The sequence below is a fragment of the Parambassis ranga genome, chromosome 2 (genome assembly GCF_900634625.1).
Source record: "Parambassis ranga chromosome 2, fParRan2.1, whole genome shotgun sequence".
In the NCBI taxonomy this organism is placed as follows: Eukaryota; Metazoa; Chordata; class Actinopteri; family Ambassidae; genus Parambassis; species Parambassis ranga.
This window is the reverse complement of record NC_041023.1, coordinates 35,955,241-36,077,136: the sequence shown is the minus strand read 5'-3', so window position 1 is coordinate 36,077,136 and position 121,896 is coordinate 35,955,241. Positions and strand designations below refer to the sequence as shown.

The 121,896-nt window shown below is 44.3% G+C and overlaps 5 protein-coding genes and 1 long non-coding RNA gene across 9 annotated transcripts in view; 2 read left to right on the top strand and 4 right to left on the bottom strand.

Moving 5' to 3' along the window:
• Nucleotides 1-1,319: 1,319 nt before the first annotated feature.
• On the bottom strand, nt 1,320-34,255 carry LOC114429364 (cyclic nucleotide-gated channel cone photoreceptor subunit alpha-like). Its single transcript, XM_028398241.1, has 8 exons — nt 34,183-34,255; nt 34,009-34,065; nt 33,666-33,743; nt 33,480-33,536; nt 3,169-3,291; nt 2,990-3,091; nt 2,792-2,898; nt 1,320-2,716 (listed from the first exon to the last, which is right to left on the bottom strand). Exons 2-8 carry the CDS (start codon nt 34,062-34,064, stop codon nt 1,359-1,361), a joined length of 1,881 nt encoding a protein of 626 aa, XP_028254042.1. The 5' UTR covers nt 34,065; nt 34,183-34,255; the 3' UTR covers nt 1,320-1,358.
• A 4,838-nt stretch (nt 34,256-39,093) lies between these two features.
• On the bottom strand, nt 39,094-42,210 carry LOC114431753 (tubulin alpha chain-like). Its single transcript, XM_028399366.1, has 4 exons — nt 42,053-42,210; nt 40,546-40,768; nt 40,312-40,460; nt 39,094-40,184 (listed from the first exon to the last, which is right to left on the bottom strand). Exons 1-4 carry the CDS (start codon nt 42,053-42,055, stop codon nt 39,210-39,212), a joined length of 1,350 nt encoding a protein of 449 aa, XP_028255167.1. The 5' UTR covers nt 42,056-42,210; the 3' UTR covers nt 39,094-39,209.
• A 9,069-nt stretch (nt 42,211-51,279) lies between these two features.
• LOC114426431 (nuclear receptor subfamily 4 group A member 2-like) lies at nt 51,280-55,866 on the bottom strand. The gene is made up of 7 exons (XM_028393830.1): nt 55,701-55,866; nt 54,777-55,614; nt 54,328-54,457; nt 53,361-53,533; nt 53,093-53,292; nt 52,837-53,015; nt 51,280-51,769 (listed from the first exon to the last, which is right to left on the bottom strand). Exons 2-7 carry the CDS (start codon nt 55,605-55,607, stop codon nt 51,507-51,509), a joined length of 1,776 nt encoding a protein of 591 aa, XP_028249631.1. The 5' UTR covers nt 55,608-55,614; nt 55,701-55,866; the 3' UTR covers nt 51,280-51,506.
• Nucleotides 55,867-57,005: 1,139 nt separating this feature from the next.
• On the top strand, nt 57,006-85,618 carry gpd2 (glycerol-3-phosphate dehydrogenase 2 (mitochondrial)). Of its 2 annotated transcripts, XM_028424174.1 has the most exons (18): nt 57,006-57,122; nt 59,011-59,126; nt 69,353-69,361; nt 70,151-70,322; nt 70,399-70,523; nt 70,593-70,690; nt 70,775-70,938; nt 73,618-73,782; nt 73,858-74,002; nt 74,272-74,465; nt 74,568-74,702; nt 74,799-74,974; nt 75,502-75,633; nt 75,712-75,870; nt 76,095-76,207; nt 76,293-76,371; nt 76,444-76,542; nt 83,511-85,618. In XM_028424174.1, the coding sequence occupies exons 2-18, from the start codon at nt 59,016-59,018 to the stop codon at nt 83,634-83,636; spliced, it is 2,202 nt and encodes a 733-aa protein (XP_028279975.1). In that variant the 5' UTR covers nt 57,006-57,122; nt 59,011-59,015; the 3' UTR covers nt 83,637-85,618. The 2 variants fall into 2 exon arrangements, with proteins under 2 accessions (XP_028279975.1, XP_028279982.1); XM_028424181.1 differs by lacking the exon at nt 69,353-69,361.
• On the top strand, nt 59,135-65,588 carry LOC114447757 (uncharacterized). Of its 3 annotated transcripts, none has more exons than XR_003671861.1 (4): nt 59,135-62,332; nt 62,427-62,980; nt 63,075-63,208; nt 63,424-65,588. It is a non-coding gene; the product is annotated as an uncharacterized LOC114447757 (long non-coding RNA). The 3 variants fall into 3 exon arrangements; XR_003671862.1 differs by having other exon boundaries at nt 59,135-62,768; nt 62,864-62,980; XR_003671860.1 differs by having other exon boundaries at nt 59,135-62,980.
• Nucleotides 85,619-108,576: 22,958 nt separating the features above from the next.
• The window catches only part of LOC114444628 (fibronectin type III domain-containing protein 5-like), a 16,808-nt gene continuing 3,488 nt past the window's right edge, over nt 108,577-121,896 (bottom strand). Inside the window, exons 2-7 of the mRNA XM_028419360.1 lie at nt 118,645-118,760; nt 113,441-113,542; nt 111,118-111,220; nt 110,946-111,035; nt 110,696-110,874; nt 108,577-108,838 (exon numbers count right to left, since the gene is read on the bottom strand). Coding sequence (XP_028275161.1) covers nt 108,797-108,838; nt 110,696-110,874; nt 110,946-111,035; nt 111,118-111,220; nt 113,441-113,542; nt 118,645-118,760 — 632 coding nt within the window. The 3' untranslated portion in view covers nt 108,577-108,796. The remainder of the gene's footprint in view (nt 108,839-110,695; nt 110,875-110,945; nt 111,036-111,117; nt 111,221-113,440; nt 113,543-118,644; nt 118,761-121,896) is intronic.

Sequence of the window (121,896 nt, the reverse complement as noted above, 5' to 3'; positions counted from 1 at the left end):
CCCCTCCTCCAATTCCCCCCTGAGCCACCATTTTCTCTCCTCATGGATTTTTTTTTTTTTTTTTTAAACGACACACTTGTCGGGAGAGTCTGAGGATTTTTGGCTGCAAAGGGTTAAGTATTCATTTCCCCCCCCCCCCCCCCACTCTGTCTGACATGTTTGCCTGTACCTCGGGTTTGATGCTGCTCAGCCGGATCCTCTCTCGGGGGGCCACCGTCGACGCCGAAGGGTTAACCTTATCTTGGAAAAGGGAAATCGGTTTTCATCAATTTGGTGATGCAACAGTTAAAAAATATTCTACATGATGAAAGGCTTAAAGTATTCAGTGTTGTGAAAACATGCTAAATAAAGATGACTGCTTTTTTTCCAACTTGTATGTTTGTTTTGATTCCACAGGTCATGACGTGACAGTGTCATCCTCATGGTGGCGCCAGAGATCCAAGCAACTGCTGTTCTGCAACAGTTGCTTGAAAAATCAGCATTAAAAACAAAGAACCAGGAAGACATGATTGACACACTTTTCACAAAATTCAACAAGTTTTTGGCTGATCTGAATCTGGAATATATATACTTCTCCAAATAAACAAAAATAAATCAATTTAAAAATGTGCCTAAAATAAACTGTACACGCTAATAAGATTCTGTTAAAAAACAAAAAATTCTGCAATTTATAAATAATAAATAAATAATAAAATAAAATATGGTTCACTATCATGTGACCTGCAGGTCATGTGACAGAAATTCAACACGTTTTTGGCTGATCTGCTTTTTTTCTAGTGATAATATATATTTATATTTATATAATCGAAACAAAAAATAGTTTAAAAATGTGACAAAAATAAACTATACACGCTAATAAGTATCTGTAAAAAAACAAAAAATTCTGAATTTTACAATACAACTAAGTAAATATGATTCACTATCATGTGACCTGCAGGTCATGTGACAAAAATTCAACAAATTATAGGCTGATCTGCATAAAAAGATAGTTTACAAATGTGTGTAAAATAAGCCGTACATGCTAATAAAATTGTGTAAAAAAAAATTTTTTAAAGTTTTTCATAATAAAATAAAATATGATTCACTATCATGTGACTATCATGTGACACGTCAAATAAAGATGGATTGGATTGGATTGGACCTGCAGGTCATGTGACAAAAAAATTAGCAAATCAGAAAAAAAATAAAATAAACTTGCACATACTGGTTCCAGTTCACCGTTTATTCACATATTTTTTTAAATACATAAAATAAATTCAATTTTTTAAAATAATTTATGTCTTTATAACTTAGCAACGTAGCAACAATTTATTGACCCCTGCTTTTGAAAGCTACAAAAACCAGCTAAAGGGACAGTCTCAGTCGCAGACCCCTCTAAGGCTCTGGACCTCATTCGCCATGTTCGTGAGCCGCTGCTTGATTTTCCTCTGAGACGACTCGTACTGACTGGTCAGCTTTCGGAATTTGCTCGCCATGACCTCGTAGCTGCCCTCTATGGCGTTGACCTTGTCCTCCAGGTCTTTGGCGTCCACCGCTTTGACCAGAGACTCGTCGATGAGGTTGTCCTTCATGAGGATGGACCGGCCCTTCTCCTCCAGTGCGTACTTGGCGTCCGGATACTCTATGAGTGCCTCCATCAGGTCGTCTTTGGACAAGGCGAAGAGATCGGAGTAGCCCACACTCCGGATATTGGCTGTCCTCCGATTACCCGCCTTGCTCCCCTTGATCCCGAGTATGCTGATTTCGCCAAAGTACGCCCCGTCGCTAAGGACCACAAACTGCGTGACCCCGTCGTCGGCAACCACGGCCAGCTTCCCTTCTTTGATGATGTACATCTCCCGCCCGATGTCCCCCTTTTTACAGATGTAGTCGCCGGGACTGAAGACTTGCGGCTGGAGCTTGAGGACCAGCTCAACGAGCAAACCCGCCTCGCAGTCCTGAAAGATTCGCACTTTCCTCAAGGTCTCGAGGTGCACGTTGATGGCGATCTCGGCCTTCAGCTTGTCCGGCAGGTTCTTGAGCACCTGCTTCTCGTCGCAGGTTTTCTCCTCCGTCCACAGGTAGTCGAACCACTTCACCACCCTCGCCTCCAGCTCTTTGCTGACCTTCCGGAAATGCATGTACTGCTTGATGGAGTCGATCTTGGCCTGGAACTCCACGCGAGCCGCACCCATGTTGGAGATCATGGCGCCGACGTTACCTACGATTGTGGCGAAGATCAAGACGCCGGTGAGGAAGTCAACCACCACGAAGAAGTACTCGATGTCTCGGACTGGGGGTGGAGTCTCTCCGATGGTGGTCAAGGTAAGAGTGGACCAGTAGAAGCAGTAGATGTACTGTCGCGCCAGACGGGAGTACAGGGGATTGGTTATGTCTGGGTACACCCAGGTGTCCGAACCGAATCCCAGCACCTTGGAGATGGCAAAGTAGAGGCAACCGTTCCAGTGGATGATGATGATGATGTAAAGCACAAGGTTAGCAATTCGGAAGATGTTCGGGAAGTTGGTTCGCGTCTCCGTTCGGTCGAAGAACTCGAACAGTCGACCCAATCTGAAGAGACGGTTGAACCTCCACTCCGGATTGTTGATCCCGATTTTCAGAAAGACGATGTCGGTGGGAAGTATCGATATGACATCTAATCTGAACTGCAGCGTCTTCGTGTACTTCTCTTTCAGGACTTTGGCATCCCTTACAAGCAGCCCCTGCTCCAGAAAACCTGTAACAAACACACGATTACAGATTATTAGGACTTTCCTCTAATGTTAAGGGGGTTTAAACCAACATCACTGACCTGTCCTGGCTCTTACAAAGGTATCTACGTAGTACAGGAAATCCGAAACGTAGTCCAACACCATCCACAACGTGATGTTTGCAGACTGCAGTTCGTTAAAACATGCCCTGCAAGGGTGGGGGGGAAGCAAAGACACATAACGCACTAGCTATGAAACGATCAATTCAGCGAGATTGGAAATGCAGAACCAACACGGACCTGGCCACCAGCAAAATCAGGTTGTAGAACACCGGGATAGATATCGTGCATAGCCAGTAGTAGTACATATCCGTGGCAGGGTCCATGATCCACACCTCCTTACTAAGAGAGGATATTAGCAACAATTAGCATGTCAAACTGCCCCTCTCAGGCATGACATTAGGAAGGGTAGCGCTTACGGTGGTTCTTTTTTGTCGTCTTTCTTGTCATCCTTCTTGTTGTCCTTCTTGTCATCCTTTTTATCGTCCTTCTTGTCGTCCTTCTTTTCGTCTTTCTTGTCATCCTTTTTGTCATCCTTTTTTCTGCAATTATGACATATAAACATCGCCACTATAAACAATATGACGTCAATGTACAGTTGACCTTTGACCTTTCAGACCATCAATACAGAGTGCTAGATAAGTTTTAAAAAAAAACTTAGCAATTAGCATGTTAGCACTTCATGTTCTTGTCTCCTATATAAATTGTCCATCGGTTAAGGCTACTATTGGTCATTGAATTTTTTTATTGTATTTATTGGCTAAAAAACTGGCTAAGCTAACCTCGCTTAATGTTATTACTCGCAAAATTCTGTGCGAGTAGCGTAACTACAATGTAGGAAAATAGTAAGCTAGCTCATTTTGCGCTACTAGCTAATGTGACATTTAGCGCGCTAGATGTATGCATACACATTTTGATTCGTGATAATAACTGGCCGACATAAGCCAGACTATTTTTTGGTTAGCAAATCAAGCTTGTTTTAGGAAGCTAATTTTAACTTAATGTGCAGTAGCTGTTTCTGTACAGTTGACCTTTGACCCTTTCAGACCATCAATACAGTAAGCTGTATACTTTTTTTTTTAAAACGTAGCAATTAGCATGTTAGTATGTTAGCACTCCATGTTTTGCCTCCTATAGCCTATAAATTGTTTTTTGGTCCAGCCGCTGGCTAAGCTAACCTTGCTTAGCCAAATTCTATGCGAGTAGATATGCTAGCTTGTCGCATAACTTCACCATACAAAAAATATAGGCGAATAGTTAGCTAGCTCATTTTGCGCCACTAGGTAACGCGACTTTAGCATGGTAACTGTACGCACACACATTTTGATTCACGATAATGAATGGTCGATGTAAGCCGGACTAGTTTTTTGATTGCAAAACAAGTTAGTTTTAAGAAGCTAATTTTAGCGTAATGTGCAGGAGCTGTTTCTCTCCAACAGATGGCGCTGCAATGAGGAGAGCATATGCTCTAAATGTTTTTCTGACAATGAAAACAAGTGTTGAGCACTTGCTATTCTGGGCTAGCTAGCATAGCTGACAATGATGAGTTATAAGTTTTAATTAAAGCTGCAAGCAGCATTGCGGGCCCTCGCGCACCTTGCGATCCGCGGGGTCATCGCAGTCTTCTCTCCTATGCTCTCGTCTCCTATACTCTCCTGTGCTATGCTCTCCTCCTCTCATTTCCACAGATATACAACAAACACATGTTTACAACCAAACTTTCCTGCTACCAGTAGGTGGTGCTATGACCGTATCATCCTATTAGCATATATATCTGTTTAGACTCGGCTCCATGGCAGTACTGTAAGATTTTGTCCACATTGCATAAAGTATATGGGTAGTACTGCATAAAACACAGCGAGTTCCTTTGTAATGGCGAATGGTCAACTTTGAGGCCACTCCCCCACCACACGGTAATACTTTTGAAAGAGTTTTGGAATGCGTCTATTCCCTATGGTGTCCTGAGTGGACACAGTGAATTTCAGCTCAATTGCATGAAGTATGCGAGGCATGAAAAGTTTTATAGCAGGGTCAGAAAACGGTAAAACTTACAAAAATGGTGGACTTCCTGTTGGGTTTGGAGGGGGGGTCCAAGAGACTTTTTTGTGCGTCTTGGGGTGATACACATGTGTGCTAATTCTCATGATCCTGTGTCAAACTGGCCAGCGGAGCTACGCATTAGGCCAATAAATACAGTGAGTTCCTTTGTAATGGCGAATGGTCAACTTTGAGGCCACGCCCCCGCCACACCGTCAGACTTTTGTAAGAGTTTTGGAATGCGTCTATTCCCTATGGTGTCCTGAGTGGACACAGTGAGTTTTAGCTCATTTGGATGAAGTATGCGAGGCGTGAAAAGTTTTGTAGGAGGGTCACAAATCGCCAAAAATTAACAGAAATTTCAAAATTGCGGACTTCCTGTTGGGTTTGGAGGGGGGGTCCAAGAGACTTTTTTGTGCATCTTGGGGTGATACACATGTGTGCCAATTTTCATGACCCTACTCAAAACAGGCCAGGGGGGCAGGCAGAAAAACCTATGAAAACACAACATTTTGTGTAGCCAGTAGGTGGCGCTCTGTCAAAGCCTCAATATTGTTGTATAGATGTGTTTAGGGTCAGACTCTGATCATACATGTGACATTTCGTACAGATCGGACAGAAAACGAAGAAGTTATAGAGACTTTCTGTGTCCTCAGAAATGGTCAAACTTTGAGGCCACGCCCCGGCCACACCGTCAGACTTTTGTAAGAGTTTTGGAATGCGTCTATCCCTATGGTGTCCTGAGTGGACACGGCGAATTTCAGCTCAATCCGTTGAAGTATGCGAGGCGTGAAAAGTTTGGCAGCAGGGTCACACATCGCCAAAAATGGCCACAAACCTTCAAATGGCGGACTTCCTGTTGGGTTTGGAGGGGGGGTCCAAGAGACTTTTTTGTGCGTCTTGAGGTGATACATATGTGTGCCAATTTTCATAATCCTGTGTCAAACCGGCCAGAGGGGCTACGCGTTGGGGGCGCTATAGAGCCATTTTTATATGTGCATTTCAAAAGTCAGCAAATTTCAAAATTTTTCGGGCGAATGAATTTTTCTACCAAGTTTGGTGAGTTTTTGGGCATGTTAAGGCCTCCAAAAATGCGATCTCGGAGGGGGAAAAAAAAAAAAAAAAAAAAAAATTAAAGCTGCAAGCAGCATTGCGGGCCCTCGCGCACCTTGCGATCCGCGGGGTCATCGCAGTCTTCTCTCCTATGCTCTTGTCTCCTATACTCTCCTGTCCTATGCTCTCCTCTTATTTCCACAGAGATACAACGAACACATGTTTACAACCAAACTTTCCTGCTACCAGTAGGTGGCGCTATGACCGTATCATCCTATTAGCATGTATGTCTGATCAGACTCGGGTCCATAGCAGTACTGTAAGATTTTGTCCACATTGCATAAAGTATATGGGTAGTACTGCATAAAACACAGCGAGTTCCTTTGTAATGGCGAACGGTCAACTTTGAGGCCACTCCCCTGCCACACGGTAATACTTTTGAAAGAGTTTTGGAATGCATCTATTCCCTATGGTGTCCTGAGTAGACACAGTGAATTTCAGCTCAATTGCATGAAGTATGTGAGGCGTGAAAAGTTTTGAAGCAGGGTCAAAAATAGGCAAACAATTGCCACAAAAGTCAAAATGGCGGACTTCCTGTTGGGTTTGGAGGCGGGGTCCAAGAGACTTTTTTGTGCGTCTTGGGGTGATACACATGTGTGCTAATTTTCATGAACCTGTGTCAAACTGGCCAGCGGGGCTACACATTAGGGCAAAAAATACAGGGAGTTCCTTTGTAATGGCGAATGGTCAACTTTGAGGCCACGCCCCCACCACACCGTAAGACCTTTGTAAGAGTTTTGGAATGCGTCTGTTCCCTGTGCGGTCCTGAGTGGACACAGTGAATTTCAGCTCAATTGCATGAAGTATGTGAGGCGTGAAAAGTTTTGAAGCAGGGTCACAAGTAGGCAAAAAATGGCCACAAAAGTCAAAATGGTGGACTTCCTGTTGGGTTTGGAGGGGGGGTCCAAGAGACTTTTTTGTGCGTCTTGGGGTGATACACATGTGTGCTAATTCTCATGATCCTGTGTCAAACTGGCCAGCGGGGCTACGCATTAGGGCAATAAATACAGTGAGTTCCTTTGTAATGGCGAATGGTCAACTTTGAGGCCACGCCCCCGCCACACCGTCAGACTTTTGTAAGAGTTTTGGAATGCGTCTATTCCCTATGGTGTCCTGAGTGGACACAGTGAGTTTTAGCTCATTTGGATGAAGTATGCGAGGCGTGAAAAGTTTTGTAGGAGGGTCACAAATCGCCAAAAATTAACAGAAATTTCAAAATTGCGGACTTCCTGTTGGGTTTGGAGGGGGGGTCCAAGAGACTTTTTTGTGCATCTTGGGGTGATACACATGTGTACCAATTTTCATGACCCTACTCAAAACAGGCCAGGGGGGCAGGCAGAAAAACCTATGAAAACACAACATTTTGTGTAGCCAGTAGGTGGCGCTCTGTCAAAGCCTCAATATTGTTGTATAGATGTGTTTAGGGTCAGACTCTGATCATACATGTGACATTTCGTACAGATCGGACAGAAAACGAAGAAGTTATAGAGACTTTCTGTGTCCTCAGAAATGGTCAAACTTTGAGGCCACGCCCCGGCCACACCGTCAGACTTTTGTAAGAGTTTTGGAATGCGTCTATTCCCTATGGTGTCCTGAGTGGACACGGCGAATTTCAGCTCAATCCGTTGAAGTATGCGAGGCGTGAAAAGTTTGGCAGCAGGGTCACACATCGCCAAAAATGGCCACAAACCTTCAAATGGCGGACTTCCTGTTGGGTTTGGAGGGGGGGTCCAAGAGACTTTTTTGTGCGTCTTGAGGTGATACATATGTGTGCCAATTTTCATAATCCTGTGTCAAACCGGCCAGAGGGGCTACGCGTTGGGGGCGCTATAGAGCCATTTTTATATGTGCATTTCAAAAGTCAGCAAATTTCAAAATTTTTCGGGCGAATGAATTTTTCTACCAAGTTTGGTGAGTTTTTGGGCATGTTAAGGCCTCCAAAAATGCGATCTCGGAGGGGGAAAAAAAAAAAAAAAAAAAAAAAAAAAAAAAAATTAAAGCTGCAAGCAGCATTGCGGGCCCTCGCGCACCTTGCGATCCGTGGGGTCATCGCAGTCTTCTCTCCTATGCTCGCGTCTCCTATACTCTCCTGTGCTATGCTCTCCTCCTCTCATTTCCACAGATATACAACAAACACATGTTTACAACCAAACTTTCCTGCTACCAGTAGGTGGCGCTATGACCGTATCATCCTATTAGCATATATATCTGTTAGACTCGGCTCCATGGCAGTACTGTAAGATTTTGTCCACATTGCATAAAGTATATGGGTAGTACTGCATAAAACACAGCGAGTTCCTTTGTAATGGCGAATGGTCAACTTTGAGGCCACTCCCCCGCCACACGGTAATACTTTTGAAAGAGTTTTGGAATGCGTCTATTCCCTATGGTGTCCTGAGTGGACACAGTGAATTTCAGCTCAATTGCATGAAGTATGTGAGGCGTGAAAAGTTTTGAAGCAGGGTCACAAATAGGCAAAAAATGGCCACAAAAGTCAAAATGGTGGACTTCCTGTTGGGTTTGGAGGGGGGGTCCAAGAGACTTTTTTGTGCGTCTTGGGGTGATACACATGTGTGCTAATTCTCATGATCCTGTGTCAAACTGGCCAGCGGGGCTACGCATTAGGGCAATAAATACAGTGAGTTCCTTTGTAATGGCGAATGGTCAACTTTGAGGCCACGCCCCCGCCACACCGTCAGACTTTTGTAAGAGTTTTTGAATGCGTCTATTCCCTATGGTGTCCTGAGTGGACACAGTGAGTTTTAGCTCATTTGGAGGAAGTATGCGAGGCGTGAAAAGTTTTGTAGGAGGGTCACAAATCGCCAAAAATTAACAGAAATTTCAAAATTGCGGACTTCCTGTTGGGTTTGGAGGGGGGGTCCAAGAGACTTTTTTGTGCATCTTGGGGTGATACACATGTGTACCAATTTTCATGACCCTACTCAAAACAGGCCAGGGGGGCAGGCAGAAAAACCTATGAAAACACAACATTTTGTGTAGCCAGTAGGTGGCGCTCTGTCAAAGCCTCAATATTGTTGTATAGATGTGTTTAGGGTCAGACTCTGATCATACATGTGACATTTCGTACAGATCGGACAGAAAACGAAGAAGTTATAGAGACTTTCTGTGTCCTCAGAAATGGTCAAACTTTGAGGCCACGCCCCGGCCACACCGTAAGACTTTTGTAAGAGTTTTGGAATGCGTCTATTCCCTATGGTGTCCTGAGTGGACACGGCGAATTTCAGCTCAATCCGTTGAAGTATGCGAGGCGTGAAAAGTTTGGCAGCAGGGTCACACATCGCCAAAAATGGCCACAAACCTTCAAATGGCGGACTTCCTGTTGGGTTTGGAGGGGGGGTCCAAGAGACTTTTTTGTGCGTCTTGAGGTGATACATATGTGTGCCAATTTTCATAATCCTGTGTCAAACCGGCCAGAGGGGCTACGCGTTGGGGGCGCTATAGAGCCATTTTTATATGTGCATTTCAAAAGTCAGCAAATTTCAAAATTTTTCGGGCGAATGAATTTTTCTACCAAGTTTGGTGAGTTTTTGGGCATGTTAAGGCCTCCAAAAATGCGATCTCGGAGGGGGAAAAAAAAAAAAAAAAAAAAAAAAAAAAAAAAAAAAAAAAAATAATAATCCTAAGGGTTTCAATAGGGCTCTTGCACCATTCGGTGCTCGGGCCCTAAAAATAATAATCCTAAGGGTTTCAATAGGGCTCTTGCACAATTCGGTGCTCGGGCCCTAATAATTAAAGCTGCAAGCAGCATTGCGGGCCCTCGCGCACCTTGCGATCCGCGGGGCTATCGCTGTCTTCTCTCCTATGCTCTTGTCTCCTATACTCTCCTGTGCTATGCCCTCCTCTCCTCTCATTTGCAGAGATGTACAACAAACACATGTTTACAACCACACTTTCCTGCTACCAGTAGGTGGCGCTATGACCGTATCATCCTATTAGCATATATATGTGTTCAGACTCGGGTCCATGGCAGTACTGTAAGATTTTGGCCACATTGCATGAAGTATATGGGTAGTGCTGCATAAAACACAGCGAGTTCCTTTGTAATGGCGAACGGTCAACTTTGAGGCCACTCCCCCGCCACACGGTAATACTTTTGAAAGAGTTTTGGAATGCGTCTATTCCCTATGGTGTCCTGAGTGGACACAGTGAATTTCAGCTCAATTGCATGAAGTTTGTGATGCGTGAAAAGTTTTGAAGCAGGGTCACAAATAGGCAAAAAATGGCCACAAAAGTCAAAATGGCGGACTTCCTGTTGGGTTTGGAGGGGGGGTCCAAGAGACTTTTTTGTGCGTCTTGGGGTGATACACATGTGTGCCAATTTTCATGATCCTGTGTCAAACTGGCCAGCGGGGCTACGCGTTAGGGCAATAAATACAGGGAGTTCATTTGTAATGGCGAATGGTCAACTTTGAGGCCACACCCCCACCACACCGTAATACTTTTGTAAGAGTTTTGGAATGCGTCTATTCTGTATCGTGTCCTGAGTGGACACAGTGATTTTCAGCTTGATTGGATGAAGTATGCGAGGCGTGAAAAGTTTTGTAGCAGGGTCACAAATCGCCACAAATTAACAGACATTTCAAAATGGCGGACTTCCTGTTGGGTTTGGAGGGGGGGTCCAAGAGACTTTTTTGTGCGTCTTGGGGTGATACACATGTGTGCCAATTTTCGTGACCCTACTCAAAACAGGCCACAGGGGGCAGGCAGAAAAACCTATGAAAACACAACATTTTGTGTAGCCAGTAGGTGGCGCTCTGTCAAAGCCTCAATATTGTTGTATAGATGTGTTTAGGGTCAGACTCTGATCATACATGTGACATTTCGTACAGATCGGACAGAAAACGAAGAAGTTATAGAGACTTTCTGTGTCCTCAGAAATGGTCAAACTTTGAGGCCACGCCCCGGCCACACCGTCAGACTTTTGTAAGAGTTTTGGAATGCGTCTATTCCCTATGGTGTCCTGAGTGGACACGGCGAATTTCAGCTCAATCCGATGAAGTATGCGAGGCGTGAAAAGTTTGGCAGCAGGGTCACACATCGCCAAAAATGGCCACAAACCTTCAAATGGCGGACTTCCTGTTGGGTTTGGAGGGGGGGTCCAAGAGACTTTTTTGTGCGTCTTGAGGTGATACATATGTGTGCCAATTTTCATAATCCTGTGTCAAACCTTGCCAGAGGGGCTACGCGTTGGGGGCGCTATAGAGTCCATTTTCCTATGTGCGTTTCAAACGTCAGCAAATTTCAAAAATTTTTCGGGCGAATGAATTTTTCTACCAAGTTTGGTGAGTTTTTGGGCATGTTAAGGCCTCCAAAAATGCGATCTCGAGGGGGGGGGAAAGAAAAAAAAAAAAAAAAAAAAAAAATAATAATCCTAAGGGTTTCAATAGGGCTCTTGCACCATTCGGTGCTCGGGCCCTAATAATAATCCTAAGGGTTTCAATAGGGCTCTTGCACCATTCGGTGCTCGGGCCCTAATTAAAGCTGCAAGCAGCATTGCGGGCCCTCGCGCACCTTGCGATCCGCGGGTCATCGCAGTCTTCTCTCCTATGCTCTCGTCTCCTATACTCTCCTGTCCTATGCTCTCCTCCTCTCATTTCCACAGATATACAACAAACACATGTTTACAACCAAACTTTCCTGCTACCAGTAGGTGGCGCTATGACCGTATCATCCTATTAGCATATATATCTGTTCAGACTCGGGTCCATAGCAGTACTGTAAGATTTTGTCCACATTGCATAAAGTATATGGGTAGTACTGCATAAAACACAGCGAGTTCCTTTGTAATGGCGAATGGTCAACTTTGAGGCCACTCCCCGCCACACGGTAATACTTTTGAAAGAGTTTTGGAATGCGTCTATTCCCTATGGTGTCCTGAGTGGACACAGTGAATTTCAGCTCAATTGCATGAAGTATGTGAGGCGTGAAAAGTTTTGAAGCAGGGTCACAAATAGGCAAAAAATGGCCACAAAAGTCAAAATGGCGGACTTCCTGTTGGGTTTGGAGGGGGGTCCAAGAGACTTTTTTGTGCGTCTTGGGGTGATACACATGTGTGCCAATTTTCATGATCCTGTGTCAAACTGGCCAGCGGGGCTACGCGTTAGGGCAACAAATACAGGGAGTTCCTTTGTAATGGCGAATGGTCAACTTTGAGGCCACGCCCCCACCACACCGTAAGACTTTTGTAAGAGTTTTGGAATGCGTCTATTCCTATGGTGTCCTGAGTGGACACAGTGATTTTCAGCTTGATTGGATGAAGTATGCGAGGCAGTGAAAAGTTTTGTAGCAGGGTCACAAATCGCCAAAAATTAACAGAAATTTCAAAATTGCGGACTTCCTGTTGGGTTTGGAGGGGGGGTCCAAGAGACTTTTTTGTGCATCTTGGGGTGATACACATGTGTACCAATTTTCATGACCCTACTCAAAACAGGCCAGGGGGGCAGGCAGAAAAACCTATGAAAACACAACATTTTGTGTAGCCAGTAGGTGGCGCTCTGTCAAAGCCTCAATATTGTTGTATAGATGTGTTTAGGGTCAGACTCTGATCATACATGTGACATTTCGTACAGATCGGACAGAAAACGAAGAAGTTATAGAGACTTTCTGTGTCCTCAGAAATGGTCAAACTTTGAGGCCACGCCCCGGCCACACCGTCAGACTTTTGTAAGAGTTTTGGAATGCGTCTATTCCCTATGGTGTCCTGAGTGGACACGGCGAATTTCAGCTCAATCCGTTGAAGTATGCGAGGCGTGAAAAGTTTGGCAGCAGGGTCACACATCGCCAAAAATGGCCACAAACCTTCAAATGGCGGACTTCCTGTTGGGTTTGGAGGGGGGGTCCAAGAGACTTTTTTGTGCGTCTTGAGGTGATACATATGTGTGCCAATTTTCATAATCCTGTGTCAAACCGGCCAGAGGGGCTACGCGTTGGGGGCGCTATAGAGCCATTTTTATATGTGCATTTCAAAAGTCAGCAAATTTCAAAATTTTTCGGGCGAATGAATTTTTCTACCAAGTTTGGTGAGTTTTTGGGCATGTTAAGGCCTCCAAAAATGCGATCTCGGAGGGGGAAAAAAAAAAAAAAAAAAAAAAAAAAAAAAAATTAAAGCTGCAAGCAGCATTGCGGGCCCTCGCGCACCTTGCGATCCGTGGGGTCATCGCAGTCTTCTCTCCTATGCTCTCGTCTCCTATACTCTCCTGTGCTATGCTCTCCTCCTCTCATTTCCACAGATATACAACAAACACATGTTTACAACCAAACTTTCCTGCTACCAGTAGGTGGCGCTATGACCGTATCATCCTATTAGCATATATATCTGCTTAGACTCGGCTCCATGGCAGTACTGTAAGATTTTGTCCACATTGCATAAAGTATATGGGTAGTACTGCATAAAACACAGCGAGTTCCTTTGTAATGGCGAATGGTCAACTTTGAGGCCACTCCCCCGCCACATGGTAATACTTTTGAAAGAGTTTTGGAATGCGTCTATTCCCTATGGTGTCCTGAGTGGACACAGTGAATTTCAGCTCAATTGCATGAAGTATGTGAGGCGTGAAAAGTTTTGAAGCAGGGTCACAAATAGGCAAAAAATGGCCACAAAAGTCAAAATGGTGGACTTCCTGTTGGGTTTGGAGGGGGGGTCCAAGAGACTTTTTTGTGCGTCTTGGGGTGATACACATGTGTGCTAATTCTCATGATCCTGTGTCAAACTGGCCAGCGGGGCTACGCATTAGGGCAATAAATACAGTGAGTTCATTTGTAATGGCGAATGGTCAACTTTGAGGCCACGCCCCCGCCACACCGTCAGACTTTTGTAAGAGTTTTTGAATGCGTCTATTCCCTATGGTGTCCTGAGTGGACACAGTGAGTTTTAGCTCATTTGGATGAAGTATGCGAGGCGTGAAAAGTTTTGTAGGAGGGTCACAAATCGCCAAAAATTAACAGAAATTTCAAAATTGCGGACTTCCTGTTGGGTTTGGAGGGGGGGTCCAAGAGACTTTTTTGTGCATCTTGGGGTGATACACATGTGTACCAATTTTCATGACCCTACTCAAAACAGGCCAGGGGGGCAGGCAGAAAAACCTATGAAAACACAACATTTTGTGTAGCCAGTAGGTGGCGCTCTGTCAAAGCCTCAATATTGTTGTATAGATGTGTTTAGGGTCAGACTCTGATCATACATGTGACATTTCGTACAGATCGGACAGAAAACGAAGAAGTTATAGAGACTTTCTGTGTCCTCAGAAATGGTCAAACTTTGAGGCCACGCCCCGGCCACACCGTCAGACTTTTGTAAGAGTTTTGGAATGCGTCTATTCCCTATGGTGTCCTGAGTGGACACGGCGAATTTCAGCTCAATCCGTTGAAGTATGCGAGGCGTGAAAAGTTTGGCAGCAGGGTCACACATCGCCAAAAATGGCCACAAACCTTCAAATGGCGGACTTCCTGTTGGGTTTGGAGGGGGGGTCCAAGAGACTTTTTTGTGCGTCTTGAGGTGATACATATGTGTGCCAATTTTCATAATCCTGTGTCAAACCGGCCAGAGGGGCTACGCGTTGGGGGCGCTATAGAGCCATTTTTATATGTGCATTTCAAAAGTCAGCAAATTTCAAAATTTTTCGGGCGAATGAATTTTTCTACCAAGTTTGGTGAGTTTTTGGGCATGTTAAGGCCTCCAAAAATGCGATCTCGGAGGGGGAAAAAAAAAAAAAAAAAAAAAAAAAAAAAAAAAAAAATAATAATCCTAAGGGTTTCAATAGGGCTCTTGCACCATTCGGTGCTCGGGCCCTAAAAATAATAATCCTAAGGGTTTCAATAGGTCTCTTGCACAATTCGGTGCTCGGGCCCTAATAATTAAAGCTGCAAGCAGCATTGCGGGCCCTCGCGCACCTTGCGATCCGCGGGGCTATCGCTGTCTTCTCTCCTATGCTCTTGTCTCCTATACTCTCCTGTGCTATGCCCTCCTCTCCTCTCATTTGCAGAGATGTACAACAAACACATGTTTACAACCACACTTTCCTGCTACCAGTAGGTGGCGCTATGACCGTATCATCCTATTAGCATATATATGTGTTCAGACTCGGGTCCATGGCAGTACTGTAAGATTTTGTCCACATTGCATGAAGTATATGGGTAGTACTGCATAAAACACAGCGAGTTCCTTTGTAATGGCGAACGGTCAACTTTGAGGCCACTCCCCCGCCACACGGTAATACTTTTGAAAGAGTTTTGGAATGCGTCTATTCCCTATGGTGTCCTGAGTGGACACAGTGAATTTCAGCTCAATTGCATGAAGTATGTGAGGCGTGAAAAGTTTTGAAGCAGGGTCACAAATAGGCAAAAAATGGCCACAAAAGTCAAAATGGCGGACTTCCTGTTGGGTTTGGAGGGGGGGTCCAAGAGACTTTTTTGTGCGTCTTGGGGTGATACACATGTGTGCCAATTTTCATGATCCTGTGTCAAACTGGCCAGCGGGGCTACGCGTTAGGGCAATAAATACAGGGAGTTCCTTTGTAATGGCGAATGGTCAACTTTGAGGCCACGCCCCCACCACACCGTAATACTTTTGTAAGAGTTTTGGAATGCGTCTATTCCTGTATCGGTGTCCTGAGTGGACACAGTGATTTTCAGCTTGATTGGATGAAGTATGCGAGGCGTGAAAAGTTTTGTAGCAGGGTCACAAATCGCCAAAAATTAACAGAAATTTCAAAATGGCGGACTTCCTGTTGGGTTTGGAGGGGGGGTCCAAGAGACTTTTTTGTGCATCTTGGGGTGATACACATGTGTGCCAATTTTCGTGACCCTACTCAAAACAGGCCACAGGGGGCAGGCAGAAAAACCTATGAAAACACAACATTTTGTGTAGCCAGTAGGTGGCGCTCTGTCAAAGCCTCAATATTGTTGTATAGATGTGTTTAGGGTCAGACTCTGATCATACATGTGACATTTCGTACAGATCGGACAGAAAACGAAGAAGTTATAGAGACTTTCTGTGTCCTCAGAAATGGTCAAACTTTGAGGCCACGCCCCGGCCACACCGTCAGACTTTTGTAAGAGTTTTGGAATGCGTCTATTCCCTATGGTGTCCTGAGTGGACACGGCGAATTTCAGCTCAATCCGATGAAGTATGCGAGGCGTGAAAAATTTGGCAGCAGGGTCACACATCGCCAAAAATGGCCACAAACCTTCAAATGGCGGACTTCCTGTTGAGTTTGGAGGGGGGGTCCAAGAGACTTTTTTGTGCGTCTTGAGGTGATACATATGTGTGCCAATTTTCATAATCCTGTGTCAAACTGGCCAGAGGGGCTACGCGTTGGGGGCGCTATAGAGTCATTTTCCTATGTGCGTTTCAAACGTCAGCAAATTTCAAAATTTTTAGGGCGAATGAATTTTTCTACCAAGTTTGGTGAGTTTTTGGGCATGTTAAGGCCTCCAAAAATGCGATCTAAGGGGGGGAAAGAAAAAAAAAAAAAAAAAATAATAATCCTAAGGGTTTCAATAGGGCTCTTGCACCATTCGGTGCTCGGGCCCTAAATAATAATCCTAAGGGTTTCAATAGGGCTCTTGCACCATTCGGTGCTCGGGCCCTAAAAATAATAATCCTAAGGGTTTCAATAGGGCTCTTGCACCATTCGGTGCTCGGGCCCTAATTAAAGCTGCAAGCAGCATTGCGGGCCCTCGCGCACCTTGCGATCCGCGGGGTCATCGCAGTCTTCTCTCCTATGCTCTCGTCTCCTATGCTCTCCTGTCCTATGCTCTCCTCCTCTCATTTCCACAGATATACAACAAACACATGTTTACAACCAAACTTTCCTGCTACCAGTAGGTGGCGCTATGACCGAATCATCCTATTAGCATATATATCTGTTCAGACCCGGGTCCATAGCAGTACTGTAAGATTTTGTCCACATTGCATAAAGTATATGGGTAGTACTGCATAAAACACAGCGAGTTCCTTTGTAATGGCGAATGGTCAACTTTGAGGCCACTCCCCTGCCACACGGTAATACTTTTGAAAGAGTTTTGGAATGCGTCTATTCCCTATGGTGGCCTGAGTGGACACAGTGAATTTCAGCTCAATTGCGAGAAGTATGTGAGGCGTGAAAAGTTTTGTAGCAGGGTCACAAATAGGCAAAAATGGCCACAAAAGTCAAAATGGCGGACTTCCTGTTGGGTTTGGAGGGGGGGTCCAAGAGACTTTTTTGTGCGTCTTGGGGTGATACACATGTGTGCTAATTTTCATGATCCTGTGTCAAACTGGCCAGCGGGGCTACGCGTTAGGGCAAGAAATACAGGGAGTTCCTTTGTAATGGCGAATGGTCAACTTTGAGGCCACGCCCCCACCACACCGTAAGACTTTTGTAAGAGTTTTGGAATGCGTCTATTCTCTATGGTGTCCTGAGTGGACACAGTGATTTTCAGCTTGATTGGATGAAGTATGCGAGGCATGAAAAGTTTTGCAGCAGGGTCACAAATCGCCAAAAATTAACAGAAATTTCAAAATGGCGGACTTCCTGTTGGGTTTGGAGGGGGGGTCCAAGAGACTTTTTTGTGCATCTTGGGGTGATAAACATGTGTGCCAATTTTCGTGACCCTACTCAAAACAGGCCACAGGGGCAGGCAGAAAAACCTATGAAAACACAACATTTTGTGTAGCCAGTAGGTGGCGCTCTGTCAAAGCCTCAATATTGTTGTATAGATGTGTTTAGGGTCAGACTCTGATCATACATGTGACATTTCGTACAGATCGGACAGAAAACGAAGAAGTTATAGAGACTTTCTGTGTCCTCAGAAATGGTCAAACTTTGAGGCCACGCCCCGGCCACACCGTCAGACTTTTGTAAGAGTTTTGGAATGCGTCTATTCCCTATGGTGTCCTGAGTGGACACGGCGAATTTCAGCTCAATCCGATGAAGTATGCGAGGCGTGAAAAGTTTGGCAGCAGGGTCACACATCGCCAAAAATGGCCACAAACCTTCAAATGGCGGACTTCCTGTTGGGTTTGGAGGGGGGGTCCAAGAGACTTTTTTGTGCGTCTTGAGGTGATACATATGTGTGCCAATTTTCATAATCCTGTGTCAAACCGGCCAGAGGGGCTACGCGTTGGGGGCGCTATAGAGCCATTTTATATGTGCATTTCAAAAGTCAGCAAATTTCAAAATTTTTCGGGCGAATGAATTTTTCTACCAAGTTTGGTGAGTTTTTGGGCATGTTAAGGCCTCCAAAAATGCGATCTCGGAGGGGAAAAAAAAAAAAAAAAATTAAAGCTGCAAGCAGCATTGCGGGCCCTCGCGCACCTTGCGATCCGCGGGGTCATCGCAGTCTTCTCTCCTATGCTCTTGTCTCCTATACTCTCCTGTCCTATGCTCTCCTCTTATTTCCACAGAGATACAACGAACACATGTTTACAACCAAACTTTCCTGCTACCAGTAGGTGGCGCTATGACCGTATCATCCTATTAGCATATATATCTGTTCAGACTCAGGGTCCATAGCAGTACTGTAAGATTTTGTCCACATTGCATAAAGTATATGGGTAGTACTGCATAAAACACAGCGAGTTCCTTTGTAATGGCGAACGGTCAACTTTGAGGCCACTCCCCCGCCACACGGTAATACTTTTGAAAGAGTTTTGGAATGCATCTATTCCCTATGGTGTCCTGAGTAGACACAGTGAATTTCAGCTCAATTGCATGAAGTATGTGAGGCGTGAAAAGTTTTGAAGCAGGGTCAAAAATAGGCAAAAAATTGCCACAAAAGTCAAAATGGCGGACTTCCTGTTGGGTTTGGAGGCGGGGTCCAAGAGACTTTTTTGTGCGTCTTGGGGTGATACACATGTGTGCTAATTTTCATGAACCTGTGTCAAACTGGCCAGCGGGGCTACACATTAGGGCAAAAAATACAGGGAGTTCCTTTGTAATGGCGAATGGTCAACTTTGAGGCCACGCCCCCACCACACCGTAAGACTTTTGTAAGAGTTTTGGAATGCGTCTATTCCCTGTGGTGTCCTGAGTGGACACAGTGAATTTCAGCTCAATTGCATGAAGTATGTGAGGCGTGAAAAGTTTTGAAGCAGGGTCAAAAATAGGCAAAAAATGGCCACAAAAGTCAAAATGGCGGACTTCCTGTTGGGTTTGGAGGGGGGGTCCAAGAGACTTTTTTGTGCGTCTTGGGGTGATACACATGTGTGCCAATTCTCATGATCCTGTGTCAAACTGGCCAGCGGGGCTACGCATTAGGGCAATAAATACAGTGAGTTCCTTTGTAATGGCGAATGGTCAACTTTGAGGCCACGCCCCCGCCACACCGTCAGACTTTTGTAAGAGTTTTTGAATGCGTCTATTCCCTATGGTGTCCTGAGTGGACACAGTGATTTTCAGCTCATTTGGATGAAGTATGCGAGGCGTGAAAAGTTTTGTAGGAGGGTCACAAATCGCCAAAAATTAACGAAGAAGTTATAACGACTTCCTGTTTCCTCTGAAATGGTCAAACTTTGAGGCCACGCCCCGGCCACACAGTCAGACTTTTGTAAGAGTTTTGGAATGCGTCTATTCCCTATGGTGTCCTGAGTGGACACGGTGACTTTCAGCTCAATCCGTTGAAGTATGCGAGGCGTGAAAAGTTTGGCAGCAGGGTCACACATCGCCAAAAATGGCCACAAACCTTCAAATGGCGGACTTCCTGTTGGGTTTGGAGGGGGGGGTCCAAGAGACTTTTTTGTGCGTCTTGAGGTGATACATATGTGTGCCAATTTTCATAATCCTGTGTCAAACCGGCCAGAGGGGCTACGCGTTGGGGGCGCTATAGAGCCATTTTTATATGTGCATTTCAAAAGTCAGCAAATTTCAAAATTTTTCGGGCGAATGAATTTTTCTACCAAGTTTGGTGAGTTTTTGGGCATGTTAAGGCCTCCAAAATGCGATCTACGGAGGGGGAAAAAAAAAAAAAAAAAAAAAAAAAAAAAAAAAAAAAAAAAAAATAATAATCCTAAGGGTTTCAATAGGCTCTTGCACCATTCGGTGCTCGGGCCCTAATAATCCTAAGGGTTTCAATAGGGCTCTTGCACCATTCGGTGCTCGGGCCCTAATAATAATCCTAAGGGTTTCAATAGGGCTCTTGCACCATTCGGTGCTCGGGCCCTAATTAAAGCTGCAAGCAGCATTGCGGGCCCTCGCGCACCTTGCGATCCGCAGGGTCATCGCAGTCTTCTCTCCTATGCTCTCGTCTCCTATACTGTCCTGTGCTATGCTGTCCTCCTCCTCTCATTTCCACAGATATACAACAAACACATGTTTACAACCAAACTTTCCTGCTACCAGTAGGTGGCGCTATGACCGTATCATCCTATTAGCATATATATCTGTTCAGACTCGGGTCCATAGCAGTACTGTAAGATTTTGTCCACATTGCATAAAGTATATGGGTAGTACTGCATAAAACACAGCGAGTTCCTTTGTAATGGCGAACGGTCAACTTTGAGGCCATGCCCCCACCACACCGTAAGACTTTTGTAAGAGTTTTGGAATGCTTCTATTCCCTGTGGTGTCCTGAGTGGACACAGTGAATTTCAGCTCAATTGCATGAAGTATGTGAGGCGTGAAAAGTTTTGAAGCAGGGTCAAAAATAGGCAAAAAATGGCCACAAAAGTCAAAATGGCGGACTTCCTGTTGGGTTTGGAGGGGGGGTCCAAGAGACTTTTTTGTGCGTCTTGGGGTGATACACATGTGTGCTAATTTTCATGATCCTGTGTCAAACTGGCCAGCGGGGCTACGCGTTAGGGCAAAAAATACAGGGAGTTCCTTTGTAATGGCGAATGGTCAACTTTGAGGCCACGCCCCCACCACACCGTAATACTTTTGTAAGAGTTTTGAATGCGTCTATTCCCTATGGTGTCCTGAGTGGACACAGTGAGTTTTAGCTCATTTGGATGAAGTATGCGAGGCGTGAAAAGTTTTGCAGCAGGGTCACAAATCGCCAAAAATTAACAGAAATTTCAAAATGGCGGACTTCCTGTTGGGTTTGGAGGGGGGGTCCAAGAGACTTTTTTGTGCATCTTGGGGTGATAAACATGTGTGCCAATTTTCGTGACCCTACTCAAAACAGGCCACAGGGGGCAGGCAGAAAAACCTATGAAAACACAACATTTTGTGTAGCCAGTAGGTGGCGCTCTGTCAAAGCCTCAATATTGTTGTATAGATGTGTTTAGGGTCAGACTCTGATCATACATGTGACATTTCGTACAGATCGGACAGAAAACGAAGAAGTTATAGAGACTTTCTGTGTCCTCAGAAATGGTCAAACTTTGAGGCCACGCCCCGGCCACACCGTCAGACTTTTGTAAGAGTTTTGGAATGCGTCTATTCCCTATGGTGTCCTGAGTGGACACGGCGAATTTCAGCTCAATCCGATGAAGTATGCGAGGCGTGAAAAGTTTGGCAGCAGGGTCACACATCGCCAAAAATGGCCACAAACCTTCAAATGGCGGACTTCCTGTTGGGTTTGGAGGGGGGGTCCAAGAGACTTTTTTGTGCGTCTTGAGGTGATACATATGTGTGCCAATTTTCATAATCCTGTGTCAAACCGGCCAGAGGGGCTACGCGTTGGGGGCGCTATAGAGCCATTTTTATATGTGCATTTCAAAAGTCAGCAAATTTCAAAATTTTTCGGGCGAATGAATTTTTCTACCAAGTTTGGTGAGTTTTTGGGCATGTTAAGGCCTCCAAAAATGCGATCTCGGAGGGGGAAAAAAAAAAAAAAAAAAAAAAAAATTAAAGCTGCAAGCAGCATTGCGGGCCCTCGCGCACCTTGCGATCCGCGGGGTCATCGCAGTCTTCTCTCCTATGCTCTCGTCTCCTATACTCTCCTGTGCTATGCTCTCCTCCTCTCATTTCCACAGATATACAACAAACACATGTTTACAACCAAACTTTCCTGCTACCAGTAGGTGGCGCTATGACCGTATCATCCTATTAGCATATATATCTGTTCAGACTCGGGGCTATAGCAGTACTGTAAGATTTTGTCCACATTGCATAAAGTATATGGGTAGTACTGCATAAAACACAGCGAGTTCCTTTGTAATGGCGAATGGTCAACTTTGAGGTCGCTCCCCCGCCACACGGTAATACTTTTGAAAGAGTTTTGGAATGCGTCTATTCCCTATGGTGTCCTGAGTGGACACAGTGAATTTCAGCTCAATTGCAAGAAGTATGTGAGCCGTGAAAAGTTTTGAAGCAGGGTCACAAATAGGCAAAAAATGGCCACAAAAGTCAAAATGGCGGACTTCCTGTTGGGTTTGGAGGCGGGGTCCAAGAGACTTTTTTGTGCGTCTTGGGGTGATACACATGTGTGCTAATTTTCATGAACCTGTGTCAAACTGGCCAGCGGGGCTACACATTAGGGCAAAAAATACAGGGAGTTCCTTTGTAATGGCGAATGGTCAACTTTGAGGCCACGCCCCCACCACACCGTAAGACTTTTGTAAGAGTTTTGGAATGCGTCTATTCCCTGTGGTGTCCTGAGTGGACACAGTGAATTTCAGCTCAATTGCATGAAGTATGTGAGGCGTGAAAAGTTTTGAAGCAGGGTCAAAAATAGGCAAGAAATGGCCACAAAAGTCAAAATGGCGGACTTCCTGTTGGGTTTGGAGGGGGGGTCCAAGAGACTTTTTTGTGCGTCTTGGGGTGATACACATGTGTGCCAATTTTCATGATCCTGTGTCAAACTGGCCAGAGGGGCTACGTGTTAGGGCAAAAAATACAGGGAGTTCTTTTGTAATGGCGAATGGTCAACTTTGAGGCCACGCCCCCACCACACCGTAAGACTTTTGTAAGAGTTTTGGAATGCGTCTATTCCCTATGGTGTCCTGAGTGGACACAGTGATTTTCAGCTTGATTGGATGAAGTATGCGAGGCGTGAAAAGTTTTGTAGCAGGGTCACAAATCGCCAAAAATTAACAGAAATTTCAAAATCGCGGACTTCCTGTTGGGTTTGGAGGGGGGGTCCAAGAGACTTTTTTGTGCATCTTGGGGTGATACACATGTGTGCCAATTTTCATGACCCTACTCAAAACAGGCCAGGGGGGCAGGCAGAAAAACCTATGAAAACACAACATTTTGTGTAGCCAGTAGGTGGCGCTCTGTCAAAGCCTCAATATTGTTGTATAGATGTGTTTAGGGTCAGACTCTGATCATACATGTGACATTTCGTACAGATCGGACAGAAAACGAAGAAGTTATAGAGACTTTCTGTGTCCTCAGAAATGGTCAAACTTTGAGGCCACGCCCCGGCCACACCGTCAGACTTTTGTAAGAGTTTTGGAATGCGTCTATTCCCTATGGTGTCCTGAGTGGACACGGCGAATTTCAGCTCAATCCGTTGAAGTATGCGAGGCGTGAAAAGTTTGGCAGCAGGGTCACACATCGCCAAAAATGGCCACAAACCTTCAAATGGCGGACTTCCTGTTGGGTTTGGAGGGGGGGTCCAAGAGACTTTTTTGTGCGTCTTGAGGTGATACATATGTGTGCCAATTTTCATAATCCTGTGTCAAACCGGCCAGAGGGGCTACGCGTTGGGGGCGCTATAGAGCCATTTTTATATGTGCATTTCAAAAGTCAGCAAATTTCAAAATTTTTCGGGCGAATGAATTTTTCTACCAAGTTTGGTGAGTTTTTGGGCATGTTAAGGCCTCCAAAAATGCGATCTCGGAGGGGGAAAAAAAAAAAAAAATTAAAGCTGCAAGCAGCATTGTGGGCCCTCGCGCACCTTGCTATCCGCAGGGTCATCGCAGTCTTCTCTCCTATGCTCTCGTCTCCTATACTCTCCTGTCCTATGCTCTCCTCCTCTCATTTCCACAGATAAACAACGAACACATGTTTACAACCAAACTTTCCTGTTAGCAGTAGATGGCGCTATGACCGTATCATCCTATTAGCATATATATCTGTTCAGACTCGGGTCCATAGCAGTACTGTAAGATTTTGTCCACATTGCATAAAGTATATGATTAGTACTGCATAAAACACAGCGAGTTCCTTTGTAATGGCGAACGGTCAACTTTGAGGCCACTCCCCCGCCACACGGTAATACTTTTGAAAGAGTTTTGTAATGCGTCTATTCCCTATGGTGTCCTGAGTGGACACAGTGAATTTCAGCTCAATTGCATGAAGTATGCGAGGCGTGAAAAGTTTAGAAGCAGGGTCACAAATAGTCAAAAAATGGCCACAAGAGTCAAAATGGCGGACTTCCTGTTGGGTTTGGAGGGGGGGTCCAAGAGACTTTTTTGTGCGTCTTGGGGTGATACACATGTGTGCAAATTTTCATGATCCTGTGTCAAACTGGCCAGCGGGGCTACGCGTTAGGGCAAAAAATACAGGGAGTTCCTTTGTAATGGCGAATGGTCAACTTTGAGTCCACGCCCCCACCACACCGTAATACTTTTGTAAGAGTTTTGGAATGCGTCTATTCTGTATCGTGTCCTGAGTGGACACAGTGATTTTCAGCTTGATTGGATGAAGTATGCGAGGCGTGAAAAGTTTTGTAGCAGGGTCACAAATCGCCAAAAATTAACAGAAATTTCAAAATGGCGGACTTCCTGTTGGGTTTGGAGGGGGGGTCCAAGAGACTTTTTTGTGCGTCTTGGGGTGATACACATGTGTGCTAATTCTCATGATCCTGTGTCAAACTGGCCAGCGGGGCTACGCATTAGGGCAATAAATACAGTGAGTTCCTTTGTAATGGCGAATGGTCAACTTTGAGGCCACGCCCCCGCCACACCGTCAGACTTTTGTAAGAGTTTTTGAATGCGTCTATTCCCTATGGTGTCCTGAGTGGACACAGTGAGTTTTAGCTCATTTGGATGAAGTATGCGAGGCATGAAAAGTTTTGTAGGAGGGTCACAAATCGCCAAAAATTAACAGAAATTTCAAAATTGCGGACTTCCTGTTGGGTTTGGAGGGGGGGGTCCAAGAGACTTTTTTGTGCATCTTGGGGTGATACACATGTGTACCAATTTTCATGCCCCTACTCAAAACAGGCCAGGGGGGCAGGCAGAAAAACCTATGAAAACACAACATTTTGTGTAGCCAGTAGGTGGCGCTCTGTCAAAGCCTCAATATTGTTGTATAGATGTGTTTAGGGTCAGACTCTGATCATACATGTGACATTTCGTACAGATCGGACAGAAAACGAAGAAGTTATAGAGACTTTCTGTGTCCTCAGAAATGGTCAAACTTTGAGGCCACGCCCCGGCCACACCGTCAGACTTTTGTAAGAGTTTTGGAATGCGTCTATTCCCTATGGTGTCCTGAGTGGACACGGCGAATTTCAGCTCAATCCGTTGAAGTATGCGAGGCGTGAAAAGTTTGGCAGCAGGGTCACACATCGCCAAAAATGGCCACAAACCTTCAAATGGCGGACTTCCTGTTGGGTTTGGAGGGGGGGTCCAAGAGACTTTTTTGTGCGTCTTGAGGTGATACATATGTGTGCCAATTTTCATAATCCTGTGTCAAACCGGCCAGAGGGGCTACGCGTTGGGGGCGCTATAGAGCCATTTTTATATGTGCATTTCAAAAGTCAGCAAATTTCAAAATTTTTCGGGCGAATGAATTTTTCTACCAAGTTTGGTGAGTTTTTGGGCATGTTAAGGGCTCCAAAAATGCGATCTCGGAGGGGGAAAAAAAAAAATAATTAAAGCTGCAAGCAGCATTGCGGGCCCTCGCGCACCTTGCGATCCGCGGGGTCATCGCAGTCTTCTCTCTTATGCTCTTGTCTCCTATACTCTCCTGTGCTATGCTCTCCTCCTCTCATTTCCACAGATATACAACAAACACATGTTTACAACCAAACTTTCCTGCTACCAGTAGGTGGCGCTATGACCGTATCATCCTATTAGCATATATATCTGTTTAGACTCGGCTCCATGGCAGTACTGTAAGATTTTGTCCACGTTGCATAAAGTATATGGGTAGTACTGCATAAAACACAGCGAGTTCCTTTGTAATGGCGAACGGTCAACTTTGAGGCCACTCCCCCACCACACGGTAATACTTTTGAAAGAGTTTTGGAATGCGTCTATTCCCTATGGTGTCCCGAGTGGACACAGTGAATTTCAGCTCAATTGCATGAAGTATGCGAGGCATGAAAAGTTTTATAGCAGGGTCAGAAAACGGTAAAAATTACAAAAAAAAATCAAAATGGTGGACTTCCTGTTGGGTTTGGAGGGGGGGTCCAAGAGACTTTTTTGTGCGTCTTGGGGTGATACACATGTGTGCTAATTCTCATGATCCTGTGTCAAACTGGCCAGCGGGGCTACGCGTTAGGGCAATAAATACAGTGAGTTCCTTTGTAATGGCGAATGGTCAACTTTGAGGCCACGCCCCCGCCACACCGTCAGACTTTTGTAAGAGTTTTGGAATGCGTCTATTCCCTATGGTGTCCTGAGTGGACACAGTGAGTTTTAGGTCATTTGGATGAAGTATGCGAGGCGTGAAAAGTTTTGTAGGAGGGTCACAAATCGCCAAAAATTAACAGAAATTTCAAAATTGCGGACTTCCTGTTGGATTTGGAGGGGGGGTCCAAGAGACTTTTTTGTGCATCTTGGGGTGATACACATGTGTACCAATTTTCATGACCCTACTCATAACAGGCCAGGGGGGCAGGCAGAAAAACCTATGAAAACACAACATTTTGTGTAGCCAGTAGGTGGCGCTCTGTCAAAGCCTCAATATTGTTGTATAGATGTGTTTAGGGTGAGACTCTGATCATACATGTGACATTTCGTACAGATCGGACAGAAAACAAAGAAGTTATAGAGACTTTCTGTGTCCTCAGAAATGGTCAAACTTTGAGGCCACGCCCCGGCCACACCGTCAGACTTTTGTAAGAGTTTTGGAATGCGTCTATTCCCTATGGTGTCCTGAGTGGACACGGCGAATTTCAGCTCAATCTGTTGAAGTATGCGAGGCGTGAAAAGTTTGGCAGCAGGGTCACACATCGCCAAAAATGGCCACAAACCTTCAAATGGCGGACTTCCTGTTGGGTTTGGAGGGGGGGTCCAAGAGACTTTTTTGTGCGTCTTGAGGTGATACATATGTGTGCCAATTTTCATAATCCTGTGTCAAACCGGCCAGAGGGGCTACGCGTTGGGGGCGCTATAGAGCCATTTTTATATGTGCATTTCAAAAGTCAGCAAATTTCAACATTTTTCGGGCGAATGAATTTTTCTACCAAGTTTGGTGAGTTTTTGGGCATGTTAAGGCCTCCAAAAATGCGATCTCGGAGGGGGAAAAAAAAAAAAAAAAAAAAAAAAAAAAAAAAAAATAATAATCCTAAGGGTTTCAATAGGGCTCTTGCACCATTCGGTGCTCGGGCCCTAATTAAAGCTGCAAGCAGCATTGCGGGCCCTCGCGCACCTTGCGATCCGCGGGGTCATCGCAGGCTTCTGTCCTATGCTCTCGTCTCCTATACTCTCCTGTCCTATGCTCTCCTCCTCTCATTTCCACAGATGTACAATAAACACATGTTTACAACCAAACTTTCCTGCTACCAGTAGGTGGCGCTATGACCGTATCATCCTATTAGCATATATATCTGTTCAGACTCGGGTCCATAGCAGTACTGTAAGATTTTGTCCACATTGCATAAAGTATGTGGGTAGTACTGCATAAAACACAGCGAGTTCCTTTGTAATGGCGAATGGTCAACTTTGAGGCCACTCCCCCGCCACATGGTAATACTTTTGAAAGAGTTTTGGAATGCGTCTATTCCCTATGGTGTCCAAAGTTGACACAGTGAGTTTTAGCTCAATTGGATGAAGTATGTGAGGCATGAAAAGTTTTGTAGCAGGGTCACAAATCGCCAAAAATTAACAGAAATTTCAAAATCGTGAACTTCCTGTTGGGTTTGGAGGGGGGGGTCCAAGAGACTTTTTTGTGCGTCTTGGGGTGATACACATGTGTGCTAATTTTCATGAACCTGTGTCAAACTGGCCAGCGGGGCTACACATTAGGGCAAAAAATACAGGGAGTTCCTTTGTAATGGCGAATGGTCAACTTTGAGGCCACGCCCCCACCACACCGTAAGACTTTTGTAAGAGTTTTGGAATGCGTCTATTCCCTGTGGTGTCCTGAGTGGACACAGTGAATTTCAGCTCAATTGCATGAAGTATGTGAGGCGTGAAAAGTTTTGAAGCAGGGTCAAAAATAGGCAAAAAATGGCCACAAAAGTCAAAATGGCGGACTTCCTGTTGGGTTTGGAGGGGGGGTCCAAGAGACTTTTTTGTGCGTCTTGGGGTGATACACATGTGTGCTAATTTTCATGACCCTACTCAAAACAGGCCAGGGGGGCAGGCAGAAAAACCTATGAAAACACAACATTTTGTGTAGCCAGTAGGTGGCGCTCTGTCAAAGCCTCAATATTGTTGTATAGATGTGTTTAGGGTCAGACTCTGATCATACATGTGACATTTCGTACAGATCGGAGAGAAAACGAAGAAGTTATAGAGACTTTCTGTGTCCTCAGAAATGGTCAAACTTTGAGGCCACGCCCCGGCCACACCGTCAGACTTTTGTAAGAGTTTTGGAATGCGTCTATTCCCTATGGTGTCCTGAGTGGACACGGCGAATTTCAGCTCAATCCGTTGAAGTATGCGAGGCGTGAAAAGTTTGGCAGCAGGGTCCCACATCGCCAAAAATGGCCACAAACCTTCAAATGGCGGACTTCCTGTTGGGTTTGGAGGGGGGGTCCAAGAGACTTTTTTGTGCGTCTTGAGGTGATACATATGTGTGCCAATTTTCATAATCCTGTGTCAAACCGGCCAGAGGGGCTACACGTTGGGGGCGCTATAGAGTCATTTTTATATGTGCATTTCAAAAGTCAGCAAATTTCAAAATTTTTCGGGCGAATGAATTTTTCTACCAAGTTTGGTGAGTTTTTGGGCATGTTAAGGCCCCCAAAAATGCGATCTCGGAGGGGGAAAAAAAAAAAAAAAAAATAATTAAAGCTGCAAGCAGCATTGCGGGCCCTCGCGCACCTTGCGATCCGCGGGGGTCATCGCAGTCTTCTCTCCTATGCTCTCGTCTCCTATACTCTCCTGTGCTATGCTCTCCTCCTCTCATTTCCACAGATATACAACAAACACATGTTTACAACCAAACTTTCCTGCTACCAGTAGGTGGCGCTATGACCGTATCATCCTATTAGCATATATATCTGTTCAGACTCGGGTCCATAGCAGTAGTGTAAGATTTTGTCCACATTGCATAAAGTATATGGGTAGTACTGCATAAAACACAGCGAGTTCCTTTATAATGGGGAATGGTCAACTTTGAGGCCACTCCCCCGCCACACGGTAATACTTTTGAAAGAGTTTTGGAATGCGTCTATTCCCTATGGTGTCCTGAGTGGACACAGTGAATTTCAGCTCAATTGCATGAAGTATGTGAGGCGTGAAAAGTTTTGAAGCAGGGTCACAAATAGGCACAAAATGGCCACAAAAGACAAAATGGCGGACTTCCTGTTGGGTTTGGAGGGGGGGTCCAAGAGACTTTTTTGTGCGTCTTGGGGTGATACACGTGTGCTAATTTTCATGAACCTGTGTCAAACTGGCCAGCGGGGCTACACATTAGGGCAAAAAATACAGGGAGTTCCTTTGTAATGGCGAATGGTCAACTTTGAGGCCACGCCCCCACCACACCGTAAGACTTTTGTAAGAGTTTTGGAATGCGTCTATTCCCTGTGGTGTCCCGAGTGGACACAGTGAATTTCAGCTCAATTGCATGAAGTATGTGAGGCGTGAAAAGTTTTGAAGCAGGGTCACAAATAGGCAAAAAATGGCCACAAAAGTCAAAATGGTGGACTTCCTGTTGGGTTTGGAGGGGGGGTCCAAGAGACTTTTTTGTGCGTCTTGGGGTGATACACATGTGTGCTAATTCACATGATCCTGTGTCAAACTGGCCAGCGGGGCTACGCGTTAGGGCAATAAATACAGTGAGTTCCTTTGTAATGGCGAATGGTCAACTTTGAGGCCACGCCCCCGCCACACCGTCAGACTTTTGTAAGAGTTTTGGAATGCGTCTATTCCCTATGGTGTCCTGAGTGGACACAGTGAGTTTTAGGTCATTTGGATGAAGTATGCGAGGCGTGAAAAGTTTTGTAGGAGGGTCACAAATCGCCAAAAATTAACAGAAATTTCAAAATTGCGGACTTCCTGTTGGGTTTGGAGGGGGGGTCCAAGAGACTTTTTTGTGCATCTTGGGGTGATACACATGTGTGCCAATTTTCATGACCCTACTCAAAACAGGCCAGGGGGGCAGGCAGAAAAACCTATGAAAACACAACATTTTGTGTAGCCAGTAGGTGGCGCTCTATCAAAGCCTCAATATTGTTGTATAGATGTGTTTAGGGTCAGACTCTGATCATACATGTGACATTTCGTACAGATCGGACAGAAAACGAAGAAGTTATAGAGACTTTCTGTGTCCTCAGAAATGGTCAAACTTTGAGGCCACGCCCCGGCCACACCGTCAGACTTTTGTAAGAGTTTTGGAATGCGTCTATTCCCTATGGTGTCCTGAGTGGACACGGCGAATTTCAGCTCAATCCGTTGAAGTATGCGAGGCGTGAAAAGTTGGCAGCAGGGTCACACATCGCCAAAAATGGCCACAAACCTTCAAATGGCGGACTTCCTGTTGGGTTTGGAGGGGGGGTCCAAGAGACTTTTTTGTGCGTCTTGAGGTGATACATATGTGTGCCAATTTTCATAATCCTGTGTCAAACCGGCCAGAGGGGCTACGCGTTGGGGGCGCTATAGAGCCATTTTTATATGTGCATTTCAAAAGTCAGCAAATTTCAAAATTTTTCGGACGAATGAATTTTTCTACCAAGTTTGGTGAGTTTTTGGGCATGTTAAGGCCTCCAAAAATGCGATCTCGGAGGGGGAAAAAAAAAAAAAAAAAAAAAAAAAAAAAAAAAAAAAAAAAAAAAAAAAATAATAATCCTAAGGGTTTCAATAGGGCTCTTGCACCATTCGGTGCTCGGGCCCTAATAATCCTAAGGGTTTCAATAGGGCTCTTGCACCATTCGGTGCTCGGGCCCTAATAATCCTAAGGGTTTCAATAGGGCTCTTGCACCATTCGGTGCTCGGGCCCTAATAATAATCCTAAGGGTTTCAATAGGGCTCTTGCACCATTCGGTGCTCGGGCCCTAATAATAATCCTAAGGGTTTCAATAGGGCTCTTGCACCATTCGGTGCTCGGGCCCTAATTAAAGCTGCAAGCAGCATTGCGGGCCCTCGCGCACCTTGCGATCCGCGGGGTCATCACAGTCTTCTCTCCTATGCTCTCGTCTCCTATACTCTCCTGTCCTATGCTCTCCTCCTCTCATTTCCACAAATATACAACAAACACATGTTTACAACCAAACTTTCCTGCTACCAGTAGGTGGCGCTATGACCGTATCATCCTATTAGCATATATATCTGTTCAGACTCGGGTCCATAGCAGTACAGTAAGATTTTGTCCACATTGCATAAAGTATATGGGTAGTACAATATATATATATATGGGTAGCATAAAACACAGCGAGTTCCTTTGTAATGGCGAATGGTCAACTTTGAGGCCACTCCCCCGCCACACGGTAATACTTTTGAAAGAGTTTTGGAATGCGTCTATTCCCTATGGTGTCCTGAGTGGATACAGTGAATTTCAGCTCAATTGCATGAAGTATGTGAGGCGTGAAAAGTTTTGAAGCAGGGTCACAAATAGGCAAAAAATGGCCACAAAAGTGAAAATGGTGGACTTCCTGTTGGGTTTGGAGGGGGGGTCCAAGAGACTTTTTTGTGCGTCTTGGGGTGATACACATGTGTGCTAATTCTCATGATCCTGTGTCAAACTGGCCAGCGGGGCTACGCATTAGGGCAATAAATACAGTGAGTTCCTTTGTAATGGCGAATGGTCAAGTTTGAGGCCACGCCCCGGCCACACCGTCAGACTTTTGTAAGAGTTTTTGAATGCGTCTATTCCCTATGGTGTCCTGAGTGGACACAGTGAGTTTTAGCTCATTTGGAGGAAGTATGCGAGGCGTGAAAAGTTTTGTAGGAGGGTCACAAATCGCCAAAAATTAACAGAAATTTCAAAATTGCGGACTTCCTGTTGGGTTTGGAGGGGGGGTCCAAGAGACTTTTTTGTGCATCTTGGGGTGATACACATGTGTACCAATTTTCATGACCCTACTCAAAACAGGCCAGGGGGGCAGGCAGAAAAACCTATGAAAACACAACATTTTGTGTAGCCAGTAGGTGGCGCTCTGTCAAAGCCTCAATATTGTTGTATAGATGTGTTTAGGGTCAGACTCTGATCATACATGTGACATTTCGTACAGATCGGACAGAAAACGAAGAAGTTATAGAGACTTTCTGTGTCCTCAGAAATGGTCAAACTTTGAGGCCACGCCCCGGCCACACCGTCAGACTTTTGTAAGAGTTTTGGAATGCGTCTATTCCCTATGGTGTCCTGAGTGGACACGGCGAATTTCAGCTCAATCCGATGAAGTATGCGAGGCGTGAAAAGTTTGGCAGCAGGGTCACACATCGCCAAAAATGGCCACAAACCTTCAAATGGCGGACTTCCTGTTGGGTTTGGAGGGGGGGTCCAAGAGACTTTTTTGTGCGTCTTGAGGTGATACATATGTGTGCCAATTTTCATAATCCTGTGTCAAACCGGCCAGAGGGGCTACGCGTTGGGGGCGCTATAGAGCCATTTTTATATGTGCATTTCAAAAGTCAGCAAATTTCAAAATTTTTCGGGCGAATGAATTTTTCTACCAAGTTTGGTGAGTTTTTGGGCATGTTAAGGCCTCCAAAAATGCGATCTCGGAGGGGGAAAAAAAAAAAAAAAAAAAATAATAATCCTAAGGGTTTCAATAGGGCTCTTGCACCATTCGGTGCTCGGGCCCTAATAATAATCCTAAGGGTTTCAATAGGGCTCTTGCACCATTCGGTGCTCGGGCCCTAATAATCCTAAGGGTTTCAATAGGGCTCTTGCACCATTCGGTGCTCGGGCCCTAAATAATAATCCTAAGGGTTTCAATAGGGCTCTTGCACCATTCGGTGCTCGGGCCCTAATAATAATCCTAAGGGTTTCAATAGGGCTCTTGCACCATTCGGTGCTCGGGCCCTAAATAATAATCCTAAGGGTTTCAATAGGGCTCTTGCACCATTCGGTGCTCGGGCCCTAAAAATAATAATCCTAAGGGTTTCAATAGGGCTCTTGCACCATTCGGTGCTCGGGCCCTAATAATAATCCTAAGGGTTTCAATAGGGCTCTTGCACCATTCGGTGCTCGGGCCCTAATAATCCTAAGGGTTTCAATAGGGCTCTTGCACCATTCGGTGCTCGGGCCCTAATAATAATCCTAAGGGTTTCAATAGGGCTCTTGCACCATTCGGTGCTCGGGCCCTAATAATAATCCTAAGGGTTTCAATAGGGCTCTTGCACCATTCGGTGCTCTGGCCCTAATTATGCAGTGCACAATGAATGTACATTTTTTATAGTGTAGCATCTTACCCATCATTGTTGTTGCTGTTGTTCATGTTGTGGGCAGCTAGAGGCCACCTCACATCACTGCAATAAAAGCAGGAAAAAAACTTCAACTGTATTTGATGTTAAAGCCATTTAACTGTATGGTTACCATGGTAACCATGTTTTTTTTAAATAATATTTAAATGTATAGTGATTGTAGGTATAGCTCACTTGCTCCTGGTCTGGTTGCTAAGGTTGGACTCTGTTGGAGCAACGCTGCTTCTCCCAAAGTGCACCATGTGGGACAGCCTTAAACAAGACATCAAAATGACATGAATCACACTCACTTTTTGATATGACAACATTTAAATTAAATAAAAATGTAAAATAAGATAAAAATAGAAAAAGTAACAAACAAGCTGGAATTAAAATAGAATATAACATAAAATAAAATAAAAATAGAAAAAATAAGTAACAAGCTAGAATTAAATATACAGATAAGAATATTATACTTCTCACCACATTATAGACTTTATTCCTATAAGGCCTGTCTGTTAAATGTCATCTCACTCACCTGGACTGCACTCCTGTCCCCACTGGAGGTATGTGATCCTTGCCTCTGTCCATCATCCTGGAGGGACACATCATAACTACAATATAAAAATAACTTCAAAAATGTGGTTTATTAGCTTAGCAATGTTAGCTCAAATCCTATACTCACATATTTACACATGCTAAAATTAGTTACCTGAATGTAAGAGAGCAGCTCAGGACAAGCTTGGAGTCGATCCTATGTCGGGGGGTCCTCCTCCTTCACTTCACTTCACTTCAAAACACCAGACAAGGGCCTGCTTTTCACATATAAAAAGCCTTCTAACACTCACTTGAGATAACCACACTCGTGCTTTAACTGTGGGTGGTAGCCTCCCTGCTGTGGAGGAGCTCCTTCTCTTCATCCACCCACCACCACCACCACCCTGCAGAGGGAGGGAGGGAGAGAGGCAGAGAGGGAGGGAGGGGTCATTTTCACATTGAGATTCAGCCAAAAATAAGAAATAATATTATTATTCTTCAGGATCAAACTTTAAACGTTGTTTTGTTGTTATGTATTAGCGCATCATGTTTCTGTGCATCTATTTTCAAGCATCCTTTGTGCTGATCGGCGTCCTCTTTATTTATATCCCTTCCACTCTGAGTAAATCCTCTTAGTGTGTGAGGAAAGCTAAAGTAAAACATCAGAACTGCACCTGCAGCTCAGAGAGGAGCTCGACAATCCTTCTGCAGCCTCGGCTAATCCCAGCTGTAAGTCAGTGTGGCAGCCGGGAACCCTCGCTGCTGTGACAGTGATAACAGAGCAACACAGATTATTTTATATTACAACAGCTAGCTTTAGATAAAACATAAATGTGACTAATGTTTCTGGAGGGACCCCAAAAAGTGATGGACACGTGATACGCCAGCGACTTCCTCATCAATTTGACAACAGCTAGCTTTAGGTTCAGATAAAACACAAGCGCATAACTAATGTTTCTATAGGGACCCAAAAAAGTGACGGACAAATGCTTCAGATAAAACACAAGCAAGTGGCTAATGTTTCAGAGGGACCCCATAAAGTGAGGGACACGTGATACACCAGCAACATCCTTATCAATTTGACAACAGCTAGCTTTAGCTTCAGATAAAACATACATGTGGCTAATGTTTCAACATCCCCTCAACAACCCCACTCGTGCTCCCCCTTTTTGTCCATATTTGGAGTTTTGGCGGACGTGACGCTGCCAACATGGTGGCGGTCATCACGTCCCGGAACCTCCCACCGAGCCTCATAATGGCTCTTCAGAAACAAACGGGTGACGTCACGGAAGCTCTGTCCATAGTTTTTACTGTCAATGGATAAAACACAAGCACATGGCTAATGTTTCTAGAGGTGTGTGTGTGTTCGGCCGCACATCAGAGTCAGATTATCTTCTGTAAATGAGATTACTGTTAATCTGTTGACGCCTCCTGAGGAAAAAACAGGGAAGAGGTAGAGAAGGATCAGTGCTCACCTCCGAGCATAGAGTGCGTATGCAATATATAAGAATATGTATGTAATTTAAATAAAGATCTAATTTGTTAGATCGTGTGAAACAAAGCGATCAAAATCTTTCAAGTGCCACAGCAGTTGATAACTGCTGCCATGTTTACATGTCTCCTCCAGGGATGGATGTGTTGGTTCCTGTCTCCAGGCAGCAGCGCGTCAACGGTTAATGACACAGGCCCTGTGTGGATTGATAATTGCAGAGTCTCCCGGGTTGTGTTCTAAGAAGCTGCTGACTCACCAATTGCTGGAGGTCATGTTGCAGGGCTCTGGCAGTGGTCCTCCTGCTCGTCCTTTGCACAAAGAATAGATAGAATAGAATAGAATAGAATATACTTTATTAATCCCTTTGGGAAGGTCCCTCGGGGAAATTTGGGTACCAGCAGCACTACAACCCCAACAGTCAGAGCAAGAATTAAATAGAATAAAATAAAATAGAATGAAATAGAATATAGTGCAGTAAAAAAAAAATAAAAGATAAGAGGAATTATTTACAAACATTGCACACCAGCATAGATGGTCATGTGATATAGTGCAGTAAGGTAAAGGAATTATGTACAAAATTTGCACAGCAGCATAAATGGTACAGGATTATTGCACATATAAATTATTGCATGTATGTTGTATCAGGCGGGCTGTGCTCCTCCCTTCCTTCTCCCCCTCCTGCCAAAAGCAAAGTTGTAGAGTTTGATGGATCGGGGGACAAAGGAGTCTCTGAGTCTGTTGGTCCTGCTCTTGGGGAGGAGCAGCATGTGACTGTTCTGGCTCCTCTGAGCGCTGATGACAGTGTGCAGAGGATGACTGGCATCGTCCACAATAGCCAGGAGTTTTCTTAGTGTTCTCCTCTCTGCCACTGTCATCAGGGAGTCCAGCTTCATGCCAACCACAGAGCCAGCCCGCCTGATAAGTCTGTCCAGCCTGTTAGCACACCTTTTGTTTATGTTACCCCCCCCCCAACAGACAACAGCATAAAAAAGTGTACTGGCCACCACAGACTGGTAGAACATCCACAGGAGTTTCCTGCAGATGTTGAAGGCTCCCAGTCTTCGCAGGAAGTACAGACGGCTCTGGCCCTTCTTGTACAGGTGATCTGTACAGCATGTCCAGTCCAGCTTGTTGTCCAGCCACAACCCGAGGTACTTGTAGTTGCCTACAATCTCCACCTCGTCGTCCCTGACGGTCACTGGACGTGGCTGTGGGCTGGACTTCCTGAAGTCGATGACAAGCTCCTTAGTCTTTGAGGTGTTAAGCTGGAGATGGTTCACCTGACTCCAGGTGACAAAGTCGCTGACTACACTTCTGTACTCATCCTCTCCATCATCCCTGATACACCCCACGATAGCTGTGTCATCTGCAAACTTCTGGATGTGACACAGTTCTGAGTTGTAGCAGAAGTCTGAGGTGTAAAAGGTGAAGAGGAGGGGGGCCAGCACCGTCCCCTGGGGAGCTCCAGTGCTGCTGATGACAGTGTCTGATGTGGTGTCCTTTAGTCTGACATACTGCGGTCTCTCCGTGAGGTACTCAGCAATACAGGACACCAAGTAGTGGTCCACTGACATCTCCCTCAGTTTGTCCAGTAGCAGCAGGGGCTGGATGGTGTTGAAGGCACTTGAGAAGTCCAAGAAAAGAATCCTCACTGTGCCCCTCCCTTTGTCCAGATGTGCTTGAACATGGTGTAGGCAGTAGAGAATAGCGTCCTCCACACCCACACCTGCCCGGTAGGCAAACTGTAGGGGGTCCTGAGCCTGATGCACTTGGGGCTTGAGGAGGTCGAGGATGAGCCGCTCCATTGTCTTCATCAGCTGTGATGTGAGTGCCACCAGTCTGTAGTCGTTCAGCTCCTGAGGGCAGATTCTCTTTGGAACTGGAACAACACAGGATGTTTTCCACAGGGTAGGCACTCTCCCCAGACTGAGACTGAGGTTGAAGACATGCTGGAGTGGTTCCCCCAGTTCAGCAGCGCAGGTCCTTAGCAGACGAGAAGGCACCCTGTCGGGGCCCGCCGCTTTCCTTGGGTGGAGCCTCCTCAGTTCTCTCCTTACCTGGTCTGCTGTGATGGATGGATGTTGAGATGGGGGGGGGATGAAGGGTGTTGAGATGGGGGGAGGGGTGATAGGTGGGGAGAGGGCTGCACAGGGGGTGGAGTCAGGGGGGTCATACACTGCAGTGAGGAGGGGGGGGCAGTGGGTTGGTCAAAGCGGTTGAAGAAGTAGTTCAGCCTGTTTGCTTCCTCCACTGTTCCCCCTGCTGTTTTGGCCTTTGATCTGTAGCCTGTGATGGTGTTGACACCATCCCAGACCTCCTTCATCTGTCTCTCACTCAGTTTCTTCTCCACCTTCCTCCTGTAGCTGTCGTTTGCCTTTTTCAGGCATTGTTTCACCTCCCGCTGTGCTGATTGAATAGCCTCTCTGTCTCTGTTCATGAAGGCCACCTTCTTCCTGTTGAGGGCAGCTTTAACATCTTGTGTTACCCAAGGTTTGTTATTTGGGTAACAGCGGACAGACTTGTTTGGGGAGACTACGTCCAGGCAGAAGTTGAGGTAGTCTGTCAGACAGTGAGTCTGCTCCTCTATGTCCTCGCCATGTGTTTTCAGCAGTACATCCCAGTCAGTGGTGTCAAAGCAGTCCCTCAGAGCATCCTCTGCTTCAGGTGACCAAAGGAGGAGGTAGCAATCATGCTGCTGGGTTGTTGCCCTCCTATGGCCCCCTCCATGGCTTCTGGTGTACTGGCCTGTCTCCTGGTATCTCCTCCATGAAGAACCTCTCCTTTATAAGGGGTGTCTTGATAGTTGCCTCTCATTTCCACCTGTTGTCTGTTCCAATTGCACAACAACAGCTGAAATTGATTCACAATCAGTGTTGCTTCCTAACACACACACACGCACACACACGCATCACCAACAATAGTCTGTGGTGCAGTCCTGCTGCTTCAGGTATGATGATGAAGTCACTCACAGTAACACAACACTGCCATCTTGTGCCATATAATAATCAGATTGTTGCTTCTTTTACGGTTTGGTTTGACTTTTGGACAGTTTTAATTTAATTTACATTTTTTTATTAACTAGGTTTAACATTTGAACAGTTTTTATTTAATTTTATTTTTGTTATTTTTTTATTTACTTTTTAATAGAATTTTTTATTCACTACGTTAGACATTTTTAATTTAATTTAAGTTTTTAATTTATTTTATTATTTATTATTGACTAGGTTTGACATTTGGACAGTTTTTATTTTAATTTATTTTTTATTGTATTTTTTACTTATTTTTATTTTTGACTTCTGTAGACTGTATATATATATATATATATATATATATATATATATATATATATATATACTGCCATCTTGTGGTAAGCGAAAGTCATTCCTATTTGCATGTATTGTATAATAACATCAGATTGTTGCTCTTTTACTTAATGTTAGCACTTTGAACTGTGTATTTTGGTAGAAACCTTCATTTTTATAAAATAAGTCTATCAACAACAACAAAAAACAGAACATTATGAGTTTAACCGAAGTGATTTACATCCTGGACTATTCGTAGACGTTCAGTGATGTTTGGATGCAGAGACGTGCGGCTGGTGTAAACAGTTTTATTCTAAAAGAAGACATTCTCTCTCATTCGAGAGTCTTTTAATAAAACTAAACACCACGGACATAAGCTCAACCCGCTTTCATATACATCGTACATGCTTAATACTCTTCTCCCTCTTCGTCTTCTTCATACGAGTCCACGCCGACCTCTTCGTAATCCTTCTCCAGGGCGGCCATGTCCTCTCTGGCCTCTGAGAACTCTCCCTCCTCCATCCCCTCCCCGACGTACCAGTGGACGAAGGCCCGCTTGGCATACATCAGGTCAAACTTGTGGTCAAGTCTGGCCCAGGCCTCTGCGATGGCGGTGGTGTTGCTCAGCATGCAGACGGCCCTCTGCACCTTGGCCAGGTCTCCGCCTGGAACCACGGTGGGAGGCTGGTAGTTGATGCCCACCTTGAATCCTGTCGGACACCAGTCTACGAACTGGATGGTGCGCTTGGTTTTGATGTTGCTGATGGCGACGTTGACGTCTTTGGGCACCACGTCGCCGCGGTACAGCAGGCAGCAGGCCATGTACTTGCCGTGACGGGGGTCACATTTGACCATCTGGTTGGCCGGCTCGAAGCAGGAGTTGGTGATTTCGGCGACGGTAAGCTGCTCGTGATAGGCCTTCTCCGACGAGATGACCGGGGCGTAGGTGGCCAGGGGGAAGTGGATACGGGGGTAAGGCACTAGGTTGGTCTGGAACTCCGTCAAGTCCACATTCAGGGCTCCGTCGAAACGCAGTGAGGCAGTGATGGAGGAGACGATCTGGCTGATGAGGCGATTGAGATTGGTGTAAGACGGACGTTCGATGTCCAGGTTCCTGCGGCAGATATCGTAGATGGCCTCGTTGTCCACCATAAAGGCGCAGTCGGAGTGCTCCAGCGTGGTGTGGGTGGTTAGGATGGAGTTGTAGGGCTCCACCACGGCCGTGGACACCTGAGGAGCCGGGTAGATGGCGAACTCCAGCTTGGACTTCTTACCAAAGTCTACCGAAAGCCTCTCCATGAGAAGAGAGGTGAATCCGGAACCAGTTCCTCCACCGAAGGAATGGAAGACCAGGAAACCTTGGAGTCCTGTGCACTGGTCAGACTGAACACGGAAGGCGATAGGTTAATAGGGGTTCTACACTGAACCCGACACACAACCCCCCACCCCCCCCGAAAAGACTTTAGATCCTTGAGTTCAGCTCGTGAAAGCCAGGAGGTCTTATACGTACCAGCTTCCGGATCCTGTCAAGAACGGCATCGATGTGCTCCTTTCCGACGGTGTAGTGACCACGGGCGTAGTTGTTGGCTGCGTCCTCCTTCCCCGAGATCAGCTGCTCGGGATGGAACAGCTGCCGGTAGGTTCCCGTTCGGACCTCATCTTGAAGAAAGGATTGAGAAGAGAAGCATAAATTTTGGTAAGGGGGTCTTGGGCTTAGGGTTAGGGGGTCTATAGCGGTCCTTACCGATTACAGTGGGCTCCAGGTCAACAAAGATGGCTCTGGGGACGTACTTCCCCGTGCCGGTCTCGCTGAAGAAGGTGGTGAAGGAGTCGTCGTAGCCTCCGGAGGGTTTGGCGCTGGGCATGTGGCCGTCGGGCTGGATGTGGTGCTCAAGGCAGTACAGCTCCCAGCAGGTGTTCCCCATCTGGACACCGGCCTGGCCGACGTGGATGGAGATGCATTCGCGCTACAGAGGGGGGGAGGGAGGGACACACACACACACAAAGATATTTTATTATAAACCGGCAGCGATTAGATTAGCACGGTCTTTTCAGTGTGTCTCCGCAGAGGCCAAAGTGCCGCCGCCACTGACACACCCTACTCAAGTACTTCTAGATCCTTGTAAAAGATGTGGGTGAGAGAGGGAGGAAGGGTTGCCTGTGTTGTGCATGTAAGCAAAAGACAGGAACAAGTTTGGTCTCATCATTTGGGCCCTGAGGGAGTCGAACATGGTCCGTCCTGTTTGGCCTTTTTTCGAGCAAAGACAGCAATGCAAACGTATGAAAAGAATGGTTGACTGTTGAACAGTTTTTATTTTATTTTATTTTAATTAATTTTTTATTTTATGATTTTAATTACTAGGTTTAACATTTGAACATTTTTTATTTAATTTTATTTTAATTAATTTTTTGTTTTTTTAATTTACTAGGTTTTATTTTTGGACGGTTTATATTTTATTTTAAATATTTTTTTATTTTTACTAGGTTTAACCTTTAGGCAGTTATTATTTTAATTTAATTATTGTTTCATTTTATTTATTTTTAACCAGGATTAACTTATGAACAGTTTTTTTTTTATTCTAATAAATGTTTTATTTTATTTTATTATTTAGGCTTGTTTTGAATTGTGGGGCGGCAGGACAGCTATTTCTGAGTAAAGTGTCTTTCACTCGACCCCCCCCCCCCCCCCAACCTGTTTAGACTGCTCCTAAAAATAAAAAAAAACTCTCAGCGTGCACATGCAAAAACAAAGCTCCTCCAATCAGATAGCTGCTTAGTTGGCTGGATGTGAGGGATGTGAGGAATGCACAGGGTGGGTGGGCGGGAGACAGGCCTGTTCGGTTTAGCTGCTTGTGTTGCAACAACACACACTCTGACACAGAGGACGCTTGTGTGTGTGTGTGTGTGTGTGTAAAATCACAACTTGATGACGATCATCTGCTTCCTGTATCTCTCTCTCTCTCTCTCTCTCTCTTCCTGACCGCCTAAAAAGACTTCTGGGTAAAGTCTGAAAGTCTGAAAAAAAATTAGGACACACGTTTGCACACAGGGAGTCTAAGAAGGGGGGGAAAGGTCAACGCCCTGAACTCCAAAAAAAAGGCTTACACAAGTTGTTGGAGGCCACATCAGCACACGACACACACACACACTAAACCCTCCATATGGAAAGGGTTAAGTGACACACAAAAGCTACACAACTTTCTTTGTATGTTTTGTGTGATTAATATTAAAAAAGTAACAATAATACTCACCATTGTTGTGTTTTGATTGTCCTTCCTGAAGTAGAATAAGAAGAAGAGGAAGTAGTAGAAGAAGAAGAAGTTGGGTGTGTGTCTGCGTGTAGATTCTCACAGTGCACCTATAATGAGAGCTCTGTGAGGGAAGCCTCATGAATGTGCGACACAAACACTTTTATAGGGGGAGGGGGGGGGTGGAGGAAGAGGAGGGGCCACCCACAGCTGTGGTTTACTGTCTTTTTTTATGAGCACTTCCTGTTTTGGCCTCATCGAAATAAAAGCACAGGATGAACAGAAACAATAAGAAAAATCATAATATTATTTTGATATATTGTATTTATAGATCCGCGCAACACAAAATATGTAGTTTATGTTTTTGTTATGCAAATCATAATTCATAGTCATAGTTTTAGCATTACAAAAAAATACAAAATATAAATGTGCCAGAAAATGAGATGGACAGTGAGAATAAAAAAGGCTACACACATAGACACACACACACATATACACTCAACAAAAATATAAACGCAACACTTTTGTTTTTGCTCCCATGTTTCATGAGATGGACTTGAAGATCTAAACTTCATTCCAGATACACAATATTACCATTCCTCTCAAACATTGTTCACAAATCTGTCTAAATGTGTGATAGTGAGCACTTCTGCTTTGCTGAGATAATCCATCCCACCTCACAGGTGTGCCACATCAAGATGCTGATCTGACATCATGATTAGTGCACAGGTGTACCTTAAACTGCTCACAATAAAAGGCCACCCTGAAATGTGCATTTTGTTTCTGCTTTATTGGCGGTCTGGGGACTCAGAACCAGTCAGTATCTGGTGTGACCACCATTTGCCTCATGCAGTGCAACACATCTTCTTCGCATAGAGTTTATCAGATTGTCTATTGTGGCCTGTGGAATGTTGGTCCACTCCTCTTCAATGGCTGTGCGAAGTTGCTGGATATTAGTGGGAACTGGTGCACGCTGTCGTATACGCCGGTCAAGCACATCCCAAACATGTTCAATGGGTGACATGTCCAGTGAGTATGCTGGCCATGCAAGAACTGGGACATTTTCAGCTTCCAAGAATTGTGTACAGATCCTTGCAACATGGGGCCGTGCATTATCTTGCTGAAACATGAGGTGATGTTCATGGATGTATGGCACAACAATGGGCCTCAGGATCTCATCACGGTATCTCTGTGCATTCAAAATGCCATCAATAAAATGCACCTGTGTTCTTCGTCCATAACAGATGCCTGCCCATACCATGACCCCACCACCACCATGGGCCACTCGATCCACAACATTGACATCAGCAAAGCGCTCACCCACACGACGCCACACACGCTGTCTGCCATCTGCCCTGAACAATGTAAACCGAGATTCATCCGTGAAGAGAACACCTCTCCAACATGCTAGACGCCATCGAATGTGAGCATTTGCCCACTCAAGTCTGTTACGGCGACGATCTGGAGTCAGGTTAAGACCCCGATGAGGACGACGAGCATGCAGTTGAGCTTCCCTGAGACGGTTTCTGACAGTTTGTGCAGAAATTGTTTGGTTATGCAAACCAATTGTTTCAGCAGCTGTCCGAGTGGCTGGTCTCAGACGATCTCGGAGGTGAACCTGCTGGATGTGGAGGTCCTGGGCTGGTGTGGTTACTCGTGGTCTGCGGTTGTGAGGCCGGTTGGATGTACTGCCATATTCTCTGAAACGCCTTTGGAGACGGCTTATGGTGGAGAAATGAACATTCAATGCACGAGCAACAGATCTGGTTGACATTCCTGCTGTCAGCATGCCAATTGCACGCTCCCTCAATGCTTGTGGCATCTGTGGCATTTTGCTGTGAGACAAAACTGCACATTTCAGGGTGGCCTTTTATTGTGGGCAGTTTGAGGTACACCTGTGCACTAATCATGATGTCAGATCAGCATCTTGATGTGGCACACCTGTGAGGTGGGATGGATTATCTCAGCAAAGCAGAAGTGCTCACTATCACACATTTAGACAGATTTGTGAACAATGTTTAAGAGGAATGGTAATATTGTGTATCTGGAATGAAGTTTAGATCTTCAAGTCCATCTCATGAAACATGGGAGCAAAAACAAAAGTGTTGCGTTTATATTTTTGTTGAGTGTATATATATATATATATATATATATATATATATATATATATATATATATATATATGTATATATATATATATGTATATATATATGTATATATATATATATGTATATATATATGTATATATATATATATGTATATATATACACACTAGCTCCGTGGTAGAACTCAAATATCCGATCACTGAAACAGATTACACGAAGGATGGAGAGGATGTGGCAGTCCTCTAAATCAGATGACTCCCAGAGGGCCTGGAGAGACAGCCTGCTGACGTATAAGAAGGCCCTTCGCAAAGCCAGGACAGCCTACTATTCATCACTAATAGAAGAAAACAAGACCAACCCGCGCTTTCTCTTTAACGCTGTAGACAGGCTGACAAAGAGCCACAGCTCTGTGGAGCCTCGCATTCCTGCAGCTCTTAGTAGTGAAGACTTCATGAGCTTCTTCACCGATAAAATCACCACTATTAGAGGACAAATCAACCACAATCTCTCTGTGACCGCTGAGGATACACCGCCGCTTCTGGAAACGGATCCTGATCTAACTCTGGACTGCTTCATGCCCATCGGCCTCCCTGAGCTGACCACCAGCATCTGCAAGTCTAAACCTACTACCTGTCTTCTGGATCCGATCCCTTCACGGCTCCTCAAGGATGCTATTCCTCTGATCGGAGAGTCTATATTAGGACAGATCAACTTGTCTCTGGAAACAGGATATGTACCGCAGGCTTTTAAAACTGCTGTGACCTTCACTGGACCCGGACGTCTTAGGAAACTACAGACCGATCTCCAACCTCACCTTTATCTCCAAAATACTCGAAAGAGCTGTTGTAAGTCAGCTAAATGACCACCTGCATAGGAACAGTCTGCTCGATGCTTTCCAGTCTGGATTCAGAGCCCATCACAGCACAGAAACAGCACTGCTTAAAGTCACCAATGACCTCCTCATGGCATCGGACCGGGGACTCGTCTCTATACTCGTTCTACTGGATCTCAGTGCTGCCTTCGACACCGTAGATCATCGCATCCTGCTACACAGATTAAAACACGAGATCAGGATTACATGAACAGCACTGCGCTGGTTTAAATCCTATTTATCTGACAGATTTCACTTTGTTCATGCTAACGATGTTTCTTCCACAGGTACAAGGGTTAACCACGGTGTTCCGCAGGGTTCTGTGCTCGGACCGATCCTGCTCCCTCTAGGAAACATCATCCAGAAGCACGGCATAAACTTTCATTGTTATGCTGATGATACCCAGCTGTATTTATCAATGAAGCCTGAAGAAACGGAGCCGCTAGTCAGACTACAGGCGTGTCTAAAGGACATAAAGGACTGGATGTCCTCCAACTTTTTACTATTAAACTCGGACAAGACTGAGGTCATTGTTTTTGGACCTAAACATCTCAGAACTAGTTTATCAGATAATACTTTGTCTCTGGATGGAATTACTCTGGCCTCCACTACGACTGTGAGGAACCTTGGAGTCATCTTTGATCAAGACATGTCGTTTGTCTCTCATATTAAGCAGGTCTCCAAGACCGCTTTCTTTCACCTGCGTAATATTACTAAGATCAGGAGCATCCTCTCTCAGAGTGATGCTGAAAAGCTCATCCATGCTTTTGTCACTTCAAGACTGGACTACTGCAACTCTTTATTGTCTGGATGTTCACATTACTCCATCAACAGTCTGCAGCTGATCCAGAACGCAGCAGCTAGAGTTCTGACAGGAAGCAGCCAAAGGGATCATATCTCTCCTGTCCTAGCGTCTCTTCACTGGCTCCCAGTGGACTCAAGAATACACTTCAAGATCCTTCTTCTAACCTACAAGGCTCTTCATGGACTTGCTCCATTGTATCTGCAGGACCTGATTGTACCATATGTTCCTAATAGGACACTCAGATCTCTGAGTGCAGGTTTACTTGTAGTTCCTAGGATTCATAAAAGTAGAATGGGAGGACGAGCTTTCAGCTATCAGGCACCGCTATTATGGAACCAGTTACCAATCTGGGTCCGAGAGGCAGACACTGCCTCCACCTTTAAGACTAGACTTAAAACTTTTCTGTTTAGTAAGGCTTACAGTTAGCCTTAGACCTAGTTGTAGCACAGCTATGCTGCTCTAGGCCTACGTTGTCGGGGGGCACAAACATGATCCACTGAGCAGTTTCCCTCTCACCCTCTGACCTCTCCTTTTGTCTCCTTAGTCTGGCTCACACTGGTCTTAAGACCTGCATGCTGACCTGCAGTCCGGCCCATGAAGTCTCTCTTGCCCTACGTTGTCGGGGGGCACAAACACGATCCTCTGAGCAGTTTCCCCCTCACCCTCTGACCTCTCCTCTACTCTCCTTAGTCTGGCTCATACTGGTAATATCGTCTCATAATCTGTGTTCACTGTCTTCCTTGTAGTTCTGTGCCTCGCTCTCGCTCTCTGTCTTTGCAGGTCGCAAGACCTGCATACTGACCTGGAGTCTGGCCCCTGATCTCTCCTGTGCTCATCGACTTCACTAGCCCTTGCTGCTCATCTTTGCTACCATATTACTATTCCTACTTATGGACTAACGATATATATAGATATCTATTACAATATAATCACTGTTTCATCTTGCTGTCATGTTTGCTCTGTACTGTATCATGTTTGTATCATGTTTGCTCCTCTCTTTCTCTCTCTCCTTCATCCTCTCTCTCCTCTCTCTCTCTCTCCTTCATCCTCTCTCTCTCTCTCTTTCCTCTCTCTCTCTCTCTCTCTCTCTCTCCTTCATCCTCTTTGACTAGCAGCAGGACTGGTTCCCCCTTAAGCTGACGGGTCCTGCTCAAGGTTTCTTCCACTTAAAGGGAGTTTTTCCTTGCCACAGTGCTCTTAGGGGGGTTCCTGTGAAGCGCTTTGAGACAATGTCTGATTGTAATATGCGCTATATAAATAAAACTGAATTGAATTGAATATACACACAGACACACACACATATATATATACACACACAGACACACATACACACACACAAATATATACATATACACACACTGACACAGACACACACACACACACACACACACACACACACACATATATATATATATACACATACACAAACATGTATATAACAACTACTAATAAATACTTGTGTACTTTTTGTTTCTTTTTGTTTCTTTTTTTGGGAGGGGGTTATCACTTGATTTACACAACATGCCAACAACTTTGAAGAAAATGTATTTATTTTTTTTATTTTGAAGTCAGACCTTATTTAGTAGGCATCATAGCACTGGGCGTGAGATGCACACACTGCTCTCTTATGTATTTAATTATTTATTTAGTTTATGACACATCATACAAATAAAAATAATTGTAATCCCAGGTTGTTTAATCTCAGCCCCTGTTTTTTGTTGAACTGAATTTTCCCGTCACGACCACTAGATGGGGTCCTTGACATTTCAATGTGGGTGTACGGCACCTCACACCACCACACAGACACACACGCACACAACTCTTCACACCTGTCCATCACTCTCTCTCTACAGGAATGCTGATCCTTCAGAGGGAGCTGAACCTATCCCCCCACCGGGCCATCAGACCTGAATGTAAAAACCCCCTCATAATCCTCAAACAAACACCCCCCCCAATTCTTCCTGAACCCACTCATTCCTCTTCAAACACTCAGAGATAGTTTTGTGGCTAGACAGATGGAGGAGATCTTTTTCATGTGCTGTGTTTTGTTCTCTTCTCCTCAGAGCTGCACAAATTACTAAAATAAAAAGTTTCTCCAGTTTTAGCTGGTCATTATTTTTAAAATATTGTCTGTACAAAAACAAAGGATGACTGAATTAATTAGTTGTTCAAAATTATTTCAGACATTAGTGTGTATTACTGATTGTGTGTCTGACTGTAGCAAAACCTTTTATTTTATTTTTAGATGTTATTTTTTTTATTTACTCGGGTAGACGTTTTGAACAGATTTTATTTTATTTTGTTTAATTTTTTATTTACTAGGTTTGACTTTTGGACATTTTTATTTTATTTTATTTTATTTTATTTTTATTTACTAGGTTTAACTTTTGGACAGTTTTTATTTTATTTTTATTTACTAGGTTTGACTTTTGGACATTATATAAATGTATTTGTATTTATTTATTTTATACACCTGCCAGCCTGATGGTACTCACATGAAACAGACAGACGAACACCAGCTTATTTCTTATTGGCTGAAGTCGATGTAGACTGTGAAGTGGAATAACTTGTCTGCTCGCTGCATCACGCGGGACATTCAGGTGTGCGTCTCTGTGAAATAATCCGATCCACCGATTCAAGTGTTCAGACCACCGTTAGCCCTCCGTTAGCACGGGAACACCTCCCTGAAGGATTTGACTTAATACTCTAATCCCTTTCCAATTACTGCTTGTGATTACAGTGACAGGAAGAGTTGCTAAGTGGACTCTTCACCCCCCCCCCCTGCATTTAATAGTTAAATCCACTGATTGCTTTCCTAAACAAAGAGTCGCACATAAAAACAGGGCCTCTTTTTATAGCTTCAATTTTCGGTGCTGTCACGTGATAAGCTAAAAATCATAATTTTATCTTATCATTTTATTTACTAGGATGTAAATGCATGAAGGTACATATCACTTATTGTAGTGACCATCGGATGGATGCTACTTTTCAAGATGCATTGTGGGATACATTGAGGGCCCTATATGGGGTCTATAATTTCTCACTAAGACTAGGACAGCACTACAAAAATGGCGGATGATCTATATAGGGCCATATATTGGCGTTTTGGAGGACGCAACCTCCAAAAACCCCTCACGAAAGGTGACAAAAATCTAATTATCAAATTATTTGGGGAATATTTTTAGAGATTAATCACCGCCAATCTTCAAACTAGTGAATGTCCCGACAAATTCAATTCAAGATGTCCCCGGTTGGACTCTGGTAGGTGGGTAGGGGGCCCGGGGGATTGGGTCAAATGTGACTTGTTGCTCTATGTTTACCACCTTTTTAGGTGCATAAAACAATGATTACAACTTATGTCACTCTCTGTTATTAACCTCAAACAAGCTATTATAAACAAGTATTGATTTCTGGATTATCCATCATAGTCGTGTTTAAAAGGAGATGAGTATCAACTATTGGAAATACTTGAAATAATGACGTGTGTGAGGATAAAGATTGAAATTCAACTCATAGAGACCGGGCGACAATGTAAAAAATAATGTGTTTAAAAATGATTATATCATCAGTAATAATCTGCAATGGATTACATGTTGAAAGTATCTCCCCCCGCTAAATAAATCTGCCCCCACAAGTGGTCGTGATGCTGGTCGGTCTCTGGGCTGCTGGCGATAAGAGGGTATTGAAGCTGTATTGAAGCTGGATGGATGCAGAGATCAAAGAGCGTCAGAAAAAAACACCTCCATAACTCCATAAATTGAGCTCTACAGATAAAAATACCTGATGCAAGCCAGCCCGAGGGCCTCAGAACCCCCCCACACACACACACTCCCACCAAAAAAAATATAATAATAATAATATATTATCACGATATAATGAGATAATATCACAATATAATGAGATAATATGATGTAGCGAGATAATATCACGATATAATGAGATATCATGATATAATGATATAATATCACGATGTAACGAGATAATATCTTGATATGACAAGATAATATCTTGATGTGACAAGATAATATGATGTGACGAGATAATATCTCGATGTGACTAAATAATATCTCGATGTGACGAGATAATATCACAATGTAATGAGATAATATCTTGATATGACGAGATAATATCACGATGTGATGAGACAATATCTCAATGTGATGAGATAATATCACAATGTGATATATATATAATGAGATAATATCACGTTATAATGAGATAATATCACGTTATAAAGAGATAATATCATGATATAACAAGATAATATAACGGTGTAATGAGATAACATCACGATATAACCAGATAATATCACGTTATATTGTGATAGTGATTAAAAAAATTCTACTGTGGCAGTTCAGCGCTTCCTGGCGAGAACAGACTGATCCATGATGTCCACATACCTTTGGCTGTCATATGACTAAGCTATGATTCTACACGTATCCACACTGTATGTGCAGTGCCGCCGTGGGTCAATGGCATTCCTTATAGAATAACACGTCACACTGACTACACCTATTCATAAAAGCGCCTATAGAAACCAGCAGTGTCGTGGCTGTGAAATATCTGATATTGTATTACACTCTCTTTGCACCTGTCAGTCAACCATCTTCATCTGAATGAATTGGACATTTCTCAGATACCGTTATTGATCGGTTTCTATCTCAGAGCGCCAAACAGCCTCCGATATTGATCGGCAAAGGCCTATTAAAACCTCCTTGGGAGCATCATCCTATTTTCTTATAGAAGACCTTTATTGAATCGATGTTTGTGTCCAATAAAAAAAAAAGAGCAAACATGTCGCATAGCCGCAGAGTACAAGTCATCCAGGATGATTTCTAATTGTTTAATCATGTATTATTTATTATTATTTTGTGTTCGGCCACATCAGTGTGTTCATCTTTTATCTTTACTAACAGCAGACGATTACTTCTTTAATGTCATGTCTGACCAAAGGGGGGCTGCAGGAAATGTCTGACAGCCGACGGCAGTAACACACACCTTCTACCTTCATGCCTTTTATTTTAAAAATATTGCACATCACCGTGACCTATGACCTTTACGTACACATTAATGCGCAGATACAAATTGCAGAGGTATATATTTTTTGTCCCTATGCTTTTATTTTGAAGCTAATTTCAATGTTATTCTGAATCTTTGCTTACCACATAAAGGTAGCAACCTGTAATTTATAATATTAATAATAATAATTATTATTATAATAATAATATGTATGAATAATAATAAATAGTATTCATTTGTTTTATATATATATACATAAAAATTATAATTGAATTTCTTACCAATAATCGAACCAATTTATTTAATTTTTTTTTATTTAAAAATAAAATTGCAAAAAATCTATTATATGAAAAAAAATATATAAAAAGTCCAGCAGCCATGAGCAGCAACTTTATTTAAATAAACATTTATTAAATAAATTGTGGACAATGACAGCTTGTAGAACACGACTAATATTAATATTCACTTTTTTGTAAAGACTAATAAAGGACAAATTTGTATCAAAATGCCTCTGTAAGTGTAAAATAAAGCGTAAGTAATAATGATTCCTTCTCTGATCCATCAGCATGCTTCACTTTCTTTATATTTAGCGGCAAATAGTTGGTCCTCCGTACCTCTGAGCGTCCAAAAAGTAACCCAGATGAGAGAAAGTGTCTCTTAAAACGGCAGCGTGTCAAGGAATAACTTATCTATTATCGCCGGCGGCGCCACCAGATCCTCCAGCTTCAAATAGAAAATCCTCTGCAGGCCTTGGATGCACAGAGTGCGCAGCTCGGGCAGCTTCTCCAGCAGCCTGGACAGGTGGTCGGACCAGTGGCTGGAGCCTCCGTCCGGGCTCCTCCCGTCGCCGTCCTTCATGCACCTGACCACCGCGTTCTGCAGCTCCTCCACTTTGTGCGGGTCCTTCAGCCCGTGACGCTCTGTGGGGGTCCGCGGTAATGTTATCAATCAATAATAATCAATAAAATAATTAGCTAATAGTTAAAACAGCTAAAATAGCACATTGAAAGGATTTTATTTTGAAACATCAGTTGTAGCTAATTACTTTATGCTAACTGTGTACCCTATTAACCCCTTTAGCTACACATTTCATTTAACTAATTGTTTCAGCATTACATTCAAACTATTAGCCTAGCCTTAGCTAACTAGTTCAACCATGTTAACTCCTTTTTGCTAATTTAGGCTACTTTTAGCTAATAGCCAGCTGGCTACTTTTGAGCCACTGTTGGGCTAGTGGCTAGTTAGCTCTTAATGATAAGCTAATCACTTTTTTCGACTAAGGCTTTTATTTTTAAATATCAGTTGTAGCTAATTACTTTATTTTAACTACGTATCCCATTAACCCCTTTAGTCACCTTTAGCTACACATTACATTTAGCTTATTGTTTCAACTATTACATTCAAACTATTAGCCTAGCCTTAGCTAACTAGTGCAACCATTTCAACTGCTTTTTGCTAATTTACTTTTAGCTAATAGCCAGCCACTGTTAGGCTAACTGTTAGCCTTAACAATAACAATAATCACTTTTTTCGACTTGACTCGTAATTACGTTAAAAAGGCAAAAAAGCATAAATATAACAGCACAGCTGTTAAAATTAGTAGCTAATTACTCTATTCTAACTATGTATCCCATAAATCCCAATAATATTTATTTAAGTTACATTTATCCATTTTAGCTAAGCATTTTGCTAATTGTTTCAATTGTTGTTACATTCAAACTATTAGCCTAGCCTTAGCTAACTAGTTCAACCATATTGACTCCCTTTTTGCTAATTTACTTTTAGCTAATAGCCAGCTGGCTACTTTTGAGCCACTGTTAGGCTGTTAGCCTTAACAATTTGACTTAGCTCGTAAATTGATTAAATGCGATCGTCTTGGCTAATTAGCTTAGCATAACTGTTCAACTAATTTTTTTTAGCTAGTTTCCATCACATCACATTGCTTGTTGTTTAATACTTTAACCGTAACTTATTCTTATCGTCTCACTGGTGATCAGAGCGAGGGTGCAGATGCAGGAGAAGGTGGAGACGTCCAAGTTCATCCTCTGCAGATTAGCGGAGAACTCCACAATGCTGTCGATCCACTCCCCGAAGCCCCGCAGGCACTGGAGGCGGTGCCACACCAAGCCGTCGCAGAAGATCAGCTTCCCTTCCTCTGGGTTAGATCTGAAAAATGGTGACAGCTCTGAAGTCTTTTACGCCTGTGTTTCTATGGCAACACGCAGTGTCAAGTGCTTCTTTACCTGTACGACAACCTTAAAACGAAGAGCTCCAAGAAAGCGGAGTAGAAGAGGAGGTCTTGGTCATGCTTAGGAAGGGAGGTGAAGCCAGGGATCTTCTGAGACCAGCCCCGAATAACCTCCATCGATCGGGTCAGGAGGTCATAAAACTGCCGGATGTGCTGGGCGTCGTCTCCCAGCGGACTTCCCGGATTCTCCTTGAACTATCCAGAGAGGCAGGAACCTGTTAACCCCTTGCTAATTATGTGTCATGTCGTGTTGTCCTACTTACTTTCGAGTAGTCCAGACGAGAAGGCGGAGGATTCGACTCCACATGAGCCCTGACGAGGGCGCTGAGGAGCGCAGCGCCAGCGGGTCTGGAAGATGAAGACACCACATCCGGAGGACCTCTGGGCTTGGACGGCAGACGACCCCTGCGACCTTTCAGGCCGTCGGTCCTCACCACTGTGGAGCACGAATTGAAGATCTTTTTTAACTCTTTAAAAGCAACAACCGCCCCTGTATATATATATATATATATATATATATATATATATATATATATATATATATACAAAAATGATCCACTGAGCAGTTTCCCTCTCACCCTCTGACCTCTCCTCTACTCTCCTTAGTCTGGCTCACACTGGGTAATATTGTCTCATAATCCGTGTTTACTGTCTTTCTCGTGGTTTTTTGCCTCGCTCTCGCTCTCTCTCTCTCTCTCTTTGCAGGTCTCAAGACCTGCATGCTGACCTGCAGTCCGGCCCCTGAACTCTCCTGTGCTCATTGACTTCACTAGCCCCTGCTGCTCATCTTTGCTTTGATTACTGTCAAATTACTACTACTACTTATGGACTGATGATATATATAGATATCCATTATAATATAATCACTGTTTCATCTTGCTTGTCATGTTTGCTCTGTACTGTATCATGTTTGCTGCATGTTTGCTCCTCTCTCTCTCTCTCTCTCTCTCTCTCTCCTTCATCCTCTCTGTCCTGTCTCTCTCTTCTTCTCCTCCTCTACCCGGCCGACTAGCAGCAGGACTGGTTCCCCCTTAAGTAGACGGGTCCTGCTCAAGGTTTCTTCCTCTTAAAGGGAGTTTTTCCTTGCCACAGTGCTCTTAGGGGGGTTCAGATTCTGGGTCTCATGCTCTGAGTTTCTGTGAAGCGCTTTGAGACAATTTCTGATTGTAAAATGCGCTATATAAATAAAACTGAATTGAAAACTGAATTGAATATAGTTAATAACCGTACCTTCTTTGACCATCCCTACCGCCAGGCACTTCTGGAAGCGACAATATTGGCACCGGTTCCTCCTCCGTTTGTCCACAGGACAGCTTTTGGCTGCCAGACATACGTATTTGGCATTTTTTTGCACCGTACGCTGCATGGAGAGAAGGTTTTTGCACAATTTTTAGCAAATTTAACCCTTTAAACTCACATTAGCATCCCTTCATTAAAATTGCAGCGGCCCTCTCTATCTCTTGCTCCTTTGGGCCATTTTTCAGGCATTCAATGAGACGGACAGGGGGGGGGGTGGAGGCAGCAAGTCTGGGTAAATACAGGGTCGTGGTCATTCATAATTTGGAGAGTCGCCATGGGGATGAAGGTGGAGGTTGTTAATTTATGGCACAGTTTGGTTGCCATACACAGGACATTTACCATTAAAGCCCCGTGTGTGTGTGTGTGTGTGTCAAACAAACCTTGAAAAATCCTTTGCAGCCCTCGCAGGTGCGCACGCCGTAGTGCTGGCACGCCGCGTTATCCCCACACACCGCACACAGTCCCTCCGAGCTCAGCTGCTGCCCACCCCCCCGGCCGAGGACCAAGGAACTCTGATAGTCCACGCCGCACAAGCGATGGCCGTGGGCGAGCTGAATTGGGTGAGGAAATCCCACGGCCGCCTGTTTTCCTAATAAAGCGCGGGTACCCAAAACCGCGGGGCTGTCCAACAACGCCTGGTGGTGGTGGTGGTGGTGCGCTCTTCCCGCGTCCGGGTTCATGGACACGTGGAGAGATCCGGTGGACACGCTCTGAGTAGAGTGTTGCGCGTGTTTTAGAGTAGAGAAGAGTGAAAATCTGGAGAGCGCGTTTTTCCTGTGCGCTGCCGCCAAATAGTCTTGTCGAAAAGTGTAGAGAGAACCGGAGTCCTCCCCCCATATGTGTCCAGGAGGAGTCTGGAAGTTCGGTGCCGGGGATGGAGACCGGTAATAATAAACAGAGCCCGGGGATGAGAACAGCTCCTCCGGCTGGTAGCGCGGACATCCGTGCGCATCCTCCACTTTGACGCACGGCAACTCGCCTTGGAAGAGACACGGCGGCTTCGTGTCGTACCCGGAGCCGTAAGAGTCCGGCGACAAGGGGCCAAAACTCGAACCCGAAGTCCCGCTTGAGATCTCGCTGTTAGTAAGATCCATGCTGAACTTGACAAACTCTGGAGTGAGGAAGTCGCAGCCGCGCTCTGCTCCGCAGCTCTGAGACGCAGGGCTTGCGCCTTGCGGATAGGAGCCGCACTGGGTTTGGACGCACGGCATGATCCAACTGCGGGAAAATAAAAATACATTTTACAATTACGCACCAGTTTTGCGCACTTTTCTGATAGAAGGATGCACATAAGACGCCGTTACCTTGATTGTGTTCACTGAATTATACCTTTAGACGTCAATCCAGATCAGGAGGACGGTGATAAGGAACCCCATTTCTGAAGAAAGAGAGAGAGAGAGGGGGAGAGAAGGGAGGAAGTGACTGCTCACTTCACCCACCTCTTGGCTTTGCGGACTGGCTGCCAGTGACACCGACAATGTGCTTTTGTTTACGCGCAGGGTGCGCTTGCTCTTTTGTGGCAACCCCCCCATTACGCACAAGGCGCAGAGGGTGGTGCTGTCAAATTTAGTTTATATTTCCTTCTGCCATTTACATGCCATTTTTATTTTTTTAATTATTATTATTAATTATTATCGAAATTATTAAAATGTATATGGAATAAAATTTTTAAAATATAATAAAATTATTATAAACACAATAAAAAATTAGTATGTTAAATTATATTATATTTTCTTCTGGCATTTATATAAATTTTTTATGTTATTATTTTATTTTTAGTAATTTTTTATTTTATTTTTATAATATTACGCGCAGTTTCAAAAAAAATCTACATATATTACTTTGAAAAAAAATGTGATTATAAATTTACTTGGACATTTTTTTATTTCTCATATTATACTATATTTCCTTTTGTCATCATACATTATTTCTTAAATATTTTTTATTTTGTTATTTTATTTTTATTTATTTATTTATTTTTTCATAAATTATTATATTGTATATTATATTATATCCATTATTTCTTAAATATTGTTTGTATTTTATTTTTTATATTACGCACAGTTTTTTTAAAACACGTTATTAAAATTTATTTGGTAAAACATTCTACACAAAAAATTATAATAAGCACAATAAAAAGATTATATTATATTACATCCATTATGTCTTAAATATTTTTTAATTTTTAATTTTATATAATTTGTAATAACATTACGAAAACAAAACACGTGATTAAAATTTATTTGGAAAAAAAATCTATTTTTTATATTTTACTTTTATATTTCCTTCTGTCATTTACATCTATTATTTTTTAAATATTTTTTCTTTTTTTATATATATATATATATATATATATATATATATATATATATTACGCGCAGTTTCCAAACAACACGTGATTAAAATTTGTTTGGAAAAAAAAATTCTACACAATAAAATTGTGATAAACACAATAAAATCTTTTTTTAAAAAATGACAGCTGGTTGCAATTATTGCTATTTTATAAAACAAAGGAGAGACTGGAGTTGCGCAATCCTGCCCTCGTCTTACGTCACTAGCTGTTTGCTGCTCTCTCATTGGCTGACAGTGACGTCGCTCTACGTCGCCGTGCTTCCTGGTTGTAGTTGTTAAACACAGGTTTTTTTTTTTTGAAGGGGGGAGATAGCAACCCGATGTCCTAAGACACCGCCCTGCATTGCCAAGAGCGACACAAATCAAGGAAGCCCGTAAGTGGGAACGTCTCTTGTGTCGCTTTGTGTTTTTTGAACATTTTAATATCGCTCTAATGTTACGTTAATGGCGGGTGTTTTCCGGTAGAAACCCAGAACGGGAAGCTAAATGCAACATCTGCTATATTTACCGTTTTGCTAGTAACACTGACTTTCTGTTGTTGTTACGGATATATAAATGAACATTATATATTCATTTAATCTTATAACACCATATAAGGCGTTTTAACAACATTTAAATAGCTTATTCGTGACCGTAAACGCGAGGCTTGTTGTTTTTCCCTCAAACGCCGCACTTAGCTAACATTTTTAATCCATTAGCAAGATGGTGCTATGTAAAAAAGACGTCAAGTAATAGTCTTTTAAAAACGCCATGTGGTGCTGTGTGGTGTAAAGTGTCCAGGAAGCTGACTCATGATGAGTGTATGGGGCTGGTGTAGAGAAAAAAAAGGTGGGGGTAAGGGGTGAGGAGAGAGGAGAGGAGGGGTGATGAGAGGTTAGTATATTACTTTATAAGTTCATTCTTGCTATGGAAAAATGTGACCATGTTGTTCCAGAGCGTTACCGTGGCAACAGTGACTTTTGTGACTTATATATGTATGTACACTCAACAAAAATATAAACGCAACACTTTTGTTTTTGCTCCCATGTTTCATGAGATGGACTTGAAGATCTAAACTTCATTCCAGATACACAATATTACCATTCCTCTCAAACATTGTTCACAAATCTGTCTAAATGTGTGATAGTGAGCACTTCTGCTTTGCTGAGATAATCCATCCCACCTCACAGGTGTGCCACATCAAGATGCTGATCTGACATCATGATTAGTGCACAGGTGTACCTTAAACTGCCCACAATAAAGTGAAAGTGACCAGAGATCCCTAGAAGAGGTGTTCCCACTGGGGGCATGTCCCAGTGGGAGGACACCTCAGGGGGGAAACCCAGGATTGGGTGCGCTGGCCTGGGAACGCCTCAGGATCCCCCCCCCCCCCCCGTGGGGGGCGTCCTTGGGGGCGTCCTTGCTTGGGGGTCCTTGGGGGCATCCTTGCTTAGAAGACTGCTGTCCCCCAAAGTCCCCTCCCTTCCCGGAAAAGCAGTTGAAGATGGATGAATGGATGGATAGAATAGGAGGCCGCAGAGGGGAAGGGGGGTAGGAGCTCACGGTCGCTGCTCGTTGAGTACAGCAACTGCAGAACCATATGTGCTTTCACGTCAGTCTCTGGAAGTTAGCTAGGTGCTTTTGACAAACAAACAAACAAACAAATAAATAAATAAATACATTTGGAAAGTCGCCAGATATAGCGAGAGAGCGTCGACAAATGTCCCGAACTGAACAAAACGCGCGCCCCGAACCCAGAAGACATGTACCGAACGGTTGGATTTATATAAATACACAAGCAAACAAATTATATTTATTATTACATTACATAAATAATGCTTGCAATTTATTTAATTTTATAAAATGTGTAAAAATAATTATATTTGAGACGGTAATGTAATAGGTCATTAGTTAAACCGAACTGGTTAGTGACATTTGAGCCATCTGTAGGGGCGTTTTTATTAAAATGCATTAGAATCTGCTTGGGCTCCCTGGAAACCTTTATTCAAACAAGTATTACAGTAGGAATGCTAATACTCCCCCCCTCCCAAGGGTACTGGAGGCCATGCGCCCTGCCTGCCAGGCAACATTGGTGTCACATTACGCTCATTATGTTTAGACATGGGGGTCATTAGAGTGATAAAATTGGACGTCACATTGGTAGATTCTACTTGTGTTTACTTCCTGTCAGGCTTGCATGCCTCCTTCACATGACCACCTGTCGTGTTGGGGAGTTTTTATAACTGCAGGGTGTCTCTGCTCTGTCTTGACATTACTCCACAGGACTCATGGCGTTAAGGAAGGCTCTGAAACGGACGGCAATCATAGGCGGTGTGGCCGTCGGGGCTGTCGCCGCGGCTTTCGGCTTCTCGCAGCTGATCGAGTACAGGAAGAAGCAGGTACAGTATGTTTGTAAAAGTGTCGGCTTCTAAAGATCCAGTTCTTAAGTGTGCTTTTGCAGGAGAGAAATACTAGATACTAGTAAATACTACTAAATACTATACTTGTCTAGATTTTGGAATGTACTTGTTCCCAAGCTGTAAAAAAATTGCATAAGATTTTTTTTTTTTTTTAAACCCTATGCGCTCAGTCTCTGTGGAGGTGTGGCTGTTTTTTTGTAACTTTTTTTATTTTTGGCCTTTCAAAATAAAGGTCAGGTGTTTGTTTTATTTTTGGCCTTTCAAAATAAAGGTCACATGGTTTTTTGTCTATAAAGGTCAAGTGCTTTTTATTTGTATTTTTTGGCCTTTCAAAATAAAGGTCAAGGGTTTTTTTATTTTTATTTTTTGGCCTTTCAAATAAAGGTCAAGTATTTTTTTTTATTATTATTTTTGGCCTTCAAAATAAAGGTCAAGTACCTGTGTATTTTCAGGTGCTATGCTAATACATGGATTTTTACAATAAAACTGCTTGTTAGCTTAGCATATACCGTATTTTCCGGACTGTATGTCACACCAGCCAAAAAAAGGGACACAAGCTCCTCCCGAAAGCCTACTTTGAGACCTTTAGGGTGTCAGTTTTTGGGGTCACAGGTTACAGATTTTGGATTTCCTGTACTTCAGGTTCCTGAAATAAATATAGTGAAAAAATTGATTAGCTTCACCACACAGAAATTCCTCTAAACTATCCTATAAACGAGTCAAAGGCTGACTACTGTGCACTCGTATAAGCTGTCTGGATATTAGCGACCTATCGGCCAGTCAGAAAATAGAATTCCTTGTTGCCTGTGTAACTCCTTCAACCCTAAAAGAAGAGAGAGGGTTGAGGATCCAATGTCTAGGACACTCTGGATCTGTTACAGGCTTCTAAAATTTACTAGGTCTTTGAGGAGATTGGTGGTAGCAGATTCTCTGAGAACGATAAGACCTCCAGCCCACATACACAGACGTACAACACTGTAGTTATGAAATGGATAAAAATTATTATTGAAGATACATATATTTAAAACACAATAAATAATAATAAAGAATCAAGAAACAATAAATTGAATTGATTTAAAAGTACAATGTAACAATGTAAGTAAAATAACAAGAATAAAAAAAAAGATGTCAGATGTCTGGCCTTTCCGTCTGTCCTGCTTCTTCTTGCTCTTAAAAAAAACTGTCCTTGACGGTTAAGTTAAATCACTGAGATCTCAGGAGGAAAAAAAAAGTAAAAAAAAAAATAAAAAAATAAAAAAATATATCCAGTTGTCTGTCCTACCGCCCTCCTGGAAAGCACCTTGCTCCTCCACCAGCATCCAGACGAAATAGCACCGGACACAGGGGATCCAACTCAGAATCCCAGCAGAATCGATGCCAAAAAAAAAAAACCAGTCTGCACACAAGTGTGCAGACAATTAGCATACCGTTAAAAACATTTTCTATACACTGTATCTCAACAACGAAATATGTAAGCCAACTGCCAACTTCCCATGCAAAAAAATATCAACGTATCCAGAACAGCTAGCTTCCGTTCGAAAACCGTTGGTTACCTACTATTACATCACTGCCAATTCCTAGTAGGCTAGCAAACAAATCATACAGTAACAACATAAACACATTTCAAACAAAACCCATTTGCCACAGACAATATCCCGACTGGTTTTTTTTTATATATATATATACATCTATATGTATAAACTCATGAAACAAACTTGCGTCATGTAATCGCTAACAGAACAGCTGACTCACCAGGATATCCAAGGTAACAAGGTCCCTCAGCCGTTCCACACACAGCAAACTGGCGTGCTCCCCACAAACTCACTGACACAAAGGCCACAACTATCTCTCTCACTGTAGTGTTCATGGAATACCTACTCCAGCAGCGTATCACTTGTTACTGTTAAAACTTTCTGAGGATAGTTTTTTTTCTCGAGCTGCACATCCACTGTTCAGCCACCTCTCCGGGAGCTCGCCCGTGCTGTGTTCAAGCGACGCTCGGAATCCTGTGTATGCAGCAACGCCGAGCCACCGGTCAGGAAGCTCGCCAGTGCTGCGTTCATGGCACACTCGAACAAATGTATATAGGCCAATGTAACAAATAAATAAATAAATAAATAAATCTGTAAATAGTACAAACAACCTGGGTTACAATCTCCCCCTCTAGACTGCATGTGTCTCTGCATGCATATCAGACTCAACAGATACAGGAATTAGTGAAATCGTAACTCTTAAGGTTTGTAAGAATGATTTGATAGCTCAATCAATAAAGGGCTCTCCTAACTTATTATAAGCTAGCTTGCAAGGTTGGCGTCTCTCCCTGATAGAGCGCCTTACGCCCATAGGTTCGACCTCTGATCTTTCACTAGCAGTATTTTCCACTACAGACTCTTTCTTGGCATCACTCATGTTGTCTCTACTGTGTGTTTGTGTCATGTCAGGCTCTGGAATTTCAATAATAACATAATCTGGGGGACTACAGTGGGAACTGGAGTTTGTGACTGCACAGCTATTCTCCGGGACACTAGGAAATTCTGAATTGGATGTGTGACTTGGGTCCTTGGGGTCTGATGTCTGTGATGGTGGTTGAATGTTTTGCATTGAAGGTCTTCTAGTGATGATTTCAGGCACATGACTGACTGGATACAGTTCATCCTCTTCAGCGTAAGAATCCTCCTCCAAGCCATCATCATCTTCTTTCATTCTGTCATTCTTTAGTCTCCTCCTAACTTGCCCATCAGGGATAGAACTACACTCATTGCACTTTTCAACAGGTAGGAATCCGCATGGCAAAAGGAGATCTCTGTGCAATGTGCGCTGCGGTCCCTCCTCGGATTCAGGTTTGACCACATAAACGGGGCCGTCTCCTATACGCCTGACAACAGTGTGGACTCTCTGCTCCCATCTGTCAGCTAATTTGTGCTTCCCTCTGATGTTTACATTCCTCACCAAAACTCTGTCTCCCTCGATGAGCTCTGCTGCCCTCACACCTTTGTCAAATCTGGCTTTGTTTTTCGCTCCCATTTTGTGGGAATGCTTGGCAGCTAGTGAGTAGCTCTCTTGTAAGCGCTGGCGTAGGCCTTTGACATACTCTGAGTGGGTGTGGTGGTCCTCTTTGCCAGGGTGAATTCCTAGAACCAGATCAATTGGCAGTCTAGGCTGTCTCCCAAACATCAGCTCATAAGGTGAGTAGCCCGTGGTGTCATTCTTAGTACAATTATATGCATGGACCAGGGGTTTGACAAAATCACGCCAGTGGTATTTGTCTTTCTCTTCCAGAGTTCCAAGCATATCCAGAATTGTTCGATTGAACCGTTCCACTGGATTTCCACGGGGATGGTAGGGTGTGGTACGGATCTTATCAGCTCCAATCAGTGTGCAGAGTTCTTTAATTGTCTTGGATTCAAAATCTCTGCCCTGATCACTGAGCAGACGACTGGGGAACCCATAATGGACAATGAAGTTCTCCCACAAGGCTTTGGCAACTGTTCTAGCTTTCTGGTCTTTTGTCGGGACTGCCACTGCAAATTTTGTGAAGTGGTCAGTAATAACCAGTACATTTCTGGTGTCCCGATTGTCTGGTTCAAGGGACAGATAATCCATACAGAGAAGCTCAAGAGGGTAAGTAGCAGAAATGTTTTCTAAAGGTGCAGCCCTCTGAGGCATGGCCTTTCTCCTGAAGCAACGCTCACATTTTTTACACTTTTCTTCAATAGATTTAGCCATTCGTGGCCAATAGAAGCGGGCACGGGCAAGACAGAGTGCACGCTCAATTCCAAGGTGACCAACGTCATCATGCACACCCTGAAGTGCTCTCTCTCTGAAGTCTTTAGGTAGTATCAATTGATAGACCAGTTTTCCACGGTCCATCCACCTTCTGTGCAGCACACCATCTTTCAGCTCAAGCTTTTTCCATTCCCTCATCAGAGATGTAACATCAGGATGCTCAAGACTTGTCTCTCTGAAGCTGGGCTTGTGAGCTTTCTCTAAACATCTGATGACATATGCGATAGACGGATCGCCTCGTTGAGCTCTAGACCAGTCGGTGGTGGTCATTGACGGTAAGATATCTTCACCAAATATATCTTCCACTACAGCAGGACTGATGGCAAGGGATTCAGCAATAAGAGTTGGCTCTGAACTTGTGTCGAAGTCACTCTTAAATGTCTCAAGGTGATGGTGACACAAGGCTGAGAAAACTTCACCATTGACTTCATCTCCTGTATCTAACAGCCTCCTTTTCATGTCATCAATTCTCTCCTTCTCCTTTATAAAGGCATCATCCTCATAAGGAGGGGCTTGAGGTCGCCGAGACAACCCATCTGCATCACGATTGGCTTGCCCTGCCCTATACTTGATGGTGAACTGGTAAGTAGAAAGGGCAGACAACCAGCGGTGCCCAGCTGTGTCTAGTTTGGCAGATGTTAGTACATATGTTAGGGGATTGTTGTCGGTCAGAACAGTAAAGCTAGTGCCATAGAGGTAGTCTTTAAATTTCTCACAAACAGCCCATTTCAGTGCTAAAAACTCAAGCTTGTGAGTAGGATAGTTCTTTTCACTTTGGGAAAGACCTCGGCTGGCATAAGCAATGACCCTGAGCTTCCCCTCCTGCTCTTGGTAAAGAGCAGCTCCCAAGCCTTCATGACAAGCATCAGTATGCAGGATGTATGGTTTCTGGGGATCTGCGAAGGCAAGGATGGGCGCAGATGTTAGTTTCTGAATAATGGTTTTGAACGCATCCTCGCACTCTTGCGTCCACTCTTCAGCAAATGGTTTGTCATAATTTAGAGGACGTTTCGACTGGTCTCTTTTATAAGGTTTCCCCCGCTTCCTCGGTGGGTAGTAACCTGCTGTGAGGCTGTTCAGTGGTCTGGCTATCTTTGAATACCCCTCAACAAAGCGTCGATAATACCCAGCAAATCCAAGAAAACGTTTCAACTCCTTCCTGTTAGATGGTCGTGGCCAGTCTCTTAAAGCAGATACTTTTTCAGGATCAGTATGGACTCCATGAGCATCGACAATATGTCCAAGGTACTTAACTGAAGCTTTAAAGAAATGACATTTATCTGGTGATAGCTTTAAACCATAGTCTCTTAGGCGGTTAAGCACTTTCATGAGGCGAACTTCATGTTCTTCCAGCGTGTCCGAAAACACAATCAAGTCATCCAAAAACACAAGTACTTCATTCAGGTGAAGGTCACCGATACACTTCTCCATCAACCGCTGAAAAGTGCTAGGGGCATTTGTGACACCTTGTGGCATGCGATTGAACTCAAAAAAACCTAGTGGGCACACAAAAGCAGTTTTTGGCTTGTCTTCTTCTGCCATCTCAACCTGGTAGTAACCAGATTTGAGATCCATGACTGAGAACCATTTGGCACCATTAAGGGCTGTAAACGTCTCTTCAATGTTGGGAAGAGCATATGCATCTCTGATGGTCCTTGCATTTAATTTCCTGTAGTCAATACACAGTCGAATTGAGCCATCTTTTTTCCGCACTAAGACTATAGGTGAAGCAAAAGGACTCTCTGATTCTTGAATAATGCCTGCATCGAGCAGTTCTTTTAGATGTTGTCTGACTGCCTCTCTGTCGTGTGGGTGAATTGGCCTCGGCCTCTCTTTGAAAGGAGTCTCATCCTGTAGCCGGATGCGGTGTTTGACAGCTGTAGTGTGGCCATATGACAAGTCATTGATTGCAAACACTTCAGGTATGGACCTGAGGTTGGTGAGAACACGCTCTTTCCACTGTTCTGAGATGGGTGAATCAGTGAGGTTGAAATCAAGATTACCACCGTCAAGCATGTCCTTACAAGATTCACGATGATCAAGGGGGCTTATGTGCTGAGCGGCGCAGACTTGAGCAATAATGCTTCTAGGCCGCAGAACGACACTTTGTTCACTCAGGTTACGCAGGACAACAGGAACCTTGTTTCTAGCATTAAAAGGGATGTTTATCACAGCAGCTTCAAGGAACACACCTCCAGGTAGTCGCTGGTTTTCATATGGCTCAAGAACAAATGTGTCATTCTGGTTATTCTTTCTCAGCTTCACATCCCCCATGATGCAGACCCTTTGATTGGCAGGCAAACTGATGGCACCTCTGCCATGTAACCTGACAGGACATGCACAGTTGCGATTGGCACGTGCCCGGGCAATATGCTGGAAGACCATTACAAGTTCCTTGGAGTTGAGGTTGTGAATAAACTCTGGTCCTCCTTGCTCAAGTGCTTGTTCATAAAGCCTGAATAGTACATTAGTCCCAATCAGCAGGGGAATTTTGCTGTTGAAGTGACACTCTGGGACGACTAGCGCTAACACAGCTAGCTCCTCCTCCTTCCCAGTTATTGGTTGAGGGAAAGTGATAAGAGTTTGTATGTAGCCAAGATAAGGAACATGCTGTCCCCCAGCTCCCTCGATTTCAAGGAGGGCATGAATGGGTTGGATGGGAAGGTGGGACAAGTAGTTCTTATGGAAAGATTCTGACACAGTAGTAACCTGTGAACCAGTGTCCAAAATGGATTCACATGTTACATCCTCCAAGGACACTGAAACTGCACAGCGGGGGCCTACAAGCCCTTTTGGTATGAGGTGCCCTGTGTCATAGTCAGTCTTCATTTCATTTATCATCGGTTTCCTTTGTGCTGCAGCTCCCTGTGGATTGGGACTCTGGCTTCCAATGTGTTCAGCTCCTGATTGTCCCGTAGCAGGAGCTGTTACAAGTTTAAAGTAGAGGGTGAAGCAGCCTGACAAGCTTTAAACTTCTCTTGCTTTTCTTTGAGCTGCGCATTTTTTTGTCTAACTAATGCTGGATTTGGTTCGTTTTGGCAATGGACAGCAATGTGGTTGTCTTCACCACACTTGAAGCAGAACCACGCTCTTGGCATTCTTGGAACCATGGGGAACCTTTTAGTGTTGGTGTTATTGATAGCAAGGCAACCTGTCATCCTGGTATCATCATGGTCTCCTGGAAAATGCTGGTTCTGTGCTAGCTTCTCCATTTGTTTCATCAGCTCAGTTATTTTACTTTCAAGTTTGGAAGATTCATCTTGTCTGGATGTTGGGATTGCATCATTAACATAAATGGTGTTCCCTTGCTTGTGGCTCAACTTCTCAACTTGTTTCGTCAGTTCATCTACCTTTTTTGTGAGCTTGGACACATCATTCTGCTCCATTTTGGGTGATGGAGTGAACTCATAATCATATGAAGCTACATCAAAGACAGAATGTGCATATGCAGCGGCTTTTGTAGTCCCTAAGTATTTTTTCATTCTGTCCAGTTTTGCTGAACGGCGATCCTCCTCAGTTCTTAGCAGTAGGAGGAGTTCAGGAAATGTTGGTGGATTATTCTTCCTGTATTCTAGCTGTAGTCCTATAATGAGATTCTGGTCCCAGCAGCCCCTACAGAACTGTCTGAGTAGCTGGTCATTGAAGGTTCCAGCAGGGGCTCCCCCTCTAGAAATTACTCTAGTGAGAAGAGTGTGAAGTTTGGTCAGGTACACTGAGGGTTTCTCTCCATTGTTCTGATTGGAACTTAAAAATGCAGCAAACAGCTCCTCTCCATCCTCAACAACTCCAAATGCAGCATCCATTTGGGTAACATAGGAACTTGGTGGGGAGGAAATCCCAAGGGGTCTGACAACATCAGCAGCAGGGCTCAACAAGCTTTCAAGGATTCTTCTCACCTTTTGGGCGTCATTTAGGGAAGGATCACTGACAAGGAGATCAACTTGCGTGCGCCAAGTGTCATAGTCAACTTCACCATTTGGCTTTGGCACTCGACCGGAGAAGGTGCGTATTCTTGTTTGAGTAGATGGTGAAACGGTTGAGTCACGTATCACATGCTCCACAATCATTCTCTGAATCTGAGGGGGGTTGAAGATACTTTCATTCGTGTGGTCAGTTTCCCCTAAGGTCACAGCAGGAGCACTTGTGGAGTCTATGTGACTGCTCTCTTGTGTGTGTGTCTGTGTGCCATTAATCTGCAAGGGGCTGGTATTATCTTGGCTATTTTGTAACTCATTCTGGAGTATGTCTAAGAAGCCTGCTTTGCCACTACTTCCAACAGCTCTAAGTTCATCCAGATACCTATGAGCTAATTCCTTGCCAATCTCTTCTTGACAGACATCCCTAATGGTTCTTGCTTGCCATACTACTGTAGGATCTTTAGGACTTGGCACAGTACCTAAGGTAAGTGGGTCAATCCTAGAGATGGACTTGTCAGATGTATATTCTATTAGTACTCTGCCTGTTGGCTTTCCTGACTGATCAGGCATCCTAGCTAACTTAGAAATGTTTCCATTTACTCTAAAAACATCAATTATTTCTTCGTCTGTGTATGTGCCTTCAACACCAGTCACATATAAAGAACACTGACCATCAATGTTAAACTGATTGCAAAAATCCATGTCTGCTTCAATGTCTAGTGAATGGATTACTTGGAAAAAAACTTGTGATGTGGGATGGAAGATCAAATAGCTACTAATAACCAATCTCCTGGCTGGCTCGCCACTTATGTAACTCCTTCAACCCTAAAAGAAGAGAGAGGGTTGAGGATCCAATGTCTAGGACACTCTGGATCTGTTACAGGCTTCTAAAATTTACTAGGTCTTTGAGGAGATTGGTGGTAGCAGATTCTCTGAGAACGATAAGACCTCCAGCCCACATACACAGACGTACAACACTGTAGTTATGAAATGGATAAAAATTATTATTGAAGATACATATATTTAAAACACAATAAATAATAATAAAGAATCAAGAAACAATAAATTGAATTGATTTAAAAGTACAATGTAACAATGTAAGTAAAATAACAAGAATAAAAAAAAAGATGTCAGATGTCTGGCCTTTCCGTCTGTCCTGCTTCTTCTTGCTCTTAAAAAAACTGTCCTTGACGGTTAAGTTAAATCACTGAGATCTCAGGAGGAAAAAAAAAGTAAAAAAAAAAATAAAAAAATAAAAAAATATATCCAGTTGTCTGTCCTACCGCCCTCCTGGAAAGCACCTTGCTCCTCCACCAGCATCCAGACGAAATAGCACCGGACACAGGGGATCCAACTCAGAATCCCAGCAGAATCGATGCCAAAAAAAAAAACCAGTCTGCACACAAGTGTGCAGACAATTAGCATACCGTTAAAAACATTTTCTATACACTGTATCTCAACAACGAAATATGTAAGCCAACTGCCAACTTCCCATGCAAAAAATATCAACGTATCCAGAACAGCTAGCTTCCGTTCGAAAACCGTTGGTTACCTACTATTACATCACTGCCAATTCCTAGTAGGCTAGCAAACAAATCATACAGTAACAACATAAACACATTTCAAACAAAACCCATTTGCCACAGACAATATCCCGACTGGTTTTTTTTTTATATATATATATACATCTATATGTATAAACTCATGAAACAAACTTGCGTCATGTAATCGCTAACAGAACAGCTGACTCACCAGGATATCCAAGGTAACAAGGTCCCTCAGCCGTTCCACACACAGCAAACTGGCGTGCTCCCCACAAACTCACTGACACAAAGGCCACAACTATCTCTCTCACTGTAGTGTTCATGGAATACCTACTCCAGCAGCGTATCACTTGTTACTGTTAAAACTTTCTGAGGATAGTTTTTTTTCTCGAGCTGCACATCCACTGTTCAGCCACCTCTCCGGGAGCTCGCCCGTGCTGTGTTCAAGCGACGCTCGGAATCCTGTGTATGCAGCAACGCCGAGCCACCGGTCAGGAAGCTCGCCAGTGCTGCGTTCATGGCACACTCGAACAAATGTATATAGGCCAATGTAACAAATAAATAAATAAATAAATAAATCTGTAGAGGTCGGGAGAGGGACAGAACAGGCTACATCGCACCTGAGTATAAGTAAGTCGCATACCCAGCCAAAAGATGAAAAAAAGTGCACCTTATAGTCTGGAAATTACGGCGGACTGCTGCGTTTTATCATCCTGATTGGTCAGTATTTTTTAAAATTTGAGAGATCTTGTGAGGATTGGCTGAGGATTTGAGTCGTCCAAGCAGCTGCTGTGTGTCCCCTAACTTATTTTAGGCACAACTAACTAACAACATACATACAGACATAGCAGACATTACTTGCCTGCCCCGACCTAATGTGACCTTTTGTTTTTGTGTCCCGATTATGCGATATAACATCATCTCTCACCCACAACCGTCATCCCTTTTTCGAAACAAGCCTGGATTGGTAAGCAAGAAGTCGACACCTGATGAAATATAATAATTATTTTGTAACAATAGTTTGTAATCACGCATGCTACTAATCCCCAGTAAATTGCAAAGCAAGGCTGAAGACACCAAATGACCAATGAGACTCTTCTTCCCCTTTTTCCCAAGACAGCGTCCGATTGGCTATTAGCGCGGGCCCTGTGCTTTCTGACTTAACTTGATTACAGTGGGGGGTGCATGGGGGGGCACCCTTAATTCTGTGGCGCTGTCATCATCATGAAAAATAGACAATGATTATATCATCACAGACAGAAATTTACACAAACGGCGTGCCGACATTTGCAAGTCAAATGACAGCGGGCGGCTTACAAAAGCGGCTTGATGCAATCATTTAGCGTAAAAAAAACAAAACTGAATGAATGTCATTAGAAGACAAAACCTCACATCAGAGTGGGAGCTCTGTGTCTTGTGCCTTGTTTTTTATTGTAATCTGGATGATTTCCTTTAAATTAATGATGTCGCTAATCAAACTAGCGGAATGTGATCATAGGCCGCACACTTCCTGCTTTGCTACTCACACCAAGCATTAGCAACACTTCTACAGGTAAAGTGAGACATTATAAGCACTCTGATTCATAACAAGTCATGTTTTATGCAACTTTTATACTTGTATACTGTTATATTTTTATATTTAATGTATAAAAATGATGCTTATAATGTGTCGCCTCCGAGAAAAGTGTTGCTACTCTCCATTTTAACATACCGATGTGTGTTGAACCTGATTTGTGCGTTGTTCCCAAACATCCAGGCTCGGTTAGCCCACGTCGCAGCGGAGGTGGAGCTGAAGGTCCCCTTCGTAGATGAGCTCCCGTCCCGCCAGGCCCAGCTCTTGGCGCTTCAAACCACGGAGGAGTTTGATGTGCTGGTCGTCGGAGGAGGAGCCACGGGGGCGGGATGTGCCTTAGACGCTGTCACACGCAGTAAGAGTGCAGTTTTGTGAATTATAAAAATAATAATGTTTATTATTATTAAACTTTTATGACACTTTATTCTCAGACCTCAAGACTGCTCTGGTGGAGAGAAACGACTTCTCTTCAGGCACCAGCAGCAGAAGCACAAAGCTCATCCACGGCGGGGTCCGCTACCTCCAAAAGGCTATCATGCAGTTAGACTACGAACAGGTTTCACTCTGTCCTCTTTTCTTGCTCTCTGTGTTGTCTTCATCTCATTCATTCTGTTTTTTTTAACAGTACATGATGGTGAAAGAAGCCCTGCACGAGCGAGCCAACCTCTTGGATGTGGCTCCACACCTGGCTGCGCCTTTACCCATCATGCTTCCCGTTTATACGTAAGTGATCGTTCAAGAGGGGGTGGAGGAGCAGCTGCGTCGGCTTCTCAATGTTCACCGATCGATTTATGTGTTATTTCCAAGATGGTGGCAGTTGCCTTACTACTGGGCGGGGATCAAGATGTACGACTTAGTGGCTGGGATCCAGTGCCTGAAGAGCAGCTACGTCCTGAGCAAATCCAAGGCCTTGGAGCTCTTCCCCATGCTGAAGAAGGACAAACTGGTCGGAGCCATTGTCTACTATGATGGTGAGGCCTTTAAACTACTGTCTGTATGATTCTGTGGAAACAGAAAATAAAATAAAATAAAACAGGAAGCACAACCAAAACAGGGCAAAAGAAAGCTAAACCCAGTAAAATACAAATACGGCAAAATAATTACCATATTACCCAGAAAAGTCGCACCAGCCAAAAAACAAAAAACCCATATACTTTTTCAAGTGCCCTCTAGCGGCTGTCAGTGGGAAAATAACAAACATGATATTATATATTTTGATATAAGTCGCACCTGAGTACAAGGATACAAAGGATGAAAATAAAAGTGCGACTTTAGTCTGGACAATACGGTTAAAATACAAGCGAAAACCAAAGATTTGAATAGAAACAAACCCAAGTAAACAATGGATCATGGCATTTATAAGATTCTAATTCCTCTAATCCTCATTAATATTTTTGTCAAATTAAGAGTCTTTTTGCGTTGGGTATACCAAACCAAAAAAAGGAATTAAATCACAAACACGAGAAAGAGGAGTAAGTTAAACCTGTTACGGAAAGCGAAGTAACTCCGAGCGTGTAGCTCAGTGTAACAGTATCGGGGCTCCATAGATGATGACGTTTTTAATCGTCGTCATGCACACATGCTTAAATGAGTCGTTTTGAAGCCCAAAGTTGGAGGTTCCAAAAAAGTGCAGTTCCACTAATGACCACTTGTGGCTGACTGGCTGAAAAATGCAGTTTCCGTTTTCCGTCCAACAAGCAACTTTTCTGAAACTCACTCCGACAACAACAACAACCTGCTGAACTTGTTATTGCTTTTACAGCATTTCGGCATGTTTCTGTCGTAGTGGTACAGCTCCACTCACAGGCCTGGCATATGTACTACAGTGTTTTGAGCAGGTAGCAATGAGCATCCCTGTCTGGGGAAATGTGCCTGGGCAGCAAGGAGCAATGAGCGTCCTTTTCCATGCCCATCTCTCTCTCTAGGGTAAAAAGTAGAGCCATTAGAGGAGCTAAAGCGACACGATGGAAAGGGAGAGGGACGCTCATTGCTCCCTGCTGCCCAGAGAGGGTGCGTCCTGGCTGGGGCAGCCCCGCTCCCCCTGCGCTCTTGGAGCTCAGTGCTCTATCAAGTAAATGTTAAAGGGTAAAGAGGCTTGAAAGAGATCCCGCTGAGTTGCAACATTATCCTTCACAACAATGTGGCCACCCTAAAATTAGTCCATAATTAGTACCCTAAATATACACCGCCCCCCGCCCTGTCCATCCATCCATCCATCCATCCATCTATAAACATGCAAAAATAGTACTATATAGTATAATAAATAGTGTTGAATAAATGGCATGTAGACACAGTTCAGTCTTCCTCTGATGCCATCTTGCCCCGGAGAGGGGGGGGGGGAATCCACGTCTCCACTGGTGCCGAATGAAAACGTGTTGACAGGCTGGTGGTGGTAGGATCGCCCTCTCATCCCCCGTGGTGGGGGAAAAAAGGTTGGTACGATGGGTGAAAGAGACATACAGCGAGGGTCAAAGGGTTAGGCTTTTCCCCGAGGGGGTGGGGGGGTGGTTTTAATTATTTTATATATATGTATATATATATGAATATATATATCTATATATATATATATATATATATATATATATATATATATATATATATATATGTATGTATATATATATGTGTATATATATGTATATATATATATATATATATATATATATATATATATATATATATATATATATATATATATATATGTGTATATATATATATATATATACATATATATATATACATATATATATATATATATATATATATATATATATATATAAATGAATCTGGATGTTTAGAAAAATGTTAAGACCGGACCACAGGATAAGGGAAATGGGACGAGCATTTTCTCGGTGCAAAAGCACCATATGTTTCACTTCCCCCTCCTCCCCTCACATCTCACTGCACTGAGGGTGGGTGGGTGAGGGGGGCTGGAGGGGGTGAGGGAGGGGGGCGTCATTTCTCCAATTATGCCGTCTGGAACAATCACGCCTGTGACATTTCGAAATCTGACCTTCTCTCCCGGTGGTGTGTAAAGCGCTGGAGAAGCGCCGCAGCCGCAGCCTGGCTGAGCAACCGCTATTCCTGCCGCCGTCTTGCTGCCACCAACAACAGCTCCTTCACTCGCACACATACACACACATATATAGGGCTAATCCTCTTATATTGAATTGGCTGTGCTGGTGTTATTATACGTACATATACCATAGGAAAATGCTACTATTAGCCACTGAAACCCATGTTTACATTCAAATAGTGGGCAGCAGTGGCTCAGTAGTATAGCAGGGTTTTCCAATAACCGGAAGGTTGGTGGTCCTTGGGCAAGGTACTTTACCCGCATAGCCTCCAGTGTACTCCTCCAGTGTACTCCAGTGTATGGCGCTCTTTGCTGGGCTGCCTTAAGGAATTTCCCCATTGTGGGACTAATAAAGGTTTCTTAATTTAATTTAATTTCTTAATACATTAAGAATCACAAGACTAGCTAAAACGCATTAAAAATATATAGAATTATATAGAATGTTTAAATCCAATATGTGAACTGAAGGACCAAAAATGTGCAAACTGAAGCAGATTTAGGGGCAAAAATTATTAAATTATTATAAAATTAAAAAAACAAATCATAGATATTTTGATTTTTTCTTCTCCTCTTACAGGGCAGCACAACGATGCCCGTATGAACCTGGCCATCACCATCTCCGCAGCCCGCTACGGCACCGCCGTCGCAAATTACACCGAGGTGGTCGAACTGCTGAAGACGAGAGACCCACAAACGGGCAAAGAGAAGGTGCGCGGCGCCCGCTGCAGGGACGTCATCACAGGTAAAAAACAAAAGGCCACCTCCACATTCTGCCGTTTATTTGAATCTTTCTAATTTTCCTCCTCACCGTTCGCAGGACATGAATTTGACGTGAAGGCAAAGTGCGTGATCAACGCCACCGGACCCTTCACGGACACGCTGAGGGAGATGGACAACCAGGAAACGGTGAAAATCTGCCAGCCCAGTGCCGGTGTTCACATCGTCATCCCTGGTTACTACAGGTAGCTTGCACATATTTATTCTCATTCCTGTGTTTAAATGCTAAGCTAGCCAAACTATTACCTGAACTGCGCTTACACAATCTACTCTGGTTCAGACACAGCAGAGGAAGCTGCAAGTCGGGAAGGTTTTAAAGTTCAGCTAAGCTTATTGAGTGAAACCCGAGGGAGCGCGAGCCCTTTGAACAGAAATGCCAGCCACCTGATTTTCCTCCTCTTACTCTCATCTTCCTCCTGCTGCTATCTACCCCCTTCCTCGTCTTGTCTCATAGCCCTGACAATATGGGTCTCCTGGATCCGGCCACAAGCGACGGTCGCGTCATCTTCTTCCTCCCCTGGGAGAAGATGACCATCGCCGGAACCACCGACAGCCCCACCGACGTGACGGCCCACCCAATCCCGGGCGAGGACGACATCAACTTCATCCTGAGGGAGGTCCGCAACTATCTCAGTCCTGACGTAGAAGGTACGCAAGGATCATCCGCACACAGACACACACACACACACACACACACACACACACACACATACAGACACACCCCTAACACCTGTGTTATGTCACCTACAGTGCGCAGAGGAGACGTGTTGGCAGCGTGGAGTGGAATCCGCCCCCTGGTGACAGATCCCAACTCCAAAGACACCCAGTCCATCTGCAGGAACCACATCGTCAACGTTAGCGACAGCGGGCTGATCACCATCGCCGGTCAGACGTCCACTTCTTATACTGCCGGTGTGTGTGTGTGTGTGTGTTAACCACAGCTGTCTGTGTGTGTATATATATATATATATATATATATAGGTGGGAAGTGGACAACCTACAGGTCCATGGCTGAGGAGACTCTGGACGCTGCCATCAAAGCTCACAGCCTCTCATCGGAATCCTGCAAGACCGTAGGTCTGCTCCTGGAGGGGGCCAAGGCCTGGACACCTACCCTTTACATCCGACTGGTGCAGGACTACGGCCTGGAGAAAGAGGTCAAACTTCCTGTTTGGTCTTTTAATGTGAACATTTTAAAGTGGACCTGCCAATGCTGTGATGCTCACACACACACACAGCAGCTGAAATTAAAGTTGCTGCTGTAACAAAGCTGACATTTCTCCTACACAAAAGACCGGGCAGACACACACACATTCCAACGCAACGTCCCAATTTATGGCGCATTGACTTACATCAGCTGCAAGCCTGACACTCTGATAATTAGCCCGTTGGTTTTCATTAAACACAGCTGAACATAGTTTCCTGCTCGGAGTGCCTACAGTAAACTTACTCCTCATTAGAGGCAGCAGCTCCGGTGTTCCCTCAAATATTCCTGGAAGGTCACTGTTGATATTTGGACAGCGTTTTGCCCTTTCATGCAATCGGCTAAGTCAACAATCTGAATAGCAAATAACCTCTCGCATTCTGTAATAGATGTGACACCTCATCGACAAAGCAATCATTTAACGACAAAGAGGGGTGGCTGATCTCGTTTGTGTGTCTTCTTTTACTCTGGAATCTGCAGGTCGCTCAACACTTAGCTTCTACGTATGGCGGAAAGGCGTTCGACGTCGCCAAGATGGCTCAGGTCACGGGGCAAAGGTGGCCGATCGTTGGAAAGCGACTTGTATCCGAATTCCCTTACATCGAAGCCGAGGTAAAGCCCACGTGTGTGTGAGGGGGGTGCATCTCAGAGTGGATTCATGTGTGTTTGTGTTGTCCCGCCCCCCACCAGGTGTTGTATGCGATCAAGGAGTATGCCTGCACGGCCATAGACGTCATCGCACGGCGGACGCGCCTGGGCTTCCTGAATGTGCAGGCGGCCGACGAGGCCCTCCCGCGCATCGTTCAGATCATGGGCAAGGAGCTGGACTGGAGTCAGGAGAGGAGGACGGTGCGGCTTGGCTTAATTACAGAATGCTTTTTAACCCCTTTGTGGCCAGACAATGGAAAGGCCACACCCTTTGTCCTTTCAGAGAGGGAGTTGTGTGCAGGACTGATCCCAGCCCTATTGTTAACCTGTTAACCTGTTGGGTCATCAGAGCTTTTAGGCAAATTTGAAGGTAAATTACCCTGAGGACTGTCGTTAAGGTTTATTTTTGTATTTCTGAATTCCAGGCAGAGCTGGAAGCAGCCAAGAAGTTTTTGTACCAAGAGATGGGCTACAGGTCTCGCTCTGAGCAGCTCACCAGGACAACCGAGAACAACCTGGACTACCACGAAGTCGTCAGGTAACTGTTAAACTCCCTAAGTAATCATGGTCCTGTTTGTTGACGCATGTAAAGAGTTAATAAAGACTCGTGTGTCCTGACAAAGGTACAAGAAGCGCTTCCATAAGTTTGACAAAGAGAGCAAAGGCTTCATCACCACTGTGGACGTCCAGCGGGTTTTAGAAGTGAGTTCCTCCTCTTCCTCACTTGTCTTCATTACTTCTTATTGATTCGACACTACTCGTGTGTCTTTGCAGAGCATCAGTGTCCACATTGACGAAAACGCACTCCATGAAATCCTTAACGAGGTGGACCTGAACAAGAACGGACAAGTCGAGATCGATGAATTCCTGCAGGTACGTATGTAGCATGACATTAGTAAGCGTTAATGAGCAGCGCGGTAACATGGAGTCTTTGAAAGGGATGTGTGGAAAGAGTTACGGTATAAAGTGCACCGTATGGCTACTCAAAGCACTTGAAAAGGGTTAAGCGTCCTGCCCGGGGCAGGGACACGCCAGCATCAAAGTTAATTAGTATAGTAATAGTTATTAAAATATAAATAAAATATTAAAGCTGCAAGCAGCGATGATCGGGCCCTCGAACTCTGCGCGACCGCCCCCTCCTCGTCACGCCGTCCCTACGAGCTGCGGCGATTTTGCCAGCGGTGGGAAAAAGCCGGCAGACAGAAGCAGAGATCTCTCAATATATGTAAAAATTGTTAGTGTGCAGTAACCTTCTCTTTACAGTAGGTGGCGCTGTCCACAGATGTCCACACGTGGTCGGGGTCGGGTCTGTATTACATGTTAAAAATTTGAGGATTTTAGGAGCATCCGTGGTTGAGTTATATCAGCTGCAGTACCGTATGTGTCCACTGGGTGGAGCCAAACACCATGACAATAGCGGAGACCTGTCTGTGCATCAAACCTCAAAAAACATTTGCTTTATACGTGAAAATTGTCCAGAAGCAGTTACTTTCGGTTTCCTGTAGGTGGCGCTGTGCAGGTGACTCATGAGCATGCAGAGGTGTTGGGGGATGGACCGTTATGACATGAAAAAAATTGGAGGACGTTAGGACGATGCACGGCGAAGTTATAAGCAGTTGATGTTTCATGGCGAAGGTTCAACAGTTGCCACCGCCACAGGCAGCCTGATACAGGAAACCAAACAGGTGTCTTTGTAGGACTTCAAATCTGTGATCCTCATTTGGCTGTGTAATGACAGGGAAGGATTAAACAGTGAGAGATAAGTGCATGTCAGTGAAGAACATGGCACTTCCTGTCTCCACCACAAGGGACCGCTATAGATCATGATGACATAGAGACGTTCAGGGAGGGGCTCTGACCACGTGCAGAAAGTTTGAAGCCGTTTGGAGCAAGTATGTAGGAGAGAGAGCTGTTTGTTTGTCTTCCTACTCCAAAAAAACCCCTATGGAGAGGGGTGTTTAAAAAATTCAAAGGGGCGCCATTGAGCCAATTTGCCCCACCCACTTACGCAACCCCCATCAGTTGCTAGGACACGCCCCCGTGAACGTGTGTATGAATTTTCATGATCATAGAAGGTCGTTAAGGTCATTAAAAACTCAAACATAATCTCACGGCGAAGGATCGACAGTCGCCGCGCTGCCACACAGACACCATTGCACGCAGCTTCACGGCCTTCATAGTGTAGCGTCACCAACTAGTTGGGAAGGTTCTAGAGGTGAAATGAAGTTGATGCTGTCAACTATGTAGGAGCAGTACATGTCGGAGTAAAAAGAGGTCATTTCCTGTTACCAGCAGGGGGCGCCACGAGTAAGTCAGGGTTTCAACATATGGAGGCGTTCAGGGCGGAGCCCTCATCATGCTCATAAAGTTTAAAGACGTTTGGATAAAGTATGCAGGCGTGAGAGCCGTTCAAAGTTACATGGCGAAATCATGAATTGTCGCCAGACTTTGGCGAGCCACAGAGGCCACGCCCTGTAAGTTAGAGAAAAGCTTTTGATAACTTTTGATCAGCAGGTCCTTTAGGTGATCTCCAGCAAATTTCAGATCAATCGGGCGACAGCTCTAGGAGTTCGCTCACATACCAATGGTGTAAATCGCCAAAATCGCCATTTTCCATCCAAGATGGCGGACTTCCTGTTGGGTTAAGGTTATGGTGTCAGGAGACTTTTTGGTGCGTCTGAGTATGATAAACATAAGTACCAATTTTCGTGCAGCTATGTGAAACTATGCCAAAGTGCAGGAGTTTTGAAAATTTCAAGGGGGCGCTGTAGAGCCATTTTGCCCCACCCATTTGCAGCAACCACAAAATATCGCCACCCCTCTAGGAGGAGTTCGCTCACATACCAATGGTGTAAATCGCCAAAATCGCCATTTTCCATCCAAGATGGCGGACTTCCTGTTGGGTTAAGGTCATGGTGTCAAGAGACTTTTTGGTGCGTCTTGGTATGATAAACATGTGTACCGATTTTCGTGCACCTACTCCAAACTAAGCCAAATGCGAGGGGTGTTTTGAAAATTTCAAGGGGGCGCTGTAGAGCCATTTTGCCCCGCCCCTTTGCAGCGACCACAAAATATCAAATTTTTCGCCACCCCTGATGAGTGTGCAAAGTTTCGTGAGTTTTCGTGCATGGCAAAGGGGTGAAAAATGCAGTTAAACAGGCAGGCAAATAATAAGAATAATAATTAAAGCTGCAAGCAGCGATGATTGGGCCCTCGCACTCCGCGCGACCGCCCCCTCCCCGTCACACCGTCCCTTCCCACCCCCGCTCCCCCCACGAGCTGCGCCGATTTTGCCAGCGGTGGGAAGAAGCAGAGATGTGTCAGTGCAACAAATCTCTCAATATATGTAAAAATTGTTAGTGTGCAGTAACCTCCTCTTTACAGTAGGTGGCGCTGTCCACAGATGTCCACACGTGGTCGGGGTCGGGTCTGTATCACATGCAAAAAATTTGAGGATTTTAGGAGCATCCGTGGTGGAGTTATATCAGTTGCAGTACCGTATGTGTCCACTGGGTGGAGCCAGACACCATGAGAATAGTGGAGACCCGTCTGTGCATCAAACCTCAAAAAACATTTGATTCATACATGAAAAATGTCCAGAAGCAGTTACTTCCGGTTTCCTGTAGGTGGCGCTGTGCAGGTGACTCATGAGCATGCAGACGTGTCGGGGGACGGACCGTTAGGACATGAAAAAAATTTGAGGACGCTAGGACGATGCACGGCGAAGTTATAAGCAGTTGATGTTTCATGGCGAATGTTCAACAGTCGCCACCGCCACGGGTAGCATGATACAGGAATCCACACAGGTGTCTCTGTGGGACTTCAAATCTGTGATCCTCATTTGGCTGTGTAATGACAGGGAAGGATTAAACAGAGTGCATGTCAGTGAAGAACATGGCACTTCCTGTCTCCACCACAAGGGAGCGCCATAGATCATGATGACATAGAGACGTTCAGGGAGGGGCTCTGACCACGTGTAGAAAGTTTGAAGCCGTTTGGAGCAAGTATGTAGGAGAGAGAGCTATTCGTGTGTGAATGGCGAAGTGACGCCACAGCGGCCACGCCCTTTAACTTAGAGAAAAGCTTTTGATAACTTTTGATCAGCATGGTCTCTAGGTGACAGCGACCGAATATGAAGTCAATCGGTCGAAATCCCTAGGAGGAGTTCGTCCGCATACCAAAGGTGGAAATCATCATTCGGTCATTAAATACTCAAACGTAATCTCACGGCGAAGGATCGACAGTTGGTGCCCCGCCACACGGATACCATTGCACGCAACTTCACGGCCTTCATAGTGTAGCTTCACCAACTAGTTGGGAAGGTTCTAGAGGTGAAATGAAGTTGATGCTGTCAACTATGTAGGAGCAGTACACGTCAGAGTAAAAAGACTTTACATTAGGCTCTGCCCTAGTGCATTGGCCCACTAATAAACAGCAATTACAATAGGGCCTTCGCACCACTCGGTGCTCGGGCCCTAATAATAAACACAGCAATTACAATAGGGCCTTCGCACCACTCGGTGCTCGGGCCCTAATAATACCAGCAATTACAATAGGGCCTTCGCACCACTCGGTGCTCGGGCCCTAATAATACCAGCAATTACAATTGGGCCTTCGCACCACTCGGTGCTCAGGCCCTAATAAACACAGCAATTACAATAGGGCCTTCGCACCACTCGGTGCTCGGGCCCTAATAATAATAACACTTACAATTACAATAGGGCCTTCGCACCACTCGGTGCTCGGGCCCTAATAACACTTACAATTACAATAGGGCCTTCGCACCACTCGGTGCTCGGGCCCTAATAATAATAAACACAGCAATTACAATTGGGCCTTTGCACCACTCGGTGCTCGGGCCCTAATAAACACAGCAATTACAATAGGGCCTTCGCACCACTCGGTGCTCAGGCCCTAAAAATAAAAAAAATGTGGATTGTACCAAGAATCAGTAGATTTTTACTTTTATTAATTTTAAATAAAAACAATTACTAAAAAAAAATAATAATAAAAATGATAATTAAAATTTTTTTTAATACAAAATAATTGCACTGTGGGAAATCGATCCGGCTAGATCAGGATTCTGTAATGAATGTAATAGGGATGGAAAGAGCCATTTCTCAGCTTTCAGAATCTGTTGAGATTTTTTCAATAGTGCGAACATAACCAGAACTACTGTAGTTTTAAACAGCGCATGTCTGTCAATTTCTGTAGAAAGAAAACAGCTACAGCGACATTAATTCACATCGAGGTGTCTGATGAGAGGGGCCATTAATTGCTAACACCTCTGTCAGTCAGCAGAGCAAACAGGACCACAGACACACAAAAAGCCCTTTGGAATATTTTTTTTCCTTTTTCTAGGTGGCCATTTTTATTGTTAATTCATGAACATCCCCCCCTTAAAACACAAGGTGTGAAATCTAAGGCAGAAGGTTTAAAGAGGATGAAGCTAATTAGGAGAGGAGCATCCGGCTACTGCTAAATTACTTTCTTGCAAGTCCAGAAATGAGTTGTTATGGGATTACACTGCTTGTTTGTGTGCGAAGGAAACAATGCGATGACCATAAAAGTAGGTGGAGCATCTTCCTGCACGGGCTAATTAGCACGGCTACTACTGCAAGATATGGCAAAGTCCTAGCATTTTCCTCTGTCAATCCTGCGTCAACATCAATCACCATTGAGAATCACAAGTAGCCCAGCTCTCCTCCAAGACAAGCTGTCCCTGCTGCATGTTCCAGACTCCATCTGCCGGTGGATCACTGACTTCCTGACAGACAGGAGACAGCATGTGAGGCTGGGGACGAATGTCTCGGAAACAAGGACCATCAGCACCGGTACCCCCCAAGGCTGTGTACTTTCCCCTCTGCTCTTCTCCCTGTACACCAACTGCTGCACCTCCAGCCACCAGACTGTCAAGCTGATTAAGTTTGCTGACGACACCACCCTCATTGGACTCATCTCAGATGGGGATGAGTCTGCCTACAGGATGGAGGTGGACCGTCTGGTGTCCTGGTGTGCTGACAACAACCTGGAGCTGAATGCCCAGAAGACAGTGGAGATGACAGTAGACTTTCGGAAAGTGCCAGCTCCATCACCCCCCCTCACCCTGACAGACACCTCCATCTCCACAGTGGACTCTTTCCGCTTCCTGGGTACCACCATCACCCAGGACCTCAAGTGGGAGCTCACCATCAGCTCCCTCATCAAAAAGGCCCAGCAGAGGATGTACTTCCTGCGGCAGCTGAGGAAACTCAAGGTGCCAGCCAGGATGATGGTTCAGTTCTACACGGCCATCATTGAGTCCATCCTCACCTCCTCCATCACAGTGTGGTACGCTGGGGCCACTGCCAGGGACAGGCACAGACTGCAGCGTGTTGTGCGCTCTGCTGAGAAGGTGATCGGCTGCAGCCTGCCATCTATCGAGGACCTGTACGTCTCCAGGACTCTGAGGCGTGCAGGTCGGATCACAGCTGACCCTTCTCACCCTGGACACGGACTCTTTGAGCCACTCCCCTCAGGGAGGAGGTTACGGTCCATTCGGACCAGAACCTCACGCCACAAGAACAGCTTCTTCCCCTCTGCTGTTGGACTGTTAAACTGTAATTAATGCACTGCTCTGCACTGTCTTCAGAAGGTCACTTTAGTATAGTCACTGCACAATGACGACTATTTGCACTGTTTACTCCATCTTGCACTACTTGCACACGAGTACCACCTCACCAACCCATGTGGTACCTGTTACATTATTACATTATTACACTGTTCCATTCGATCATATAAGGGTCTATGTTTACCATTTCATCTGCACAGTATTTTATGTTCTGTTCATTGTATGTCTGTTACGCCATGTCTGTCATGTAAATTTAGCCTTACTTTAGTTTATTAACTTAATTTTATCTTACTTTTTATCTTATTGCATGTTAATTGTTATATGTTCTTTGTATGCACCAATCACTAAGGCAAATTCCTAGTAATGTGAACCCCCTTCACTTACATGGCAATAAACATGATTCTGATTCTGATCTGATTCTGATTCTTAGCGTCTTTGACAACAACAAAAATATGGTTAGCATGTTACAAACATCAGGAGATCTGCAACAGACATCAACGTTGATTGATGGACGACCTTTAATTTTTTACAGGAATTAAATTCTTACAGCTGGTGGGGGGGGGGGGGGGGGGGGGGGGGTGAATTAGGCACAAACGAAAGACTCAAGACCCTGTGCACTGTGGGAAATTGATCCGGCTAGATCAGGATTCGGGCCGTATCTGGATCATTTGTTTCTGAGTGTGAAAAACGTGAATCCAGATATATCCGGATTGATCGGAGGTGGATCTAGCCGGATTGGCTTCAAACCGGCTGAGGTCTGAACGCAAATGCGGCTAACCAGAATCCCAGCTAGCGGCGTTGTACTTCCTGGTTCACAGCGACATTATCCGGGTCGCATGCAAAAGCCGTCTGTAAACAACCATCGAACTACGACAGCTTTGTCCCGAGTTTGAGGTGTCCTACCATGAGGTGCCACCTAGCGATTTGGAGGACAACAAACAAGCCGGGTTAAGCCGGATTGAGTTTAAAAGTTATCCGGATCCAATCCCACTCTATCTGGATTGACTTTCTTCCAGTGTGAACGGGGCCTAACTGTTGGTAGAAGCCTGTAGCGAACAAAACGGCATCATCGGCGTACAGGTAGTGTGAAAGAACGTTACTGTTAGCGCAATTAGCATCCCGATTTCCCAAACTACGGGGCAGGTCGAGGGTCATAATTAAGAGTGTGCTCACTCGGTGTGTGTGTGTGTTTGTACCGACTCTCTCTCTCTCTTGTCTGCTCTCTATTAAGCTGATGAGCGCCGTGAAGAAGGGACAAGTGTCGAGCAGCCGCCTGGCCATCCTGATGAAAACGGCAGAAGAGACCCTGGATATGAGGGGGCCAGTGACGGTGGACCGCAGCGGGGGCGGAGTCTGAAAATGAAAAATAAAGTAAAGGGTATTTCCAAAGACAATGTTGCAATCAAGCATACAGCAGGATGAATTTAGCCAAATCAAGCAGCAGCACATTCCTCTGGGTGAAATGGTATCTGATGATTGTTTGTCATTAAGTTAATGGGAAGATGTGTGTTTCTGTACCGGTGCCTCTGACAATATTTTATACGAAACCTTTAATTATGGCTCCTTTCAGCACTGATTGTTGTGTAAATACTTCAGCTTTTTTGATGCTTTATTTTATAACACATTTCCTGGAAAAAAAATAATAATTTGGTACCAATTATTATGAAAACATGAGCTGTCCATTTCCTGGAAATGATCACACGTTACTGTAAGAGCTGCATGTTTTATGATTTAGACACAAAAACACTGCTTTAATGCAGTTCTCTACACAACCATAGAGGGCACATGTGATGAACGCATTGATTCTCATCAAGTCTCATCATCATTTTTAAAGTCAACATTCCATTTTTATTCAAATCGAGCAACCTTTTTTTAGCATTAGCTTATGCTAATGCTAGCTTAGCCTTATACTTAAGTGTCTATACTCTTGCTAATATTACAGTGCCAGTTTTCTTATATATCCTGACTGTGTAAGCAGATATTAGCAACAATATAGCATTAGCATGACATTAGCTATTGTTAGCTTCTTCTGGTTCTGCTCATGGCACAAAAATGACTTCCGATGGCCCGTTTTTTTTTTTATTTGCATTAGCCTTGACTTAGCTTGACGTCTGTTCCCGTGACATTTATTGACTCTTAAGTTATGTTGTTTGAAAATTTTCTACAGTTAGCTTGTTAGCCTGTAAGCTAGTCTTTATGATTAGCATGTAACCCCTGCTGCATTCACATCAACATGAGAAAAGCTGCTTATAATTTCTTTTAGGGATCAAAACATGCAAAGCTAAGCTGGTTGTAGCTACAATTTAGCATGTCATGTGTTTACCAAGCACCCCCTCCATACTTATATACAATTTATGGTCTTAAACAAAGGTAAATTGAGGGATTGTTTTTACATTATTAGCATCAAATTATTAGCTTTTTTTTCCAGGAAATTCCCTGTTAGCAACTAGTGTCTGTCGCTTCCGACAAGCACAAGCCAGAGAAGAACTCTGAAAGCACTCCAATAAGTCCCCACACAGAGATTTAATATAAATATATTTAAGAAATAGGATGTTAAAGGACTATTTTATGAAAACAAAAATGCTGTATTAACACACAGTGAGCCTGGTTATGGCTTGTACATGCTAGCTGATGTGTTGCCTTCATGTGCCTACGACACTGTTCAGAACATAAAGATATGTATGAAGATGCGTCAGCTGCAGTGGCCTGTTGAGGGGAACGCAGCGCCATCTTGGAGGAGCTTATTATAGTATTTATTTTATACACTGAGAATGACCCTATTGCCTTCATCTTTCCATTTTACACTCACAGCAGTAAACATTCCATGCTTTGTGAATCAGTGTGGTCACATGGGGACTACAATATCTCCACATTGAGGGATCCAAATGGTCGTCGGGGGGGGGGGGGGGGGGGGGGGGGGGGGGGGGGGTGCAGCGAGACTTTTAAATCCCTCATGTTTGATTGTGTCCTTCGGATGAAATTACAGCTTTATCCGGGGCTCAAAGAGAATCATGTTCCCACCTCGCTCTTTTTCTTCTCTCCTGCCACCGACACTGTAAGAAAAACAAGAAACTTAAAGCAATTATCTAATTAAATGTATCTTGTTGCTACCGGAGCTTTGTGCACTTTTTTTTTTTTTTGGGGTGTGTGTGTTTGTGGACATAACAGCACAGAGACGAGATGGAAAATGAAGAAGAAGAAGCTTATTTTACAACAACAGCTGCTTCTGTTGTTTCTCACTGGAAAAAAAAACATGTTATTATATTTTTAATTAAGCAGAAAAGAGTTGTTTGTGTAACATATATAATTGCCATGTCATTAAAAAATATTTTACACTGCTCAATCGTCTCAGTTGTATCTTTGTTTGAAAAAATTAATGAAAAAAAATACTGACCTGGAGGGGGGGGGGGTAATATTCTGAGATTAAAGTCACAAATTTTAATGAAAAAAATAATAAATTTAATAGAAAATTTTTCTTTGTAAATCTGCTCAATTGTCTCGGTTTTATCTTTGTTTAGCAACGATAGAGGAGCCAGAATGGTGCCTTGGGGAACTCCAGACTTAATTTTTTTTTTCCTCTCAGATTTATAGTCATCAAAACAGTGACGCCTGATGTCCAATATAGTAGACAGAGGAAGTAGGCGGTTTTGGCTGATCGTCGGCCATGTTGTTTTGGGAGGAAAGAAAATGCAATGGTTTTCCACTAGGTGTCAGCGTATAGGATGATGCAATAGCGTCCACTGTAGTAGCTGGTGTGCAGCTGGTGGGCTTTTGAATAGCTGCTGGTCACTGTAGTGACCTCTATGTATGAAAAGGTTCATGTTCACAATTTTGCAGGGACCGTTGACCACTAGATGGTGACAGATTTTTTTTTAAAATAAATTGTAGCATCTTTTATTTTGGAGGAAAGGGTAAAAACACATTTTATGACTACATATTACACAGCAAAACATTTTTTTAGCATCCTCTGCTAGCTAAAGCTAGCATCAGTTACTTCCACTGAATCAGATCAATGAATCACAACATGGATCTTTGAAAGCTAACAGAAGATTGTTGTTTAGCTTAGCTTAGCATAAAGCCACAGCTAGCCGAGCTCTGCCTAAAGCTTCGTTGTTGTTGCTACACTTAGATATGGAGGCTAGCAGTGAAGATTCTTATATATAAATATAACCTCTTAGCATGTGGCTATTTTTAAAGGTAAAGCTAAAGGTGTAGTCATTTCAGAAGCTAAGTGTTGCTTTTCAGTCCTGTAACCGTACATCATGCGCCTCATTCACATTGGTTCCCACAAGTATAGGAGTACATCACACACACACACACACACACACACACATATTAACCTTCCACCTGCAAAATGAGTGAAAAGCAGCCTTTTCTCCTTAATGGTCACAGAGCAATTTGAGTGACAGCTTTAAGTCCTGCACTCATATTACAATCTTCATGGGAACCGGACCGGCAAGCAATTAATACTCGGGAATAAATACTGGTACAAATCTGGCTGGCATTATGACCACTAACACTGCTTTCTCTGGAGGATTAGGACGCTGAAATTTCGTTTAATTTCTTTTATTTTTTAAAATATTTTTTCTTATTTCTCTTATTAACCCTTAACGTATTTATATATAAGAAGGTATAGGCAAAAGTCAGGCAAAAAGTCAGGCATTGTTTATTTGCATAATTCAGAAGAAAATGTAAAAAAAGTTATTTTTGAAAAAATTGAAATTAAAGGAAATTAAACATAAATATATACATACATACACACACACACATATATATATGTATATACATACATATATATATGTATGTATCTGGAAAAAGCTGGATTGAAAGACAGCACAGAGGCATTAATCATAGCAGCACAGGAACAGGCCCTGGGATCTACCACACCAGACAGGACCCCAGGTGCAGACTGTGCAAAGATGCCCCTGAGACAATCCAGCACATAACAGCAGGGTGTAAGATGCTAGCAGGCAGGGCGTACATGGAACAGCATAACCAAGTGGCAGGCATTGTATACAGGAACATCTGTGCCAAGTATGGCCTGGAGGTCCCAAGGTCAAGATGGGACACACCTCCAAAGGTGATTGAGAATGACCAAGCTAAGATCCTGTGGGACTTCCAGATACAGACCGACAAAATGGTGATGGCTAACCAACCGGACATAGTAGTAGTGGACAAACAGCAGAGGAAAGCCGTAGTGGTAGATGTAGCAATCCCAAGTGATGGCAACATACGGAAGAAGAAACATGAGAAACTGGAGAAATACCAAAGGCTTAAGGAAGAGCTAGAGAAGATGTGGAAGGTGAAGGTAACAGTGGTCCCTGTGGTAATTGGAACCCTCGGGACTGTGACCCCCAAACTCGGAGAGTGGCTCCAACAGATCCCAGGAACAACTTCAGAACTCTCAGTCCAGAAGAGCGCAGTGCTAGGAACAGCTAAGATGAACCCTCAAACTCCCAGGCCCCGAGATTGATGAAGACACACCACCCAGAAAGGGGTGAGAAGCGAATTTGTATATATATATATACACACACAATAATGTGTTAATAGGATGTAATGATAGGAAAAATATTTTTTTAAAAAAGGAAATTTTAATGCTATATTAATATACATATATTAAAAATATTATATAAATATATTTTTTAAATACTACTTTAATACTACTAAATACAGTGTTTTATTTTATTTATTGAGTCATTAAATCTGATCATAGTCGTTTTCATGTTTGACACTGTCAACATTAAATATAATTTTATGTAATCGTTGCTCATTAATTAGGGCCCGAGCACCGAGTGGTGCGAAGGCCCTATTGTAATTGCTGTGTTTATTATTATTAGGGCCCGAGCACCGAGTGGTGCGAAGGCCCTATTGTAATTGCTGTGTTTATTATTAGGGCCCGAGCACCGAGTGGTGCGAAGGCCCTATTGTAATTGCTGTGTTTATTATTCTTATTATTTGCCTACCTGTTTAATTGCATTTTTCCCCCCTTTGCCATGCACGAAAACTCACGAAACTTTGCACACTCATCAGGGGTGGCGAAAAATTTGATATTTTGTGGTCGCTGCAAAGGGGCGGGGCAAAATGGCTCTACAGCGCCCCCTTGAAATTTTCAAAACACCCCTCGCATTTGGCTTAGTTTGGAGTAGGTGCACGAAAATCGGTACACATGTTTATCATACCAAGACGCACCAAAAAGTCTCTTGACACCATGACCTTAACCAAACAGAAAGTCCGCCATCTTGGATGGAAAATGGCGATTTTGGTGATTTACACCATTGGTATGTGAGCGAACTCCTCCTAGAGCTGTAACCCGATTGACCTGAAATTTGCTGGAGGTCACCTAAAGGACCTGCTGATCAAAAGTTATCAAAAGCTTTTCTCTAACTTAAAGGGCGTGGCCTCTGTGGCTCGCCAAAATCTGGCGACGATTCATGATTTCGCCATGTAACTTTGAACGGCTCTCACGCCTGCATACTTTATCCAAACGTCTTCAAACTTTATGAGCATGACGAGGGCTCCGCCCTGAACACCTCCATATGTTGAAACCCTTACTTACTCGTGGCGCCCCCTGCTGGTAACAGGAAATTTCCTCTTTTTACTCTGACATGTACTGCTCCTACATAGTTGACAGCATCAACTTCATTTCACCTCTAGAACCTTCCCAACTAGTTGGTGAAGCTACACTATGAAGGCCGTGAAGCTGCGTGCAATGGTGTCCGTGTGGCGGCGCGCCGACTGTCGATCCTTCGCCGTGAGATTACGTTTGAGTATTTAATGACCTCAACGACCTTCTATGATCATGAAAATTCATACACACATTCTCGGGGGCATGTACTAGCAACTGATGGGGGTCTCGTAAGTGGGCGGGGCAAAATGGCTCAATGGCGCCCCCTTGAATTTTTAAAATACCCCTCTCCATAGGGGTTTTTTTTGGAGTAGGAAGACAAAAATCGACACACACACAGAACACGTCCAGGCGCACATAAAAGTCTCTTGCACCATTGATCTAGACCACACAGGAAGTCAGCCATTTTGATTTAGGCGGTCAAATTTCAGCGATTTCCACCTTTGGTATGCGGACGAACTCCTCCTTGGGATTTTGACCGATTGACTTCATATTCGGTCGCTGTCACCTAGAGACCATGCTGATCAAAAGTTATCAAAAGCTTTTCTCTAAGTTAAAGGGCGTGGCCGCTGTGGCGTCACTTCGCCATTCATACACGAACAGCTCTCTCTCCTACATACTTGCTCCAAACGGCTTCAAACTTTCTGCACGTGGTCAGAGCCCCTCCCTGAACGTCTCTATGTCATCATGATCTATGGCGCTCCCTTGTGGTGGAGACAGGAAGTGCCATGTTCTTCACTGACATGCACTCTGTTTAATCCTTCCCTGTCATTACACAGCCAAATGAGGATCACAGATTTGACGTCCCACAGAGACACCTGTGTGGTTTTCTGTATCATGCTGCCCGTGGCGGTGGCGACTGTTGAACATTCGCCATGAAACATCAACTGCTTATAACTTCGCCGTGCATCGTCCTAGCGTCCTCAAATTTTTTTTCATGTCCTAACGGTCCGTCCCCCCACACGTCTGCATGCTCATGAGTCACCTGCACAGCGCCACCTACAGGAAACCGGAAGTAACTGCTTCTGGACATTTTTCATGTATGAATCAAATGTTTTTTGAGGTTTGATGCACAGACGGGTCTCCACTATTCTCATGGTGTCTGGCTCCACCCAGTAGACACATACGGTACTGCAACTGATATAACTCCACCACGGATGCTCCTAAAATCCTCAAATTTTTTACATGTGATACAGACCCGACCCTGACCACGTGTGGACATCTGTGGACAGCGCCACCTACTGTAAAGAGGAGGTTACTGCACACTAACAATTTTTACATATATTGAGAGATTTGTTGCACTGACACATCTCTGCTTCTTCCCACCGCTGGCAAAATCGGCGCAGCTCGAGGGGGGAGCGGGGGTGGGAAGGGACGGTGTGACGGGGAGGGGGCGGTCGCGCGGAGTGCGAGGGCCCGATCATCGCTGCTTGCAGCTTTAATTAGGGCCCGAGCACCGAGTGGTGCGAAGGCCCTATTGTAATTGCTGTGTTTATTAGGGCCCGAGCACCGAGTGGTGCGAAGGCCCTATTGTAATTGCTGTGTTTATTATTATTATTATTCTTATTATTTGCCTGCCTGTTTAACTGCATTTTCACCCCTTTGCCATGCACGAAAACTCACGAAACTTTGCACACTTATCAGGGGTGGCGAAAAATTTGATATTTTGTGGTCGCTGCAAAGGGGCGGGGCAAAATGGCTCTACAGCGCCCCCTTGAAATTTTCAAAACACCCCTTGCATTTGGCTTAGTTTGGAGTAGGTGCACGGAAATTGGTACACATGTTTATCATACCAAGACGCACCAAAAAGTCTCTTGACACCATGACCTTAACCCAACAGGAAGTCCGCCATCTTGGATGGAAAATGGCGATTTTGGCGATTTACACCATTGGTATGTGAGCGAACTCCTCCTAGAGCTGTAGCCCGATTGACCTGAAATTTGCTGGAGGTCACCTAAAGGACCTGCTGATCAAAAGTTATCAAAAGCTTTTCTCTAACTTAAAGGGCGTGGCCTCTGTGGCTCGCCAAAGTCTGGCGACGATTCATGATTTCGCCATGTAACTTTGAACGGCTCTCACGCCTGCATACTTTATCCAAACGTCTTCAAACTTTATGAGCATGACGAGGGCTCCGCCCTGAACACCTCCATATGTTGAAACCCTTACTTACTCGTGGCGCCCACTGTTGGTAACAGGAAATGGCCTCTTTTTACTCTGACATGTACTGCTCCTACATAGTTGACAGCATCAATTTCATTTCACCTCTAGAACCTTCCCAACTAGTTGGTGAAGCTACACTATGAAGGCCGTGAAGCTGCGTGCAATGGTGTCCGTGTGGCGGGGCGCCAACTGTCAATCCTTCGCCGTGAGATTACGTTTGAGTATTTAATGACCTTAACGACCTTCTATGATCATGAAAATTCATACACACATTCTCGGGGGCATGTACTAGCAACTGATGGGGGTCTCGTAAGTGGGCGGGGCAAAATGGCTCAATGGCGCCCCCTTGAATTTTTAAAATACTCCTCTCCATAGGGGTTTTTTTGGAGTAGGAAGACAAAAATCGACACACACACAGAACACGTCCAGGCGCACATAAAAGTCTCTTGCACCATTGATCTAGACCAGCGGTCCCCAACCTTTTTTGCACCACGGACCGGTATCATGTAAAACAATATTTTTACGGACCGGCACAGAAAAAATATATAAAATAAAAACAAAGTGCATACAATGACAACTTACTCTTATGCTTAATTAGTGGGAGCCTTTGAGCTTTCTCAGCAATGAGGCGGTCCCATCTGGGGATAATGGGAGACAATGACACCCGAAGCGTGTTTCTTATGTCCAGTCCACTCCGTCATTTTGTTTTGGCCGTCATTTATTGCTTCTGTCCTTCTTGTTCACGTTTTCTTCTTTCAAAAAACTCCATGGCTTGTCTTTTAATGCAGGGTGCTTGGTCTTAAGTGCCAAAGCAGTTTTGAAGGCTTCGCCACATATCACTCAGAGCGGACTTGGTGTGTGAGAATCACCTGTTGTAATAAATCTGTATTTTAAATAGGACTCCTGATATAGTCTTTTAAATGCAGGTTTCTTTTTCTTTGAAGGGGTAGGCTCCTCTTCTTCTGTCCCCTCGTTAGGTGTTTCCCCTTTCCGAAGAAGCTCTCCAAAGACGTTTGTTTTTTATTCATGTTTGCTGCTTTTAGGCTTAATTTTGGGGCCGTATCCCGTGACCGAGGCCAGCGTCTGCAGGTGCTTAAAGGCACAGGCGGATGAATCTGATCGATTTATAAATGAAACAGCTTTCAGACTCAGATAATGAATAATATATTTTTTTGCTCAGTCGTTCTGTGCGGCCCGGTACCAAATGACCCACGGACCGGTACCGGTCCCCGGCCCGGTGGTTGGGGACCACTGATCTAGACCACACAGGAAGTCAGCCATTTTGATTTAGGCGGTCAAATTTCAGCGATTTCCACCTTTGGTATGCGGACGAACTCCTCCTTGGGATTTTGACTGATTGACTTCATATTCGGTCGCTGTCACCTAGAGACCATGCTGATCAAAAGTTATCAAAAGCTTTTCTCTAAGTTAAAGGGCGTGGCCGCTGTGGCGTCACTTCGCCATTCATACACGAACAGCTCTCTCTCCTACATACTTGCTCCAAACGGCTTCAAACTTTCTGCACGTGGTCAGAGCCCCTCCCTGAACGTCTCTATGTCATCATGATCTATGGCGCTCCCTTGTGGTGGAGACAGGAAGTGCCATGTTCTTCACTGACATGCACTCTGTTTAATCCTTCCCTGTCATTACACAGCCAAATGAGGATCACAGATTTGACGTCCCACAGAGACACCTGTGTGGTTTTCTGTATCATGCTGCCCGTGGCGGTGGCGACTGTTGAACATTCGCCATGAAACATCAACTGCTTATAACTTCGCCGTGCATCGTCCTAGCGTCCTCAAATTTTTTTCATGTCCTAACGGTCCGTCCCCCCACACGTCTGCATGCTCATGAGTCACCTGCACAGCGCCACCTACAGGAAACCGGAAGTAACTGCTTCTGGACATTTTTCATGTATGAATCAAATGTTTTTTGAGGTTTGATGCACAGACGGGTCTCCACTATTCTCATGGTGTCTGGCTCCACCCAGTAGACACATACGGTACTGCAACTGATATAACTCCACCACGGATGCTCCTAAAATCCTCAAATTTTTTACATGTGATACAGACCCGACCCTGACCACGTGTGGACATCTGTGGACAGCGCCACCTACTGTAAAGAGGAGGTTACTGCACACTAACAATTTTTACATATATTGAGAGATTTGTTGCACTGACACATCTCTGCTTCTTCCCACCGCTGGCAAAATCGGCGCAGCTCGAGGGGGGAGCGGGGGTGGGAAGGGACGGTGTGACGGGGAGGGGGCGGTCGCGCGGAGTGCGAGGGCCCGATCATCGCTGCTTGCAGCTTTAATTAGGGCCCGAGCACCGAGTGGTGCGAAGGCCCTATTGTAATTGCTGTGTTTATTAGGGCCCGAGCACCGAGTGGTGCGAAGGCCCTATTGTAATTGCTGTGTTTATTATTATTATTATTCTTATTATTTGCCTGCCTGTTTAACTGCATTTTTCACCCCTTTGCCATGCACGAAAACTCACGAAACTTTGCACACTTATCAGGGGTGGCGAAAAATTTGATATTTTGTGGTCGCTGCAAAGGGGCGGGGCAAAATGGCTCTACAGCGCCCCCTTGAAATTTTCAAAACACCCCTTGCATTTGGCTTAGTTTGGAGTAGGTGCACGGAAATTGGTACACATGTTTATCATACCAAGACGCACCAAAAAGTCTCTTGACACCATGACCTTAACCCAACAGGAAGTCCGCCATCTTGGATGGAAAATGGCGATTTTGGCGATTTACACCATTGGTATGTGAGCGAACTCCTCCTAGAGCTGTAGCCCGATTGACCTGAAATTTGCTGGAGGTCACCTAAAGGACCTGCTGATCAAAAGTTATCAAAAGCTTTTCTCTAACTTAAAGGGCGTGGCCTCTGTGGCTCGCCAAAGTCTGGCGACGATTCATGATTTCGCCATGTAACTTTGAACGGCTCTCACGCCTGCATACTTTATCCAAACGTCTTCAAACTTTATGAGCATGACGAGGGCTCCGCCCTGAACACCTCCATATGTTGAAACCCTTACTTACTCGTGGCGCCCACTGTTGGTAACAGGAAATGGCCTCTTTTTACTCTGACGTGTACTGCTCCTACATAGTTGACAGCATCAATTTCATTTCACTTCTAGAACCTTCCCAACTAGTTGGTGAAGCTACACTATGAAGGCCGTGAAGCTGCGTGCAATGGTGTCCGTGTGGCGGGGCGCCAACTGTCAATCCTTCGCCGTGAGATTACGTTTGAGTATTTAATGACCTTAACGACCTTCTATGATCATGAAAATTCATACACACATTCTCGGGGGCATGTACTAGCAACTGATGGGGGTCTCGTAAGTGGGCGGGGCAAAATGGCTCAATGGCGCCCCCTTGAATTTTTAAAATACTCCTCTCCATAGGGGTTTTTTTTGGAGTAGGAAGACAAAAATCGACACACACACAGAACACGTCCAGGCGCACATAAAAGTCTCTTGCACCATTGATCTAGACCAGCGGTCCCCAACCTTTTTTGCACCACGGACCGGTATCATGTAAAACAATATTTTTACGGACCGGCACAGAAAAAAATATATAAAATAAAAACAAAGTGCATACAATGACAACTTACTCTTATGCTTAATTAGTGGGAGCCTTTGAGCTTTCTCAGCAATGAGGCGGTCCCATCTGGGGATAATGGGAGACAATGACACCCGAAGCGTGTTTCTTATGTCCAGTCCACTCCGTCATTTTGTTTTGGCCGTCATTTATTGCTTCTGTCCTTCTTGTTCACGTTTTCTTCTTTCAAAAAACTCCATGGCTTGTCTTTTAATGCAGGGTGCTTGGTCTTAAGTGCCAAAGCAGTTTTGAAGGCTTCGCCACATATCACTCAGAGCGGACTTGGTGTGTGAGAATCACCTGTTGTAATAAATCTGTATTTTAAATAGGACTCCTGATATAGTCTTTTAAATGCAGGTTTCTTTTTCTTTGAAGGGGTAGGCTCCTCTTCTTCTGTCCCCTCGTTAGGTCTTTCCCCTTTCCGAAGAAGCTCTCCAAAGACGTTTGTTTTTTATTCATGTTTGCTGCTTTTAGGCTTAATTTTGGGGCCGTATCCCGTGACCGAGGCCAGCGTCTGCAGGTGCTTAAAGGCACAGGCGGATGAATCTGATCGATTTATAAATGAAACAGCTTTCAGACTCAGATAATGAATAATATATTTTTTTGCTCAGTCGTTCTGTGCGGCCCGGTACCAAATGACCCACGGACCGGTACCGGTCCCCGGCCCGGTGGTTGGGGACCACTGATCTAGACCACACAGGAAGTCAGCCATTTTGATTTAGGCGGTCAAATTTCAGCGATTTCCACCTTTGGTATGCGGACGAACTCCTCCTAGGGATTTCGACCGATTGACTTCATATTCGGTCGCTGTCACCTAGAGACCATGCTGATCAAAAGTTATCAAAAGCTTTTCTCTAAGTTAAAGGGCGTGGCCGCTGTGGCGTCACTTCGCCATTCATACACGAACAGCTCTCTCTCCTACATACTTGCTCCAAACGGCTTCAAACTTTCTGCACGTGGTCAGAGCCCCTCCCTTAACGTCTCTATGTCATCATGATCTATGGCGCTCCCTTGTGGTGGAGACAGGAAGTGCCATGTTCTTCACTGACATGCACTCTGTTTAATCCTTCCCTGTCATTACACAGCCAAATGAGGATCACAGATTTGAAGTCCCACAGAGACAACTGTGTGGATTCCTGTATCATGCTGCCCGTGGCGGTGGCGACTGTTGAACCTTCGCCATGAAACATCAACTGCTTATAACTTCGCCGTGCATCGTCCTAGCGTCCTCAAATTTTTTTCATGTCCTAACGGTCCGTCCCCCCACACGTCTGCATGCTCATGAGTCACCTGCACAGCGCCACCTACAGGAAACCGGAAGTAACTGCTTCTGGACATTTTTCATGTATGAATCAAATGTTTTTTGAGGTTTGATGCACAGACGGGTCTCCACTATTCTCATGGTGTCTGGCTCCACCCAGTGGACACATACGGTACTGCAACTGATATAACTCCACCACGGATGCTCCTAAAATCCTCAAATTTTTTACATGTGATACAGACCCGACCCCGACCCTGTGTGGACATCTGTGGACAGCGCCTCCTACTGTAAAGAGGAGGTTACTGCACACTAACAATTTTTACATATATTGAGAGATTTGTTGTACTGACACATCTCTGCTTCTGTCTGCCGGCTTTTTCCCACGGCTGGCAAAATCGCCGCAGCTCGTGGGGGGAGCAGAGGAGGGAAGGGACAGCATGACGGGGAGGGGGCGGTCGCGCGGAGTGCGAGGGCCCGATCATCGCTGCTTGCAGCTTTAATTATTATTCTTATTATTTGCCTGCCTGTTTAACTGCATTTTTCACCCCTTTGCCATGCACGAAAACTCACGAAACTTTGCACACTCATCAGGGGTGGCGAAAAATTTGATATTTTGTGGTCGCTGCAAAGGGGCGGGGCAAAATGACTCTACAGCGCCCCCTTGAAATTTTCAAAACACCCCTCGCATTTGGCTTAGTTTGGAGTAGGTGCACGAAAATCGGTACACATGTTTATCATACCAAGACGCACCAAAAAGTCTCTTGACACCATGACCTTAACCCAACAGGAAGTCCGCCATCTTGGATGGAAAATGGCGATTTTGGCGATTTACACCATTGGTATGTGAGCGAACTCCTCCTAGAGCTGTAGCCCGATTGACCTGAAATTTGCTGGAGGTCACCTAAAGGACCTGCTGATCAAAAGTTATCAAAAGCTTTTCTCTAACTTACAGGGCGTGGCCTCTGTGGCTCGCCAAAGTCTGGCGACGATTCATGATTTCGCCATGTAACTTTGAACGGCTCTCATGCCTGCATACTTTATCCAAACGTCTTCAAACTTTATGAGCATGACGAGGGCTCCGCCCTGAACACCTCCATATGTTGAAACCCTTACTTACTCGTGGCGCCCCCTGCTGGTAACAGGAAATGGCCTCTTTTTACTCTGACGTGTACTGCTCCTACATAGTTGACAGCATCAACTTCATTTCACCTCTAGAACCTTCCCAACTAGTTGGTGAAGCTACACTATGAAGGCCGTGAAGCTGCGTGCAATGGTGTCCGTGTGGCGGGGCGCCAACTGTCGATCCTTCGCCGTGAGATTACGTTTGAGTATTTAATGACCTTAATGACCTTCTATGAGCATGAAAATTCATACACACATTCTCGGGGGCATGTCCTAGCAACTGATGGGGGTCTCGTAAGTGGGCGGGGCAAAATGGCTCAATGGCGCCCACTTGAATTTTTAAAATACCCCTCTCCATAGGGGTTTTTTTTGGAGTAGGAAGACAAAAATCGGCACACACACAGAACACGTCCAGGCGCACATAAAAGTCTCTTGCACCATTGATCTAGACCACACAGGAAGTCAGCCATTTTGATTTAGGCGGTCAAATTTCAGCGATTTCCACCTTTGGTATGCGGACGAACTCCTCCTAGGGATTTCGACCGATTGACTTCATATTCGGTCGCTGTCACCTAGAGACCATGCTGATCAAAAGTTATCAAAAGCTTTTCTCTAAGTTAAAGGGCGTGGCCGCTGTGGCGTCACTTCGCCATTCATACACGAACAGCTCTCTCTCCTACATACTTGCTCCAAACGGCTTCAAACTTTCTGCACGTGGTCAGAGCCCCTCCCTGAACGTCTCTATGTCATCATGATCTATGGCGCCCCCTTGTGGTGGAAACAGGAAGTGCCATGTTCTTCACTGACATGCACTCTGTTAAATCCTTCCCTGTCATTACACAGCCAAATGAGGATCACAGATTTGAAGTCCCACAGAGACAACTGTGTGGATTCCTGTTTCATGCTGTCCGTGGCGGTGGCGACTGTTGAACATTCGCCATGAAACATCAACTGCTTATAACTTCGCCGTGCATCGTCCTAGCGTCCTCAAATTTTTTTCATGTCCTAACGGTCCGTCCCCCCACACGTCTGCATGCTCATGAGTCACCTGCACAGCGCCACCTACAGGAAACCGGAAGTAACTGCTTCTGGACATTTTTCATGTATGAATCAAATGTTTTTTGAGGTTTGATGCACAGACGGGTCTCCACTATTCTCATGGTGTGTGGCTCCACCCAGTGGACACATACGGTACTGCAACTGATATAACTCCACCACGGATGCTCCTAAAATCCTCAAATTTTTTACATGTGGTACAGACCCGACCCCGACCCCGTGTGGACATCTGTGGACAGCGCCACCTACTGTAAAGAGGAGGTTACTGCACACTAACAATTTTTACATATATTGAGAGATTTGTTGCACTGACACATCTCTGCTTCTGTCTGCCGGCTTTTTCCCACCGCTGGCAAAATCGCCGCAGCTCGTGGGGGGAGCAGAGGAGGGAAGGGACGGCGTGACGGGGAGGGGGCGGTCGCACGGAGTGCGAGGGCCCGATCATCGCTGCTTGCAGCTTTAATTATTCTTATTATTTGCCTGCCTGTTTAACTGCATTTTTCACCCCTTTGCTATGCACGAAAACTCACGAAACTTTGCACACTCATCAGGGGTGGCGAAAAATTTGATATTTTGTGGTCGCTGCAAAGGGGCGGGGCAAAATGGCTCTACAGCGCCCCCTTGAAATTTTCAAAACACCCCTCGCATTTGGCTTAGTTTGGAGTAGGTGCACGAAAATCGGTACAGATGTTTATCATACCAAGACGCACCAAAAAGTCTCTTGACACCATGACCTTAACCCAACAGGAAGTCCGCCATCTTGGATGGAAAATGGCAATTTTGGCGATTTACACCATTGGTATGTGAGCGAACTCCTCCTAGAGCTGTTGCCCGATTGACCTGAAATTTGCTGGAGGTCACCTAAAGGACCTGCTGATCAAAAGTTATCAAAAGCTTTTCTCTAACTTACAGGGCGTGGCCTCTGTGGCTCGCCAAAGTCTGGCGACGATTCATGATTTCGCCATGTAACTTCGAACGGCTCTCACGCCTGCATACTTTATCCAAACGTTTTCAAACTTTATGAGCATGACGAGGGCTCCGCCCTGAACACCTCCATATGTTGAAACCCTTACTTACTCGTGGCGCCCCCTGCTGGTAACAGGAAATGGCCTCTTTTTACTCTGACGTGTACTGCTCCTACATAGTTGACAGCATCAACTTCATTTCACCTCTAGAACCTTCCCAACTAGTTGGTGAAGCTACACTATGAAGGCCGTGAAGCTGCGTGCAATGGTGTCCGTGTGGCGGGGCGCCAACTGTCGATCCTTCGCCGTGAGATTACGTTTGAGTATTTAATGACCTTAATGACCTTCTATGAGCATGAAAATTCATACACACATTCTCGGGGGCATGTAATAGCAACTGATGGGGGTCTCGTAAGTGGGTGGGGCAAAATGGCTCAATGGCGCCCCTTTGAATTTTTAAAATACCCCTCTCCATAGGGGTTTTTTTGGAGTAGGAAGACAAAAATTGGCACACACACAGAACACGTCCAGGCGCACATAAAAGTCTCTTGCACCATTGATCTAGACCACACAGGAAGTCAGCCATTTTGATTTAGGCGGTCAAATTTCAGCGATTTCCCCCTTTGGTATGAGGACGAACTCCTCCTAGGGATTTCGACCGATTGACTTCATATTCGGTCGCTGTCACCTAGAGACCATGCTGATCAAAAGTTATCAAAAGCTTTTCTCTAAGTTAAATGGCGTGGCCGCTGTGGCGTCACTTCGCCATTCATACACGAACAGCTCTCTCTCCTACATACTTGCTCCAAACGGCTTCAAACTTTCTGCACGTGGTCAGAGCCCCTCCCTGAACGTCTCTATGTCATCATGATCTATGGCGCTCCCTTGTGGTGGAAACAGGAAGTGCCATGTTCTTCACTGACATGCACTCTGTTTAATCCTTCTCTGTCATTACACAGCGAAATGAGGATCACAGATTTGACGTCCCACAGAGACACCTGTGTGGTTTTCTGTATCATGCTGCCCGTGGCGGTGGCGACTGTTGAACATTCGCCATGAAACATCAACTGCTTATAACTTCGCCGTGCATCGTCCTAGCGTCCTCAAATTTTTTTCATGTCCTAACGGTCCGTCCCCCCACACGTCTGCATGCTCATGAGTCACCTGCACAGCGCCACCTACAGGAAACCGGAAGTAACTGCTTCTGGACATTTTTCATGTATGTATCAAATGTTTTTTGAGGTTTGATGCACAGACGGGTCTCCACTATTCTCATGGTGTCTGGCTCCACCCAGTGGACACATACGGTACTGCAACTGATATAAGTCCACCACGGATGCTCCTAAAATCCTCAAATTGTTTACATGCAATACAGACCTGATCCCGACCATGTGTGGACATCTGTGGACAGCGCCACCTACTGTAAAGAGGAGGTTACTGCACACTAACAATTTTTACATATATTGAGAGATTTGTTGCACTGACACATCTCTGCTTCTGTCTGCCGGCTTTTTCCCACCGCTGGCAAAATAGCCCCGGCTTGTGGGGGGAGCAGGTGAGAGAAGGGACAGCGTGACGGGGAGGGGGCGGTCGCGCGGAGTGCGAGGGCCCGATCATCGCTGCTTGCAGCCTTAATTATTATTCTTATTATTTGCCTGCCTGTTTAACTGCATTTTTCACCCCTTTGCCATGCACGAAAACTCACGAAACTTTGCACACTTGTCAGGGGTGGCGAAAAATTTGATATTTTGTGGTCGCTGCAAAGGGGCGGGGCAAAATGGCTCTACAGCGCCCCCTTGAAATTTTCAAAACACCCCTCGCATTTGGCTTAGTTTGGAGTAGGTGCACGAAAATCGGTACAGATGTTTATCATACCAAGACGCACCAAAAAGTCTCTTGACACCATGACCTTAACCCAACAGGAAGTCCGCCATCTTGGATGGAAAATGGCAATTTTGGCGATTTACACCATTGGTATGTGAGCGAACTCCTCCTAGAGCTGTTGCCCGATTGACCTGAAATTTGCTGGAGGTCACCTAAAGGACCTGCTGATCAAAAGTTATCAAAAGCTTTTCTCTCACTTAAAGGGCGTGGCCTCTGTGGCTCACCAAAGTCTGGCGACAATTCATGATTTCGCCATGTAACTTTGAACGGCTCTCACGCCTGCATACTTTATCCAAACATCTTCAAACTTTATGAGCATGATGAGGGCTCCACCCTGAACGCCACCATATGTTGAAACCCTGACTTACTCGTGGCGCTCCCTGCTGGTAACAGGAAATGACGTCTTTTTACTCTGACGTGTACTGCTCCTACATAGTTGACAGCATCAACTTCATTTCACCTCTAGAACCTTCCCAACTAGTTGGTGAAGCTACACTATGAAGGCCGTGAAGCTGCATGCAATGGTGTCTGTGTGGCGGCGCGCCGACTGTTGATCCTTCGCCGTGAGATTACGTTTGAGTTTTTAATGACCTTAACGACCTTCTATGATCATGAAAATTCATACACACGTTCACAGGGGCGTGTCCTAGCAACTGATAGGGGTTGCATAAGTGGGTGGGGCAAATTGGCTCAATGGCGCCCCCTTGAATTTTTTAAACACCCCTCTCCATAGGGGTTTTTTTGGAGTAGGAAGACAAAAATCGGCACACACACAGAACACGTCCAGACGCTCATAAAAGTCTCTTGCACCATTGATCTAGACCACACAGGAAGTCAGCCATTTTGATTTTGGCGGTCAAATTTCAGCGATTTCCACCTTTGGTATGCGGACGAACTCCTCCTAGGGATTTCGACCGATTGACTTCATATTCGGTCGCTGTCACCTAGAGACCATGCTGATCAAAAGTTATCAAAAGATTTTCTCTAAGTTAAAGGGCGTGGCCGCTGTGGCGTCACTTTGCCATTCATACACGAACAGCTCTCTCTCCTACATAGTTGTTCCAAACGGCTTCAAACTTTCTGCACGTGGTCAGAGCCCCTCCCTGAACGTCTCTATGTCATCATGATCTATGGCGCTCCCTTGTGGTGGAAACAGGAAGTGCCATGTTCTTCACTGACATGCACTCTGTTAAATCCTTCCCTGTCATTACACAGCCAAATGAGGATCACAGATTTGAAGTCCCACAGAGACAACTGTGTGGATTCCTGTATCATGCTGCCCGTGGCGATGGCGACTGTTGAACCTTCGCCATGAAACATCAACTGCTTATAACTTCGCCGTGCATCGTCCTAGCGTCCTCAAATTTTTTTCATGTCCTAACGGTCCGTCCCCCCACACGTCTGCATGCTCATGAGTCACCTGCACAGCGTCACCTACAGGAAACCGGAAGTAACTGCTTCTGGACATTTTTCATGTATGAATCAAATGTTTTTTGAGGTTTGACGCAAAGACGGGTCTCCACTATTCTCATGGTGTCTGGCTCCACCCAGTGGACACATACGGTACTGCAACTGATATAACTCCACCACGGATGCTCCTAAAATCCTCAAATTTTTTACATGTGATACAGACCCGACCCCGACTGGACATCTGTGGACAGCGCCACCTACTGTAAAGAGGAGGTTACTGCACACTAACAATTTTTACATATATTGAGAGATTTGTTGTACTGACACATCTCTGCTTCTGTCTGCCGGCTTTTTCCCACCGCTGGCAAAATAGCCGCAGCTCGTGGGGGGAGCAGAGGAGGGAAGGGACGGCGTGACTGGGAGGGGGCGGTCGCGCGGAGTGCGAGGGCCCGATCATCGCTGCTTGCAGCTTTAATTATTAGGGCCCGAGCACCGAGTGGTGCGAAGGCCCCATTGTAATTGCTGTGTTTATTAGGGCCCGAGCACCGAGTGGTGCGAAGGCCCTATTGTAATTGTTGTGTTTATTATTAGGGCCCGAGCACCGAGTGGTGCGAAGGCCCTATTGTAATTGCTGTGTTTATTATTCTTATTATTTGCCTGCCTGTTTAACTGCATTTTTCACCCCTTTGCCATGCACGAAAACTCACGAAACTTTGCACACTCATCAGGGGTGGCGAAAAATTTGATATTTTGTGGTCGCTGCAAAGGGGCGGGGCAAAATGACTCTACAGCGCCCCCTTGAAATTTTCAAAACACCCCTCGCATTTGGCTTAGTTTGGAGTAGGTGCACGAAAATCGGTACACATGTTTATCATACCAAGACGCACCAAAAAGTCTCTTGACACCATGACCTTAACCCAACAGGAAGTCCGCCATCTTGGATGGAAAATGGCGATTTTGGCGATTTACACCATTGGTATGTGAGCAAACTCCTCCTAGAGCTGTAGCCCGATTGACCTGAAATTTGCTGGAGGTCACCTAAAGGACCTGCTGATCAAAAGTTATCAAAAGCTTTTCTCTAACTTACAGGGCGTGGCCTCTGTGGCTCGCCAAAGTCTGGCGACGATTCATGATTTCGCCATGTAACTTCGAACGGCTCTCACGCCTGCATACTTTATCCAAACGTCTTCAAACTTTATGAGCATGACGAGGGCTCCGCCCTGAACACCTCCATATGTTGAAACCCTTACTTACTCGTGGCGCCCCCTGCTGGTAACAGGAAATGGCCTCTTTTTACTCTGACGTGTACTGCTCCTACATAGTTGACAGCATCAACTTCATTTCACCTCTAGAACCTTCCCAACTAGTTGGTGAAGCTACACTATGAAGGCCGTGAAGCTGCGTGCAATGGTGTCCGTGTGGCGGGGCGCCAACTGTCGATCCTTCGCCGTGAGATTACGTTTGAGTATTTAATGACCTTAATGACCTTCTATGATCATGAAAATTCATACACACATTCTCGGGGGCATGTAATAGCAACTGATGGGGGTCTCGTAAGTGGGTGGGGCAAAATGGCTCAATGGCGCCCCTTTGAATTTTTAAAATACCCCTGTCCATAGGGGTTTTTTTGGAGTAGGAAGACAAAAATCGGCACACACACAGAACACGTCCAGGCGCACATAAAAGTCTCTTGCACCATTGATCTAGACCACACAGGAAGTCAGCCATTTTGATTTAGGCGGTCAAATTTCAGCGATTTCCACCTTTGGTATGAGGACGAACTCCTCCTAGGGATTTCGACCGATTGACTTCATATTCGGTCGCTGTCACCTAGAGACCATGCTGATCAAAAGTTATCAAAAGCTTTTCTCTAAGTTAAATGGCGTGGCCGCTGTGGCGTCACTTCGCCATTCATACACGAACAGCTCTCTCTCCTACATACTTGCTCCAAACGGCTTCAAACTTTCTGCACGTGGTCAGAGCCCCTCCCTGAACGTCTCTATGTCATCATGATCTATGGCGCTCCCTTGTGGTGGAAACAGGAAGTGCCATGTTCTTCACTGACATGCACTCTGTTAAATCCTTCCCTGTCATTACACAGCCAAATGAGGATCACAGATTTGAAGTCCCACAGAGACAACTGTGTGGATTCCTGTATCATGCTGCCCGTGGCGGTGGCGACTGTTGAACCTTCGCCATGAAACATCAACTGCTTATAACTTCGCCGTGCATCGTCCTAGCGTCCTCAAATTTTTTTCATGTCCTAATGGTCCGTCCCCCCACACGTCTGCATGCTCATGAGTCACCTGCACAGCGCCACCTACAGGAAACCGGAAGTAACTGCTTCTGGACATTTTTCATGTATGAATCAAATGTTTTTTGAAGTTTGATGCACAGACGGGTCTCCACTATTCTCATGGTGTCTGGCTCCACCCAGTGGACACATACGGTACTGCAACTGATATAACTCCACCACGGATGCTCCTAAATTCCTCAAATTTTTTACATGTGATACAGACCCGTCCCCGTCCACGTGCGGACATCTGTGGACAGCGCCACCTACTGTAAAGAGGAGGTTACTGCACACTAACAATTTTTACATATATTGAGAGATTTGTTGTACTGACACATCTCGGCTTCTGTCTGCCGGCTTTTTCCCATCGCTGGCAAAATCGCTGCAGCTCGTAGGGGGAGCAGAGGAGGGAAGGGACGGCGTGACGGGGAGGGGGGCGGTCGCGCGGAGTGCGAGGGCCCGATCATCGCTGCTTGCAGCTTTAATTATTCTTATTATTTGCCTGCCTGTTTAACTGCATTTTTCACCCCTTTGCCATGCACGAAAACTAACGAAACTTTGCACACTCATCAGGGGTGGCGAAAAATTTTATATTTTGTGGTCGCTGCAAAGGGGCGGGGCAAAATGGCTCTACAGCGCCCCCTTGAAATTTTCAAAACACCCCTCGCATTTGGCTTAGTTTGGAGTAGGTGCACGAAAATCGGTACACATGTTCATCATACCAAGATGCACCAAAAAGTCTCTTGACACCATGACCTTAACCCAACAGGAAGTCCGCCATCTTGGATGGAAAATGGCGATTTTGGCGATTTACACCATTGGTATGTGAGCGAACTCCTCCTAGAGCTGTAGCCCGATTGACCTGAAATTTGCTGGAGGTCACCTAAAGGACCTGCTGATCAAAAGTTATCAAAAGCTTTTCTCTAACTTACAGGGCGTGGCCTCTGTGGCTCGCCAAAGTCTGGTGACAATTCATGATTTCGCCATGTAACTTTGAACGGCTCTCACGCCTGCATACTTTATCCAAACGTCTTCAAACTTTATGAGCATGATGAGGGCTCCGCCCTGAACGCCTCCATATGTTGAAACCCTGACTTACTCGTGGCGCCCCCTGCTGGTAACAGGAAATTACCTCTTTTTACTCTGACGTGTACTGCTCCTACATAGTTGACAGCATCAACTTCATTTCACCTCTAGAACCTTCCCAACTAGTTGGTGAAGCTACACTATGAAGGCCGTGAAGCTGAAGTCAATGACCACAGGAGAGTTCAGGGGCCGGACTGTAGGTCAGCATGCAGGTCTTGAGACCTGCAAAGAGAAAGAGCGAGAGCAAGGCACAAAACTGTAGGAAGACAGTAAACACAGATTATGAGACGATATTACCAGTATGAGCCAGACTAAGGAGAGTAGAGGAGAGGTCAGAGGGTGAGAGGGAAACTGCTCAGTGGATCATGTTTGTGCCCCCCGACAACGTAGGCCTAGAGCAGCATAGCTGTGCAAAAAGCTCTATGACACCTTTTATACCTGTGGCTGAGGCGACTGTAACTATACCTACCAGCCCTACACACTATGTGTACACACTATACACTAACTATATGCCTTACTAAACACAAAAGTCTAGTCTTAAAGGTGGAGGCAGTGTCTGCCTCTTGGACCCAGATTAGTAACTGGTTCCATAGTAGCGGTGCCTAGTAGCTAAAAGCTTGTCCTCCCATTCTACTTTTATGAATCCTAGGAACTACAAGTAAACCTGCACTCAGAGATCTGACTGTCCTATTAGTACAAGTATGGTACAATCAGGTCCTGCAGATACAATGGAGCCAAGTCCAAGAAGGATCTTGAAGTGTATTCTTGAGTCCACTGGGAGCCAGTGAAGAGACGCTAGAACAGGAGAGATATGATCCCTTTGGCTGCTTCCTGTCAGAACTCTAGCTGCTGCGTTCTGGATCAGCTGCAGGCTGTTGATTGAGTAATGTGGACATCCAGACAATAAAGAGTTGCAGTAGTCCAGTCTTAAAGTGACAAAAGCATGGATGAGCTTTTCAGCATCACTCTGAGGGAGGATGCTCCTGATCTTAGCAATGTTATGCAGGTGAAAGAAAGCGGTCTTGGAGACCTGTTTAATATGAGAGACAAACGACATGATCAAAGATAACTCCGAGGTTCCTCACAGTCATACTGGAGGCCAAAGTAATTCCATCCAGAATGAAAGTATTATTAAAGTAGTTCTGAAATGTTTAGGTCCAAAAACAATGACTTCAGTCTTGTCCGAGTTTAATAGTAAAAAGTTGGAGGTCCTTTAGACATGCCTGTAGTCTGACTAGAGGCTCCGTTTCTTCAGGCTTCATGGATAAATACAGCTGGGTATCATCAGCATAACAATGAAAGTTTATGCCGTGCTTCTGGATGATGTTTCCTAGAGGGAGCATGTAGAGGGTGAACAGGATCGGTCCAAGCACAGAACCCTGTGGAACATCGTGATTAACCCTTGTACATGGGGAGGAAACATCATTAACAGGAACAAAGTGAAATCTGTCAGATAAATATGATTTAAACCAGCGCAGTGCTGTTCCTGTAATCCTGATCTCGTGTTCTAATCTGTGTAGCAGGATGCGATGATCTACTGTGTCGAAGGCAGCACTGAGATCCAGTAGAACGAGTACAGAGACGAGTCCGCGGTCCGATGCCATGAGGAGGTCATTAGTGACTTTAAGCAGTGCCGTTTCTGTGCTGTGATGGGCTCTGAATCCAGACTGGAAAGCATCGAGCAGACTGTTCCTATGCAGGTGGTCATTTAGCTGACTTACAACAGCTCTTTCGAGTATTTTGGAGATAAAGGTGAGGTTGGAGATCGGTCTGTAGTTTCCTAAGACGTCCGGGTCCAGTGAAGGTTTTTTAAGTATCGGAATGATCACAGCAGTTTTAAAAGCCTGCGGTACATATCCTGTTTCCAGAGACAGGTTGATTTGTCCTAATATAGAGTCTCCGATCAGAGGAATAGCATCCTTGAGGAGCCGTGATGGGATCGGATCCAGAAGACAGGTAGTAGGTTTAGATTTGCAGATGCTGGTGATCAGCTCAGGGAGGCCGATGGGCACGAAGCAGTCCAGAGTTAGATCAGGATCCGTTTCCTGAAGTGGCGGTGTATCCTCAGCGGTCACAGAGAGATTGTGGTTGATTTGTCCTCTAATAGTGGTGATTTTATCGGTGAAGAAGCTCATGAAGTCTTCACTACTAAGAGCTGCAGGAATGCGAGGCTCCACAGAGCTGTGGCTCTTTGTCAGCCTGGCTACAGCATTAAAGAGAAAGCGCAGGTTGTTCTTGTTTTCTTCTATTAGTGATGAATAGTAGGCTGTCCTAGCTTTACGAAGGGCCTTCTTATACGTTAGCAAACTGTCTCTCCAGGCCCTCTGGGAGTCATCTGATTTAGAGGACTGTCACTTCCTCTCCATCCTTCGTGTAATCCGTTTCAGTGATCGGATATTTGAGTTGTACCATGGAGCTAGCCTCTTCTGATTTGTAGTTTTTTTCTTCAGTGGAGCAATGCTGTTCAAGACTGAGTGTAATGTGTCTGCAGTGTTGTTGACAAAGCAGTCCATTTCTGCAGGAGTAATATTTAGGTTGGTACCCCCATCAGTACTTACACATGGGACTGTGGGGAGTACCGGTATGATTGCTGTCCTAAACTGCGATACGGCATCTTCAGACAGACATCTGCTGTAGTAGACCTTTTCCCCAGATGCTGATGCTGTTGTCCAAACTGGAAATTACACCTCCATACATTCAATCCCACAATGGAGGAACTTCCTGTTTTATTAATAAAAAATTATATTTTAATTGATGTTAATAACACAAATGACTTTTAATGATAAAACTACAATTTAATTAACCCATTTACAGTGTAAATTCACCACCATTGTTGCCTTGTACATTCAAATATTAGACTTTACCTCCCATTTTTTTTATGTACATGATCAATATTTACACTTAGTTAATGGATGCATTATCATCATAAAATGAGTTCAAATTTGTGATAAATAAAACTCTTAATTGGAGAGGACTGGGCGCACGGTTGTTGCTAAATATTCACAGTTTAGTCTTTGACATCAGAGTGTGGAAAAAGTGAGCAGAGGGCTCAGACTCTGATGATGCTGATGGAGGAGGAGGCTCGGTGCAGCTGAAAGAGGAAGAGGAGAAGGAGCACTTAATGCAATGGAAGCAGAAATCACAAGCTAACTCAGCTATCAGGCTAACTCCCCTATATTTATTTTTATTTTTTTTAAATAATTTTTGTTCATTTATATTTTTATGTAAAATTATTATTATTTATTTTTGTTAGTAACAATGTTTTATTTAAATACATCATCTTTTTTTACAATTATTTTTTATTAGTAACTTTTTTATTTAAAATAGAAAAAAATATCCTTACATTTTCTGGTAGAATGTCGATTTTTTTCATTCATTTTATAAGTAAAATTATTATTTTGTATTTTTAATAGTAACTATTTTTTATTTAAATACATTTTATTTATATTTCTTTTTCTTAGTAATTGTTTTATTTCAAACAAAAAAATATCCTTATAGTTTCTGGTAATTTCATTTTCATTTTTATGTAAAAATATTATTTATTTTTATTAGTAACTATTTTTTTATTTACATATTTTTTATTTATTTTTTAATTCTTATAATTTCTGGTACAATCTAATTATCTAATTTATATTTTTATGTAAAATGATTATTTATTTTAGTTATTTATTTATATTAGTATTTTTTAAATTCTTATAATTTCTGGTACAATCGCGTTTTTTTCATTTGTATTTTTATGTAAAATTATTATAATCTATTTTTGTTAGTAATTATTTTTTCAATTCTCCTTTTTTTAAATCAGGATTTCTATGTATAATATTATTATTTATTTTATTAGTATTTATTATTATTTAGTTTTTTATTAAAAATTAATACAAATATAAATCTCCTGATTTTTGGTACAATCTAAATTATTTGTGTTTTTATGTAAAATTATTATTATTTATTTTTATTAGTAACTATGTTTTGTTTACATTTTTTAATTTTAATTACATTGGTTTTTGTTTTAAGTCACCTTATAGTTTCTGGTATATTTAGAAAGGTTAGGTTATTAGAAAATATTTTTTTCATCAATTTTTTATGTAAAATTATTATTTATTATTTATTTATTAATAAAAATCTCCTAATTATTAGGTACGACCTAAATTATTTTTTAACCCTTATGCACTGATCGGGACATTTTTGTCCTCTGAGAGTAATTTTTCTGTTTACTTTGGCCATAACTTTGTCAATATGTGAGCAAATTGAATCATTTTTGCTCAACAAGCTTAATTTTACATAAATTTGGTTAATATAATTTTAAAATTTTTCATAGGTCAATAATACACTGTGGGCAAATTTTACCCCCTTTCGTGTTGTTCGGGACAAAAACGTCCTCTAACTTTAACGGTTTTAAGATTGTAATAAAGGTTAAAAAAAATCCAGTCCACATTCACCTTTTCTATTAAAAATGACTCATTTTGTGTGTTTTTTTCCAATCTTCAGCACCACCCCTTATGAAATTGGTGATTAAAGGGTTAAAATCCTGGGGGAAAATGATTTTTTTCACTACTTTTAATAAGAACTGAAGTTAATTAAAAGGTCTATGCAAAAAAATATGAAAAAAATATTTGATATATTTTTATAACTGTTAAGGTTAGAGGACGTTTTTGTCCCGAACAACAAGAAAGGGTAGTGTTTGCAAACGTTGCACAAGGGTTAAATTAATTTTAAGCTAAGGTAAGCTAAGCTAGCTTAGCATCAGTGCTAATTTCCTGATCCGCTGCTGCTAGCACAGATGGAGCTACACTGGTGCTCATGTTATGTTATGTTATAGCTGATATTTACTATTCATAGCCAGCAGGAGGCACTGTGGTGCAACTGCTGTTATATATATACATATATATAGCAGCAGCTCTGGTTGCTAGGAGACCAACTGATGCAACTGAGTCAAGAGAGAGAGAGTCACCCTGCTGCTGCGCACGGCTCCGTTGTGGTAGAGGGGCGAGCTGCCGGCGGAGGCGTTGTTGTAGTAGTAGGTGGAAGAGGAGGAGGCCCGGACCAGAGGCCTCTTCGCCTTGTCCTTGGCGCCGTTGGAGTCGTTGTCCTTGATGATGTCATACTGGTGGCAGAAGAGGGCGATGACGGCTGAAGAAGAAAAAGAAAAAAAAGTGAAGGAGACACACCTAGTGTAAAATCACACACACACACACACACACCTGCCCACAGCAGCAGGACCGTTGTAATGATGAGCAGCTCTCCGGTCTGGAGATGAGGCGTCATACCCAGACCTTCCATCGCTGGTTCATCTGAGGACATTAAAACAAATCAATAATCTGAAATTTGTCATTTTTTTTCAAATAAACTTTATTGATAGAGTTTCTTTTTTACGGTGGTCCAAGACTCCGGCTGGATAGTGGTCGCTCCTCTCCAACGTCCTGAAGGGGACGGCGCGGCTGGGCTGGCTGTCGCCGTGCAGGCCGACGGACTGCACCTGAATCCAAAACAAAAGGAGATGCTGGTTAGCTAGTGTTAGCTTAGCAGTAGCTGCTAAGCTACTGCAAATAATGCAAATATTAAGTACTATCGCGAGTATAGTATTGTATGTCATGTGGCTGTGCTGGGCCAATTACAACATAGTCACATGACCGCGTCGAGCCAATTGACAAGCAGTATTAGTCAAACCTCAAACCACTACCGGTAGGTGCAGAGTATGGAAATGTAATAATAATGTCCTGTTACTTTGAATGTTTACATACAACTTGACCAAAACTTTATCAATGCAAATTGATTAAATTTGTTGTTGTCCTATATTAGCACTCTTTATTAGAGTATTGTTTTAATGCCTTTTTATATTAATATAGTTCAATATTACAGAATGTACATATTATATTAATATACATTGACTGCATGCAACAGTTTTGTTAATGTATATTGATTAATATTGTATGTGATCTATTTTGACATTATATATCATGTTTATTGATGTACATTGATGGATGTTATATTGATATCTAATCTAAATTTCTACAGAGCCACAATAGAAAGCATCCTCTGTCTGAGTGCAGCAGTGTGGTATGGGAGCTGCACTGCACAGGACAGGAAGGACTTGGCCCGGGTGGTGAAGACAGCACAGGGGATTGTGGGGAGTCTCTACAACAGCCAGATTCAAAGGAGGGCTAGTCATATAGCTGCAGGACCCACCCAGGACACCAACTGTTTGGACCTCTTCCCTCTGGACAGAGGCACAAGAGCATCAGAACTCACACCAACAGACTGAGACACAGCTTCTTCCTCACCTTCCTTCCATCACCCCACTTTCCCATACACATCCCACCCTCCATAGACTGAGCAATAAATCTGTACACAGACAGACTGTACTTTTGAACATTAATATGCTGCAATATATTCATACTAGTCACTAGTCACACTATTTTATATTTATTTAGATATACTTTACCTTTTTTCATTCCATGTGTCTAGCTGTGTGCTTTAAGCCAAGAGTTTCATTGTGCCTTGCATAATGACAATAAAAGATTTTTGATTCTTGATATTGAATTGGAAAATGTATTTAATGCAGCTAGTAATAATTACTGTTATTTGTGTGCACACTAACTGAAACCCTGGCCCTGTGTCTCATCCAGGGCAGGTTTTGATGGCGAGCTACTGATAAGGCCTAGAGCCTGAACTCAATTAATTCATCTCAACCCAATATGGGAAAAGACTTTTCCACCTCAAGCCTGAGGAGTCCCCTTTCCAATAGGCAGGTAGGCAGCTCCTGTAGCCTACACAAACTTTTGCCCCCCTGCATTACTTCTGCCACGCAGACAATTTCCACACTGCCCCTTTCGGGCCGCTGTGTGGCATATGGACATTGGGAGAGTTTGGGAAGTTGAATGAATAACATTTAAGGCACAATCACATGTGATGTAATGTTAAAATTGATAACTACTTCAAATGGCCATTCGGATTCTTTGTTTAATGTCTATGTTGTTTGTCTGCAAAGTCCATAATATAAGGTACCATCAAAACACAAACCTTCTGTCACTGTTTCTCCCTCCAGTAGACAGTTTCCTAACTTCTGATACTAGCCTGGGATAATAACTAGCATTTGCTACACACTAAAAGTCCATCCTATTTTTCTATTTTAATAAAAATAAGATTGATTAATACAAACAAGATATTACACATTCAGTAGCGTGTATTGCACACAGTGCAGCCTATAGGATGATGAAGCATCTGATGCTGACATGAAATTTTGCTTAGGGCCCCATAAAGGCTTGGGCCGGCCCTGTGTTTGTAAACAACCAGTGAAAGTTGCAAAAAAAACTGCTCCGTTAGCCGCAATGCTAGCACCAATGCTAATTGGGTCCAGCTGTCTTTTATTGTGAAAAGTCTGAAAAACATGAATATGATCACAGTTATACGTGAGCATTTTTCCATCTTCCATCCAAGAGGAGATGCTGGTTAGCTAGCGTTAGCTTAGCAGTAGCTGCTTTGGCAGTGACTAATGAAAAATGAAAGGCTACATGTTTATTTATTTTATTTTATTTATTTTTTTATTTTAGATACTTTAGTAATCCCAGAGGGAAAGGGAAAAATGTTAGAGGTGATGCTAATGCTAACAAACAAAACAAATGCTAGCAGCGCTAAAGCAGGAAACTGCTCTGTTAGCTGCAATTGCTAAACCGGACTGTATGTAGCGTGTTTGTACCTGAACGCTGTAATGCGTGTCCTCATCCAGATCCCACAGCACACACCAGCGGCTGGACGTGTTCACCTCGCGGATGGAGCGCTGCATCAGGCCGTCCTGTCTCTGCAAGACGGGAACACACAAGAAGAAGAAATGAACTCACATGGTCCTAAGTATTCAGAGCCTTTGCTGTGACACTCATATATTGAACTCAGGTTCTTCTGATCCTTGAGATCGTTCTACACCTTCATTTGAGTCCAGCTGTGTTTGATGATACTGATTGGACTTGATTAGGAAAGACACACACCTGTCTGTATGAGACCTTATAGCTCACAATGCATGTTAGAGCAAATGAGGATCATGAGGTCAAACGTCAAACTGACTAAAGAGTGAGAGAGACAGAATTGTGTGTGTGTGGGAGGGGGGGGGGGGTAAGTACAGTAGGGCTTGCCATTTTTTTTGGGGGGGGGGGGGGGGGGGGGGCTTCTCATTGGCTTAGAGAAGATTGAAGCAAGGCGTCTGGACTTGTAGAGTTTTCTAGAAGACGTTTCGCTGCTCATCCAAGCAGCTTCGTCAGTTCTAACTGTTTGGTGGGTAAACATGGTTTATATGTGGTTGCAGACCTATGTGGGTGGGTCTGGGTAAAACTTTAAAAAACTTACAAACAATAGCACTAAATGTTTCCATACTTACCTGTGATGTTCTGGCTGACTGGGCCAGGTGTGTCTAACGACTGGCTAACGACTATGAAACTGCCGGAGGGGGACTGGTTGACAGCCCTTTGTTCTTACTGTGAGTATGTGCAAACTTCCTGGGAATGGATGGAATCACTGCATTGTATGTGGTAGAAAGATGATGTCTGAGGCCACCACCTCTGTTAAGGGAAGGTTTTTCCAGCTTAACATAGATGGCTTCCTTGACTCCTCTTTCATACCACCTTTCCTCCCTGTCTAAAATGTGAACGTTTTTGTCCTCAAAGGAGTGTCCTTTGTCTTGGTGAACAGCTGAGTCTTGTCCTGAGGAGGTGGCTCTCCTGTGCTGAGCCATTCTTCTGTGGAGTGGTTGTTTAGTTTCTCCAATGTACAGATCAGAGCATTCCTCACTGCACTGGACTGCATATATCACATTGCTGTGTTTCTCCCTGGGAATCTTATCCTTCGGTTGAACCAGTCTCTGTCTCAGTGTTGTCATAGGTTTGAAATGGACCGGGATGTCATGGTTGTTGAAGATCCTGCGGAGTTTCTCTGATACTCCTGACACATATGGAATGGAGATGTTCTTTCTCCGCCTGGTGTTGTCCTTCTTCTTGTTGTTGGGGGGTCTTGTTTTTGTGGCTTTGATGAGTGCCCACTTCGGGTAGCCACATGTTTGCAGGGCCTTCCTGATGTGGTGTTGCTCCTTCTTCCCCTCTGAGCTGGTGGGTACAGTTTGTGCTCTGTGCTGCAGGGTCCTGATGACTCCCAGTTTGTGTTCCAGTGGGTGGTGTGAATCAAACAACAGGTACTGGTCCGTGTGTGTGGGTTTCCTGTACACTTCCACATTGAGGCTCCTGTCCTCCTCAATATGTACTGTGCAGTCCAAGAAGGCCAGATTGTTGTCCTTGGTGTCCTCGCGAGTGAACTTGATGTTGTTATCCACTGCGTTGATGTGTTCTGTGAACCGTTCCACTTCGTTGGTCTTGATTTTGACCCAGGTGTCATCCACATATCTAAACCAGTGGGTGGGGGTGGTTCCAGGATAGGAACTCAGGGCTCTTCTCTCCACTTCTTCCATGTAGAGGTTGGCCACAATAGGAGACACAGGTGATCCCATCGCACAGCCGTGCTTCTGTCTGTAAAAGTTCCCATTGTACTGGAAATAAGTGGTGGTCAGGCAGAGGTCCAGTAGGTCACAGATGTGGTCTGGCGTTAGGTTGGTTCTCTCCTTGAGTGTGCTGTCTTGTGTGAGGCAAGTCCTTACCATCTCTGTGGCTTCTGATGTAGGGATGCAGGTGAACAAGGAGGTGACATCAAATGAGACCATGGTGTCATCTGGGTCCATTTGGATCTTCTCCACCTTGTTCACAAAGTCCTGCGAGTTGTGAATGTGATGTGGTGTGTCACCTACCAGTGGTGTCAGGAGTTCAGCCAAGTGCTTAGCCACGTGGTATGTGACTGAGTTTGTGCTGCTGACGATGGGTCTGAGGGGGACTCCTTCCTTGTGTATCTTGGGGAGTCCATACAGGCGTGGAGTGGCTTCCCCAGGATACAGTCGAAAATAGAGCTTGCGGTTGATGATTTGGTCCTTCTCCAGTTTTTGTAGGTAGCTGACTAGTTTCTTCTTGTAGTTTCCGGTGGGGTCCCTCTTCAGTGTCTCATATGTGGCTGTGTCACTGAGGAGTTCTGTCACTTTGGCGTGGTAGTCCTGTGTGTTGAGCACCACTGTGCATCTTCCTTTGTCTGCTGATAAGATGGTGATGTCCCGGTCCTTTTGTAGTGCAATCAGGGCCTTCCTTTCATCACTGGAGATGTTGGATGGCGGTGCTTTAGCAGTGGAGATTGTGGCTGTGACCTTCAAGCAGAGTTGCTCAGCTTCTGTGTCTGTCAGGTTGTTGTTCTTGATGGCTGACTCTGTGGCTGTGATGAGGTCCACCACTGGAATCTGCTCTGGTGAGATGGCAAAGTTGAGTCCTTTGGCCAACACGTCATTTTCCGGCTGGCTCAGTTGTCTGTCTGAAAGGTTCTTTACCCATTTGTCCTGGGTGTCCTGCTGTGGCGGTGAGTGGTCTTCCCTCCTCCATGTGTGAAGGTTAGCTGCATTTTTAACAGAGAAAACAGTTTTCAATTTATGGAATTTGTATTTTTGTCGTTCCTTACCCCTGGTGTGCTGTGCCGTCTGGACTTTTTCGGTGAGTTTGATGACTTCATCCATGACTTCGCTGGGTAGGAGGGTGGCAAGCTGTGATCTTGTCTGCTCCGTGGTGACCATGAGAGTGTCTATGATGAAGTTGATCTGTCTGATCCTTTCATTGAGGAGTTGGTTCTGGGCTTTCTGCAGGATGGTGTCTGCTCTGTGGCCCTTGACAGTGGATCCGAGACGTAGGCTGTTCGGGGTTAACTTTTCCTGTCTGCATCTCAGGCTGAAGCGTAGGTGGTTCCTGTAGTCTGCCAGTTTCCTAGAGGTCTTTTCATGTTCCCTCACCAATCGTAGGGTGTCCTTCCCAAAGTGATTGGCAACATGTTGATGAAGATTCTCAGTCATCCAGGTCATCATACGTAGAGAAGATTGAAGCAAGGCGTCTGGACTTGTAGAGTTTTCTAGAAGACGTTTCGCTGCTCATCCAAGCAGCTTCATCAGTTCTAACTGTTTGGTGGGGAAACATGGTTTATATGTGGTTGCAGACCTATGTGGGTGGGTCTGGGTAAAACTTTAAAAAACTTACAAACAATAGCACTAAATGTTTCCATACTTACCTGTGATGTTCTGGCTGACTGGGCCAGGTGTCCTTTGTCTTTGAGTCAAAGACAAAGGACACTCCTTTGAGGACAACTACGTTCACATTTTAGACAGGGAGGAAAGGTGGTATGAAAGAGGAGTCAAGGAAGCCATCTATGTTAAGCTGGAAAAACCTTCCCTTAACAGCGGTGGTGGCCTCAGACATCATCTTTCTACCACATACAATGCAGTGATTCCATCCATTCCCAGGAAGTTTGCACATACTCACAGTAAGAACAAAGGGCTGTCAACCAGTCCCCCTCCGGCAGTTTCATAGTCGTTAGCCAGTCGTTAGACACACCTGGCCCAGTCAGCCAGAACATCACAGGTAAGTATGGAAACATTTAGTGCTATTATTTGTAAGTTTTTTAAAGTTTTACCCAGACCCACCCACATAGGTCTGCAACCACATATAAACCATGTTTCCCCACCAAACAGTCAGAACTGATGAAGCTGCTTGGATGAGCAGTGAAACGTCTTCTAGAAAACTCTACAAGTCCAGACGCCTTGCTTCAATCTTCTCTACGTATGATGACCTGGATGACTGAGAATCTTCATCAACATCTTCTCATTGGCTCTATTTTTGTGTGTGTGTGTGTGGGGGGGGGGGGGTAAGTATCATTGGCTCTATATTTTTTTGGTGGGGGCTTCTCATTGACTCAATCTTTTTTTTGTGTGGGGGCTTCTCATTGGCTCTATTTTTTTGGAGGGGGGGGGCTTCTCATTGGCTCTATTTTTTTGGAGGGGGGGGGGCTTCTCATGGTTCTATTTTTGTTGTTCTGTTTTGTGTCTCTTCTTACGGAAGGAGACGTTTTCTTAGAAAACACCACAAGCTTGATGAACGCCAGGGCGGTGTTGATAAAATTTAACAAGGCTTGTTTGGCACCTGGAGATGTTCCTCCTGTGAGAGCCAGAGCGAGAGAGAGAGTCACGGCCAAATCATTTCCACTAACGGAGAAGACGCCCACTCAAGACACCGCTGTCTTGATTATTCATCTTGCCAAAAACCGTGGGAGGGGTGGAAACATTTTCACATTATTAGCTATATGCTGAGCTAAATGTATTTCAACATAGCAACATGGCGAATTTGAAGGTAATTAGCTGACAGCTAGCTATATGGTTAGGTAGGCATGCACTATTTGGTGAATGTTTGTATCATTAGATTAGCATAATAGATAGCTAATTTAGAGCTAAACATAATGTTAGGCTGTTTTGCTATTGTAAGCTAAATTGTTTTAATATTGCGATAGGTCAGTCACGCTAACTAATATACGCAGTTAGCTACATTAGCTACTAGCTGGCTTTCTTGCCATGGATTAATGGCAAAAAACATACAAAAAACATTTAGCTATACATATTAGCAACTTATACTAGCATGAACACTTACTACATATTTGAGTAAAAGTAGCTTAAGGTAAAGTATACCTTATGGGGGGGGGGGGGGGGATAAAAAATTTAACAAGTTAAATGTTTATGAGCGACGTTTCCAAAACTAATCCCCTCATGACTCAAAGTGCCTTTGAGCAAAATGCTGACTTCCTCCTGGCCTCATAAATGACTCAGCAGTTTAGAAAGGCCCTGTAGAAAAGCAAACATTTATAATTCATCTCTGAAAAAGCTCAGAGAGAGAAACATTCATTTGCGCACAAATTAGGGAGATGGGGGGGGTCAAGATCAGGTCGAATAAATTGTCGATATTCACACAAACAGGCACACACATACAGTGATGGCGCCAGGTGACTGTACAGTACCTGCTGTGAGATGGCGTATCCGATGACGGTGTCTCCCTGAGGGACGTTCCAGGTCACCATGGCCGAGTGCGCCCTCAGCTGGGTCACCGAGACGTTCACAGGGGCTGCTGGCACGGCTGTTAACATACACACACACACATTTGAATGACTTGTTCAAGGCCGGTCAGAGGATTTTTCTGTCTTCCTGCGGATGTGAACATTGGACAAGTGGTCAAAAGTATGTGGACGAACCGTATATAGATACTTTGTTGATCCCGCCCTCCCCCAAAAAAACACCTACTTTTAGCTGGAGTTGAACCAGCTACCTAATGATGACTGGCGGATACACTCTGCAATCCTCCACTCTACGATCTGAGCTATCGAAAGGGGCCACAGTGGGCCACATGAAAATGGTCACATATTGTATACTATAGTGAACAGGACGCTGTCTTTGAGCAAAAACTCTCTAATATGAATGAAAATATATGAAAATATGAATGCATAATCACACACACAGTGCACTTAAACACACTACAAGTTGTGTTATTACGTTATTAATTATCAGGTAGCACTGTAACCTCTGCTGAGAGTGACAAACAAAAACAAAAAAGGAAAGCTTTTCACTCATGTGAGGAAAAAATGGTAAATAAATAATGAAAGAACAAAGAAATGGGAGCTGAAATATTAATATGAGACAGAAACGAGGACGAATGAATGTCCCTTTGTGATGTAACAGAGTCCAATTTATCCACTGCGTCCTTCTCCTCCTTCTTAAGTCTTTTATTTGTTGTTTTGTGTCTCTTTACTAGGGGTGGAACGGTTCACTAAATCCATGGTTCGGTTCATATCACGGTTCTGAGGTCACGGTTCTGAGGTCACGGTTTTCGGTTCGGTTCAGTTCACATTGTTGAGGATTTTTCTACTTTTAACACTCTGGAAATACCAGATCAGCATAAAATACATAGCCTATTCATCCAACATTCACCATGTTTAAGAATCAGTTCAGTGTTTCCCCTATCATTATATCAGGTCAAGTCTATTTCATTTCTATATAGCACCAGATCATAACAGAAGCCATTCAAGATAACCTTTCCTATAGAACAGGTCTACACCTTTTATTAAACAAACTAAACAGCTTATGTTATTCATCTTATTTGCACAGCAGCATGTCAGTTCTCTCTGCATGGTTGTGCGTTTACAATTCAGTGCTGCTGTCTGCGCACAGAGGCACGATGCGTGTACACACAGACACATGCGCAGACAAACACAGACACACAAAGATACATGCGCAGACAAACACACACACATGTGCACACATATTCCCACCGTCGGACAGAGAAGGACATGCTAGTTGGATAGACTGAACTCTATGACTACGCTAGCTAGCGGTGCTGCTGTCCGTGGTTTTAATTTTTTATTTTTGCCATTGAAATATGCTATTTACATCCCGCTCTGTAAGCATTGACGGGACCTGCAGCAGCTTTGCGCACGATTGGACGCAGAGTGGTGTGGGTCTCTCTGCTCTGCCTGCAGCTGGAACTGCTGCGTGAAGCTACAGAGACTAAAGCCGGGCATACACTGTGCGTTTTTTGGTCCGATTTTGACCCGAATTTGGAGTCGTACGATTTTTTTTGGGCCGGGCCGAATTTCAGCTTTGTCGCACGTCTTTAATCGGGCAGTCTACTGGAGGTCACGAGAGGCGATTACGTTGCACGAACGGTGATCTGCTGATCAGTTGAATTTCAGACATGTTTGATATTTTTGTCGGCCCTCGTGAGAGTATCGCACAGTTTAAGCACAGATACGGCCCGGTCTGTGTTTTTCCCCCACTGCGCATGCAATTGCCGAATACGGTCGATGTCACTGAGCCTACACGAAATTGTTTCAGATGATAACAAACATGGCGGCGCCCACACGGCATTGGACAGAATTGATGGAGGCTATATTTGATCAGCTGAGGCAGCAACACGCAGCACAGATTGTGACTGACTTAGATTTTTCCTTTGAAACAGCAACAGCTGCAGGTTAGACATGTTTAATTTCCGGTTCAATGTGATGACCTGAGCACCTGAATTCGTGTGTAGTGTGCGCCCTGGGGTAGACAGGGATGGGGGGTTGAGAGATGACAGGAATATGATGGAGCAAAGGGATGAAGAAGTAAGAAAAGAGAGAGCAATTATGTCAGGCAGATTTCGAGAGATGGCAATTTTTTTTCCTCCGTCTCTGCCAGGACAGACGGACGGAGGACAAAGTAAGACAGATGTTAGGAAGAGATCAATGTGGAGAAGGAAAGAAAAAAGATGGAGAGAGCAATAGAGAGAGGGTGGAGGAAGACATGTAGATATTAATTAAATGATGAAACCGTAGCTGTTAATGTAGCACACACACTGTTAATGTAGCACACACACACACAGACACACACTGTTCCTACACGCCCTTGTTTGTCCTTCATGTTGTAGGCTTTTGTGTCTTTTTATTATTATAATCAGTTAGTTTTGGGTCTCTTTTTAGTCTTATTATGTCTTTTAGGTCGTTTTGTCTCCTTCCAAAAGGTGTCTATTCTTAATTCATTTGTGTCTCTTTCCTCATCCTCATCATTGTGTGTCTTCTTAGTTGCATGGCTCTTTCCAATTGTTGTGTGTAGTTGTTTTGTGTCTCTTTCTGGTCATCATTTGTCCATTTCTGGTTGTTTTGAGTCTATTTCCAATCATAGTGTGTGTAATTTCCGGTTCAATGTGATGACCTGAGCACCTGAATTCGTGTGTAGTGTGCGCAGTGACGTCGCAGCCGACCATTGCACCGTACAGTGTGAGCACATACATCGTGAGCTTTGAGCAGAATGATTTCACGTCAGTCTCCAAACGTCACCAGAGAGAGTCACTAGTTGCTTTTCATTAAAAAAAGTTTGGAAAGTCTCCAAATGTAGTGTGAAATGTGTGAGAGAGACGGCAAGTTGCCAACACTGTCTCCATGCTGTGGTAAAAATGCCTCAATGTATTGCTTGATGCGCATGTGAAGAACCGAACAGAACACGCGCCCCGAACCGGAACACACGTACTGAACGGTTTGGATTTTTTTCCTGAACTGTCCCTTCCCCTCTCCCCCTACCCCTCCCCCTACCTCTCTCTCTCGCTCTCTACTCTGTTCTGCTTCCTACGTTTCCCAGAATGCCCTCTGACAGCTGCCCCTGGGATTATGAACCTGCTGCATACAGCGCAGTCTGGATGGAGTGAATAAAAGCACAGGAAGAGCAAGCAAGTGGGAGTTGTGAGA

Coding starts and splice junctions, on each gene's coding strand:
- LOC114431753 (XM_028399366.1), bottom strand. Junction 40,461..40,545: donor CCTGGAGCCCACTGTAATCG/GTAAGGACCGCT, acceptor CCTTTCTTCAAG/ATGAGGTCCGAACGGGAACC. Junction 40,185..40,311: donor TTGACAGGATCCGGAAGCTG/GTACGTATAAGA, acceptor TTCCGTGTTCAG/TCTGACCAGTGCACAGGACT.
- LOC114426431 (XM_028393830.1), bottom strand. CDS start 55,607: ATGCCGTGCGTCCAAACCCAGTGCGGCTCCTATCCGCAAGGCGCAAGC. Junction 53,534..54,327: donor GGTAGGGATGGTCAAAGAAG/GTACGGTTATTA, acceptor CGTGCTCCACAG/TGGTGAGGACCGACGGCCTG. Junction 53,016..53,092: donor GTTTTAAGGTTGTCGTACAG/GTAAAGAAGCAC, acceptor ACCATTTTTCAG/ATCTAACCCAGAGGAAGGGA.
- LOC114429364 (XM_028398241.1), bottom strand. CDS start 34,064: ATGATGGACAGAGGCAAGGATCACATACCTCCAGTGGGGACAGGAGTG. Junction 33,537..33,665: donor AGCAACCAGACCAGGAGCAA/GTGAGCTATACC, acceptor CTTTTATTGCAG/TGATGTGAGGTGGCCTCTAG. Junction 2,899..2,989: donor CTGATTTTGCTGGTGGCCAG/GTCCGTGTTGGT, acceptor CCACCCTTGCAG/GGCATGTTTTAACGAACTGC.
- gpd2 (XM_028424174.1), top strand. CDS start 59,016: ATGGCGTTAAGGAAGGCTCTGAAACGGACGGCAATCATAGGCGGTGTG. Junction 74,703..74,798: donor CGGGCTGATCACCATCGCCG/GTCAGACGTCCA, acceptor ATATATATATAG/GTGGGAAGTGGACAACCTAC. Junction 76,208..76,292: donor GACTACCACGAAGTCGTCAG/GTAACTGTTAAA, acceptor GTCCTGACAAAG/GTACAAGAAGCGCTTCCATA.